The sequence below is a fragment of the Gigantopelta aegis genome, chromosome 8 (assembly GCF_016097555.1).
Source record: "Gigantopelta aegis isolate Gae_Host chromosome 8, Gae_host_genome, whole genome shotgun sequence".
NCBI classification, from domain to species: domain Eukaryota; kingdom Metazoa; phylum Mollusca; class Gastropoda; order Neomphalida; family Peltospiridae; genus Gigantopelta; species Gigantopelta aegis.
The window spans coordinates 4,209,318-4,353,496 of record NC_054706.1 but is presented as its reverse complement, the minus strand read 5'-3'; the positions used below and the strand labels follow the sequence as shown (position 1 = coordinate 4,353,496).

At 36.9% G+C, this 144,179-nt stretch overlaps 3 protein-coding genes and 1 long non-coding RNA gene across 6 annotated transcripts in view; 1 reads left to right on the top strand and 3 right to left on the bottom strand.

Moving 5' to 3' along the window:
* LOC121378659 overlaps window positions 1-16,803 on the bottom strand; it is a 110,022-nt gene extending 93,219 nt beyond the window's left edge. The window contains exons 1-2 of the mRNA XM_041506936.1: window positions 16,679-16,803; window positions 10,885-11,005 (exon numbers count right to left, since the gene is read on the bottom strand). Coding sequence (XP_041362870.1) covers window positions 10,885-10,965 — 81 coding nt within the window. The 5' untranslated portion in view covers window positions 10,966-11,005; window positions 16,679-16,803. The remainder of the gene's footprint in view (window positions 1-10,884; window positions 11,006-16,678) is intronic.
* Window positions 16,804-23,036: 6,233 nt separating this feature from the next.
* On the bottom strand, window positions 23,037-41,745 carry LOC121379956 (ubiquitin-conjugating enzyme E2-17 kDa). Its single transcript, XM_041508653.1, has 6 exons — window positions 41,609-41,745; window positions 31,456-31,519; window positions 28,582-28,613; window positions 28,102-28,179; window positions 26,182-26,287; window positions 23,037-25,119 (listed from the first exon to the last, which is right to left on the bottom strand). Exons 1-6 carry the CDS (start codon window positions 41,630-41,632, stop codon window positions 24,980-24,982), a joined length of 444 nt encoding a protein of 147 aa, XP_041364587.1. The 5' UTR covers window positions 41,633-41,745; the 3' UTR covers window positions 23,037-24,979.
* A 9,027-nt stretch (window positions 41,746-50,772) lies between these two features.
* Window positions 50,773-53,651, top strand: LOC121379907. The gene is made up of 2 exons (XR_005958859.1): window positions 50,773-50,979; window positions 53,426-53,651. It is a non-coding gene; the product is annotated as an uncharacterized LOC121379907 (long non-coding RNA).
* A 6,389-nt stretch (window positions 53,652-60,040) lies between these two features.
* LOC121380098 lies at window positions 60,041-103,615 on the bottom strand. 3 transcript variants are annotated; one of them, XM_041508851.1, is made up of 21 exons: window positions 103,410-103,615; window positions 89,532-89,618; window positions 87,819-87,997; window positions 84,220-84,391; window positions 83,856-83,906; window positions 83,061-83,159; window positions 82,566-82,715; window positions 82,121-82,237; window positions 81,515-81,589; window positions 80,705-80,731; window positions 80,015-80,156; window positions 79,054-79,157; window positions 72,599-72,704; window positions 72,019-72,140; window positions 70,887-71,042; window positions 69,159-69,227; window positions 66,702-66,785; window positions 65,572-65,704; window positions 64,516-64,616; window positions 62,350-62,514; window positions 60,041-61,886 (listed from the first exon to the last, which is right to left on the bottom strand). In XM_041508851.1, the coding sequence occupies exons 1-21, from the start codon at window positions 103,440-103,442 to the stop codon at window positions 60,990-60,992; spliced, it is 3,069 nt and encodes a 1,022-aa protein (XP_041364785.1). In that variant the 5' UTR covers window positions 103,443-103,615; the 3' UTR covers window positions 60,041-60,989. The 3 variants fall into 3 exon arrangements, with proteins under 3 accessions (XP_041364785.1, XP_041364784.1, XP_041364786.1); XM_041508850.1 differs by lacking the exon at window positions 103,410-103,615 and adding an exon at window positions 100,056-100,190; XM_041508852.1 differs by lacking the exon at window positions 103,410-103,615 and adding an exon at window positions 90,907-91,043.
* Window positions 103,616-144,179: the final 40,564 nt, after the last annotated feature.

Genomic DNA, 144,179 nt, shown 5'->3' with positions numbered 1-144,179 from the left:
TTTACAGATCTATATACGTGTACTAGTATCCGATCGAGATAATGTTGGTCTCGTGCAACAGTGAATCATGGGAATTTGTTTTGGTAAACTGATCAAAATACAATGTACAAAAACTATTTTAGTAAAGATTTTAAGATATCTAAAAAAGAATAAAGGTTTATTAAAAAAAATCCCCATATGTGGGATAACACTGTTCTGTTATTTTATTTCTCGAATGAATAGATCGCATGGACATCTCTAGGTGACACAATGTAGTTTTACTTTTATACGGTGGTATAAATATTATTTAACACCCACAATTGATAATTGCAATGATGAACACAACCTATTAGATTTGAAAACCAAATGTCCTCAGAATACCTGTATATGAAGATAACAAACAATTGAGGAGAGTGATTAATTGGTCCCCTAACATTATAAAACCATTTAAGATATTACCATTTTGAGCACTGATATACATCAGGGATGTCAACAGGAAATTTTAAAAAGTCTGAAGTCGATCAAAGTGAGAAAAATAATTCGAGCGTAGCGAGAGAAGAAATCCGGGGGGGGGGGTGGGGGGGTGGCACTATAAGCCCCCCGGGAAATATATTTTTTAATAAGTGCTTCTTGAGTGATACTGAGCCACCTACCAGATAGCTGAAGTGTGTGCCTAGGACAGTGTGCTTAAACCTTAATTGATATAAGCATGAAAATAAGTTGAAATGAAATGAAAATCCCCACATATGGCGAGGTTTGACTTCATTATCATCATCATTACTTGATCTCATTATCTTCATCATTACTTGATCTCATTATCTTCATCATTACTTGATTCATTATCTTCATCATTACTTGATCTCATTATCATCATCATTACTTGATCTCATTATCTTCATCTTTATTTGATCTCATTATCATCATCATTACTTGATCTCATTATCATCATCATTACTTGATCTCATTATCTTCATCATTACTTGATCTCATTATCATCATTACTTGATCTCATTATCTTTATCATTACTTGATCTCATTATCATCATCATTACTTGATCTCATTATCATCATCATTACTTGATCTCATTATCTTCATCATTACTTGATCTCATTATCTTCATCATTACTTGATCTCATTATCTTCATCATTACTTGATCTCATTATCATCATCATTACTTGATCTCATTATCATCATCATTACTTGATCTCATTATCTTCATCATTACTTGATCTCATTATCTTCATCATTACTTGATCTCATTATCATCATCATTACTTGATCTCATTATCATCATCATTACTTGATCTCATTATCATCATCATTACTTGATCTCACACTTATATCCCATTACGGTTCAAGTGCACACCAGCCATTTGGACTCCCAGGACATAGGAGAACGGCTAGAGTCCAAGAGACAAAACCTGATGACACCAGGTGCAATTCTCTCATTAACAATTCAGTGCTGGCTCTGGATGAGCAAAACAATTCGCCAAATTATCTTTAAACATGCAAAACCACAGTTATTTTCAAACAAAATACCAATTATTGCTTGAAATTTGTTCGCCAAATTAAAATAAAATTGGCCAGCTGTTCCTAAAATTGGCAATTGGCGAATTTGGTGAGTGCCAGAGCTAGCCCTGAGGATTAACGGCTAGGAGTTTTTTAAAGTGCAAACTGCTATATGACGACACTATTAGACTAATATTTACCTTCAGCTTTTTCATATATGCTAGTTAATTGTAGAGCTTGCAGTTGTAATTATAAGGGGTGGGATGTAGCCAAGAATAATATATTTAACTGTAGAGCTGGGTGGTATTGAAATTTCAAGTCCGGTATCGGTATTTTTGGAGTGATTTACCTTGGTACTGGTATTGACACCTATACCAATATCAAGTGATATTTTCGGTATACCTGGTTATAAATGCATACCAGAGTTAAAATCCATCTGCTATTTTCATCTAAATTCCTCCTCCTGGACTTTTCATGGTTTAGTGTAAGGGACGGGACGTAGCCCAGTGGTATAGGGCTCACTTGATGCGCGGTTTGTCTAGGAACAATCCCATTGGGCTACTTCTCGTTCCAGCCAGTGCACCACAACTGGTATATTAAAGGCCATGATATGCGCTATCTTGTCTGTTAGATGGTGCATATAAAATATCATTTGTTATTAATAAAAACATGTAGCAAGTTTCTTCTCTAAGACTATATGCCAAATGTTCCAAAAGTTTGACATCCAATAGCCAATGATTAATAAATTAATGTGCTCTAGTGGTGTTGTTAAACAAAACAAACTTTAACTTTGTAATTATAAGTGACAGAAACAGCATAGATTTGTCAAGTTAGGGTTATATTAAAAATAAAAAATCAGTTTGAAAGTCTAGAACTGACAGTTAATAAAATAACAATATTAAATCATGTATATACTAGATCATTTACCAGTGATTGTGTTAGCTGTGATCATGGTAAAACCAAGCACAAACTGAACTTGTCGTAAATCAACACAAATGGTAAGATTATATCTATAGACACTGATATAAACACAGAGTAAACAACATGTGGTAACCTAGTAACCTGACCGACCATTAATTTGATGTTTGTTATTTATCTAATAAAAAGTTTGTTTTGTTTAATGACACCACTAGAGCACATTGATTTATTAATCGTCGGCTACTGGATGTCAAACATTTGGTAATTTTGACAGATAGTTTTAGTGAAATAACCTATTACATTTTTCCATTAGTAGCAAGGGATCTTTACTATGCACCATCCCACAGACAAGATAGCACATACCACATCTTTTGATATACCAGTTGTGATGCACTGGCTGGAAAAAGAAATAGCTCATAGCAACCATGCATTAGGCAAGTGCTTTACCACTGGGCTATATCCCACCCCTTTATCTAACGAGTAAAAGAGTTAACCATACTAAATTGGTGACATGTGTAAAGTCAACATGAAAATCCAAAGTGAACGATTCAGTTTAAGTAATAATGTGCATGACAGAAAGTATCAGTGAGAGTGTTAACAGAAATAACAGAAAGTATCAGTGAGAGTGTTAACAGAAATAACAGAAAGTGAAAGTGTTAACAGAAATAACAGAAAGTATCAGTGAAAGTGTTAACAGAAATAACAGAAAGTATCAGTGAAAGTGTTAATAGAAAGTATCAGTGAAAGTGTTAATAGAAAGTATCAGTGAAAGTGTTAATAGAAAGTATCAGTGAAAGTGTTAACAGGAAATAGCAGTGAAAGTGTTAATAGAAAGTACCAGTGAAAGTGTTAATAGAAAGTATCGGTGATAGGTGTTAATAGAAAGTATCAGTGAGAGTGTTAACAGAAATAACAGAAAGTATCAGTGAAAGTGTTAATAGAAAGTATCAGTGAAAGTGTTAACAGAAAGTACCAGTGAAAGTGTTAACAGGAAATAGCAGTGAAAGTGACAACAGGAAGTAGCAGTGAAAGTGTCAACAAGAAATAGCAGAGAAAGTGTCAACAGTTATTAGCAGTAAAAGTGTCAACAGTAAGTAGCAGAGAAAGTGTCAACAGTAAGTAGCAGAGAAAGTGTCAACAGAAAGTAGCAGTGAAAGTGTCAACAGTAAGTAGCAGTGAAAGTGTCAACAGAAAGTAGCAGTGAAAGTGTCAATAGCAGCAGAGAAAGTGTCAACAGTAAGTAGCAGTGAAAGTGTCAACAGTAAGTAGCAGTGAAAGTGTCAACAGAAAGTAGCAGAGAAAGTGCCAACAGAAAGTATCAGTGAAAGTGTCAACAGTAAGCAGCAGAGAAAGTGTCAATAGTAAGCAGCAGTGAAAGTGTCAACAGAAAGTAGTAGAGAAAGTGTCAACAGAAAGTAGCAGTGAAAGTGTTAACAGTAAGTAGCAGTGAAAGTGTCAACAGTAAGTAGCAGTGAAAGTGTCAACAGTAAGTAGCAGTGAAAGTGTCAACAGTAAGTAGCAGAGAAAGTGTCAACAGTAAGTAGCAGTGAAAGTGTCAACAGTAAGTAGCAGTGAAAGTGTTAACAGGAAGTAGCAGAAAAAGTGTCAACAGTAATTATGATAAGGTGTTATCCAGTCTCTAATAACTTAGATGGAAACTACAGAATGTTTTATTTATTTGAAAGTTGAACATTTCGTGATTGTCTGAACAAAAATAATAAATAAATAAATAAACCAATAATTGGCTATTGGACTTTTCGAAGATAAGACAAAGAATGCAAATTAGAATGACAGATCATGCAATATTCTGAGTGAATATCAAATTACAAATAGCACGAATACACTTTTCATCACATCAGCTCTCCTCACTACACAACAAATATGGGTCGATATATAATTAGACAATGCATGAATACCAGATAACTTATAATAGAAAACATTTTATGTACTTAACAGAAATATGCTTAAATAAAACCATTTAACATGCCTTGAATTTGGCAATAAGATGACATGGTTATTTGGCCTAGACTGATGGTGAATGTTTATAGACAGTATACAGTTACAGCTGTACTATACTGTACTTCTAGTATTGTTCTAAATAAATCATGACAGACCAAAATTAAAAATGTTTTTTTATTACAATGACATATCTAGTGTAGGCAATAACTTTTGTAATACTGTAGTATTGTGTCAACATAAATGTACGAAACATGGGGACAGGGAGAGAGGAGCAACTGCCCCCCCCCCCCCCCCCCCTAGTGCTGGAACAAATCCTCAAATTTGGGTAAAATGTGCTAATCTTCCTGATACCTTTTTACCATGTATTTCCATCATTCTACCTTCAGGATTAGCTGTAATCCATACATGTGTGAAAATGTGCAGTGATTCGTCTCAACCCTTATATAGCTGTTTGGCAGCAATGCTAATATGAATAAATATTGTTATCCAGATTTGGGCATTTTTTTTTAATTCGGGCAAAAAACAGTCTGCCCACCCTCACCCCTACAAAACTGGAAGCCTGTACGCCTATGTGTGTCTCCTCTCTTTGGATCCATTCTAAACTGGGTACATATGACTTTAAATGACTTTCAAATATTAGTGATTTAATTATTATCAGTAGAACTTTAACTGGATCATTATTACTTGTTGTAAGTCCCAGAATAATATTTCCTTTTGTTAGGTTAAGTGTCCTATTTGTTTCCTAATTAATCCATTCATTATATGTGTATTTACAATTTAATCTAATTAATCCATTCATTATGTGTATTTACAATTTAATCTATTTAATCCATTCATTATATGTGTATTTACAATTTAATCTATTTAATCCATTCATTATATGTGTATTTACAATTTAATCTAATTAATCCATTCATTATATGTGTATTTACAATTTAATCTATTTAATCCATTCATTATATGCGTATTTACAATTTAATCTATTTAATCCATTCATTATATGTGTATTTACAATTTAATCTAATTAATCCATTCATTATATGTGTATTTACAATTTAATCTAATTAATCCATTCATTATATGTGTATTTACAATTTAATCTATTTTCCCATATCAGATTACTTTTGGTTTTTATAAAATTTGAATTAAGCAAAATATTATAATGTTTACTTCCTTTTTAATTTAATTTTTAAAATGTATGTCTGGAATAAATGGGTTTGCTTACTTCTTAACTTTTATCATGTGTACTTGACAATGACTTTTTATTGTGTTTATAAAACAATTACATTTCAGAATCAATATTATAAATACATTTTTAAACTAATTTTTTATAAAGTTCCCCTTTTCATCAATATATTTTATTTTCAGTATAAAGCAATGTTTTCCATTTAGAATCTGTAGAACTTTATAATCCTTTTGAGCCATGCAATCTTTTGTGCCATGATATCTTCTTGTATACAAGGTACTTTAATTCTGCTATTTTGGGGTCATTTGTTTTCCTTTCCATATAAATTTTAAAAATTTACATTGTAAATCTTGGATGTCTTTAACTGGCGGATTTGGAATGGATAAAAATAAATGATTTAGTTTAGCTAAGATTAAGGATTTTAAAACAGTATTTTTACCTAAAGGTGTTAGCGTTCTACCTGACCAAATTTTCAATGGAATGGAATTTTTCTGGATAATTAGCTTCAACCATGTTTTCTAAATCTGTATCAAAATTAATACCTAGTAAAGTAAATCTGTGCGTTCATTCAAAATTAATACCTAGTAAAGTAAATCTGTGCGTTCATTCAAAATTAATACCTAGTAAAGTAAATCTGTGCGTTCATTCAAAATTCTATTCTTTATAAATCTTATAAATATGTGTCTTTTTTTGGATCGTATCCAGATTAAAAAATGTTTTATTAATGTTTATTTCTAAGTTTAGCAAAATGTGCATTAAATTTTAATATATTTAGGACTGTATACGGGTTGTTTTTGTTTTTTTAGTTTAGTTTAGTAATATAATCTGCAAATGGAGATAATAAATATTAAGTATTTCCAATTTTAATACTTCTAACATGACACACAGTAACCGCCCAGTAATCTGAAAGACCACTCTCGACTAATTTCCAAGCCTGGTAATATCTGACTGTAGCTAGGAGTGGGGTTTCTGAATATTAGGGTAGGTTTTCTTAGCTTCAATGAAAATTTTATCAGTAATGATTAGCTAAAACAGCATATGAAAAGGAGAACAAAAGAAAGAGAGAGAGATTTTTTTTTTAGATATATAGGGGGAGGGAAGGAAGAAAATGTTTTATTTAACAACGCTCTCAACACATTTTATTTACAATTATATGGTGTCAGACATATGGTTAAGGACCACACAGATATTGAGGGAGGAAACCCGCTGTTGCCACTTCATGAGCTACTTTTCGATTAGCAGCAAGGAGTCTTTTATATGCACCATACCAGACAGGATTGCACATACCACGGCTTTTGTTACACCAGTTGTGGAGCACTGGCTGGAACAAGAAATAGCCCAATGGGACCGACGAGGATCGATCCTAGACCGACCGAGTATCAAGTGAATGCTTTACCATTGGGCTACGTCCCACCCCAGATAGGGGGAAGGAAGGAAAGAGAGAGAAATGGGACAGACAAACATGCAGAAAAAACATGTTGCAGCCACAAAATGTAAATCCTTATCCAAAGAGTAGCACGGAATATTTTATTTGTAATTTCTCATAAACACAGACAGGTCTCTGACAATTGCACGAACAATTAGTTCACTCATGCACCGTTCATTCAATTAAGTCTAATTTGTGCGTAATCCATTTTTCGTTCTCGCAAAAAAAGAAGGAAAAAAAATACATTCAAAATATGTTACACTATCATTTGTCACTGTTCACATAATGATATATTTGTAACGGGTTACGCAAAATGAAATGGGTTACCCGAGTGAAAACATTTGTCTAACCCATATTTGGGTTACACAAACGTTCAATTCTCCAAGGCCTGCATGAGTCAGTTTGTATATTAATCTTTGATGTACCAGTTGTGGGACATTCAGAGAAAGGGAAAAAAAACTCCATTGAATGGATGGATGGATGGATGAATGGACACCCGAACACAACATACACATCAGCTATTGTGTGTCAAACAATATAAAGTATAAGATTCTTAACTTTAAAAATTCAAGTTACATAATTATGTCAAAACAGTGTAAAGAAAGCTGTGAGAAAAATACAATATCAAGTTAAATATCCATTTTGAAATTTTATACAGAAATCTAAATGTTTTTAAATATTTAAAATTAATTATGGGTGGAATTTAAATGATCGACTCTCAGACGACTGCTCTCCTACTGAGCTACATCCAGCCTCAAAGACGATGGAATCTGACAGGAATGGTACATGGGCACCTAAATGTTCCCAGTCATAACAGTGACTCAGCACATGGTGTGGCCTACTGCCTAAAATGTCATAGCTAACTACATTGACACTTCGATCTACGACTGAGGAATTCCACTCTTATAGGAGTGTTCATCTTCTGACATCCTTATCTTGGTGCATGCTTAACAGTGTTCTTTATGACACACATTTCCATTTTCTATTGATCAGGCGATCAGTGTTCTGCAAAGGGCCAGGGAGAAATAATTCGTAACAAAGAAATGTCATCTGTCGTGGCATATGAATTTGGTCCACTTCTCTTGAGTTATTGTACAATGTTACTGGCCTTAGAATGGCGTGTAAAATTGATTTCAGTTGGAGGATGTTTGAAAACATACATGGCTCATCTCCAAGAAGCAGAGTGTGTGAATTCTACAGTGCCATCAACACTGCAAACACCGAATCAATAAATACATTGTACTTAATCTTACACAATATAACACTGGTGTGGATATGTACATGTATGTGTACATCTTGCTTGTTTTGTTTTCTTTTTAAATAAAGGAAACTATTCATTTCTCTGAGAATTTGTTAATTATAAAAAATAATAACTAACTAAAAATGTTCAACAATTAGGTGTTTCAGAGGGCGGTTAATGTACAAAATATTTATGCCGTAGCAGTGCTTGTGGTTTGGAAATTGGTGGGGAGCAAGAATCTGCTTTCCTAACATTATGCAGGTGAGCAAGTGCTCTCAGTATACATTATGTAGGAGAGCAAGTGCTCTCAGTATACAAATTCACAGTCATTTTCAAAAAAGAAATTAACAATATTGGCATGTGATGAAGTGGGCAGTTTTTCACACATACAGAAATTAATTTTGTGCTGGCACATGCGATTGGGAGCAACTGCTTGCATCAAACCATATGGATTGCGCTGAAGGTTCAGCACTTCCACTGGCAGCCGACTTCATGATGTTTATGCATTTTCTGCATAAGTAATTTTGTTGGCATTCTTTCCCTAGCCATGGTATGCAGGACAACTGATGTAAACATCTGACAATTTGTCTGTTTGATGTGACAGGACTCGAAATACAGTAAGATATGACAATACTGTCTGTTTGATGTGACAGGGCTCAAAATACAGTAAGATATGACAATACTGTCTGTTTGATGTGACAGGGCTCGAAATACAGTAAGATATGGCCAAGTGTTATTGTTTTGTTAATTATTAGGCCAAAAGAAATATGGCCCGTTAAAAATAAGACAGCACGGCATATTTGAAGGCTTCTGTATATGTGAAAAATTAGGACCTGTGACATTATTTTATTTACTTAGAGCATTCTGGAATGAATCTAGAACAGAATCATAAGCTGAACAGTAAACAGAAAGATCTATGTGGTATAACACCAATAATTATACCATCATAAAATACATGAGCCACTCTAAAAACAGTGTCAGAATGACCATATGTTTGACGTCCAATAGCCGATGATATGATAAAAAATCAATGTGCTCTAGCGGCGTCGTTAAATAAAACAAACTTTACTTTACTTTCTATTAATATTTGTATTGCATATATTTATTCCACATTAAAATCTTGCTTGTGGTTTGTTTTCCATAATTTGCCAATATCCATTATTATTTTTTGGGCCACCATATTTTTTGGCGAGTTTTGAGCCCTGCCTAAAGGTGAACAAAACATTCCATGATCATCATGTACACTATCTCCAGTCGGCTCTTATCACAAGATTCAATATTCATTTAAACCAACAGAACATATCCAAGATGGACCCTAGAAACCCTTCCTTTTGTCTGTCATAACTGACTATTTACTTCTGACTAAAGTGTGTATCCTCCATGAATTTTAAGTTGCTACATTGTAATTGCATAAAGGTTTGTAAAAAATAATCTGTATTAAAAATGTTACCCATAATACTCAAGTCACGTGAGTATAAAGCGAATTTTTGTGTATGTGACAATTATTTTTCTAGGAATAAACTCTTTAAAAAACAGAAAAAAAACCCAACAGAATGAATGTTTTTTATTAAATCATTAACAGCATGTTGTCCATTTAGTTTAAAAACTTCCTGTATGTGATCCCAGCAATAAGAAAGGTTCAAACAATTCATCTTCAGAACAAATGTAGTAAGTATTTGTCAGAAAAACTGTGAGAACAAACTGATACATTCCCACCAGTTTTTCACAGGTATGTCCAAGCCATGCAGGCAGTTCCACGTACAGCTACATGTAACGGCCAGGTATACCAAATTACTGCCGCGCACATTCAACCAATTTAGGCTTCTTGCCCAGCCTTAATACATGAAAGATGTACATGTAAGATACAAACTCAGTTTACAAAATAGACAAGAATCACGTGAAACCGAAATAACAGGAAATATGATTCAAAGTAATGTAGGAAAGCTCCTAAGAAAATGAGTAATAAAACAACAAAACATGGGCAACATATGCTCCCAGACTTCCCACGGTGTCTTGATGTGGGCATTTAGCTGCTTGTTCTTGCCCAAGACAATCCTGCCAGAATCATAGACATGGGAAACAAATGCTCCCAGACTTCCCAGTGTCTTGCTGTGGGCATTTAGCTGCCTGTTCTTGCCCAACACAATCCTGCCAGAATCATAGACATGGGAAACAAATGCTCCCAGACTTCCCACAGTGTCTTGCTGTGGGCATTTAGCTGCCTGCTTTTGGGAAACACATGCTCCCAGACTTCCCAGTGTCTTGCTGTGGGCATTTAGCTGCCTGTTCTTGCCCAACACAATCCTGCCAGAATCATAGACATGAACCAAACCAATATTGGAAAAACAACGAGAAATCTCATTTTAAAAATCTGATGCGTGCAAGGTTCAAGCTGAATCCTAAAGTTATTAGATGTTTGGTGAATTCAGTTAGAACGTCTGTAGATGATTTCAAAATTCAATTAGCTAAACATCCAAAAATGGTGGTATATATCTACATGTACAATGAGTTTCGAATTAGCTTTTTGGCAAATTAATAATAAAATATATATGCCAAATTCAACTTTAATTCGAAATTCGCGATTCGGTGAATATCTTAAACCCTGAGAATGCATGTCAAACCATATGTTAACTTTCATAAAGTATTTTTGCGTTACAGTACGTACCTTCCTGCCATATTTGCTTGGCTTGGCTCTGGCAAATGACACAATGGCAACGAGTGCCAAAACAATAAACAGTGTCCTCATAATCCTGACGTATTCCAATCTTTCACATCACCATGACAACCTGGAATATATAATACATGTTTCAAAACACTAGTAAATGCTTAATGGTATATATATATATATATGTATTTTTATTTTATTTTATTTTTTATTTTTTTTATTATTATTACTATTAATTTTGCATTACACATTTCAATTTAAAACTTATTCACTCAATATTCCATGTAATATAGCCATGAAAAATTTACTGTGGATTAGTTTATTGCAACAACGATCATTTTTGTTTTAGCCACATACAGCTTGCTACCTGTTTATTGCAACTGTTGATGTTGGTAGCATGTCTAAACTTCTACTTTGCCATTAGATATGATAACAGGGGGCCAACTTGATATGGTTGGTTTGAGTCATGTTGTTTTGTGGGCACACTTTATGGTTCAATAAAATTTGTAGATAACTAATTAAATAAATACACAAATTATTATAACAATACTGGAGAGAGAGAGAGAGAGAGAGAGAGAGAGAGAGAGAGAGAGAGAGAGAGAGAGAGAGAGAGAGAGAGAGAGAGAGAGAGAGAGAGAGAGAGAGAGAGAGAGGGGGGGGGTAGACAACATCAGTACATAGCTCCCCTTGTCTGGCAAAAGTGATAAATCAAAACAAATGTTACTTCAGAGGTCTGTCTGTTTTAAGCTATATGTATATATAGGTAGGTCAGAAATGTGAATGACAAAACCGTAATATACATGATCAGGGCCTTGTCTCTACACAATGCAGAGTACAGTGGGTGGTGTCGTGGTTAAGCCATCAGACTGGCAAGTACAGGATTCGCAGCCTGGTACTGGTTCCCACCCAGGGTGAGTTTTAACGACTCATTGAGTAGGTGTAAGACCACTACACCCTCTTCTCTCTCACTAACCAACTAACACACTGTCATAAACAGACAGCCCAAATAGCTAAGGTGTGTGCCTAGGACAGCTTGCTTGAACCTTAATTGGATATAAGCATGAAAATAAGTTGAAATAAAATACAATAGACATATATATATCTATAAGAGTGCCACTCCTGGAGAGACATTTTCCTGGAGATTTTATCCTTCTTGCACTGCCACAAAGAGGACTACCACTCCCAGACTAGTTTACTAAATCAAAATTAGCACCCAACAGAACTCATTAGAATAAGTTAAGTTGTGATAACATGCACTCATGAATCACTGTCATAACAGTGATATCAGGTGTTCCTGAAAAGTAGAGCATATCCTTCCCCACCAAAGCAAATCAATCAAACCTAAGGTTGTCTGCATGATGCAGTTGCTTGGATACTGTATCTATTGTGCTCCTTGAGTCATAGTGTTGCTGTCAGTGGGTTTCGACCTGGAATGTAGTGCTTTATATATATCTGACTCAAAGGTTGCAGTAACCTGCCGCTCATCAGGTCATTTTTTGTTCACCTGAACTCATTTGTTTTACAGGCTGCTGATGGTGGTTCAACTTCACCACATGACTTTTGTAGACCAGATCTTAGCAAGTCCTTTTAATAGTGCAAGGTAAGCAGCAGACATACTTTACCACCTGACCTCTTAAGACTACTGGGTAGGGTAGATGGTTAAGTTTCCTCTGAACATTGTAGTAGTACATCTTTGCCTAAAATCTATTTTCTCAAATGGCCAAATTATAAACACCCCACTTCTGATGCCAGTGTTGTGAACGCATTCTCTGAAATGGTTAAGTAAAAACATCCCACTTCTGACACCAGTGGCATTAATAAATACTCTGAAGGTTGAAAACCCTATTAATTGTTTTTTCAGATCTTGATTAGTCCTACTTTAAATATTAAAGGGACATTCCTGAGTTTGCTGCAATTTTAAAGATGTTATCAACTAACAGAGACTTTTTAACGATTGTAATTACATATCAAATATATTTTTTCTGCATAAAATATTAGTGGTTGTATAGTAAACATGTTTCCGATTGTTCTAATATTTGTACTAGTTAAAATTTCATTTTATTTCCTAAATACAAAATTATTTGAAGACAAAATCCAGTTTGGGTTTCTTACAAATATTAAGACGACCAGAAACACAGTGAATATACAGACACTGATATTCTAAAGTTTAATTGTAGAAATATTTTATTAGTCGGAAACATCTTACAATGCAGTAAACTCAGGAATGTCCCTTTAATTCCTTGTATTAAGGTCGACTACAGTCACTTTTCGCAACCTTGTTTTGGCTTCATACACAGTAAATAAATCATATCCAACAGTAATTTTTTGATATGATATATTTGACAAAAGGTACTTTTTATTTCTTTCATCTTTTAAAACTTAAAATTAATATTTTGTCCAGAATTATAAAAAATAACAAAATACCAACCTGCAAACAACGTTGTTCGCTTGTTAATATTATAGAAATTTGACAGGGGTCAAGGTTAGTAGACCATTTTTTATTTTAATGTGGCGAAGCACTGTAATAATATAGCTAATTTTGAATTTGAATGACGTCAGTATTCCAATAACGTCACTTTGAATCGCCTTACAATAACCATACACTGGGTACGTGATGTTTCCATTTTAAGAATGCTGGAAAAATTCCAATGCAAATTTGCTATTGAAATTTTTTTGTTTGAACATTACTAATGCATCTGAATGTGTTTGAAGAAAATCTTGTGATTAAAAAATTGTACCTTTTATAAAATATGGATTTCAAGTGAAATTACGGTAAGATATGCTATATTTATTGTGTACGAACCCAAAACAAGGGTGCAAAAAGTGACTGTCGTCGACCTTAGATGGTCCAAAATCAGTTGTCATCACATTTCACTGGACACAATAATTACAGAAAGTAGGCCATATGAGAAAAAAGGTTCTTGTATCTAGTAGATAATCAGGCCCATAGCCTGGGGGTGTGGGGGGTGACAGGTGCAAACGAAACCCCCCCCCCCTCCCGCGAGAATTGGAGTTCCGCCCAAAAATATTTTTTATTTCCCATGATAAGTATTTTAACGTTTACCCTAACAGATGGTACATGTGTTACACAAATTACATTACCAGTCTATCATGTAAGCAATTATTGTGGCTTGCTATTTTGTCAACTCACAAACTACAACTATCATGGGACAACCTGAGCAAAGAGGAAGGAAGGAAATGTTTTATTTAACGACGCACTCAACTCATTTTATTTACAGTTATATGGCGTCAGACATATGGTTAAGGACCACGCAGATATTGAGAGAGGAAACCCGCTGTCGCCACTTCATAGGCTACTCTTTTCGATTAGCAGCAAGGGATATTTTATATGCACCATCCCACAGAGAGGATAGTACATACAATGGTCTTTGTTACACCAGTTGTGGAACACTAGATGGAATGAGAAATAGCCAAATGGGCCCACCGAAGTGGATCGATCCTAGATCAACCGTGCATCAACCAAATGCTTTACCACTGGGCTACGTCCCACCCACTGCAGCCAAACGATGGACGCTTTTCTTAGGAAAAAGAAACAAGGTATAATATAACTGGTCAATAAAATAAATACTTTTACAAAATATCAAACCGTGTCTGGCATGTGACTGGTACCGGTACCGTAAATATGTTTAACATTTCATTCCATCTCGAATAAAGTCATTGGTGGAACTTTGATTGTAATACCCTTGTCGAACTAATAATCAAGGGGTAGCAACAGACTTAAATATTATTCACGAAAGCGATTCCGATGCTGTTAATACACCAAATAGAAAACAAAAGCTATGCCCAATACCAAAAGTTAAACACATTGATGGGTTGTATTTTCCCACGCGGGCGTTTAATGATTCAATTATTATTTTTCTAGATTCCTGTTTTCACAAACTATGAATCCTTGTCTGTTAATGATAACATTATACTCATCATACAGGAGGGTGGGCAGGCTGAGTTTTGCCCGAATTTAGAGGTTTTTAAAAAAATGCCTGAAACTCTACGTTTATATTCACCATTACACGTTTTACATGGATTACAATTAACGAGTATTAAAGTACAAAATAGAAATGTATTGTTTCACAGTGTAACTAGTTCTGTTCACTTATATGCTGGTCTTATAAAAAAATATGTGTCTAACCCCTTGATCTGCCAAGTCTGTCAATGATTGTATCCATATTTTGAGCGATGGTTATATTGGAGTATGATCGCTCTATATTACGAGTGTGACACTGCTCAGTCGTACCTGGCCCATAATCGAGCACAGGTAGGTGTACGAGATGTACCCATTATGTAACAATACGCACGTTCCATATATTTAGGTTTCTTTTACCCATGCAATATACTCAATTATTACCCATATGGGCTCAAATAGATGGGGTAATATTTTTTCGATCTCTGCACAGTGTGCAGATTCCTTCTACAGCCACTGATAGGCTGGCTTAAAAATCACGATGTTTGGTTGGCTGCTTGCCATGGCAGGAACTTCACTTTCATTCATATAATGTTTCCACTCATACGTTATACGATCTACAAAGATTTACAAAAACAAATGGGACTCATTTGTTTCGTAAACATGAAATGGTATATTTTCATAAGCAGTGGCTTTGGTAATATATAAAAAATAATTATTTTCAAATGCAAATACAGTTGTATTATTTTGTACTGTAAACAATGTTGGCTGTAAAAAGAACACTGTTATGCTATGACATCACTTGCATTACGTCATGGCTGATGGCTTTGCTGTAGACTTCAGAGGAATTTGTACATTAAAAATCAGTTAAAATTGACAATGGGTAATAAAGAGAATAACCATCTCGCTACGAGGAGTTACGAATTATATGTCCCTCGTGAATAAATGTTGTAAAACCCTCGCCAAAGGCTCGGGTTTACAACATTCATTCACGAGGGACAGATAATTCATAATTCCTCATCAATGTTAACAGTTTTACAGTAGACTAATGTAACAAGACAATGTGTCACACATTTAATGTAGTTAAAGTTTACTGCTGTTCTTGTACGCGCTACGACCTCAAAATACCTCAAATAAAATATTAAAAACCCATCACAAATAGTTCCAGAATGCACCTCTGAGCATCTACATTTAAAAACTTTCCGAGGAAGCATGGCCCCGAAAACCCCCCATGACATTTCGGCACCCATGATATAAATTTAGTTCCACCCAATATCTAAAGGCACCTTCCCCCCCCCCCTCCCCCCGCAAATATGGCTGGCTAGGGCCTGATAATCTGTGATAGCAGATATATAAAATGTGTTGGCAACAACAAACAAAATTGACACCGACAGTCTGCGAATAAACATCGTTTTAGGGAGGAGGGTGGGGGGGTTCTAACTGTATGCAACGATTTTTATTTTCCAAAAACAGTTTCATAATTCAGTCCGTTAAGTGGCAAGGCTACATTTTGTGCTTATGTCATCAATATATTCTTTACAGTTACTTCCATTATTATCTTTCACTGTATCCCATTCTCATGGTAACTGCCATTGCTTTACCAGTGAAATCTGTGTAGTATTATAGTAGTATAATATAAGCCAATCTGCCGAATGTTTTAATTTGGGACTATCAATAAAGAAGATGAATTAAAAATAATAAGTGAATTGAATATCCGAATATCGACTGCACTGCCAATAGGCAAAGCGCTCAATCCAAATCATAAAGACAAAGCAAAACTATGCTATATCAAGTTGACAGCATTTATATTCATCGTGTAACTCAGAGTAATTTAGACAGAAACGTCAAATGTATGAAAGCATAAACAAAACTTACACCCGGCTCATTCCGTTGTCTCTGCAAAATATGGCGCACCGACCAGTCTATGATAGGGGAGATAATCCGACCGATCCAACAGAGGGGGAAAAAATGAGAGAATCAATATTTTATTCTTGTATCATCTGAAAAAGGCAAAAATCTTTCAAGACGCGTTATCTTGATATTTATTACTCTGTTATTAATTTGTATAAATACTTACAGTGGTATTACTAAAAATAATGTTCTTATCAGAGAAGGTTTTGTTGGAAAGCTAAATAACTAACAACAATCCCCTTACATAAATGAGTCAGACCCTTTGTGAAGACGATAGACAACACGGAATAATCGATAGTTTGGAATTAATAATTTATAAGACTATAATGGGGAAAATGGAATTATTCGCTCATCTAAACACGTTCTCGCTCAAAGTTAAGAATAGATGGACTAAAACGAAATAAAAACCTCCTGAAATATAGACCTATATGACCAAGAGACGTTTTAATAATTAATTAACAGTAGGCACGTGATTGAGCATCAAAAGACTCACAAGAAAATCAATATTGAACAAAACACACCTGTATGGTAACGGTACATTTTTATTGCGATATATATATATATATATATATATATATATCAATACTCTGAAGGTTGAAAACCCTATTATACACACACACACACACACACACACACACACATGTATATGTGTGTGTATATATATATATATATATATATATATATATATATATACATACACACACACACACAAACACACACACACACACACACACACAAAGGCGTAGCGCACAGTACGCATATGTGCATAATGCGGAAAAAAAAAATATCCGGGAATAGGTCATTGTTCCGGATCAGACCACTGGCTATCCAGAGGGGGACAGACATGCTCGAAACTCTAGTGGTATATGAGCATGTAAAAAATATTGGACTTGGACTTGGGAATAGGTCGAGGCTGTCTGTACCTAATTGTTCTATAAAATATCCTCTTAAAATTGACTCGGAAAAAGATAGAAAAATTGCCTCATTAAAGGCTCGGGATGCATCTATATACAGGCGTCCTGAGTTTCAAAATGTTCACGGGAGGGAGGCCCCCGAAACACACACACACACACACACACACACACACACACACACACACACACACACACACACACACACCACCACCACCACCACCACCACCACCCACCCACCCCCGCCCGCTAATTTTGTTCTGGCTACGATCTCTATATATTATATATATATATATATATATATATATATATATATATATAGTAATATATTTGTTATCACTATTGGACATAAAGTGCTCAACACAATGTTAGTGGAGCAGGTACACTAAATTTTTAGTATTCACTAATAACTCATTACTCGGAGTTTCAGGCTCCTCGCCTTCATCAGATGAGTGTTTATAATTGTGACAGTTAAGGTGACGTCACGCTGTGTGTACGCGGCGGTGCGCTCCTGACGTCATGACACGTCAGTCGTGAAACTCTCGGCTTGTTGCTGTGGCGGCATTTTGATATGAGTTCTGTCCTTTTGTTGAGTAGCTTGTCTCCTTTTTCAAATAAAAAAGCTACTCAACAAAAGGACAGAACTCATATCAAAATGCCGCCACAGCAACAAGCCGAGAGTCTCACGACTGACGTGCCATGACGTCAGGAGCGCACCGCCGCGTACACACAGCGTGACGTCACCTTAACTGTCACAATTATAAACACTCATCTGATGAAGGCGAGGAGCCTGAAACTCCGAGTAATGAGTTATTAGTGAATACTAAAAATTTAGTATATATATATATATATAGATATAGATATAGATATAGATATATATATATATATATATATATATATATATATATATATAGAGAGAGAGAGAGAGAGAGAGAGAGAGAGAGAGAGAGAGAGAGAGAGATATATATATATATATACACACACACATATATTCATACACATGTACATACATTCATACATGCATGCATCCATGGGTGCGTGCGTACGTACATACATACCTGACTGTAGTCGAAAACGTATTGTGGCAAGATGTGGGCGATTCGGTGTCACAGGTTCGAGTCCCAGCAACGGCATGAGACAATTTGTGAGGCCAGAAGTGATTTAATTATCCCATGCGCCAGTGCATTAATATCTATGTACAGTATGTAATAGTCAAACCCGACGTACATACAATATATCTATGATATCTATGCACAATAGAACAAATGTGTTAAAATGTCATTTATACATTCAACGATTGATCTTTGCAATAGTCTGAAAGCGGAAGTACAGAATTGTGAACGTATTTCATTCTTTTAAAAAGCAGTAGCACCGTATGTTTTCAGAGTACCCTCATTCCATTCATGCGGAAATCCAAAAGAAAATATTTTACTTACCAGATTAAGACATTACCTTAAATGCAGACCTATATCGTTGTGGTCTTACTTACTACGGATCCCTCGTGTAATTGTGGACGTTACTTTGAAAGCACTTATCACTTCATTTAATGTCAATGTTACAATAAGCAAAGACAAATTCTTTTAACATCTGTAAACAGTTTTGAAACAATTAATCTTCAATTGATATTAAACGGTCGAGACACGTTTAATGATGATACCAATAAACAGATATTGAGCATGGTCACAAATACATTAAAGAGACACAACGATTTGAGTAGGAAAACGTTATTATATTGTGGTGCGGAATAATTTATTTGTTATTACTTACCAGTTGGACTGCCTGAGAAGATGACACGTTAATAACGAATACTGTTAAAAACCATTTATTACTTTCTTTTTCTTTTCTGTCCTTTCAGCTCGTTCCTTTTTTTTTTTTTTTTTTTTTTTTTTTTTTTTTTTTTTTTTTACAAACGTTCACTTTTATTGACTGATTTATTTACTGAAAATTGCAGTCTCCATTATTGTACAATTTAAGGTTTGTAATTAGGAGAGGGCCTCGTCAGTTGGATAACTTGTGCCCAATCCTATTATAGGCAATAAAATATGTTTTCAATCAATGTGTATGTATGTATTGATGTATGAATATCTATATATTGTATGTATGTCAAGGTTAACTGTTACATACATAGATATTAACGCACTGGCACAGGGGATAATTAAATCCTTTCTGGCCTCAAAAATTGTTCCATGCCGTTGCTGGGACTCGAACTTGTGGCACCGAATCACCCGCAAATTGCGAGACTAACCACGATGCGCTCTGAGCTATCGATGCATCCATAAAAAGGATGCTCTTTAACTCATCCACATGCATGGGGCCTACAATCTACGCGGTCGATCCCGCTTACGTGCACGAAACAGTGGGCAGACCTGGCACTGGCTAGTATGTATTGATGTATGAATATCTATATATTGTATGTATGTCGAGGCTGAATGTATGTATGTCGAGGCTGAATGTATGTATGTACATGTATGTAGGTATGTATGTATGTATGTATCTATGTATCTATATATGTACGTACGTACGTACGTATGTATGTATCGGTAGCCCCCACCCCCCACCCCCCAAAAAACAAACAAAAAACAACAACAACCCCAAACAAACAAACAAACAAAAACAACCCCAAAACCCCCAACCAAACAACCCTACAGAATATGAATTTATTTTTAAAATATGAGGACTGTAACTTTTATATTTCACAAGCTCTATTGCTATATGGATATTTGCAACCTTCAGTGAAAATTGTAGGCACATAGGTGGAATAGTTAAAATAGCTACAGATTTAAAATGTTAAGTCAACTGGCGTGCAATCCTGCCTTTAAACTGGAATGAGTGAGTCAGTGAGTGAGTGAATGTCAATACAATACCATATCAAGTTAAATATATTCTACAATTTTGTAAAAAAAAAAGTCAAAATACTTTTAAAACTTTACAATTAATTCTGTGAATTTTAAAAGATCCACCACATTTAGGGTCCTTTTAAAAAGATAAGAACAAGCGTTAAACGTGTATGGTCAATGCGATACAACATAGGACACTCCACTGCCTGTAGGAGGACTGCCACTCCCAGGACTCACTTCACAGAATGACATGTTTTCCCAACCGCACCGTTCCAATCAACTTGCCAAGTCAAACAGATATACTGATTAATCTGATATTTCAAAATCACTGTAAGGGACACCAACACTGGCATGGGACAAATTTAAAGCAGACTCTGTAACAGAATCGGTCATTTCATTGCCATTAATTAGAGATTTTCCAATGATCGATTGTTCTAAAAAAATTGATCGGTTGGGCTGTATTGATTATAATATTCCATAATCAGTTTTTCTGGGAAATGTGCACTGTAATTTAAAAAAGAAAGAAAGAAAGAACGGTATTAAATAATTATTAAAGTAGGGCTTCTAGATTATGGTAGCCCCACTCCCATGGCTAGTGAATTTCAGTGTTGGGCTAGCAAATAACTACTATTGCCATGCTCGACGGCTAGTGGAAATAAAGAGGTCAAATGCTGCAGTTACGTATATTTTGTAAATATGAATCTCCTATCCCCACCAACACCACGCATTGTTAGTGTTTTTAAGCTTTTTCTAAATTAAGTAGGGCTAGTGAATTTTTAATAGTGGCTAGTACATTTTTAAAATCCCTGATCCCATGGCCATGATTTGATAAAAATTCTAGAAGCCCTGAATTTAAAGGTAAAATTAGTATTTTGTAGGGCCAGTCAAGGTAAACAGTTGTAATGCCAAATGACAGTGGCAAATATAACATCCTTATTAGCAATGGATAAAAAAAACCACTTTCGTGTCACCATCCCAAAACAAGCGATGCTCCAGCTTCATGTATTGTAATGGTTGAAGACACGAAAGTCAGTTTGTAAAAATAATAAATTTGGATGCGCATGAATCCATAATCTCTTCTAGAATATTAATTGCTAAAGTGTTCGGCAGTAAATATAGATGCCAAATCGGACAATATGTCACAAGCCACCCCGCGATCCATCCACATATTATTATAACAAATTAGCAAATGGTAGTAAAATATTCTACTCATTTACAGTTACGGCCCTGCAATCATTTGTTTGAAGTTAAACTTTGTAAGGTTTCTCATTTGGTGCAAGGCAACTGTAGGAATACCGGTTCCATGGGATGCAACTCTGTCACTCTTAGTCGAGTTGCTGTGGTTTCGCTTTAGATGGCTGGAAGTTTCACGACTTGGACTGGGGAAAACCACAGTGAGAAACATAAATCCAGGGAGTTTCATGATGGAAGGGATGGGGAACGTAGGCTAAAACTAAACATAGTCGGCGGGGGGTTTCTTATTTTGTTTGTTACCTCAGCATTCCTTTTTAAAAAAAACCTTCTATTTGCGTTATCCATACATGTGTATAGCTAGGGCCTCCACAAGTACTCCAGTATTCTAGCAGGACTCGACTCCGTTCATAGTACTCGAACTACCCATGCAAGGAAGAACACTGTTGTTTCATTATCCCGCCTGTTACATTATAGAGTTAGGAGACATGAAGTAAAACAAAAGTTGAATGTGTGGAATGCAATATAAAGGCATGATTTGGCATCAATGTTCAGCGTTGGAATTAAGATTCCTAATGCTATTTTATTTTATTCCTTAGTCTTATTGTCATCTAAGTGTCGGGTACTCGGGCCCGGGTCGAGTTTGACCCTCGAGTATACTAGAGTCCTATATTTTGGATTCGTGGAGACCCTATATATAGCTACGTGTATATATAGCAATGACGTTAACAGTTCCACACACTATTCCAAGTATTGCGATCACGTTATACTTTATTCAGGTTCTCAGATAGTTTAGGTGTTATTGTTTTTTTTGTTCTACTCCATATAAATAAATAACAAATTCTGGCTTGTGTCCCTAACTCGAGACTGCCCCACTCCACTACTAATTGTAGGAAATCCATTTAAACTACAGAAAATTCTTGTCTCTATTGGAGCAAGACGAAAGGTATGTATAGGGACATTAAGGGTTTCAATGCATGAACTTCTAATGTTCGTTTTCTTTAACACCACCACTATAGCACATTGATTTATTGATCTTAAGAGGAAACCTGCTAAGTTTTCTATTGGTAGCAAGGGATCTTTTATAATATGCACCATCCCAGACAGGATAGCACATATCGCTGCCTTTGATATGCCAGTTGCAGTGCACTGACTGGAACGAGAAATGGCCCAAAGAGCCCACCGACTGGGTTCGATCCTAGACTTGACTGTGCATCAGGCAAGAGCTGTACCACTGGTCTGTGCTCTGCCCCTTCCAATGCGTGAAGAATCTTCACAAATGCAGACAGCAAATACAACATTTAAGATGAGTAGAAATGGAGTTTGCTAAAAAAAGAAGGTAAAAAAAAAAGAAAAAAAAAAGAGAACAAACAAGAAGACCGATTTGTTTCTTTAACTTTATGTACTATACACACCAGCTGAATGACAACCGTAGGTCCGGAATGACAATTCACATTATTCATCGGACCCTACCTCCCAAGCACATCATATTCTGAACACAATAATAAAAAAAAAGAAAAAAAAAAGAAGAGGGTCTAGCTCTGTACACATGTTCAGTAAATACATTTTGTTCAATATGTTACATAAAGTATAGAGAGCACTAAACGTGTGTCCGAGGTCTGTGTCACGTGACGGTGGAGGCAAAATGGTTGTTGCTACATCACATTCTGGCAAAGCATCCTTACAAAAAACGTTCCAAGTGCCCACCCCCCTAAAAAAAATAAACTGAAGAAAAAAAAGCATGGCAGACTTTGATACTATTGCTGCTTTCAATCCCAGCTGTGTAACATTAGTCTTTACTTTTTCCAAATCTACTTCTGTTCGACACTATACTGAAGCAGGACAGACAGATTCAAACACTGAAGTAAACCTAGATCAGTCAAGACAGCAGTCCACAAGTGTACACACAGAGATCACAATACCCAATGCCATCTGCCTATATCGTGGGCAACTCAATTCATTCAGCTTTTCTGTCCGTGAACTTAAGGCTATTTCAAGGAATTGGGAGAGCACTTGCATCCGATTTGATTTTTTTTCTTCTATCGATTAAACAATTGAAAAGTTAAGTGCCTAACAACCCCATCATACCAATATTTCCAAATAGCCAATAGCAAAACATTGATCGGAAATATGTTTCTATTGGCTATTTTGTCCAACACCAGATTCTTTTACGTTTCGTAATTTAGTCAGATTCAAATATCCAACTACCAATCTGGTCACAAGGTGCTAGTCAAAAAGAAATTTAAAGTTAGCTTTGTTTAACGACATCACTAAGAGCACACCGATTTATTCATCACTGGCTAGCCAAGAACATTAAGGTAATCAACCAATACACAAGCAACCCAGTGGCAACCTCTCCAACTCTCAAACTGCAAATATTAATTTAATTTGCTAAAATAATGTTAGATAATGGCTGGTATTTTGTTGGAAAATATCAGTGCGTTTCTAGTCTTTGAAAGTTTAATAAATAATTCGACAACTTTCTGCTCAGCCAGAGCTAGCACTACCACCGTTTTACAACACAATGCCAACAGTGACTGAAGTGAGTAGTGTCATGTATATGTCAGTTTCTTTTTCAGGTTTTAAAGTACCTGCAATAATCCTGAAAATGACTAAAAGATAACTCTACCCAGTGATGCAACAATTCAACCACAATGCACCTTGAATTTACAACTTAAACTGTGCAGTGCTGGTGTGTATTTCCCTCACGCTGTCCGAGTTCAAAGTGCAAAAATACATCAAAAATATTCATTACCATGGAGATAATTTGTGCTTAGGAGATCAATTCAAGTTAGACCACCATGTGACACAGAGTGTGTATGTGTATATATAATGTAAGTAGCTCAGATGGTAACAGATAGAAAAAAACATTTACAGGTAATAATAATAATCATAATAAAAAAGCGCTCGCTGTTTGTTAGACATTTCAGATATGTGGCCAATTAAATACAATTAGTAAACATTCACAAAGTAATAAACTTCTCCCGGGTCTGTACATTTTGTCGTGCTACTGTGGACAATGTCTTCATTCTGTAGTATACATAATCATAATACGACTATCGGTAATCAGAAATCAAAACTAAGACATGTTGGGAGAACAAGTGATCAGCATTGTATTAAAAAAAAAAAAAAAAACCCAACATATTTCAGCTGCTTCAACGCTGTGTTCATTCCCCAATGGCACACTTGTTTATTAGTACAAACCCCGACTAACTTCATTGAAGGAAATGGAAAAAATAATGATTCACACTGTTTTTTTTACTTTAAGTGTACTGAAAAGTTTTTTCACAGACAAAAATGTTTGCTATCATAGGACCATCCCGTCATCACATGGCGTACTTATGCGTCCATTCTTTTGCAAGCTGTAGGTATTTGTTTCGGTCTGTCTTGTATATTCTAGCTATCTCTGGAACAAGTGGGTCGTCAGGGTTGGGGTCAGTCAACAACGAACAGATTGAAAGAAGAACTGAAACAAAAGAGGAAAATAAATCAATTTTTAAAACCTTCAACAACATACTGCTATTTAGACAGGCTAGAAAACAATGAAAATATTAACGAGAGAACTGCCAATTTTTTTTATTACAAAACATAAAACCATTGGTTACTGCCATATACATAACTGTGGTGAATGTAATACTTTATTTTTATTCCTAATATATATTAATATCAAAACACACTTAAATAATAATAATAAAGTCTTTATCATATAATTATCAAGATAGTAGAAAACATTTTTGTTTTGAGAATATTGGACAACTTTCAACGAAAAAATGCTATTGAAATGTTTCTGGTTTTTTAATGACAACAAATTCATCCATTAATTTTGGGACTTCATTGTAGAACGTTTGCTTACATATTAATAAGAGAACGTATGACCTGATTAATTTTTATCTAATTTGGAAAGTTATTTAATTCTGAAAATATGCTATCTGAAAAAGAAAAAAAAATCAGTGTTATTTTATTGCATTACACTACCAATATGATAAAACAAAAATGTACTTCATCATTACACATTTTTTGAAATATGATTTTTATTTATTTAATTCCGATTCCATGAGGTTAATAAATAATCGTTTATCTTCAACAAAATAAAGAAAATGACATAACAAAAAAAAAGGTTAGTCATTAAACATAGATTTCTCTCTATAATGAACTATATTCATTTTTAATGTTACATACCACAGCATACAAAGTTGTGGTGCACTAGTTGGAATAGATATATCCTGATGGTTCTACCAATGAACGGAAGAGATTGTTTGTAAATGACCTCCGAGTATATTTTAAACTATGGCCATTTTGTGTCTGGACAACAAGGTTTTAGCAACAGCTGGTCCAGTGTGAAAAGAAACCTGATGCTGTCTAATCTTTATAGCCAGAACAGCACATACCAAGACGTTTGATATACCATCTTCAAGGCACCGATTGATATGGCAAAACGTTATACTGCAGCACTGTACTCTACCATTGAACTAAAACCTGCCCCTTTTCTACCGAGAAGGTTCTGTGCTCAATCACCATGGTAACTCACCTTTTGAAATAGTTAATGCTGGAGACCACTGGCTTCTCAATATATCCAGACAAATGCTGCCATTGCTGTTAATGTTTGGGTGATATATTCTTGTTGTGAAAGCAACCTGCAAAAATGTTTCCATTAATTCATTAAATTTTTTACATAAGAAATGTTTTATTTAACAACACACTCAACACATTTTATTTACAATTATAAGGCATCAGACATATGGTTAAGGACCACACAGATATTGCGAAAGGAAACCCACTGTCGCCACTTAATAGGATACTCTTTTCGATTAGCAGTAAGGGATCTTTTATATGCGCCATCCCAGACAGGATAACACATACCATGGCCTTTGATATACCAGTTGTGGTGCACTGGCTGGAGAGAGAAATAGCCCAATGGGCCCACCGATGGGGATCAATCCCAAACCGACCGCGCATCAAGTGAGCACTTTACCACTGGGCTACGTCTCGCCCCGCGAGTCCGATACCGTCAATACACCAAATAGAAAAATAGAAGAAAAAGTAATTAAATCAAAGGGCAATAAGCATTCTTCTTACAAAAGGAATACATGCCCCTTACCTACTGACCAAGCAAATGTTCATTCCTAATTATAAGTACCATGACTCTCTAAAAAGTGGGCTGTCAATCAACAAGTCATGATGTAAAATTCTAATCTAGTTCTATTTAAAACAGAAAATTTACAAGCATTCTGAAAGTACTACTAAAACAATACATGTCAGTTCAAGGTGCATAACTCTGTCTAAAATAAATATATTGCCATGACATTCAAACTTGATTTGTAACAGTAAAGCTATTTATAAACAAAATTTCAGCTCAATTTTGAGACATTCCTGAAAAAAATGTCCGGAAATTATGTTTCTCCAAAGTTCAAGGGCCATAACTATATCACAACGGGCAAATCAAAACTGATCTGTAACAGAATTGGGTAAAGCTATACACAAAATTGCAGATCAATATCTATAGGCATTGTGAAAAAAAAAAATGTCTGAGAAACTATATTAGGGACAGACAAAGACTGAGTCGAAACCTAAAAGTTCCCTCCTGTTGGACTAATAATAAATATGCAATGATTAAGATTTCATTGGACTGAGACATAAATGATACGTCATACCCAGAAATATAACACACAGAGCTTCCAACTTTGTCACGGCAAGCAAAAAATAAACAAAAAAACCTTCGGTGCTCAAAAACTCAAGATGTCCCACCCAATGTCATGCAAGCAGACACTATACCACACACAGGACATGCACTCATTCATATATCCTGCCATCTTCCACATGGCACTCAGCAAAATAATAGAAACACACTGATCGAGACTAATCTTGATAATGGCCACTTTAGTTTTTTGTTTTTGCATAAGAAATACCAGGACATTTTTAGTTGAAAAGGTGGTTTTTGTTAAGTATTTTCACTTGACAACAATTGATAGCGGATTATGACAGCTAATTTGATCATATATTGGACTGTTTTACCAACAAAGAACATCACAAAATATTAAGTTAGTGTTAAACAAATATTATGGTAAAAAAAACCCACACAGTAATTGGGAATAATGGACATAATACTGGATATCTGTCCATAAAAGTGTAAGTAAACACAATTTATCATTTTTTGCCTAAGTTTAATGACCATTTGCTGAAATTATTAAAAACATGGAAATAATATTTACCACTCATGCATGAACATTATTTTATGTATTTATAAAAAAAAATTAAGTGAACATATGTGAGTAAATAAGTTATAAATTTGTACCCTCAACGTGGTTTTTGTCAAAACTTAATCCAGTAGTCAGGTTAAACAATGATCACACGTGAAATTTTTTTTAATAAAAATCTGTTTCAACCAATTTTCAAATATGTGGATAATTTCTTTATTAACTGAAATTTGTATTAGCCACAAAAATTATACCTTTGGTGGTTTGAAGGGATAATCTGTTGGAAAATGAATCGTCAGGAAAAACACTCCTCCTGAGTAGGGACTATCGGGCTGAAAAGAAGAAACTCAAATGAAAATATCATAAGATTGAACTGTCATCAATTATCAGAGAGCCAGTGTTGGTAACAAAACAATAAATAACAGGACTGAGGTGCAGATAACATATGAAATAGGTTTTAAAGAGAAATGCCAGATGAAGTTCTCTTAGTAATTATGCACATAGAAATCAACTTCCAACCTGATAAAGAAATTAATAGTTTACACAAGAAACTAGTGTATCATTCAAAGTTCTATATAGTGTTGAAAGAGGATTGTGTGCCCTGAAAATGTGTACGAAATCTTTAACAGTTCTTTAGTGTCAACAATCTTTTAACAGTTCTTTAGTGTCAACAATCTACAGACATCTAAATCTTTATGATCAGAACTACTAAAAACACAAACTGTTCTACTTACTGGACCCATTATAGTAGCTTGCCAGTGAAACACTGAAAAGAATAAAAAGATAAACATGTACAAAAGCACAATATTTTTTTCTTCTCCAGACATTCAAAACACAGGAAGTACACATAATTAAGAAAAACAGGTTATAACTTTGTATAAACCCATGAATGTGCTTCCACTACATACCAGTAACAACTTCAGACCAACAGTTTCCTTGTTGTAAATATCATGTACACAAAATCACCTCTTTGCTTAAGGCCACTAAGTCTATATCTTCAATACTTATTTTTGTCAGGTACGGAGTTTAGTTTTGGCATAACATTGTATTGTAAAGTTTAATGAGAGAATAACTAGTTAATGACGTCGGATATCAGCTTTATCCTGTGAAGGGAAGAATGGGAAAATCTGCGAGGCTCTGCTGAGAGGAATTTCACAATCGGCCTGAACAGCATAAAGCAGATATCTGACGTCATTAACTAGTTATTATCTTTATTAAGCAACCCAACAAATAATGGAGTGGATCAGTATTTTATCTCTGTTTTAACTAAATTATACGAATAATCTTCATAAACAAACGTTCCTGTGACATCTCCCTTGGTGCACAGTAATACATGACGTCCCATATATAAAAGACCTCTTCACTTCCAGTGTTATAAATAAATTAAAAAATACACCAAACAGATCATGTAGATCATAAACAGTGTAAATTTAGTTTCATTGTTTTGTATCAAATTCATAATTGTAACTAAAATAGTGTATTAAGGTATAAAGAGACAAAACTGTAAAACATTTTTTTCACAGAAAAAAAAACTAAACACATACAAAAATGTGAAACATGGGAACAATGTAATATTATTTATGAATGGGTTGTGATGGACTAAAAATGTCAATTTGGATTTCATGTAACATTACATTACAGAGAAACATTTGAGACCGTTTCTGTTGCAACTGCAAGCCCGTAGCCAGGATTTTTGAAGGGGGGGTCTTTTTGGTATTAAAAGGGCACTTGCGAGCGTAGTGAGCAACACTTGGCTGAGGGCTGCCTAGGGCACCCGGTGGGGGGGTGGGGGGGGGGCCTCTAGCCTAGTTTTAAAGGGCACTTCAGAAAAAGGGGGGGTTCGTTCGAACCCTACGAACCCCCCTGGCTACGGGCTTGAACTGTGTTTTCTACACGAATGTTTAACGTTTGTATATTGAGTGTGGCCCCTTAATTTGTTATGCCATCAGCAAACAAGTGGCCCAATTCAAGGCTAGTTACTGTACTTGTACATTTCACTGTTTGAGACTCAGTCTGGCTAGCAGTAGTACGCTGATTCTATCTGTGAATAGAGCTGCAATTATTTATGTACCGTATATTCTTGTGCCCCGTTTATGACCAACAGTATTTCGTGCTGTGTGATTTGTGAAGCGTTTGTTTGGATGATAGATTCTATCTGTGGGTGGAACGTTGGATTGTCTCAGTTTATGACCAACAGTATTTCGTGCTGTGTGATTTGTGAAGCGTTTGTTTGGATGATAGATTCTATCTGTGGGTGGAACGTTGGATTGTCTCAGTTTATGACCAACAGTATTTCGTGCGGTGTGATTTGTGAAGCGTTTGTTTGGATGATAGATTCTATCTGTGGGTGGAACGTTGGATTGTCTCAGTTTATGACCAACAGTATTTCGTGCTGTGTGATTTGTGAAGCGTTTGTTTGGATGATAGATTCTATCTGTGGGTGGAACGTTGGATTGTCTCAGTTTATGACCAACAGTATTTCGTGCTGTGTGATTTGTGAAGCGTTTGTTTGGATGATAGATTCTATCTGTGGGTGGATCGTTGGATTGTCTCAGTTTATGACCAACAGTATTTCGTGCTGTGTGATTTGTGAAGCGTTTGTTTGGATGATAGATTCTATCTGTGGGTGGAACGTTGGATTGTCTCAGTTTATGACCAACAGTATTTCGTGCTGTGCGATTTGTAAAGCGTTTGTTTAGATGATAGATTCTATCTGTGGGTGGGACGTTTGATTGTATCAGTTTTTAGATGACAGTATTTTGTGCTGTGTGATTTGTAAAGTGTTTGTTTGGATGACAGATTCTATGCAATTCATATAGCAGCCAAGTTTCAGCTCTGAGCTATTTCCATTAGTAGTCAGGGATCTTTTATATACTTTCCCAGACAGGACAACACATACCACAGTGAAATACCAGTCACTGCACTGCACTGCACTAACTGGGACAAAAGAGCTAAAGCCTGAACCACATTGTTAAAAACTACAATAAATTACCATCAGATTGTGCCCACATTTTGTCCAAACACAGATCCTTGACAAAAAAAACCAGTACAATGCCAGATTCCATATTATAGATCATAACCATGTCACCTACATGGACTTCACCGAGATCTATTAGGACAAAACACATGCAACTTTTCCCGGTCTGCCATTTTGTATTTAATGAAATACTCCTCAAGGTGGGTAGATTGATATTATGTAATCTAACAATGTCGTGACATATGCTGAGGTTTAACACAATTGTCAAGACATCAGATTAATTACGTCACATACTTAAAGAGGCTTTCTCCCATAATGAAGAGTATTCCATAAAAATAAAAAAAAGCATTTTGTCCTAGGAGATCTGAGTGAATTTGATATAGTTGGTATGCTTTCAGTCTAATATGTGGAATCTATGTCTTTGTAATGGTTTTGTTTTTTTTTTTTTTTTTTTTTTTTTTTTTTTTTTACACAATTTAGGTCTGGACAAAATGTGGAGAAAATCTAACCGTAATTAAAGGTAGAAAAATAAATTATCATAGTTGTTAACAATGTAATTCAGACTATAGATCCTGCTCACATGACAGACTGTTCTCTCTTTAATCTACTGGTAGCGAGTGATTTAACTTACAATCATCTCCTACAGGGCCTGCCGAACACTGAGCAGGAGGGTCACGACCTAAATCCTGAAGCTCCTGAAATGTACAAGCAAAGTCATTAAATAATACATCATTTATTATAACATACCGTATATCTTCGCCTATAAGTCGAATTTTTTTCACCCAAAAATTATTTTATAACTTGGGGGGTCGACTTATAAGAGGGTAAAAAAAATTTCACCAAAATATATTACTGTTTTGGGGATTATTTTACAAGTTTTATTGTTGAAGTATGCCATGTATTTATACTCAAATATGTTAATTTGACACATTTATTTTTTATAACCTATTTTTTTGGGCATTAGAACGGTTTTGGTTATGCGAAAAGGCGTACGATCTCACTCACATGCCAAGACAACAGTCCACTTAGTTAAATTAACAGTCATAACTAATAGTAAAAATGTAAACAATACTAACTACCTGTTGCCTGAGTTTATTTTGAAATCTGGTCACTGGCATTAATGGTTGTTCAAACAATGTTTTGGCGGTGATTAACTTCATGAATATTACTAAGCTTTCCCTTAAAATAGACTGATCTCTGCAGTTCACTTATCTAGAGCAATAGGGACACACATCATTTGGTACAAAAACCAGTGTACTTTCCATAGTTATCCTCCTTACATGTATTAATATGGCGGCAAAACGTGATACTTTCAGTTTTATCGTAGTGATCTGTTGTCAGTGTTTATAAATAAAGTTGTTGTCTGTGCACAAAACCATCTGTACAGTACTATACAGTAACAGTCAAACAACTTTCACTCTCTACTAAGGGAATATTTCGTTTTGATGCTATGTAATAATGATAGTTTGATTGGAATAGTCTGATCATATTGCGATGTACAAAACGTGAAAACCGAAGTTTGTAAAATAATTTTCTTTTGTTCAAATATTATTGTTCTCATGTGCTGAAAATAAGAAATATTTCAATATTTATAAGTAGTTTTTCATGGGTCGACTTATAAACGGGTCAATAAAAAAATAAGTTTTCAGGGCTTGAAATTAGGGACTCGACTTATAGCCGAGATCGACTTACAGGCGAAGATATACGGTACATCATTAACTATCACAGTTCCACCTACTATTTGCCATTTTGTCACAGAATCACAAATTTGGCTATTATCAAATCAATCTAAAGATACAAAATGATAAGCTACTGCAGTTTTAAACCAAGGTTTCGAGAAATTCAAAACAAACAATAAAAAAATTGTTATGTACTGTCAGGCAGTAATGTGGCCAGTCAAATGACAAATTATGGAGTAGTTTTATTTTACCATTTTTCGAAAGTTTAGAAGTAATGACGAAGGAAATATTCACCCATACAAATTTATTATAACAGAAATCCTGAAGTTTTATGAATGTAAATTATATTGCCAGATCAGTGTGTTACATGATTAAGTTATTTTTATGAATGACGCAATATCACTGTCTCTTTTACTTCGTTTTTCATGTGATGTTGATCATTGGCCAACCAAGTTATTAATAATGTTTTTGTCAAATTTATATCTATCATTTGAAGGAAGGTAATGTTTTATTTAACGACACTCTGAACACATTTTTATTTCTTTTATTTACGGTTATATGGCATCAGACATATGGTTAAGACTATCATTTGAAATGTATATTATAATATTGTTAAATAATAATATTTTGATCTATGGGCTGGTGGACTAGTAGAAATACTGGCAGGCTAGTACATTTTAGTTGGCTCTGGTCCGCAGTGTTAGTGAGATATTTTCCATTTCTGCATCCCTGGGCTGGAGCGAGAAATAGCCCAATGGGCCCACTGACAGGAATCGATCCCAAACAGACCGCGCATCAAGCAAGCGCTTTACCACTGGGGTACATCTCGGCCCCAAATCTGTTAACTACATGCAGTTAACAGTAAATACATACCAAAATACAAAAACAATTTTGTAACTGTGTTTAAGCATGAAATAAAAGAATACCAATAAATAATAATCTGTAAAAATTCCATTTTAATAACTTAATTCGGGTACCAGATGCTTCGTACTCAAGCCTCAAGTTTGACCAGTTTGCTGCTAGCAAATTAACAGTTCACCCCCAATAGGGAACATTTTGTTTTCAAAATATTAATTAGCAATATTTCTAGTCACTTTGAATCAAACTTTCCCTGCCCACCCCATATTATGTCAGGTATTAAAGATGATTTTTTTCAGAGGTTTTTTAATTATAATTTATTTTATTTTTGCGTGCATGAGTGATCATTTTAACAGAGGATCAAGATAATGGAAGAGATCTAGGCTGTTAGCTACTATAATTAAATTTTTTTTTAGCACCACAAAGATATTTAATACCAAAGAGATTTAATTAAAATGTTGTTAAAGATTTGTTACAGGGCTCGAACTTAATGAAGGCAATTGCCGTCCTTGAGATATAAATTGCCGCAGGTAAAGTTTCTTAACAATGGCAAAATGTATACACCTGGTGTACATTAACTGCTAATATTTAACATCTACACATTTGGAATGTCTTCATACAACAAAATAACCTTTCAGTCATGTTTATTTGCTGCAAATGTCACTTTAAAAAATATTGCCATACACAAGACTCAAAATTGCCATCGGTGGGACGTTTCACCCATGGCAATTCTTATTAAAAATTACTGTGTGAGACAAATTCTTAAGTTTGAGCCCTGTGTTATGGAGCTAAATCAAATTGACTTGATACTTTTATATTAGGAAATCAACAGAATGCTTTGTGCCAGTCATGATGATGTTGGATTATGAAATATAAACGTGTTGGGTTTTATTGCATATATATATCAGGCCTTGATCTTAAGTTTTTTTAGTGGTAGCCCACCAGGTTATAAAATCTAGTAGCCATCAATAAAAATTGGTAGCCCCAGAACTTGAAAAAAGAGAGAAAAAACTCCTCAAAATCATTTATTTTTATTTAAAAACATTGTTTTAGGGTGGTTGTTTTTAAAATTATGAGCAATATACTGTAATATACACGCACACAGAGATAAGATACATACATATATAATAATAATAATCCCTACCTACCCATATTTGAAACTACTGATCGGAAATGGACAAAACAAATTATTTTTAAGCATGGTCTCAAAGGAGGGTAAATATGGTTTGAATTTTTCGTTTTACATCTAACCACCACTACCAAAACCTATCCTACCTACAGTAACTTGTTTGGTATGATTTCAGAAACACACAATAATATCTGTTGTGGGGTGGGGTTTTTTGTGTGTGTGTGTGTGTGTGTGTGTGTGTGTGTGTGTTATGTCTCTAATCTCGTAATGAAGGCTTACAAAATATTATTGAAACACTTCATACGGTTTAATAAAAGTATTTCAATGTGCGTCCTGCACTAGTGTAGAACTGTCGTACGATCCTGATGATCGATATTGCATATTTTAATACTTAAAATGGTTGTAACTTTCTTTAATAGGTACCATTTTGAAGAATCTTAACAAAACTTGCCTTTATTCCAAAATAGCAGTTTTTATTGATGACAATAAACTTGTAAATGCTGTAAGCCAATTATCTCAGACAGGGGATCGCCATGTGCGTTTGTGTTATCACGTGTGACACAATCAGATGCCATTTTGAGCGAGGATATTGCGCAAAGCAATAGTAATGTTATTATTTTTAATATTGAAAACATGCGTCAATTTATACATTTCTTTAACATAATAATAGATATTAAATTTGTAAACAATAATCTGACAATTTGCATAGGTAGCCTAGAAATAAATAAACCGCGAATGAGTTACGGTTTAATTTAGACTTCAGCTGGCTGCAAATAGTCTTGATAATACAAGGCATTAGTTATAAGTTAGTAGGCGTCCAAACAACAGGCTGTTGTTGATTGTCGATTGACACAAATGGAAATTATATGACCCGTACGAACCCTGTATATCTGGCCACTGAATTACTTCAAATTATTTGTATTAGTTAAAAAAAATCATACCACTGGCAAATATACTCCTTCATTTCACTAAATCATATTGCGCAACCGACAACTGTGGATCAGACTAGGGTCGAGGCACTGATTTTCCGTTTCAGATTTTCCCCTTTTCCGTTTCATAATGTTACAAATTCCGGGTTTTTTCATTTCAGTATTAAACAAATTCTGTTTTTGTTTCACACACACCGCAATTAATTGCTGGTATAAAATAAATAAATATGCAATGAGGCAAAACATGTCAGTAGTTTGTATTTATTTTTGGTTTAAATTTAAACACGAATACGCCACGACATAAAACTTCGGACATTTTCGGTTTTCTTTACGATATGATCGGGAAAATAATTACAAACGATCACACTATAAACCACTTCTCTTGTATAAAGCCTGGCATACAATATGCAATTACTGCATTCCTTTGTGAGATCGGAAATATGGCAATGCCGCAAATGTTAAAAATTAATAAGCAAACAAAACAATATATCTTTCACTTGAGTAAATATCGGACAATTTTAGCTCACAATGTTCGTTTTCCCCCGTTAAATAGCCGGGAATAAGCGAAGAAAACATGACTGGTAAAACGTCTAGATACTCTACATTAAACATTTGGCGTAACACACAAAGGTACTATAGTGTCGTAGCATAGCACAGGCAGCTGTCAGAGTCCATAGTTTCTAGTTTGAAAAATAAATTTTAATTAATCAAATGCGCTATTTTAAGTTAAATAATGTTTTGGAAACAAAATCGGGAATTCCGTTTCAGATAGGTATTTCCGCGATCGCGGAAAATCAGTGCCTCTACTAGGGGAGCAATTAACAGTTTAAACAACTCGTGGCAGCAGAGAACGTGCACATGAAAGGGTGGAATTTCAGACACCAATGCCTTAAACGTCTTGTTGATTGTGGAGTGACTGGACATGTCAAAACATTTGGTAGCCCGGCGGACTACCGTGGTCAGCCAACTGGTAGTCCGCGTGAGAAATCGTAAGCCAAAACACCCTGGGCTACCGCTAAGGTCTAGCCCTGCATATACACAGTGTTTCTGCCAGAAAGACATTTTTGGGTATGGCGCTATGGAATTGAAAATGACAGAAACCCTGATATATATATATATATATATATATATCCCTAATCCTACCCCAGGCCCTAATCTAGCCAGGAAAGTAAAGTTTTCCCCTCGAAAGTCGGTTCAAGTCGCTTAGTTATTAGCAGTAGGGAAAAGTCAAGTTACCATATAAATATTTTGGACCTAATCTGATTTCAAAAACAAAACCATACAACAGACGTCAAGACCTCAACTTATTTAGTATGACAGCTCCATTGGCACCTTGTCTGTCCATGTTTTTACTATGGAACCAGATTGTACATCGACATGTTGCGCCGTTTGCAGTGACCAGTCAAGCATTGTTAATTATCGGCCAAATTCATTTCAGTAATGCCAGAAAATACTAATTATTACTTTCATTTTAACATAACGATCATGTTTTTAATGAAACATATAATTGTATTCTTTAAATGTTATCATAAATAGTAGCATTTTATATTGAAATATTACAATTAGAATCAAGTGTATAATTTGGTATTTGTCCGAATGAACGCAGAACATGGCGAAACTATTTGTCAGTTCGCCCAAACTTTTAGTCAGATCGCCCCCAACTCACAATTATTTGTTACTTATAAGAGTACGGCTCAGATCATGGGTACACTGAGTGTATGTTGAACAAAAAATCAATTTTCAAAGGATATGTAAAAAATTTCAAAGTTGCTTTTACAACTATGTCCAGGAAAGACTTTATAGAACCTAGTAGGAGCAAAGTTTGCTATGTTTGGTTTGCACCAAGTTCAGGAAAAAGCTAAAACGACAGTAATAGTGGGTAAAAACCATGGCCATTTTGTTACATCATGACGACTACAAATTTTGATCAACAAATGCCCCATGTACAAAAGCAATATACAGACCATAACTACCACCTAACATAAGATAAATACTCTTGTTATTTTCTCATTAAATTGTTTCCATGTATATTTAAGTAAATTGCATGATTTTACTGGCGATAAATCTACATTCCGCTCATAACCATTAGTGTCTTATTTACATTAATGCTAGACGACGCATGTATCTACTGCAACAAAGTGTTTTTTCGTCACAAAGACCACATGGCTTAATATGTACACTTTAGTACTGTACACAGGGGAAAAACTGAGATTTGTGATTGTAAAATTACGTAATTTATGGTCATATATATAACTCGCAAGTGATTGGTGTCCCGTGCGTTATGAGCGAAAGAACACACGCTGCAACTTTGGGTAAAATTGTGATATGTTGTAAATTTGCTTAATACATTCCACAAGTTGTTTACTAAAAGCAACGCGTCATTGGTTTGTGCCAAGCACGTTGTGATTTACAAAGAGAGCTTGATCTGCGTTCGTGTCTGTTGGTTTTGACACATGTTATGAGCGGAAGACAATTTGATCCAGGGACGTTTTTCTTCAATTTGGTTGATAACCGAGCAGTGCACACGAATGGAAGGTTAGTATTTCTTTGGTTAATGTTTCTTCTTTTTACTTGACACTTTGTGATAAATTTTATGATGATAAATGCATTCTTGATGGTCATTCTCTCACCATTAGAATCGCGTCTTCGTTATGAGCAGAAGTGATAGTTTGCATATAACATGCCTAATTAATTAAACCAGCTTTATGTTGGTGCACATTAATGAAATAGTGCTTGAAATATATCTGTCTAATTTTTGTAATAAATAAGCAAATTTTAACCCAATTGTAACTCATGGTATTCTGCTCATAACACAGACACCCATTTTATTTTAATTTTTGGAACCTTTGTTATGAGCTGAAGTGATTGTTTGCAAATCAATGTGCCTAATTAATTAAACCAGCTTTATGTTGGTCCACATTAATGAAATAGTGCTTGAAATATATCTGCCTAATTTTTGTAATAAATAAGTAAATTTTAACTCATTTTTAACTCATGGCATGCTGCTCATAACACAGACTCCATTTATTTGTTGAAGTACAAGAGTACAAAGCTTAGAAAAAAGCCTTTTATGTTGTCTTTTGAAATATTTTGAACTTTTAATTATCACCAATGTGATAATCCACATCCTTTTGATACTACAGATTCAAAGTGAGGTTGAATGTATTGTATAGTAACACCTCTCACCTGTGTGGCCCACCTGTGTCTACCTTTAGAATTTTTATTGCCCCTAATTGCCACCTGTTCTAAAAGATGTGTTAACAAGACTAGCCACTTTGTTCTTTGTAGTCTTTGATGGTGAAACAAAAAAGGGTTAAAGTTCTTTTATTTTGTGTTTGATGTACTTCTATTCGGTAATCAAAATCTTTGAACAGAAAAGTTTTAAGCAGATGTCTGAACAGTCTTTTGAGGATTATTTTAGTTAGTCTTTGTTATGACCGAAAAAACTTTAAATAATCAAAATCCATCTTTTCATTGGCTATTTATGTAGGCATTTTCATAACCATAGCAACCACAAACTTAAAAAAAAAAATGCTACAAAAAATATTGACTTAGTTGTTTTATCTATAAACATAACTTTTAGGTATCATTTTATGTTAACCATTTAAAGTGTGTGTTTTTTTACATTTTAACACTTTATTACAAGGAACCTGGAAGTAAAAATACAATTAGACCAAATTAAATAATATGTGTGGCTTGGGTTACCTGACCTATCCTAACCCCCTCTTGCCATTTGTGCCAAAAAAAACTTTATGGAATGTACAAAACAGATTTAAGTTTTGGATTAAATTACTTAGTTATTTAAACCTCATGAAAATTTATTTGGATGTTGACAACAAACCTTGTAAGATAAACAACAGAAGCAACAGCACAAACATGAAACAAATGTGGAGTTTTTTCTGTTTACATTTTGTCAGTACATTGTACAAGCTTGTTATATAATGTGACATTTTCATATTTTGCAGGTTGAAAGTGTTGATGACGATGGAACAGAGCTGCGTTTCCTGAGGAAAATGGGGCAGCACTATGTCATGTCTGATGTATTGGACACCTCGTTTTTTTTTCTCCAATAAGATCCTGGACATTATGCCTGTTCCAAGGATTTCTTTTAAAGACACAAATTGCCTACATGATTTCTGTTTAGTATTGGATCCCAATGATCAAATTACAAGTTTTATTCCAGTGATTGCCAACTATTTTTTCCTCATATTTCGTTTATTGTTTTTTTCTTCTTCTCACAATCATTAAAGTAAGATGTTATAACTTAACACTAATTGAGAGGCAATATTATCCTGCTGAGTATATTTACAGAGCTTCTACTTCCAATCTTTTATATTCATTATAAAAGTGAACTCGAAATATTACAAAGATTCAGTTTTTAAAAACATATTTTACCGGTTTTCTGTGTCACAAGTCTATAGCATATATATATACTAGTACATTTTTTTTTTTTTTTTTTTTTAATTATTACTCAAGACAAGCTAACACATCCTAGGAATGATTAAGTCATTCTGTCAAATGGGGTCACATCTGTATGATTTGCAGTGTTTTATGATGTATTTTGGCATAATCAGTGTGTGTGTTATGCGCAGAAGGTGATTTGAAATAGTCTTTCTACTTCAATGTGTGCTATTGATTTTGGGTTATCATAAATGATGAATAAATCTATTTCCATGTACCATATTGTGTTCATTGTTGTATATGTCCAATGGTGTTAGTTTTCTTTACCTGGAAACTTTTTTTTTTTAATCTGCTGCTCATAACGGTGTCTATTTTACAGTGTCACTTCTAAACTAAGTTTATACACAATTTGGGGTTTTTGGTGTCTTCACATAGTCTTCCACTTATTCATGTTTGTTTTTGGGTTTAATTGTGAAATGACCTTATTTATTGTCAGTTACTATGCATCACAAGACACCATGTTATGAGCAGAAGATATGCATGTCTTGCTATGAAATGCTCCGTCAAGAGCAAAATTCTTATGTTCTTGATCTGCAAGTTATAAATCTACATAGTTTAGATATCAGTCAGTAAATTAGTGTCATTTCACATGATTTGTGCAAAGTTTAATATTTGACCTAGGTGTAACAGTTTCTGTACCCATGATCTGAGCTGTACTCAAACAATTATTGTATTGGTTCTTTAGAGGCATGTTAAAGTGTGTGTGTGTGTGTGTGTGTGTGGGGGGGGGGGGGGGGTTCTTAGAGAGGAGGCATTGATGACATTCATAATAAATCTGATTATTCCGGATTCTTGCGTAAGTACAATTCCACGTGATTTAAAAATGTAAATCATACTTGCATCAAATTTTGATGACTGCCAAACCACGCATTTAAAAATACACATAAGAACGTGCAAAACTGCCTAAAAATAGGGTAGGGTTACACTAGAGGAAGCTTGGCACACACAGATTGGTCCAGACCACACATTTACATCGACAGTGGTATCTTTATGATGGTGAACTGGTATCTTTGTGGGGACGAACTGGTTATGCACGTGGGGGCAAACTGACTGGGGGCGAAGAGATCTGGGGTCAAACTAGCTTGGGGGTGAAACGTCTGGTACCCTTTTGCCCTATGCGATCTCAGTGAAGTGGATACCAATGTCATCATTACAGTCTCATGTGGAATCTGGGTCATTGTGATGGTTTTTTCACGTGTTTGGACAAAATTTTGGGGAAATGTAATAGTAAATTAAAGGTAGGAGAGTAATTTATCACAGTTATTAACAATTTGGTTCGGACTTTGGGGTGTGTAAAATTGTGAAGAAAAATAATAATACGGGGAAAATAGACCTTTCATTTAAAATGCTATTGTAAATATAATTTCATTACTGAATTTAATGGTACATTAAATGTTAACTATTGTTGTTGGCCTGATGGTAATAAAATATTTTAGCAATTTAACAAAATTGTACACAAAAAGAATTAAAAGTAGTTAACTTCTCCGAAAAATATGATAACAAAAACAACAATGCTTGTATAAATATGCATCCGACTATCAATAAAACAAAACAATCAGTGACAGAGTCCTTTGATAAATCATGCACATGATCCGTGAATAACGTCCTGTTCGTAATCACGGCAAGGCAATGGCGGCAAGTGGTAATTTTTATTTCATTTTCCAGTCATATTTTGAATTTAATATCCATTCTATATCGTTATTTTGTTTCTCAATACAACCGGCTTACCTTATTTATTCTTTTCAGAGCCATTTTTATGTTTGTAGTTTGTAAATAGCGAATTTTTTAATGCCTTGCCCAGTCAGTAAATTCTTCTTCTTTCAACAAAATGGCTATTTGAGCATGCGCATTGGTTTTTAACGACCAGTTAGCTCCCTTTATTGAGTCAGCAAGGGGAAAAATTCGGTCAATTCCGTCACTAAATACAAATAATAATCGCTATTAATAGCTGTAATCGTAAATAATATTTTTGTTTTTATTCTTAACCCTCAAAACAACAAACAAGATCAGTATGTTCACATTCTTTTATTTACTGGTATATTTATATTTGGGAGGGATTTTATTTCGTGGGAGTGTCTTTATTCGGCGCTCTCCGACAACCTCCGTTGAATCATATTCGGAACTCGCCGAACAATAACCTTTTTTCTTTATTTTTTAAAAATCATTATTTAATATTTTTATTACTATTATTATTTTTTAAAGTAACTGGGAGCGGAACATTTAAAAAAATAGATGATATATTGGAGGAAGGCGGGGGTGTGGAGGGGGTTCCGCCGTGTATTTTAAAACTACCTATAGAAGGAAGGAAATGTTTTATTTAACGACGCACTCAACACATTTCATTTACGGTTAAATGGCGTCAGACATGGTTAAGGACCACACAGATATTGAGAGAGGAAACCTGCAGCAAGGGATCTTTTATATGACTTTCCCCACAGACAGGGTAGTAGCCTACATATCACGGCCTTTGATATGCCAGTTCATGGGCGGATCCAAGGGGGGGGGGGGGACCAGGGGGACGCGTCCCCCCAAAAAAAAATTGTTCAAGTGCCCTCAAAATGTCCAAGTGCCCTTTTTGTTTGTAGAATTTTTTTTTTTTTAAGTAAACAATAATTATATTGTAGATAAATGAAATCAAGATTTTCGTGTACATGCGCAAGCTTGCAGATATGTGTCTGTGTTATTGAGTCTCAATGGGGCCCCATTGAGGTTCTAACGCGAGTGACGCCAATTTACTTCATTATTGCTAGTATATTATGACGTAGAACTGTAGGAATTCATATTAATTGTAAATATCAAAACTTGTAGTAAGGTGCCCTTTTGACGAGTCAATGTGCCCTTCTTTTTTGGTCCCCCCCTAAAAATATTTCCTGGATCCGCCCATGCAGTTGTGGTGCACTGGCTGGAACGAGAAATAGCCCAATGGGCCCACCGACGGGGATCGATCCCAGACCAACAGCGCATTGAGCGGGCGCTTTACCACTGGGCTACGTCCCGCCCATAAAACTACCTATAGAAGACCGGCTTCAGAATGAGCTTTTTAAGTGCCACCCGGAGAGGACATTATGTAGATCTGCTTTTTAAGTGCCACCCGGAGAGGACATTATGTAGATCTGCTTTTTAAGTGGCACCCGGAGAGGACATTATGTAGATCTGCTTTTTAAGTGCCACCCGGAGAGGACATTATGTAGATCTGCTTTTTTAGTGCCACCCGGAGAGGACATTATGTAGATCTGCTTTTTAAGTGCCACCCGGAGAGGACATTATGTAGATCTGCTTTTTAAGTGCCACCCGGAGAGGACATTATGTAGATCTGCATTTTAAGTGCCACCCGGAGAGGACATTATGTAGATCTGCTTTTTAAGTGCCACCCGGAGAGGACCGTATGTAGATCTGCTTTTTAAGTGCCACCCGGAGAGGACCGTATGTAGATCTGCTTTTTAAGTGCCACCCGGAGAGGACCGTATGTAGATCTGCTTTTTAAGTGCCACCCGGAGAGGACCTTATGTAGATCTGCTTTTTAAGTGCCACCCGGAGAGGACCTTATGTAGATCTGCTTTTTAAGTGCCACCCGGAGAGGACCTTATGTAGATCTGCTTTTTAAGTGCCACCCGGAGAGGACATTATGTAGATCTGCTTTTTTGTATTCCTCATCATAGATAAGGGGCGGGACGTAGCCCAGTGGTAAAGCGCACGCCTGATGCGCGGTCGGTCTATGATCGATCCCCGTCGGTGGGCTCATTGGGCTATTTCTTGTTCCAGCCAGTGCACCATGACTAGTATATCAAAGGCCGTGGTATGTGCTATCCTGTCTGCGGAATGGTGCATATAAAAGATCCCTCGTTACTAATGGAAAATTGTAGCCGGTTTCCTCTCTATGACTGTCAAAATGACCATATGTTTGACATCCAATGGCCGATGATTAATAAATCAATGTGCTCTAGTGGTGTCGTTAAATAAAAAAACTTTTTTCATCATAGATATTAACAAAAAGGTTTTGGTAAACGGGCTTCTGGTGGTGGAAGTGGCAAACATGGAGGTAAAAATACGGCCCCTCCCAAAAACAGACCGGCTTCAGAGTAAGCTAAGTGCCACCCGGATGATGATGATGATAACTAGTTTAACGTGCCCATATACCACTAGGGTTTCGAACACGCCCATCCCGAGTCCGACCTCCGATAAGATCGGTGGCCTGACTCGGGATGGAGGTGGGGGGAGGGGGGTTAGAGTTGAAAATGGGCAGAATTTTGAAAATAGCAATTAGTAAAAATTCGGCCGAATATTTATTTTATTTGGAGCATTTTAGAAGGACAGTCCAAAATTAAATGAGAGAAAGAAGAGAGGATCGGACTATTTAATAATATTAAAAAAAGAAAGAAAGTAATTTCGACATAAAATTTTGAACGCAGATCTAAAAGTTTAAAGTCCGATCGATATGTCCACGTGAGTGGCCTCGTTAAGGCCGTTTGGGTGCACAGCTTATAGGGACGATTACACCACCAAAAATTGTGTTTGACCTGGCGCATCTGAAGAAAGATCGCACATATGTTGTTATTTATAAACAGATTTTCATGGAAATTCAAGACAAGTACCGTGATTACATTCCTGTGTATACAAATGGATCACGGGATGGAAATTCTGTGGCTTGTGCTAGTTTTTCCATCAGACACAATACTTTTCATAAGACTGCCCGACTCAGCATCGATTTTTAGTGCTGAAGTTTGGGCAGTCATTAAAGCCTTGGAAGAACTAAAGGATTCTAGTATATCCAAATTTATTATTTTTACAGACTCACTTTCGTGTCTTCAAGCTTTACGAAATATGAAGCTGGACCATCCCTTAATTGGGATGGTGATACGAAAGTGTGTCTTTTTATCTATTGCCAATAAAGACCTTGTATTTTGTTGGGTACCCAGCCATGTTGGCATCAGGGGTAATGAAAAGGCAGATTTTGCTGCCAAGTCTGCTTTGGATTTGCCTCATGCCAGGGTTGGTGTACCTTATACTGATTTTAAATATTGTATCAACCACTTTATCTTTTCGACTTGGCAACGTGATTGGTATAGTGAGGTTGCGAACAAGCTTCAAGCTATCAAGCCAGTCTTGGGAGAGTGGCAGTCTTCCTATAGACAGTGCAGGAAGGATGAAATAGTCTTGTGTCGTGCCCGCATCGGTCATACTTACTTGACCCATTCATTTATCTTAAAGAAAGATCCTCCACCTCAGTGTGAGCACTGTCAGTGTCTTCTGACTGTGCGACACATTTTGGTGGAGTAAGCATTTAACAGCAACTCGAAAAGATATATTTGGACAAGGAAATGTGATGGAATCATTTCGATTCCATCCAGAACTTTTATTGCAGTTTTTACGTGATACTGAGTTTTATTCTAAATTTTAATATTATATATCTGTGATATTTGTATTTTAACACAGTCCTTTACACTGTGTTTTAATTTAACTGTTGAATTTTTATATTGATGTTGATCATCACATTGTTTTCCCCATTACCATAGTTTGACACCCAATAGCCGATGTATTTTTCGTGCTGGGGTGTCGTTAAACATTCATTCATTCATTCATTCATTCATTTATAGGGACGAGATGGGTTTCATCCCGTCAAGAAAACCCCTAGATTGACAGTCATTAGAGGTTGAAGGTGTAGTGCTGTGCTGAAATACAGATCTTGAGAAGCCGGATCCGTCTAAACGAGAGAGAGAGTATCAGACTAGGGTATAGTCCAGTCGTCATGGGTTGGTATAGTGGTGCGGACGGGCCCGACTATAAAGCAAAGTACAGTCTAGAAAAGAGTAGTAGGGGCCGACCCCGCTTCCTATTTCTTTTTACAGTGGGGCGGTCAATCTTCCAGTGCTGCTAGGACAGAGACTAAACGCGAACAACCGTGGCGTTCTGCAGAATGGCCGTCATACGAATCACGAAAAAACAATTCATTATATTCAGCCGGAGAAATGACGTGGAGGCAAGGAATCTCGCTAAAAAATAATCCAACCTTGTGGTGCAGGCTGTCGAAACGAGAAGCGTTCCAGCGTTCAATCAGTTCCAATGGCCGCATACATCCCAGTAGAAACTTCATTTCTGACAAAAACAACGAAATGAAGGATCCCCAAGTCGAGCACACGAAAGCACGTGCAGTGTGCACAAGCGAAACAAACACGTCTTACCGCGTCGAGCTCCAGACTGGGAAATGTGCCACCCGAAGAGGACATTATGTAGACCTGCTTTTTTGTTTTCCTCATCATATATATTAACAAAAAAGTTTTGGTAAACGGGCTTCTGGTGGTGGGTGTGGCAAACATGGGGGTCAAAGTAGGGTTCCCTCCCAAACACAGGGTCATTTTCTAATAGCACTATTTTGGAAAGCAGATAACTGGGAGAACCTTTCAAACATCAAACTTGGCACAGATGATCTCCCTCGATGAACTACTTGAATTTTCAATATTGCAGCCATTTTTCAAGATGACCGTCATGTTGTCCTACCAATGTTCATTATTGAAATGTATTTTAATAGAGTTTTTCTATATTAGTCATTTTATATTATTTGTATATGTTTAGAAACATGCTGAACCTAACGTCTGATATGTGCAAAAGGTCTCTGATGATGAGAGTGTTAAATATTGGGGGTCAATGTATGGCAACCTCCATAAAACATAGTCACCTACTATTAGCACTATTGGCAGAGCAATAACAGAAATGACCTTTTAAATTGTAATACAAGCATGAAACTTTGCACAGATGAGGTCTTTTGGGAATTCTTCAAATTCAGTCAATGAGCAACTTGAAATGTCAATATGACGGTACCTTTTTCAAGATGGCCAGCATTTTTTCTAACCATTGAATGTTATTGACATGTATAATAATACCTTTGTCTGATTTTAGCTATCTCGGTGACGTTTTATGTACTAGTATTTAAAAGCATGTTGAAATATTTAAAATACAATCAGAATTAATGTTTGTGTTAAAAATGGCTGCCATATGTCCAACAAACAGTCACCAATTACAACAGAAGAACATAAGCTGGTACCAGTATACCTTGTTCCATAACCAAACCACATTATGATCAAACATGCACAGATGATCTCCCTGGGACGTTCTTCAAATCCAATCAATAAACCACTTGAATTTTCAATATGGTGGCCACTTTTCAAGATGGCCACCATACTGTCCTACAAATGCTCATTAATGAGATGTATTTTAATATAATTTTTTTATATTATTAATTTTCTATTATTTTTATATGTTTAGAAACATGCTGAACCTAACGTCTGATATGTAAAAAAAAAGCCTCTGACGTTGGAAGTGGCAAATATTGGGTGTCAATGAATGGCAACCTCCATAAAACATGGTCACCTATTATAACCTCTATTAGAAACATACTTATCTGCCCTTGATTTGCATGTGCGCTAAGCGGATCGAACATCCACTAAATTACTTCCGACGCGTTTACGCTCCAGTCGCTTGCAACAAAGGCCCTTTGTTACTACTGAATCGTAGAGTAGTCGTCGTTGTTGTTATTGATGTTGTATGTTTGTTTGGTTTTTATTTGTTTACTGACACCAGTTTGTTTGGTAATATGCAGTAAACTGAATTGAACTGAATTAAAATCGTCGACTTGTTCTTTTATTTTTTGACGTTAATAAAGTTTCCTATTTCTATTATTGTTTCTCAGATTGAGTGCAATCTCCTTTTACAGAAAAGAAAATATACAATATATTTTGTGCTCAACAGAAATACTTACGACCACGTCTTCGGGTGACCAAGAAAACGGAGCTCATTAAAACGTCATATCTTAATAAAGTTTTGATATTTGCAATTAATATGCATGTGTTTGTGTATATATCACGATGTACGAACGGACGTGTACATTAAAGGGACAGAGCCTCGTTTCAAGCCGTGAAAATGAACACCAAGTTTAGTTAATCTACAGACCTGTAACACAATTGGATAAAGTTATAATTGAGAGAAACATGTGTCTGTGACTTTGAAATGGTAAAATACCCTCTAAAAATCGACTAAAAGTCGAGTCCATAACTGTTACTTCTCAGTCGCACGTGCGTTTTAAAAAATATGAGAAATGCATTTTGTGACATTAAAAACACCAGGATGACCAACAACACTTCGAACGTACGGAAATGGATAATCTAAACAATAAATCTAAGTATAGTATGATTTTAGTTATCAAAAACGGCTCTAATAGTAAAACATATACCTTAGTGGTTAAAAACTAGGGTATGTCCCTTTAATTTGACTAAATGACTAGCTGCGATTTTCTGTACCGCTAGTTGCATTATTAAGTACGACCTACGCCGTAGTCAAAAGAAAGTCCAACCCCCAATAATACAAATGTGGTTAATGTTTGCCACTATCTATATATATATATATATATATATATATATATATATATATATATATATATATATATATATATGTGTGTGTGTGTGTGTGTGTGTGTGTGTGTGTGTGTGTGTGTGTGTGCGCGCCCCTTTTTGCCACCTTCCTCTACGCCTGGTATATGTACATAGATAAAACCTTTTTTTAAATGTGCGTGTTCGCCTGGGTTGTGTTTTTGTTTGTGCGTGTGTACTGGTGTGGGGAAGGTGCTTGTTTTGTTGGCTATTGTTTATTTGGTGGCAGAGTTGTTGTTACTGGGGGTTGGGGAGTTGAACTTGTTGTGGGGGTTTTATTTTTAAAAATATTACTTTTTTTTGTTTTGCCTGCCACTTACGCTTATAATAACCATGTATACAACAATGTCTTTATTTTAACATGTTGGGCATCTAACTACCTTAAATAATTGGCATGCAAGACTAACATAAATAACACAAGTACTGTTACTAGGTAGATGTTTTTAGGTTAAATTGTATATATAGCCACGGCCGTAACTAAACTAGCGGGGGGGGGGGGGGGGGGCAAGCACTATAGAAACTTAAAGAAAATTCTCTTCTTGACTGTTTAAGAAGTTTTAGACTATTAACTACTCAGTTGCTCCCCCCCCCCCCCCCAAACAAAAAATCCTAGCTACGGTCCTGATAGCTGTTATTACAGGCTTTTACAGCACAACTTACACTTTATAATGTAATGTATATAGGCCTAATTAATTTGCAGCAAACGAACTATTTAGTCAAACAGGCGCGCGGCTAGACTGGCTAGTGGTGTTTTTAGGGGAGGGGTCGGGTCATGCGTCCCCGAAAATACATTGAAAAAATAACAACATAATATAGCACGTGGGGATGGGGACTGTTCTGATCGGAATATTACATATAGTCCGTTCCATCCTCCTACAAAAAAAATTTGGTTTGTTTTGGGGGGTTTTGTGAATAATTTCAGTTTGGTTTGACGTAAAAATAAAAATAAAAGTGTTTTGGAAATAAACATATACCATTTTTTGTGTAATTTAGAAAACAATCGGCTCAGAAATAAATAACTTGTAAATTGCATAGTATGAAAAAACGCACTATAAACATGTTTCTATTATCTATTACAACTGTATCACTGTCACACACAATTCATTAAAACTGTATGTGTATTTGTATGTTTAAATGATATTATATGATATGATATTATGATAATTAGGCTAATGTGAGGCGAGATTGCAGCTTTAAATTTTTTTTATAAAAAATCATTTCCATGCAAGAAAACCAAAACAATTAAGGTGGGTGACAGCTCGCTAGATTCATCTCCTATATTTAACACATGGTCAATTATAACAAAACACAATTTCAGCAACTTAATTTTTTACCTGTATCATTCTTTATTTTTTAAAGCATAGGTGGGGACATTTATGATGCCGGGGCCTGGTATGCATAAATCTCAGATTGAGGATTCACAAACAACTGAGGTCATCGGCCATGCTTGCTGTTAGCGGAAAGCGCCAGATTTGGAGAGCGGTTAGGGGACGTAACTCTGCCTAAGTTTTCTCGCTAATTTCTAATAGAGGCTATTAGCACTAATGGCAGATCAATAACAGAAAGGACCTTTCAAATGGTGATACAGGCAGGAAATTTTGCATAAATGATCTCATTAGGGAGTTCTTAAATTTCCATCAATGATTCACTTAACATTGTAAAATGGAGACCATTTTGTTCAAGATGGCCGCCATATTATTCCACCAATGTCCATTATTAATATTAATAAAGTCGGTAGACTTTTATCATCTCAATGTCTTTTTATATATTTAAAACTATACTGAACTTCTTTGTGATAATTATAATAATCTTTTATTAGAATATACTTTTTATTTCAAAATGACTGCAATGTGTTTACGAAACACAGGCACCAGCTACCAGCATTATAATATCAATTGGAGAGCATAAGCAAGTGCACCTTGTTCTGTAACCAAATCACTCTACTTTATCACATACATTAACCGACCCCATGTCTTATCAATATCCTGTATAATTAGCTTGTTAATTAACTAATTGCATTATTAATATATCTTTTAAATGTTTGTTTTTTCATTTGTTTCTTAACGAATACATGCCTATACCTTTGATATTCAGTTTGTGTTTTAATCATTTATAATACGAATACGTTACTCTGTGTTATGTTTTTTTTCACCTCAAGAGAACGAGAGAAAAAACCCAACGACGAAGGCTACAAACACTATTCGCTTATCCCCATCATCATAGCCATCACGGGAATAATCTTTCTTCAAAGATACCCCTCGGCGTCTTGTTTGTGTTTACCCAGAGGACAATAATAGGTGTACCCGACCTGTCGTGCTATTGTTGGCATGACCATGTAGGTACTTTTGATTGGACCCTAGTAATAACATAGCCTTGTTTAACCCTGGCATTTTTTTTTTATCATGGCTCGAAATGTAAATCCAATATGACTGCCAATTCATTTATCATAAATATTTGGGTTTCAGGATTAAAGAGGATTTGTGGTTGAAAGATTTGTGAGCCTGTAATCAAGTACGAACAACGGGTAACATTTAAATCTCTTCGTGGAATCAACTCTGGATTGAGATGTACTTTGATGCGTTTAGGTGGTTTTGTGAAGAACAATCATGCTTTCATCCAAAATAATGAAGACTGTCACAAGTGCTTAGATAACTAAAAGAAACAACACATAAATCCAAAGTAAGTTTGCTACATTTATTTACATCAGCAAATAATAATCATATACAGTCACACATTTCAATCATTACGCAAACCATAGGCCTATTCGTCATACAACAATGCACACTAACACAACCCCTCACACCCAAACCTTTCTCTCCATCACACATTTAACTAATTTCACCAGTCACCATCTTAGTACAGATGATCACCACACTAATCAATATTAACTACACTCAAATACTACTCAATATCTTAAGTATATGTTACATCACACATATAGCACCACGTAATATTTAAAATATTACGTATTCAAAATAATATGTCAGCATCCACTTATGACTTCGTGTATCTTCATTAAAACAGTTCTTTTATAATACCCAAAGTCACTTATTTATATTAACTAATTAAGCAGTATTGCACATACCACTTTCTTCCATTAACAACTATCACTGCTAATGTTTCAACACATACATGAGCACGTTGTTAACTAATACGATTATGAACTAATTGCACAACTCATCCTTCTCTTCACCTTCCGAATTCACCACACCTCCATTATTACACTTGCACAGTATAATACTAGTATTACAAAACAACAATCCGTTGTTTTCTATGTTACCCGAACATGACTAATAAATAGCCTACACATGGAACTTCATTTCCACATTACCACCACACTGCACTCTCTCGTGTACCACTCCTTCACAAGCTCAACTCTCAGTAACATCTTCATTCAGGCAAGCCATCTCTACATCTTTGGATACATCTTCACACAGGCAATCCACCTCTACATCTCTCAGTAGGCACTACTGCTGTACCAGCTATAACAGATACCTCTTACAGTGCTGTAACCAAGATACACTTAATTACTATGATGTATACCATATACTATATACCAACCAACTTCATCTCTTTACTCAATGTCCACATTATACAAGTTATACTAAACATTCATTATCCACATCTGTATAAAATTAATATGTCATTACCATACTACTACACTTTAATATAATACAATGATGTTTTATAACCATCACAAAATAACAATACATACTTAATATCAAATATTTAATTACTTACGGTTAAGCATTAACCCGAACTATAAACACTAGAGTCTTTCACAAACTTCTGTCCAACTTGCACAACTCTTGTTCACTGTTCTCTCTCAAAAATAAATCGCACTGCCCCAAATAATAACTAAGTCATCTCTTTTATTCACACAGTCAGCTTTTCAGTTACCAACCACTCACTCCTGCTACACGCTATAACAATACAAATTCCTACCTTGCCTAATTAATCTCATACCAAGAAACCTTAAGTTTCATGATGTAAGCTATGACTAATTTATTCCATTTCTCTCAACTGTACAACCGTATAATTGATAATAAGTATTATACCATAAACTTCATATGTACAACTAAAAATACCACATGTACTAATAAACATAGTACAGTAAATCTACAAATAATGACTTTCAAATCACATTCTGCTCTGATTACCCTTGACTTGTGACAAAGACATATGCCCCTGGAATAATAATACTTTCTGAATTTACCCCCTGGGTATTGGATTTTCTATAAGCATTCCTAGTGAGATGACTATGGATGAAAATGACACTGCGAAGGTGAAAGGAATACAAGTTAATTACATGAAAGTGTTATTGAAAGATATGAAAGTTAAATTTTTCCAAACCTTTCTCTAGTTGTTAACGCTATGCATTCTACCAGGAAGTTATATTTGACCAAGTTTGAAAACCTGAGTTCAATAGCAAATTGCCCACTTCGAAGGTTGTAATCACTGTACTAAGGATATATTATATAAAATCACTGACCAGTAAGTCTGCATGAGTTGATACAAATGTTGCACTGTAACTGTTCACGGACTTCCATTTTTCTACAATGTCAGTAAAAGGTATCTAACCAATTAGTTTTGGAAAAAAGGTGTGGTATCAAGCAACATCTATAGTTTATGAGACATCACTCATAAAACCTTTGGCGAGCATAGAAAATAATTCAGCCGAGATGTAGGCTCTTAGACAATGCTGCTATTCAACAGATGTCCGTGTAAGCATATAGTAAGATATAATCCTCGGCCATTGCAAACCTAACATTATCCTCAGAAAAAAATCATCTTTATTACGAAAACTGCTTCCACCTATTAGTCCATGGGCTTGGTGGGGCCACCGTGCACCCCCGCCACATCTTAACTTCTTTGGTATGTTTTTTATACCTATGGGTCTAGTAATTCAGAAAAATTACGTTAACAGGAAAACAGTTGGTACTCACTAGGTGTACAGACGATAATAGTAACACGTGTGGCTAAAAACTCCTACCTGTAGAGTGTCAAACGACATAAACACCACGAATATAGCTACCACCCTCAAGCTATTCATTTCAGAGATAACGGGTAGAGTCTATGACTACCCTAATTCCGCACAAAATGTTATTACTTTTTTTTTTTACAGGTACCCCATACATTTTTCCAGCACAACTGCTCTATCAAAAGAAATTTGACCTAGCCGGAAGTTATTTGGTTTAGTTATGGAACGGCCTGAGTGTAATAAAGTTCTGTTCTGTACTACCTCTACAGTTTTTGTTGATCCATGTATTAATAGTAGGAAGGTAACTAGTATTTGTGTGTGTGTGTGTATTGGGGGGGGGGGGGGGGGGGGGGCAGATGAATTATTGGAACGAAAGTGCATGGAAGGCGCAAGCCACTAGGGGTTCTGGGGCATGCCCCCCTCCCCCCTCCCGGGAAATTTTGTAATCTAGAGGATCTGAAATAGCATTTTGCAATAATTTCAGAGGTTACATACTTAAAACTTCAATATCAATAACCAGTAATTTTTTGTGCAGTAGCGATGAGAACAAACATTATACACTATACACGTTTTACTACAAATCGTCACTATCCTTTTGGTTCAGACTGATTACAGGGAAGCAGTCCAAGTTATCATTATTTGTTTATAGATTGTTGTTGAATGACTACAATGATAATATTTACAAACGTAAATGGATAGACTTTGTAAAATCAATATTGGATAACATTGGTTGTATATATATATGGATATACCTAAAATACCTATATGATCTATGTATGTATGTATTGATGTATGAATATCTATATATTGTATGTATGTCGAGGTTGACTGTTACATACATATATATGTATGTATGTATGTATGTATGTATGTATTGTATGTATGTATGTATGTATGTATGTATGTATGTATATATATTTGTTTGTTTGTTTATTTATTTATTTATGTGAAATACTTATACGTTTGCCATCTTGTGAAAATATATGTATAAATGTATTATGTACCTCATATGCCGTGGTTTACGGCCTGAGGGTAAATATAGTTCAGTTCAGTTCAGTCGTACACTTTATTTTTTTGTTAAAAAAGAAGAGGAAAACGTATCTTCTAGTTTGATTTCTATTACATGACTCTTCATCTTCACTGACTCTTCATGTCCCATTTTTGTGATTTTGGACGTTAACTTCTTTCCAGACTGTAGGTCTGCAGGTATCTTTTAATGGTGTATATATATTTTAATTAATTATTATTTATAGAGCATCAGTAATAAATTGTTAAGTTAAATATAATCCTGACCGTCTTCGTTCGTGTTTTAAAATACCACGTTTTTGTACAAAACTCGAGCAAAGAGGTTATAACATAGTATGATTTATGACAAGCCGTCGAACACTGGCTCACAAGGTTCTTTTGACTGTGGTGCCCCCCCCCCCCCCCCCTCCCTCCCCATTTTATATGCATATATGTAATATATAATAATTTTATTTTATTACTTAGGTATTTGATATACCAGTTGTGGGAAACTGGTTTTGACGAGAACTGGCCCCGTGCTTATAAACTTTAAAGTCTAGACTTTAATAAAGTCCAGACTTTAACGTCACGGCAACGCCATTAAAATAGCATTGCGTTAAAGTCTGGACTTTATTAAAGTCTAGACTTTAAGTTTTATAAGCACGGCCCCAGATCACTCTTGGTGGACTCGAGTTTTCCCCCGTCCCAACGAGTGCCCGACGACTGGTATATCAAAGGCAGCAATGTGTACTGTCCTCTTTATCGGATAGTGAATGTAGAATGTAAAATATCCCCTGTTTCCTTATCGTTAGAAGTGGCCCACATGTTGGCAGCGGACTTCTTGTCATTCGATCAAGTGTTGAAAATAACCATTATGCTAGTGTCAAGCTGTCAGCTGTTACGACGAAGTTGGCCAACTCGACGGATGCCTTGTAATTCCACACATTCCCACTCAGATTAACAACTAATGGCGTACAGGACGAGAATCGAGTTGTAAGAGCGCTCAGATTAACAACTAATGGCTTATAGGACGAGAATCGAGTTGTAAGAGCGCTCAGATTAACAACTAATGGCTAATAGGACGAGAATCGAGTTGTAAGAGCGCCCAGATTAACAACTAATGGCTAATAGGACGAGAATCGAGTTGTAAGAGCGCTCAGACTAGTAACTGGACACAGTGGCGTATCTACGGAAAATAGTGCCTGTGACAAGCACTGAAATTGCGCCCCATACATCTAAAGAAATTTCCTTTTTCACTATCCGGGGATGGCTTGTCTGACTTTAATAGAAACTGCTCAGTGGCACCCCCTTCAAGTGGCGCCCAGGGCACGTGCCATACCTGCCACACCCTAGGTACGCCAGTGAATGGACAGTCGTAGAAGTTGTGATAGCAGAAAATTGGCCAACTTTGTGCTGGCAGTTGGTAGTCTGACACTAGCACTAGTGAGACACCAAAATAGCTGTAGTTTGAAACGTGCTGAGGTGTCGTTAAACAAACATGCTTTTCATTCAGCTGGATGAATAAGGCCCAAAATACATCGACGCAGTCTGGGTATGGTGAGTGTGGTACCTATCGAAGAGAAACACATTGAATCAAATGTTACAATACACTGGCGCGAACTGCATATCTGGCATATCTGGCATATCTGGCACTTGCGCTATCACCAGACCTAGACACAGTTTCGGTTGTCAACATCCGTTCCGGGTGTAGTCAGATAAATAGTATAGCAAGGATAATCTGCTTATTAAGACAGCTGCAGACTGAATAAGTCAAGACTGGGAAATTATTCTTACCTATATCGATCATTTATGACGCGCTGTGACAGGGTGTATACCATCAAATCAAATCAAATCACAGACAATAATAGCATATGTGACTAAAACTGCTACACGCAGCGTCTCATTCAACATATATGTCATCTATATTATAACACGCAAAGCCTTTTAACATTTTGCTGTAGTTCTGACCGCTTCTCCTCTTTTAACTTGTACTGCTGAGCGCCTTCTTTGTACTTACCCGATGCCGCATTTCGCAAGGATCCTTTTATACTCAAGTTCAGTCGACTACCGTACACACATCCTTCTAAATATTGCAGTCGACTACCGTACACACATCGTTCCAAATACTGCAGTCGACTACCGGACCAACATCGTGCCAAATATTGCATTCGAATACCGGACACACATCGTGCTAAATATTGCAGTCGACTACCGGACACACATCGTGCTAAATATTGCAGTCGACTACCGGACACACATCGTGCTAAATATTGCAGTCGACTACCGTACACACATCGTGCTAATAATGCAGTCGGCTACCGTACACACATCGTGCTAAATACTGCAGTCGGCTACCGTACACACATCGTTCTAAATACTGCAGTCGACTACCGGACACACATCGTGCTAAATAATGCAGTTGGCTACCGTACACACATCGTGCTAAATAATGCAGTCGGCAACCGTACACACATCGTTCTAAATACTGCAGTCGACTACCGGACACACATCGTTCTAAATACTGCAGTCGACTACCGGACACACATCGTTCTAAATATTGCAGTCGACTACCGGACACACATCGTGCTAAATACTGCAGTCGACTACCGGACACACATCGTTCTAAATATTGCAGTCGACTACCGCACACACATCGTTCTAAATATTGCAGTCGACTACCGCACACACATCGTGCTAAATATTGCAGTCGACTACCGCACACACATCGTGCTAAATAATGCAGTCGACTACCGTACACACATCGTGCTAAATATTGCAGTCGACTACCGTACACACATCGTGCTAAATATTGCAGTCGACTACCGCACACACATCGTGCTAAATAATGCAGTCGGCAACCGTACACACATCGTTCTAAATACTGCAGTCGACTACCGGACACACATCGTTCTAAATATTGCAGTTGACTACCGGACACACATCGTTCTAAATATTGCAGTCGACTACCGGACACACATCGTTCTAAATACTGCAGTCGACTACCGGACACACATCGTTCTAAATATTGCAGTCGACTACCGCACACACATCGTTCTAAATATTGCAGTCGACTACCGCACACACATCGTGCTAAATATTGCAGTCGACTACCGTACACACATCGTGCTAAATATTGTAGAAGACTACCGGACACACATCGTGCTAAATATTGCAGTCGACTACCGGACACGCATCGTGCTAAATAATGCAGTCGACTACCGTACACACATCGTTCTAAATATTGCAGTCGACTACCGCACACACATCGTGCTAAATATTGCAGTCGACTACCGCACACACATCGTGCTAAATATTGCAGTCGACTACCGTACACACATCGTGCTAAATATTGTAGTAGACTACCGGACACACATCGTGCTAAATATTGCAGTCGACTACCGGACACGCATCGTGCTAAATATTGCAGTCGACTACAGGACACATAGCCCGAGTACTCTGACTGTAAGAGAGCTAGACGGACATTTGGACATAAATACGCTCTCATTACAGTCAGAGACCAACCTATGTATTTTTTTGGCAATTCCTGACTACCAAACGGTAGGCAAAGATTCCCGCTCTAATACCACAACAATCCTATGTTTGACGTCAAATACCTTTACATCGATCATTTTCGAGTTAACTGATACAAAAAAATCCACATATTAATCACTAATACACATACTACAGAAAGAATCCCGACAGCACCCACATCTCAGCTACGCTTCGTGACATTCCGTCGCAACAATTACAAAGCTCGGTTCCCGTATCCCGAGTACTCGTAGAGACCCTAGCCCAAAAACATTCCCTTTCACATATTATTCCTACGGGATTAACAACAGTGGAATGTTTATTCAACTAATATTTAAACTGAATAGAGTTAAAATTCATACTCTACAGGTACTGAATAGTGTAAGTATTAAAACTCAACTTGCATAGATACAGACCAATAATAATTATAACCTTTGGATACTAAAGAGTCGATGGAACGACAATGATGAAATGTTGTTTGTACAATCCGTGTACCTATTGATCCTATCCACACATGTACAGGTAACTGATGCAGGGTTGAAAATTAGCAGTCGCCCGTGGCGACCTTTATTGGCTAAGACCGACTAAGAATTGTACAAAGGTACTCCGTTGGGCGACCATCGATTTTAGGGTCTGGCGAGTATAGTACCAGTTACAAACGAAACGCACTCAAACTGAATCGAACGTCTTTCTAAAAGTATAGCTCAAAACGAATTGCAGACTTTGCATGTATTTTAAAAATCTGGACGCCATCGGCTTATTGGAATGGACTGGATACGCCATAATTATCTAGTAGACCTAAGTTTTGACAATTGTTATTCAATGAACTAATCATGTTTAATTAGCTTATATTATTCTGGGACAAAATCAAAATCTATCTGGTAGTTTTTAACTCACACTAACGTGATCGCATGCGTGCGCATAAATATAACAATGACATTTTCAACAAGGATTATTCCAAAGGTCAGTTAACTGATTGTCGTTGTCGGTATTGTTTTACCTTTAAGCGATTTGCATGAAATAAAAACAGATCAGTCTTGAAACCAAAACTTACATGATGATATAACCGTCCAAATAGTATTGTATGTTCCTCATATGCCGTTGTATAAAGTTTGATCATAATAAAGTTCTGTTCTCTCGGGTTTTTTTTCCCCCACAGATTTATTTTTCTTTCGATATTTATTTCATTAGAAGCTTATTACTGTTGCATTTACAATATCCAAAGTAAACGAAAACGTGTGCGTGCACAAACACACACAAGCACGCACGCGCGCGCTATTGTCCGTTTGCGTCAAAAAGGAACCGATGAATTTGGCTTGTAACTTCATAATGAATAAAGATAAAAATCATATAAAACATATTAATTTATTAAGTTTTAAACCCATGCCATCTCAAATAACATTTGTTTAGGGGGAAAAAGATAAGAGTAAATACTTTTAACCCCCCCCCCCCCCCCACACTTCTTTGCAAATTACCACCTGACTGCATAGGACGAAAGTTAAATGTTATTTTCTGATATAGGTTTTAAGGCAATTGATGGAACATCCAAGATAATATGGACGACAACACCGTAATACATAATCAAAGCCATATCTCTGTACAATACAGAGTCGAATTGGTATTTAGCAAACTTGTGGATGATTCCATGGATCTCTATCTAGTATCTTCGTCTATAGGACACCCACTCCTGAGGAAATCCTTTACTGGAGATTTCACCCCTCTTGCATCGCCACAAAGTGTATGTCATCATTCTCGCATCGTCATACAGAAGACTGCCACTCCAGACTAGTTTACTAAAGCACTTTGTACTGAATTATCATTTAGTTCATAGACAATGCTGGCTGTTCTAGCATTTTGTAAAATAAAAGTAAAGTTTTTTGTTTAACGACACCACTAGAGCACATTGATATATTAATCATTGGCTATTGGATGTCAAACATTTGGTAATTCTGACGCGTAGTCAATAGAGGAAACCTGCTACATTTTCTTAATGCAGCAAGGAATCTTTTATATGCACTTTCCCACAGATAGAAAAGCACATACCATGGCCTTTGAGCAGTTGTGGTGCACTGGTTGGAAGGAGAAAAAACTCAATCAGCTGAGGTGGTTCGATCCTGCGACGCAAGCACCTCAAGCGAGCGCTCAACCGACTGAGCTAAATCTCGCCCATTTGCAGTTTGTCTTCAGCCCTGTATTAAACGAGATTTAAAACTTAATAGCATCTTCTTTATATGAATTTTAACTTTATTCAGTATACCAATTCATCGGTTTCCTGTTGAAGGAAACGGACTATATAGGGTGAGTACATTGTTACTAATCAACAAAGAACATTCTAGGTTTTATTTCGGCAAAGCAGTTAAGTTTCATATGATAATTGGAGGGCTAGTTGAATTTGAGAAGGGCCAGTAAGATTTTTCTTCAAGTGGCCCTTCTGGCGACCATGGTTTTCATATTAATTTTTAACCCTGCTGATGAACAGTATCACAGACGATAGAGGTGTGACGTTTAAAACATTGCCCAATCTCGCTCAAATACAATCTAACGTAGAAGTTTAAAGAAGAAAAAACATTAAAAAAAATCACATAGTGCAAGTGATGATCAAAACCAGTACATTCAGTACTCTCTACCTGCATATATGGTAAGAGAGTTATCTCCCATCCCCGATGTGATAATTCCTGCAGTAAGGACAAGGAAATAATTTAACGTGCATGTTCAGAGAAAGCCATTGTAGTGCATGCCTTTCTTGGGCGCATGTTCCGATGTGGGCCAATTATTCTGTCCATGACAGAGGTTTCTACAGCAACCTGTATTTTGAATAAATTTGTTTTAATTACAACCAAAACCAATCTCCTTTCAGCATAGTGTGAAGCTTAAACTAACAATATTAAGATTAGCGTACATGTATTGCCTTTTATAGAAACCGCTCAACCAGACATGGTATGCATTTTTCGAAAAGCTTCACTATTTTGTAAATTCAAAATTATGAATTTCGAAGATGACCGTAAAAAGTTATTAACAAGGATGAATCGGGCACTTGGTCAACTATCGGACATGCAGTAAGAGCAATTGGGGAAGAACCAGGGCAAGGAAAGGCGAGTAGAGGAGTTATAAACCTAATTCTCCCGAGGGTCAACAGTACTATGAATCCGTCCCTGAACATGATTAATATAATTATTTATACAAATGTAATTGGTCCACGCAAGACTGTGGCATGGCTGCTGATTGGATTAGGCTTTATGACGTTATCATTGGCATATAATGTCTTTTCAAAGTCTAACAGAATTTCGGTCAGTTCGTCGTTGTAACTTCGCTGCGAGTCTGTTCGTTTGTTCTTCACGACTGATGCAGCACGTGACTTGGACTTGGAACTGTCTGTGGGTAAAGCGTCACCAGAAGGACTAGTAATAGACTCTGCGGCAAGGGTATTACACTGATTTGTGGACACCGCGCCAATGCCAAAGGAACCGTCTGGAGACATTGCCTGTCCGCTGAATTTCGAACTGTTCGTGGGTAACACTCCATTGCAGTGTGAACTGTTGGGGGATACTGCACCATCGGGTTCACCGTGCCTTTCTGTCAAAGGATACACATATGTCTCGTGCTCGATCTCGTCATAGTATACATCCACACCTTCCACCGGCTTCTGGTGGATTCCGCGTGAGTTCGTGACGTCATCATCACAGCGGCGAGTGGAAACAGCAGACAACATAGTCGGGAGAGAGGAACATGGGCTGAGTAACCAGTTCTCGTCAACGTTCTCTCTAGTTCGCGAGAGTTCTCTCCCCATTCTGCTCGTCGTGAAAGAATCGTTAAAATTTATCACAGGTTCTGAACTAAATTTAGACTTATAGGAACCCAGCCAGGTATATTGTTCAATTGATACTTCTTCTTCATCGGAAAACTCAATGCTTTTCTGGTCAACGACCTCTGTGCTTAGGTCTTGTAGCGATGTTCTGATATTGTCATTTACATCGAGACCATTTCTCACTGAAACATCTGTAGATGATAATAGTTTCTCCGCTTTAAAATCACAATGGCCATCAGTTGCTTGCTTTATTTTCTGTGATGATCTCTGAAAAATAAACAAGAAAAAATTATAAACACGGACATGCATTTGTTTTCTTTGCATTCATGTTTGTCCCGATGACCGAGTGATTATGTGTATGGGCTGTCACATTCCACGAGGGTCAGTGCAGTAGGTTCAAATCCTGCCAAGTGGTTTTCAATATTACTGACACGAATACCATTATCACTCCAAACATATCAAGTAATCATTAGAATCATTATGTTGCGTCAAATGTCCTTTGATTAATAACCCATTCATATTATTTATAGTGTATTTTGTTTCTTTTGAAATTGCTTCATTCTATCATTTACGTTATGCACATGCATATATTACCTACTGATTTTGCTTAGTTACGGCTACCATAAAACGTTCTGAAAACGTTTATGTCTATTTTAGAAAATGTATAGGAACATCTCACATTACTTGGTACTTTCAGTTAACAAAATACATTGAAATATATCCAAGGCACCTCGTAGTCTTCCGCAAACTTGGCGATGGCACCAAACAGTTGCCATGGTTCCCAGTCGTCTGCTTCCACTTGGAACGTGCGGCAGACCTGTCTATAGGCTGACAACATTTTCTGATAGTCCTCCTCTACCTCTCGCAGCTGTCTAGGGGCTGAGCTCAAGAAGTCATGCAGTGTGTCAAGGACTTTATTTCTGATGACTGAACTAGTGATTTCTCTAACAATTTACTTCTGTTTTCTAATATGTTGGACTATGTCTCACCAGGAAATACATTTTAGTATAATTAATCGCTCTAAGCATTATATTTAGCCTACAGCAATTAGGACTGGACAAGATACACTCACCAGAAGCAGAACAAGAACCGAACAGACTCGCAAATAACAGATAAGCAGACAATTACTGCTGTCTTAAAACAGAAGATCTAAAGATTTATATTCCACTAAGAATTCAAATAACCAATTTAATTAAAAATGAATCTGTTTTATCTCTAATACATGTAATAACAATGGCAGAAGATATAAATATTTGTATTTTACCTAGAAAAACTAAAACGATCTAAAATAACCAACAAAATGAAAATCGATCTAGCCAGACAGGAAAGAAAAATTGAAAAAGTACCCATTTTAGTGACTAGAATCTCAGACTTTAAAAAAAGAGAAAAACATTTAACTAAGTATGATATTTTCACTGGCAGATCACAAAGAATGTAAATAGCTACACATCCTGCAGCTAGATACTAGTACCAGGTAGAGGAAAACTACAAACAAAAGGATATCTGTATTGTATAAGGATTACCACAAAATATAAAAAAGGAGATTTGTATTTTGTAAGTATTACTACTAGATATAAAACAAAAGGATATTTGTATTCTATAGGTATTATTACTAGATTATAGATATAAAACGAATTGATACGGATATTTGTATTCTATAGGTATTACTATTAGATATAAAATAAAAGGAGATTTGTATTCTAAAAGTATTATTACTAGATTATAGATATAAAACAAAATGATATTTGTATTGTATAGGTATTAGTACTAGATATCAAACAAAATGATATTTGTATTAGTAGTATTACTGCTAGATATAGAAACAGAGGGATATTCGTATTAGTAGTATTACTCCTAGATATAGAAACAGAGGGATATTCGTATTAGTAGTATTACTCCTAGATATAGAAACAGAAGAATATTCGTATTAGTAGTATTACTGCTAGATATAGGAACATAAGGATATTTGTATTAGTAGTATTACTACTAGATATAGAAAAAGAAGGATATTTATATACTGTAGGTATTATTACTATATATAAACAAAAGGATATTTGAATTCTGTAGGTATTACTGCTAGCTATAGAAACAGAAGAATATTTGTATTAGTAGTATCACTGCTAGCTATAGAAACAGAAGGATATTTGTATTAGTAGTATCACTGCTAGCTATAGAAACAAGGATATTTGTATTAGTAGTATTACTGCTAGCTATAGAAACAGAAGGATATTTGTATTAGTAGTATCACTGCTAGCTATAGAAACAGAAGGATATTCGTATTAGTAGTATCACTGCTAGCTATAGAAACAGAAGGATAGTTGTATTGTATAAGTATTACTGCTAGCTATAGAAAAAGAAGGATATTTGTATTAGTAGTATTACTGCTAGCTATAGAAACAGAAGGATATTTGTATTAGTAGTATTACTGCTAGCTATAGAAACAGAAGGATATTTGTATTAGTAGTATTACTGCTAGCTATAGAAACAGAAGGATATTTGTATTGTATAAGTATTACTGCTAGCTATATAAACAGAAGTATATTTGTATTAGTAGTATTACTGCTAGCTATATAAACAGAAGGATATTTGTATTAGTAGTATCACTGCTAGCTATAGAAACAGAAGGATATTTGTATTAGTAGTATTACTGCTAGCTATAGAAACAGAAGGATATTCGTATTAGTAGTATCACTGCTAGCTATAGAAACAGAAGGATATATGTATTAGTAGTATCACTGCTAGCTATAGAAACAGAAGGATATATGTATTAGTAGTATTACTGCTAGCTATAGAAACAGAAGGATATTTGTATTAGTAGTATTACTGCTAGCTATAGAAACAGAAGGATATTTGTATTGTATAAGTATTACTGCAAGCTATATAAACAAAAGGATATTCGTATACTGTGGATGTGCTCACGTTGCTTCATCTCGGACTGTAGAATGGAGATTCCTTCCTTTAGGTAGTTGATCTGCTTGTCAATCACAGTCAAAGTCACTGAAACAACACGCCATAGTAAAGAGGAAAGGAAAGGAATGTTGGCACAACACCATGTCAGCACATTTTAAACTACGGCTAATTTATGTCTAGTTCGAATACTCTGATCATACGAGAGGAAGACAGACAGTTGGACAGTTATAATGCTCTCATCACGTCTAAATGTCCGTCTAGCTCTCTTACGGTCAGAGTACTTGGGCTATTTTATGGTTAACATTCGGTTACATACGGCTCATATATTGTTTTGGCATTATTATGTAGACCCTGGTTCTTCTATGCTGTGAACTGGTACTATGTAATGATGTTAAGTTAACACTACGCACCTGTACCGGGCACGGCGATGTTGAGGTGTAGATGTTGAGTTAACACTACATATATGTAGCAGGCACGGTGATGTTGAGGTGTAGATGTTATGTTGAGTTAACACTACATACCTGTAGCAAACACGGCGATGTTGAGGTGTAGATGTTATTTTGAGTTAACACTACATACTGTAGCAGACACGGCGATGTTGAGCTGTAGATGTTATGTTCAGTTAACATTATATACCTGTACCGGGCATGGCGATATCGAGGTGTTGATGTTATGTTGAGTTAACATTACATACCTGTACCGGGCATGGCGATATCGAGGTGTTGATGTTATGTTCAGTTAACATTATATATCTGTACCGGGCATGGCGATGTTGAGGTGTAGATGTTATGTTGAGTTAACATTACATACCTGTACCGGGCATGACGATGTTGAGGTGTAGATGTTATGTTGAGTTAACATTACATACCTGTACCGGGCATGGCGATGTTGAGGTGTAGATGTTATGTTGAGTTAACACTACATACCTGTAGCAGACACGGCGATGTTGATCTGTAGATGTTATGTTGAGTTAACACTACATACCTGTAGCAGACACAGCGATGTTGATCTGTAGATGTTATGTTGAGTTAACCCTACATACCTGTATCAGGCACGGCGATGTTGAGCTGTTTATTCCAGTCTCCGATCTCGACGAAGTGTTGCGTTACCTCAGTCACGATGTAGTCGAGTAGAGTCTCGCAGCGTGCTGTTGAGCTGACGTCTGTCTTAGAGAGCTACACAACAACAACAACAACAACATGAACAAAACATCAAGAAAACATTAACAAAAACATCAACAACAACAACAACGTCAGACGTATACTGTAGAACACGACAGACGTTCGTAAATCTGGTATTCCTTCTCTAAATAAGCAAGTGGTACATGCCAAAACGACCTTGCAACTTATGTTTTACACAAATAATTTATTGTAGTACAAACTAATACGTATTAAGCAATCAGTCGCCCGTCTTAAAAGGCCATATTGTTATTCATCCAGATCATCTAAAATAGTAAAATGTCACCATTTTTACGATGTCAATATACTTTTTAAAAAGAAAAATCATCTTAGTACAAACATGACTGACCATGCGTTAAACAGTCACCAGTGACCTGCTTTAAGAGATCACATTACAGTTTATCCCTACTGTTTGTTTAATACAGGTTGGGCTGCATAACTAAACAGTAAGCTAGGATAGGGTAACTACGAGGGGTGGGACGGGGACCGTGATCAGTGCAGTGGATACAAATTGAAGGTGTATTCTCAAAGTTGCAAGTGCAACAGCTCGCTATGTTTACACATACATGTATTTATATACAAAATTAACTTCAAATCAGTTGATCCTACTAATACCTTTTTTACAATTAACTCAAGAAAATTAAAACTGAAATGTGTTTCCACCTAGCGTGAATAAGGCTTTCATCAAAAATCCTTGATGAAAAATATAGAAAAGATTTATTGTGTATTGATTAAAATAGAAATATTTTCTTTGTCTCTATAGAGATGCAATTCAAATTTAAAATAAACTGTAACATAACATTATTGCACTTGATATTATTGCAATAATATAAATTTATAAATGCATGTATAGTTATAAACGTAATTATTTAGATGTACGTTTTACGTTCCTGTAATTCAAGATGTAATCATTACCTTTCACAAGAAAAATTATTAAATAGTTTTGGTTATTGTTGCAACTTTGACAATGTCCCTTTAAGTTTCCCTCACTTACTGAATCAAACGATGACAGTCCAAATGTGTCTTGATCGTTACTGCTTTGAACTCTGTGCAGACGGTTCCCAAACTCAACAATAATCTGTCATTAAAGATGAAGAAAAGGTTGAATGTTTTCATATAAAAGCTAGTTTCGGGGATAGGGGTACTAATGAAGTGTTTAATGATGTGGGTTGGGTTTGCAAGTTTGTATAGGTTCCAATGTACCGAATCAATTCTTCTTGCCGATAATGTTAACGTTTACTAATAAAGCTGATATACGTAAGCAGCGTATCAGCATACCCAGGCAGTGCACCAGTACAAAGTGTGGCACCTTTGATTGGAGATTCAATTAGTGTTTTTACACAGGTTTTAACCTCTGGTGTATACTGAATAACATCTGAATAACAAATAAAAGTATATTTATTTATTGCCGATGGATAATAGTATTAATGCAACATATTATTATCAATAAGAGCCGCAACTGTTTTTACTTCGTAAATATTTGAACCTCAAACTTTTCTAGTGAAATAATATTAATCTTCACAATACACTGTAACAGACAAGACTAGGACATACTGTACAGTTTTAGGGAGCAGGGAATTAAACGAACCAATCAGCGTCGTATTGCCCATTTCAAATGCATATCATATTTAAAATAACAAACCCAAAGCCCTTGTGTTTGAATACAAATAAACAAATTTGATCTCTGACTGAAATTACACTTCCTTTTTTTCCACAGTTATGTTAAATGAAATGCCACACAAACTTTCCATGATTTATTTCTATGTACCGAGTATGAATACAATCCTGGGGTGAAGATACTTCCTAGCAGCCGTAAAACGACAAACTGACAGGTGTCTCCAAAATATTTCCAGCTTTAGGTTGACATCACCTAGTTGAGATATTTTTGCCGCACAAATCAAGGACTGGTTATCATCGCTACATGTGTAATTCACCTCAGAAAAGTCTTGGTGGTTGTTTTACTATTAATATAATATACCACTTTCTTGCTACATTTAGGATACACTATTTTGTGGATCAAGTGTCCTCTTTGTTTAGTATCCTCACATATTAACATGATAGGACCAGAAGACACTCGATCTTAAAACCCCTTTGATACAAAAGCTGTAATGTGTGATTGGGATTTAAAGGAAGGAGTTGGGAGGCGGATCTGGCAATGACATACCGGTAGTTAAAATATTTCACCTCCACTTATATAATTATGTTCAGATGCGTGTGTAGGAAATTATGCGGGGTAGAGTGACAGGGGCTAGACTGTGGAAAGCGAAGTTTCTACGGTGTTCAGGTAATTTTCCCAGGATTTAATATATTTAAAAATAAAATAAAATTGACTTTGAGCAGAGGGGTCGTGTGTCCTGCAATCAAATGTGTATTATTATCCATTCTACTCAACGTTTCAGAATATTCGTCAATCTGCTGCGGCTATGAGGAATACAGCACTGTACGTAGCATACATAACTAGACACCAGTAACAAACTAATCAATCTGCTGCGGCTGTGAGGAATACAGCACTGTACGTAGCATACATAACTAGACACCAGTAACAAACTAATCAATCTGATGCGGCTGTGAGGAATACAGCACTGTACGTAGCATACATAACTAGACACCAGTAACAAACTAATCAATCTGATGCGGCTGTGAGGAATACAGCACTGTACGTAGCATACATAACTAGACACCAGTAACAAACTAATCAATCTGATGCGACTGTGAGGAATACAGCACTGTACGTAGCATACATAACTAGACACCAGTAACAAACCAATCAATCTGCTGCGACTGTGAGGAATACAGCACTGTACGTAGCATACATAACTAGACACCAGTAACAAACTAATCAATCTGCTGCGGCTGTGAGGAATACAGCACTGTACGTAGCATACATAACTAGACACCAGTAACAAACTAATCAATCTGCTGCGGCTGTGAGGAATACGGCACTGTACGTAGCATACATAACTAGACACCAGTAACAGACCAATCAATCTGCTGCGGCAGTACAGCAAAATACAAATACCAGTAACAAACTAATCACAGTGTGAGGAATACGGCACTGTCAGCATAGAGACACAGTAACAAAAGGTTCTTCAGCTAGATATAAAGGTAACACTTTAACTCTTTAATTTTTCGGGAGGGGGAGGGCATCAGCTATCGGCCATCATCCCTCCACTAAGTATGGCCGTGGTATACAACGTGACAACTACTTGAACAATATTGGTTTTTCATATTGATATTCTGTAAGAGAAATACTTCAAATATCTGCTTCAAGTAAAGCATATTTAAGACAAAAACATTTGTTGGATGGGGAAATAGAGAAGTCACTGGCTGATCAACTGAAGGAAAGCTTGCATCATAACTACATGACTATAGGAATTCTACTAGACTAGTAAATTGTGATTGGTTCTAGTGATATATTTTCCATTTCTGAACCCTGAAGAGAAAAACTTACTTCAAACATCTGCTTCACTTTGGGTCTGTTGTTCAATGTAAATGAGGCTGTCGATATGCAGTCAATTTTCTACAATAAAAAACAGCAGTTTTAAGTTCATATTACACACAACTTAATGCTTAAATTATCAATTTTGACAAATATAGGCTTATATATAAATACGTATCTGCTTTTTCTGGTGTAGTAGGGACCTAGCTCAAAATACATTTTATGTGAAACACAAATCGTACAACTCAGGAACTAGTGTGTAGACGTTAAAGGGACATTCCTGAGTTTGCTGCAATTTTTAAGTTGTTATCGACTAACAGAGACTTTTTAACGATTGTAATTACATATCAAATGTATTTTACTGCATATAATATTAGTGGCTCTATACTAAACGTGTTTCTGATGGTTATAATATTTGTATTAGGTTAGATTTCATTTTATTTCCTAAACGTTTCTTTTTCGTACGTACGAAATTATTTGAAGACAAATCCAGTTTGGGCTACAGGGGCGTGTGCAGGAAATTTTGCTGTGGGGGGGGGGGGGGGTCGAGGTGTCTGGCGAAGCTCGACACCGCGAGCGCCGCAGTCGCGCAACCCGTGACGGTGGGTCTGGCCCCCCCCCCCCCCCCCGAACATTTTGAAAAACTGACCCCTGCTAGGGCTATTCTGAGGTGTTTTCTGCTGGCTAGCCGAGCTGCTTTCACAGGAATGTAAAAAATCGGGATATGAAAAAAAATCGACCCCCCCCCCCCCCCCTCTGCGCACGCGCCTGGGCGACTTACAAATATTAAGACGACCAGAAACACATTGAATATACAGACACTGATATTCCAAACAAGAAAATATATTTAATATGTAACTTTAACCGTAGAAATATTTTATTAGTCGGAAACATCTTACAGTGCAACCCCTGCGTGTGCTGTAACCTCACCATGGTGCAGGGGTGTAACATTCTCTTTGAGAATGGCCAAAACAGCACAAAATTGAAGTTTTGAGTAAAATTCAGTATCCGTAAAATTCTGTGATATTTGTGTTTTTGCACAGTTCTTTACACTGTTTTTTTTAAATCTTGAATTTTTATATTGAAGTTGATCATCACTTTATTTATTTGCATTACCATAGTTTGACACCCAATAGCCGATGTATTTTTCGTGCTGGGGTGTCGTTAAACATTCATTCATTCTTACAGTGCAAAAAACTCAGGAATGTCCCCTTAATGTATTGATACAGCGTATATATACTTAGTGGTATTTTATTGGATACAATGATAATTACATGCATTGGTTGTCTTTATACTTTAAAGAGGCGGGATTTATATTGGCTCAGTCGGTTAAGTGCTCGCTTGAGGTGCTTGCATCAGAGGACCGATTCATTCAACTGATTGGGTTTTTTTTCTCGTTCCAAACAGTGCACCACAACTGTGGGACAATGCATATAAAAGATCCCTTGCTGCATTAGGAAAAATATAGCGTGTTTCCTCTGATGACTACAAGTCAGAATTACCAAATGTTTGACATCCAGTAGCCAATGATTAATTAATCAATGTGCTCTAGTGGTGTCGTTAAACAAAACAAAGTGTATAGTTTCAAAGTTTGAAATTCACTTAGTTCACGGTCTAAGGGAATGGGTTTCGTTGTGGGATGATGGAGGAGGGTGGCGAAGGACTTGTAAGCAGATGTCGTGTATATTATCTTCTGGAGAGAAAAACAGCTATTTTCATTTCATTCCGTTTTATACATACCTCATGCAACTCTTTTATTCGTTCAGTATAATGACTCATGAAACCAATCAACTTTAGCTTGTCTTCGCACTGGTCCAGGGTAGATAACTGAGTAGCAAGTTGATCAAGAGCAACCAGAAAAGGGAGATTACTGTTCGAGGAGTACATGTGAGTTTTCTGTAAAAGAAAGCATTAAAATAATGCCTCGGTGCCGTCGTGGTTAAGCCATCGGATATACGGCTAGTAGATACATGGTTCGCAACCCGGTACCGGTTCCCATCCAGGGCGAGTTTTAACGACTCAGTGGGTAGGTGTAAGGCCACTACACCCTCTTCTCTCTCACTAACCACTAACAACTAAACACTAACACACCGTCCTGGACAGATAGCCCAGCTAGCTGAGGTGTGTGCTCATGAAAGCGTGCTTGAACCTTAATTGGATATACGCACGAACAGAAGTTGAACTGAAATGTACTAACCGAAACTACATACGTTTTATGTCTCAGTTTTTGTACATTAAAACAAAACGCAGTGCCAAGAAGAATGACTACTCTCCAACATTTAAGCTTTTTTCATAAGCAATATGGATTGATATAATACAGTGTGTATTACAGCGAGTTAGCAATGTAAAGGTAATATCTTGTCACGTGCTATTACCAAATCACTTTGTATTACAAGTAAATTTGCAGATCATGTTACCTCCAACAATAAGTAAATTAATAACATTGTTTTAAATCAATGATTTTTTTTCTCTATCGGAGGAAAGCCGTGTGCAACAAACTGCAACGCAAATATCAGCAGCTAAAAATAGCATTGGTAGACACAACCACAGATTTGTAACAATGAAAACTTAAAATATTTAATCTTAGTTATTATTATTATTTTTAAATACATATATAAACAAATGAAATATATACAGATATTAGCATTCAATAGTATGACCGAGGCAGTGTTTGTTCTGCATAGTTGAGAGTATACGATGACTGCCAACTAGGCTTTTGTAAAGTTTACTGTTAGATATAATCTGGAAATGGGGCTCCATCGGATAATCGGTTATACCGATTATTTGCATAGATATGACGTGCACCAGGGCTATGCAATTAAGCGGATTTGACTTGTATTTATGAAGGTAGAGTTGTGACAGGCGGACTGACCTCGTACAGAGATCGCAGGACGTTGACGAGCAGGTCGGAGGAGTCGCCGGGCAGAGCGTACATGTCGAAGTCGTCGATGAACTTCTCAATCTCAGGCAGAGAGTAGCTCACGTTAGGTACGTCTGAAATAAAGGAAGGGAATGTTAGTTTAACGACACCTCAGCATATTTTAAACTATGGCTGTTTTGGTGTGTAACATAGGATTATTTGGACAATTGGGAGAGAGAGAGAGAGAGAGAGAGAGAGAGAGAGAGAGAGAGAGAGAGAGAGAGAGAGAGAGAGAGAGGGGGGGGGGGTGCTACTCCTACCGATAAAGTAGCAAAGGATATTTAATATGCACTTAGTCTTTCCCGTAAGCAAAACAGTACATACCATGAATTTTGTGACAGTTATGGGGAACTGATTAGCATAGGGAAAACCCGATGAGTCCGATGAAGGGTTCTATAATAAAAAAACCAATAGGCCCGTTATCACTTATTTTTGTTTTTATTAAGCTCATCAAAGGTAAATATTCATTTTCAAGTTTTTGATTGGTTACTTCATTTACTACCAGAACTAACGATTGGAATGCAGTACTAACACAACTTTCTCCGTGACCCCGTGACCTCGTCGCGGCGTCGCATCGTCCGCAGTCCGTTCTCCAGCTCACTCAGACTAAAGCGCTCCTCAGTAGCCATGACTCCGACCTTCAACGACACGACAAAACGACAGCGGTTGTGTTAAAACATCACAGAATAAATAAAAAATTCAATTATAATGCATGTATTTAATGAGCATACAAAGTCAAATCGTGGCACGAAAATCCCATATCAATTATAATAATTTACAATGATTGTCCCTTTGAGGAAAGTGGCTACTGCTGAAACATTAATTGTCATGGAAATACATATAAATATAAATTAAAACTTGTTTTAATGCCTTTTATACAGGTACGATATCATTACAATTTAATAATTTGGCCAGAAGGGAACTATTTCCACAAAAGAATGTTCCTCGTTATTGCGTAAGGGAACATGGGGGTTGCGAGGTGAAAAGCCCCTAAGGCGCATTAATCCCGCTGGTACCATTCTGTAGGGCTTACTCCCATTTGGTCGGATTCCCAATTGGTCGAACTGCTAAAACAACAATAGATATGGTTCAATGGTCTTACTGACGTGCATGTTGTTACCTCAGTCATTATAATGAACTGTTCCAGATTATTTGGAAACCGATTATTATTGTATAGATGGTATAGATATCGCTTAACGCATAAAGTATGCAAATATGATAAATATCAAAATAATCCATCTACTGAATGTAGTGAATGTCCGTAAATAATTATAAAAGAAGGTCTCCATCTAAAAATGTTTATTTCACAAAAAGCAAAAAATAAAATTCAACATTTTAAAATATTCATTCTTTCAAGTACACATACAAGTACAAATGAATGAATGAATGTTTAACGACACCGCAGCACGAACAATACATCGGCTATTGGGTGTCAAACTATGGTAAAAGGAAACCAAATTTGATTAAGTGTCCACTTAAATAGCAGTTTCTTTCAGAATGTTACACTCACAGTGTCACAATCACTGCACAACATGAAGAGGCCATGTTCATTACATACACAGATAATTAGGTAGTGGTTATATAACAGACGAATACTTACTTTTCGACCAATTGGCATTTCGACCATTGGGAATTCGACCAAATGGGACGACACCTTCTGTGGAAAAGCCAAGCTACACGAAGTACGTTGTTATTTATCAAATCATTGTTATTTATCAAATCATTGTTATTTATGACCCACCACCTTCCTTCACTTCACCACCTTTAACCTATGGCAGTTTTAATGATGTAAGTTTGTGATGTACAGTGATAGTAATTTATGCATTGTTTTAAAACATGTTAATTTATGTATGAATGTAACTGTGTATACAATATAATTTTTAACCATGTTATATTATATATGAAGGTAATAATATGTGTATGCAATTTGGTTGTGGGTAGGCGTTTGTTCTGGACCCCACCTAACACCATTCTTTACTCAAGATTGGAGTATAAACATACGTTTTGTATACTGTGTTACATACATATGTATTTACGTATAATGTAAAGAGCTCTGTCGTTTTGAATAAATCCGCCTGTCTCCTGTTTTGTTTAACTTTGGTTTTACAAGCTTGTTCTCTTTAGGATCCTGTATAATATAAGTTGTAGAAGCATCACGAGGGGTATATGGCTTTTTATGTACCCTCGATGTGTTCTTTTACCCCGAGCCGAAGGGTACATAAAAAGCCATATACACCGAGAGATGCTTCTACAACGAATTTATCTTGCCGACATGTTAAACCATATAGCCAAATAATCAAAAGAACGCCAGACAATAATTGTTAATAATTTATTAACGGAGCCGTACCACGCGGACGCGAACGAAACCACTTGCCAGTGATGAAAAATAGTTCCATCGATAAACGAGTTTTTAACTTCAAATGTTTGTAATACGAAATTATTGCAATATTGATTGATTATCAATGTTATTTATAATCTAATTATTGTTTTAGCATTAACTGGGGTGGCTGGAAACTGTTGGAAATTACAGGCGGGGTATAAGAGAATTTGGCTCCGCCCACAGGGGTATAAGGGATTTGTCCAACGGCAAACAACTAATGAGAAGTACCAAGCATTTTTTTAAACATACTTTTTTTATGACTTTTGTAATGTAAACTGAAGCAAATGGACATAATTAGAAGAAAAACACACAAATTTTAATAATATTTCATCATAAATCTTGTTCAGCATAGATGTAAACATGACACGTCAATGGACACACCTTCTCCAGCTGTCTATCATGAAGGTGGACGTATCTACCTGCGCTCTCGAGCTGCCCCCCCACCTGGGGGGACTGATTGCCAGCTTCGGCTCTATGCTGGAGTTTCGGGTCACGTATACCGGGTCACGGGCGACCGTGACTTTGGTGTACGGTGACCCGCCTCCACAGAAGAGGAAAGGGGGGCCTGGAAGAGGAAGAAGAAGGAAGAAACCGGTGCTGGGGACGGCCCAGGGGGGGGGGGGGACAAAGCTGGCGGCTCAACCGCCAGTGGCGCTCCCTTCTGTGACACCGCCCCCACCGAGTCCTCCGGAGAGGAAGCAACCACTCGTGGTTCCTGCACCCCCGGAACGGCCGTACACCACCCAGGACATCAAGAGGTTCGAGCGGACGAGTGTGCCACCACCAACTTCTACCTCCACCCCAAAGACGACGACTCCGGTGCAGCGGTCAGTAACGACCGCTCCCGTCGAGTCGCCCCATGGACTTGTTGTTCCGGCGGCGAAAAGGAAGGCGACATCACCGACCACCCAACCAGCCAAGACAAAGCCACCGCCGGAATCCCCTCCCCCTGCTGACGACGAATGGACCATTTGATGGTCCCCAGTACATGCAGGGGGACACGCTCCAACCACATCTACTTCGGGGAGGATTTCTAAACGCCAACTGGAAACCAATGGAGGACGGCAGCAGTTTTGAGCTCCACTCAAAGATCTTCGGTGGAACCAAGGGAATAGTCGTCACGCACAGAAGGGACCAGACCTACAGGCAGTGCATCCTGTTTTGGGAACTCGACAACAGATCGATCCACAGGATGCTCAAAGCGGTCTGCGGCCCCGACTATTCCCTGGTGGTCAAACATCTCCAACAACTTAGGAAACAGCTGCCGTCACTCCAAGACACTCCAAGCTCCCCGAAGTAGACCAACCTTACCTAGGACAGGTATCCTCCTTTTTGGGCTTAGTTGGACTTTAAACATTTTCGATCGAGTTCAAAATTCTTATGTTTATTTTTTTATAAATAGTCCAACGCACTTTACTTTGGCGCCCGTTCAATTGCTCAAATCACCTTAAAACCTTTTCGGCCGAGCAATCAAACTTATTTTTGGGTTTAAATTATTAGTCCGGACATGATGTTAGGTGCAGGTATTCTCCGTAGACTTAGGTTTTTCTAGTTAGACCCGAAGGAATCGAAATTCAGCCAGTCAGAACACGGCCCATTTTCGGTGTCTACTAGTCGGTCCGCGCAGTCGCTGGACACTACTAAATACTTATTCAAAATTCTGCCCACTTCAAACTCACCCCCCCCCCCCCCTTGGCCTGGACTCAGTAACTGGCAAAGGCCAGAGATTGAGCCCAGGACAGGCGTGCATGAAACTTTCGTGGTATATATGCACGTTAAAAGGATTTAATGAATGAACGTCAATGGATATTCCAGAGGCCAATTTCGCAAATTTGCAAAAAAGCGTCCCCTCTTCACCAAAGCAAGATATAATACTTTAACAAAAAACTAAAATTAGCACTCTTTTCTTTGTTATCCTAACTAGTAATCCTCCAAGTTTTAATGTGTTTGGTTAAACCGTGTATTTTTTTTATTATTTTGCAAATGTGTTACCCGTCTGACAAAACTGTCCACAGCAGGGCACAGAAACACAGAAATGTTGGAAAATATTATTATGTTGTCACATACTGACAATCACTTTACAACTAATATGTTCTATAGACAATATCATTGTGTAGTCTATGCATTTATTAAAATAAAATACACCAGACATGTAGGAACTGGGGTGGGGTGGTGTAGTGGGAATGGCGGGCCTACGGGCTTGTTCTCCATTCCACACTTAAGGACAGAAATGTATGTTTTAAATTTTTACTACTCCACATAAATAAAGATGATCTAAAGATGAAATCTAGTTTGTACCCTTCACTAGAGACTGTATCCACCCCACCCACCCCCCACCGCCCCACACACACTTAAAATATCGTTCCTAGAGGCCTGTACAAATGTAAACAATATGTAGAGGCTGAGGTTAGGAGCCAGTTTTATCTTTAGGATTTTGTAATCATGATTTCAAACCCAACTGATTACAGTAGTTTGCCCCACATACTGACAGAAAACACATTTGTTATTATATATTGGAATAAAACAAAAATAATTACAATATATCCAGTGTTATTTTCTTTAATCATTCATGGAGGAAGAAGGAAGTCCTGGTGAAAATATATTACAGGTAAAACAAAACAAAATAATATATAATGCTTATTCCAAGTGGTAACTATTGTAAATTTTGCTTTAGATGCCAAAAGTGATTAATTATATTATTTTATGGTAACAGTCGAAAATTAGACGACCAATTGTTTCAACCTGTGCTAAATGTAGCAGGCTTTCTGCCAGAACATAATTCAAGGGTACGTAATAAAAACTAAATATATTTAAAGGCATATATTGGGTGGTTATGGATTTGAAATGTTGTTTTATTGGACATTTTATCTAATGTACTTTTACAAATTTTAAACAGCAATTCTCTTATTATAATCTAACTAAAAATAAAACAAATTATATCCATTACTTTCTGAGAATTTTGGGTACATATATGTAATTTTAGCCTCCCCCCCCCCCCCCCCCCCCCCCCCACCTCGTACCCTCTGGCAGAAACCCAGGATAGGTAAACAATGATTTGGTGTAGAGTATTTTTAATATGGCATACAGAAAACATTGAAAAGTGCAATTTTATTATGCTTTAATAGTGGACATTAGCTTTAAAACTAATTAACCATCATTAATTCTGGCCACAGTACATATATTGTTCCTGCCAAAGTGTTAGCATTTTAATTTTAATGACAATATACTGAACTGACGATGAACAATGTTATCTAAACGTTAAATGTATCAATTCACGTTTTTGAAGCTGTTTTGTTATGAGGTTAAAAAAACAACTAGATCAAGAGACGTTAGTATGGAGTCGTCGTGGGCTGTTGGTGAAAATTAATTTGGTAATTATAGGTAAATAAATGCGAACTATAAATATTCATATGTGAACAAATTGCAATACCTTTATTTAATTTAGATATCTTAAGTACATACTTGTCTTTCATTTTCACATTGTAAATGTACCAAAATGTCATGTTTATGTATTACATTTATACTTTTGGTTTACAACTGTCACACTGAAAACATTTGGCCCATAACTGTATTTAGTCAAATATGAGGCAAAATCTAGACTAAAAATTATTTATGCTCATTAAATCTTTTTTACACTTTATTTATTTTATGTTGGCATACATCAGTCATGTTTATAATAGCAATATGTTTGCAAGTTTGAGATTCTGTGTGCGCTGTGAAATAAACAATCTTAAAATTAGTGGCGAGAATTTCAAAAGTTATGTCCCTTGGTATAAAAATCCCGGTCAATCATAATTACTTTAATAAATCAGTTCTTTTACTTACAGTGGTTTAAATTTATGTTAGTGACATAAATCGGTTCCTTAAAATATTGCACATAATAACATATACATATAAATGGTGTTTATGGCTGATAAAGGGTTACAAATTGATAACCTATATTTAGGAAAATCATTTTACCACTTTTGATTTGCAACTAAGGTGCTAAAGTCACGTAAACAAATTTATTCATCATTCTACTTTACGAAAACTACCGAATTTTAACGGTTAAGTCGGTCGTTAATGACCGTAAACCCGTAATCGACATGTTGGTATTCGGGGTCGCGTTTTTGGCGAAATGATAAAACGCGTTTAGAGTTGCGGCCCTTTGCTTGGTGGTCTCTACCTCCCCCTTTAAATTTCGGCGCTCCGTTCAAAAATGTCCCCTGTCCCACCCAACCCAACCCTTTTCCTGTCCTGGAGGGAGGAGCCGACCAAGACCGGCACATGCGCCCAGGACAGGCGTGCGCTATAACAGCTTGCTCTGAATGTGCACGTAAAACCCTATGACCTGACCTGACCTCATGTCCAAGTTAAAAATGCATTCTTTGTCTAGGAGAAAAAATATACTGACGAGCCCTGATTTGTTCTAGTTCTTTTGTCCTATTTACATGTTAAAGGAAATTACATCAAGTGTTTCCAAGCACACCAAGTAGCAAAATGTTAACGGAAAATCGCACACCAATATTCAAACCTCAACACTGTGGTATAAACTAATTACCAGAAGTGTTTGCAAGCACGCGAGGTAGCTATGAATGCTGTATTATGACTATGGTTAATGAAATTACCCGAGGTCTTGAACGATTTGACTGTGATCGTCTGTTGGCGTGTGATGATTGACTGCTGTTACTCTGGGTTGGTGTTCCTGAAGACCGAGTCGGATGCGAATATTCTGCAAACAAACAAACAAATAACAACACCACTGAATATATCGTGTTGATCAGTCGGCAGAATGTTTTTAAAATCTGACAAATAAAACCTGGACACATTGGTTAAAAGCATAGATAAATTAACCCTGGGTTAGTCTGATATTTTCCTTTTAATTATTTGTGCATACATGTACATATAAATTAAAATTTAGATTTAATTATGTATGGATATCTTTAGTTGTTCTAAACCACGTTTGACATTATGTATGGATACCTTTAGTTGTTCTAAACCACGTTTGACATTATTGTTTCAAGTATTTTTTGAATTGATTCTATCTTTGGTTTTGAAATGTTCTGTTGGCCATTGGTTAAACTAACTAATATTTGAACAACTGACCCCTAATCTCCCATGTAACCAGCTATGTTTACTACATGCTGATTTAATACATCTAGTCTGTACCACGTGGGCACGTGTTACCACTAAACTTAATACAGACGGCAGTGTTGCCCCTTCAGCTCGTTTGCTTCGTGACCGAGAGAGATGATGGAACAACCTCTCAATCTAAATACATGTACTGACACATATGGACAATCGGGAAAATGTTTCATTCACATAATATTATTCATATTGAAAATAAGAAAAAAGTGACAGTGCTAGTGAAGCTGAACCCTTGGCATTTCTGTACTACATGGAATTCCTTCTAATCTAAATACTGAGAAATATGGACAATCAAGACTGTTTTATCCATATAATATTGTTGATAATGAAACTAGGATAAACTGACAATAAAGCCAAATCATTGTCATTTTGCTGTGTGATTATGTACTACTAGTATATCGAATTAATTTGTGTGCGGAAAACAAATGTCTTAAACCTCACCTCTGGGCTGTAACGGGTCGTAATTTAACTTGGGCGCCCTCTGGTGTCTAGAGTCGTGTGTTTGATCATCCATAACTGTGCAATTTAGCGCCTGTCCTTCTGGATAAGGGTAGTGGCCGTTTCTTGGAGACTGACACACGTTCTGTGGAATTATTAATAATTAACTATTTAGGGTAAGTAAACAAAAACATTATTAAACATGTTATGAGATATAATTTAGTATTAACTTCTTAAGGCACGTGAACTAAAACATTAAACACATGCCGTGTGATTACATTGATTATTAACTATTTGAGGCATGTAAACTGAAACATTAAACACATGCCGTGTGATATCATTGGTTATTAACTATTTAGGGAACTATTTAGTAAACTAAAAAACAACACTTATTACTTCTGATCCATCTGGGATTTTTAAAAATATAAAATTTGAGATGAGGCAATGTAATTTCGTCGTGAGCAGTCATTCTGAATGTGTTTTGATTGGCCAAATGATATTGTTTATTTGGGTTAGATCTACTAACTACATGAAGTCATAACCATTAAGATATGACAAGAAAGAAATTCATTTTACAGTTCTTTTCTATTATGATATTCATGTCTGTGTCTGTACAAGGAAGTCTTATAGAAAATAACAACCATAGATATAATACTCATGTTTTATAACTACCGACAATGAAATAATTATTACCTTCAATTTCTTTAGTAATGACTGCACCTGAAGAAAAAACAAACACACACCAATTAAAAACTGATCTCGGTGTCTTGGTGGCTGGTAGTTACTAGCTTCGCATCCCCATACCGGCTTACTACCAGAGCGAGTTTTAACGGCTTAGTGGGAAGACAAAGGCCACTACATCATCTTCTCTCTCATTAACAACTAACCACTAACCCACTGTCTTGAACAGATATCGTCGATAGCCGAGACAGACAGACAGACCGATAGTTTATTAAAGTCTCACCTCATTACAACAGAATACAATTTAGCATAATATACATGCAAGCAATATAAATAAAACAATTGTAATGAGCCATTCCGTACTGCGTTATGAGAGATGTGTGACTCTGCTGACTTTATATCGTCCTGGACTACAACACAGTCAAAGTTTTCATTGATTAATTATTACTTGTGGTGTTTAAAAATAGTATTAATGGTTAAAAACAAACCACAAGATCCTCAACTTCAAATACACAGATTGCATAATATTAGGTAATAATGTCTATATGCGTACTATTACGGTAATAATGTCTATAAATTCTAAATGCGTAATATTACGGTAATAATGTCTATAAATTCTAAATGCGTAATATTACGGTAATAATGTCTATAAATTCTAAATATGTAATATTACGGTAATAATGTCGATAAATTCGAAATGCTTAATATTACGATAATAATGGCTATACATTCCAAATGGATAATATCATAGTAATAATATCTGTTAATTCTAAATACGTAATATTACGGTAATAGTGCGTATAAATTGTAAATGTGGAATACATTTATATATCTTGTAGTCCACTCTTCAACTTCTCTCTTCAAATCATCGTACTCCAGGCCATCCCCCCGAGCGTTCTGAAACAGTTGAGTAATGGTAGATTAACATATAATATCTCTTTTAATAAGAATCATCGTACTCCAGGCCATCCCCCCGAGCGTTCTGAAACAGTCGAGTAATGGTAGATTAACATATAATATCTCTTTTAATAAGAATCATTCAGAACATAACTAATATTCAAAGAATATATTCCAAAACCGACAATATCAGAATAGTTATATGCATGGGCCTGGTGCTAGTTATGATTTAGTAAACTAGTCTGGGAGTGATAGTCCTCTTGATGGCGGTGCAAGAGGGCTGAAATCTCCAGTAATGGCAGAAAAGGATCTCCCGAGGAGTGGCTGTCCTCCTATAGACGAGGCACTAGACAGAGATTCATGGAATCAACCACTATTTTTCCGAATACCCATTCGACTCTGCATTGTGCAGAGATACGGCCCTCATCGTGTATTACGATTTTGTCGTTCGAATTTAAGTTAGAAGTCGTATAGAGTTAGAGTTATGGCTCTGGTTACCTTAAGGTTAGGATTAGGACTAGGTTATCGTACCTGTTCTATAACATTCAGCTCAAAGCCTGCCATTCTTATCTCCTCCTGGAGGTACACTCTCAGGTCGACAGATGGCGCTGAGTTCAGCAAAGTGTTTAAAAACCTCATGCAAGTTATCTGAAAATAGTCCGTCAGTATAGTCATAAATGTTTGGTATTTGTACAATGTACATATAATGTTACATGGTAGCGTATACAAATCGTAAATTATGTCAATATACTGAATAACAACAACAACAACAACAACAAAAACGCAAATACTATCAAATATATTTTTTCATGATGCCATTAATTCAGTAAATAGACTATCAAAATGGTCATAACATGTTCAAAAGACATTAGTAATGTTAATAGACATAAAAGCTAATGGGCTTAAGACTGAGTAACTTTAAATAAATAAAAGAAAAGTATATTTATTTAATATAATAAAACTAACTACGACGTACCTGAAAGAGTATATTGGCGGATCCGCGAGAATTGAGCATGCTCACTAGCAATTTGAATCTGACGGACTCTCCCAGCTTCAGTCTCATGTACGTGAAGGCCTCGAACACTCGTTCGAACCCGCTCACCGCCATCAGCGCTAACGTTAGAATCTACAGCAAGAAACACGCTATGTAACCTTCACAAAATAACGGCTTTAGGCCCGGCCGTCGGGATAGCGGATTTTTCGAACTCAGTATCTTATCAAATTAAAAACATTTCAAACATGACTTCTGATTGTCAGTCATCGATATTATAGTTTATGAATAGATACTTAAAACCCAATAAAACATAAAACCCCAGAGCCATTTGGGGTCCCATAAAATGTAAGCCTCCGACCTTTGTCCGATATATATCTCGTTTTGTTTTTTAATGTATTCATTTCCAGGGGCCAGTCATATAATAGGAGTGCTTTAAAGATGTAGCTGTTATGTAGTTTGTTTGTTTGTTTAACTTACCTCTATCGAGGTGATCCGACTCTTGACATGACTGCTAAGAAGACCCCACACCAGGGTCTGTAGTCCATCCGGGTCATTTACTAGCTCGTGCAGGACAGGCTAACAAACCAGAAAACATACTTTTAAACTGATACATGTGTGTGTATATATGTGTGTGTGTAATCATTGGTGCATTTACTATAGCTTGACACCCAATAGCCGTGTATTTTTCGTGCTGAGGTGTCGTTAAACATACATTATGTATGTGTATGTGTATATATATGTGTGTGTGTATGTGTATATGTATGTGCTTTTGTATGTGTATGTGTATGTGTATGCGTATATGTATGGGTATGTGTGTGTGTTTGTGTTTGTGTGTGTGTGTGTGAGTATGTGCGTGTGTGCGCGCGTGTGTATGTGTGTGTGTGTGTGTGTGTGTGTGTGTGTTTGTGTATACATATGCGCGTGAGTATGTACGTTTATAGTCCTTGTTATTTAATAATAATAATAATGTAAATTGTTACATAACATTAAAAACATCTGATTAAAGCCTGTTTGTTAGTAGTATTATCATTGTTTTAGTCGTTGTTTGTTTATTGTTGTTTTATCTGTTTTGTTTTGTTTATTGGAATACCTGTAAATAAGATAAATAATTCGAACGTTTTCTAGAAATTAAGTAAGGTGGTAGCTTTAATTTGAACTGTAATTAATCCTTGCAATATACATAAAATACTCAATATCTGTTTTAAAAATATTTTATAGGACCTTCATGAAATGTGTATACTAATATATTGTTTATTGGTAAAATATTGTTACCTGTAATCTAAGACAAAACTTGATACACAACAGACAGTCGTGTTCGTCCGTCTGAAAGTAACAAAAGATTTTGCTTTATATAGAACAATACACTAAAACCTGTTTATTAAAAGAAGATAGCCATTTAGTTTATCAACACATCAAACATCAACACATTATAAACTTCGTATGGTAATTTGGTTGTTTCCACACTTGACCGAGAGCAAGAGTGAGAGAAAACCCGTTGCAGCCACAAAGGCTACTCTCACCAATAAAGCAGCAAGGAATCTTTTACAGGCATTTTCCCATCACTATTATCTAATAATATTAAAAACAAACAAATCCATGCCAATAGATATTAAACTCAATTACAGACGTTACATACCAAATTACGTTTGTAATCTTCCAGTTTGGAACAGGTCGAGTACCGACTGGAGATGGTAGCATGTTTTTGATTGGCTGAAGAGCCTGGGGATGAACCAGTCTGAAGCTGTTTTAGTAACGAGAACAGCAGTTTGACACCACCATTCGGAGGTTTGTTGAACTCCACCAAAAAGCTGAAAAAGAGATAAACGTTAATTTAAAGGGGCATTCCTGAGTTTGCTGCAATTTGTAAGATGTTATCGACTAACAGAGACTTTTTAACGATTGCAATTACATATCAAATACATTTTTCTGCATAAAATATTAGTGGCTGTATATTAAACGTGTTTTTGATCGTTCTACTATTTGTACTAGGTTAAATTTCCTTTTATTTCCTAAACATAAAATCCAGTTTGGGCTTCTTACAAATATTAAGACGACCAGAAACACATTGAATATAAAGACACAGATATTCTAAACAAGAAAACAGATTTAAGATGTAATTAAGTTTAATCGTAGAAATATTTTATTTGTCGGAAACATCTTACAATGCAGCAAACTCAGGAATGTCCCTTTAATAACAAGTAAAACAAGAAAAGATATCTACATGTAGTAATATAATAATATGTAACGGTATTGAACATGGAGTAGAAGTAGTATTTTGGGTAAAGATTCTAAACATTTAATTTTGTTTTAGTAAAATAGAAATTTCATGTTGTGTAAAAAAATTATCGTTTATTTTGTTTAACGACAGCACTAGAGTACATCAGTTAATTAATTGTATGTTAAACATTGCAGTAAACTATTATTTGATAATTCTGACACGGTCTTTCACAGAAACCCGCTACATTTCCCCATTATATTTTATTTTATATGCACTTTCTCTCACTTTGATATACCAGTCGTGACGACGCATTGGCTGGGATGGAAGAAAACAATAGGTTCTCCTAGGACGTTTCGGAAGTAGACAAACATTATGAATATGCCAAATATAATTTTAATTACGACATAATGTAAGGTCGTTGGTTGTGTGGTCTGTGAGGTTTGAATATCAACTGGAGGACATTGATCACAGAACTACATTCTGCTTACCAACTGGTATTATCTACATGTTTGTGGTTGCACACCATTCATTTTGCATGCATTTCAATAGGATTTGTATGTCAAAATATGTTCTGTGAAAAATACGACAATATCGAGACAGTTATTTTTAGAAAGTACTTTCACTTGATAACTACCATGCCAAATGTCCACATAGGTTGACCAGGAACAGTTTTAAATTATTTAACTTTATGCCAGAGCTCCTTGATTTTGCATTATATAACATACCACATGCTCGGTTGTTATCATTCAGTATAAATAAATGGTAAGTCATTTAAAATGAAAGGGTTATTTAAATACTACATAAGTAGTATTCGCTATGTCTTCCTAAGATATTATTATGAGAATCACTATCGTAATGGCCGTGGGAATTCTATCAAAATAATGAGTTAAATAACCGAACACAAGCTGTATGTTATCTCGATGTTTGGAGTCTGATAGACGGAGTTTACAACTAAATGGATATACATAACAGGGGTGTATCCTTAAACATAGCTGAACAAAGTAACACAACGAAAATATGTAGCATCGTGTTAACAACAGTTGTTACACGAAATCCTCTCGAACAGAAAATAATGCTAGGTGAAATATTTAATTCTTGTCCATTGTTAATTATCAAACATGGATTTATTTATTTAATCATTTCTATTCTACCATATACATTTTAGGCTTTTGGACTGGTATGCATATTCAACGATATTTAATGCACATTTTTGCTTAAAATCAGCAAGTATATTGGTATATTTAATTCATGAAACGGTAAACACGATACGGCTATTACACATAACGGGCGCAGCCATTTTGCTACATCCCAGTGAATGTGACATTTTGGTGAGCAGCTTGTTACGTTACACAACGCATCACATCAATAATTTGTCTTAGTACCGGACGAAAAAGAAACAAAATGGCTGCACCCAGTCAGCAGGAATAATCACGGTGTTTTATTAATTCTAAAATTACACCATTTTTTTTTTAAAACTGTCAATATGTGTTGATGGTCCGGGTATGCATCTTAACAACAGATAAGACTCATATTTCACTTCACCGCCCCTTTACTATTAGGGAGCAGGACGTAACCCAGTGGTAAAGCGATCACTTGATGCGCGGTCGGTTTGGTATCGATCCCCGTCGGTGGGCCCATTGGGCTATTTCTCGTTCCAGCCAGTGCACCACGACTGGTATATCAAAGACCGTGGTATGTGCTATCCTGCCAGTGGGATGGCGCATATAACATATCCCTTGCTACTAATGGAAACATGTAGTGGGTTTCCTCTCTAAGACTATATGTCAAAATTACCAAATGTTTGACATCCAATAGCCGATGATTAATTAATCAATGTGCTCTAGTGGTTTCGTTAAACAAAACAAACAAACTTAACTTTAATATTAAACGTAAACGATCTAGCTAACGATGCCTAAGATGACTGTCTTGGCATATTAATTTTAACCGGGTATGTAATAACACTCGTTATACACATGTATTCAAGGGCCGTCGTATTAACGTCACAACCCGAAACGGAAAAATTGCAAAACCATGTTGCAGGAATTTTTCGGCTTTGTGTGATAATACCCGGATTTACAACAACAATGTAACTGTTAAGAGCCACCGGCATCAGTAGATACAAGACCAAAGTTTTACAATTCATCCACTGCCATCCGCGTTTACATTTAATCAATACTACAGAGTGCATCAGTTTATAGACTGTCGATCGATCAGGTATTGAATAAAGAAAGGTAGAAAGACAAACGTTCAATGCTCTGATTAACTTCTATTACTATGAGAAACCCGTAGAGCTGGTGTATCAATAATTTAAAACATCTCACAATGCCATCACAATGACGACTTGCTAAAATGTATTTGCTAAAACTGTATATATGGCGATTAAAGTTATTATCGTTCTATGTAAAATGGTTGTCAGACAGTATCTGCAAAGGCTTTGCGATCTATTTGCTTTTCTGTCTGTTGTTTTGGCATCAGATGACAGTTAAATACAGGTTTGAAATACATTAATATACAAGGGCGCATACAGGATTTTATAAAAGGGATCTGGATATAAAGGCAGGCGGGGTCGGGTGTCGAGTGAAATACTGGTACTAACCATAAGGAAGGATAATGTTAATAACCGTCACCTAGAATCGCCCCTGTTAGTTTTATATGCAACAAGAAAGCCTTTTATAAACACGATGAGCGACATTGCAGATTCCATACTATATTGGCTTAATGCTATGGATTTAGTTTGTTGTTTGTTGTTTTCTTTTCTTTCTTTGTGCGTGTGCGTTTTTGTGCGTTTGCGCGTGTGCGCGTGCGTGTGTGTGAATTTTTAAGTGGGTTGATTTCTTAGTTTTTATTTATTTATAAATGTTATTTATTTATTTATTTATTTACTGTGTCTGCTGCTATTATTTTGATTTGAAAGCAATAAACAACTTTTTTTCCTTGAAAGCTAATTTGCTGACTCTTGCTGCAAATCACCTTTTAAATCTAATTTTTAGAAAAGTTAAAAGCCGGACTCTCTTTACCTGTCGTATGACAACCTGAGGTCGAGTTTGAGTCTGCGCAGGAAGTAGGACAGCGGACTTATACCGTCTTTGGGGCGTTTAGCGCCCCCTATCCTCTCCGACTGAAGCGGCTTGCCCTCCACGAACCTCCGCAGGTAGTTGATGTAGTGCTCCACGGAGTAGATCGGCGCTCGGGTTTGCTGAAATCATATATATATATATAATTATATTCATTTGTAATGTTACGTCACGCAGGATAAAAATACACAACAAACTTTGTGAGCGCATATAGCTTCAAATTGGATCTTTCAGGAGGAATTTGAGATAATCCCGTATAAAAATAAAATAAATATTGTCGAAAAATGTGAAATGAGTTAACATAACTGACATATTTGCATAACAGTGGACTATGTTCTATGTCAATAAATATTGAAACCAAAACAATATGGTTGTGTATGATTATTTGATTAGCACACAGCTAGTGGGTCGATACTGAGTATATTACATACCAACCTGTTTGTTTAAGGCGTCGTCACACTATGCGACATAAATCAGTAGTGTTGAGGAGAATAAACGTTTGCGGGTGATCGCTATCGATTCAATATGGTATATACTTACCTGACAGCGAGCGTCATTGATGAACACGCGTGCATGTACTAATCGGTTCTCTATTTGATACTTGCTCCTTTGACAACAATGTACGGTATTTCTGTGTGAAACATATTGTCGGACTTGAAATAGTAAATAATACTAATAACTCTTGTCACATTCACATGTTCGTTGTGTTCAGAACGGCATGCGGTTGTGAACAGTTTGACGGGTTCCATCGTGTTCTATCATTTTACATTCATTTAATTTAAGGTTCAGTCTATCGAACGATCGCCATCAGAACTGAAAATATTCCAATCTCATCAGGAGACGGAGTGAATTCGTCAACAGTTGAAGTATTGTGAGTTGTCACTTAGACAGCCTGTCGTAAGTTCAGTCAACCACTTTTCGCTAACGTTTGCTAAACTGGTTTTTACGCTACTCAATAAACCGAATTACCACTTTGGGAACCAGTCAAAATAGTTTGCAAACGTTAGTAAAAAACGGCTGGCTAAACTTGGGGTAGATTTTGATCTTCTGCAGACTTTTCAGACAACCAGGAACACATTGACGTACGTAAAGGAATATTCTAAACAGGAAACTGGATGTTCACCGATTAATTAATAATAATTATGATAATAACAAAAATAATGATAACGACGTCGGTGATGACGGAGACAACGATGGTGATAGTATTAATAATAATAATAATAATAATAATAATAAAAAAAAAATAAAAAAATTATAATAATAATGATGATGATGATGATGATGATGATAATGATGATGGTATTAATAGTAATGATGATGATGGTAGTGATAATGATGATAATGGTATTGATGATGATGACGATGACGACGACGATGATGATGATGATATTAATTATAATGATGACGATGATATTAATTATGGTGGTGGTGATGATGATGATGATGATGATGGTGGTGGTGATGATGATGATGATGGTGGTGGTGGTGGTGGTATTGATGATGATAATAATGATAATGACGATGGTGACGATGATGATGATGATGATGATGATGATGATGATGATAATGATGATGACGATGATGGTAATGATGGTGGTGGTATTGATGAAGATAATGAAGATGGTGATGATGATGATGAACAATAAGTAATTTCACCTCGTTAAAGATCATTTTCCACTGCTCTTCCATGGACATCAGTCGATTTTCTCGTGCCACGTCTTCGTCCAGCGACCACGTCATATCCTGTTGACACAACAATACATAGGTTTTACGTCGTGTATAATATGTCTTCATTACAATAGCCTACGTCGTCTTGAACATTTCTGACTTGTAAGTTCTATAATAGGGAATTAAATGCCACTCTAATTGAAAAGTTAGTCTGTTTTGTTTAACTACATCACTATAGAACACTGATTAATCGTCTAATGAATGTCAAACATCTGACAATTCTGACACGTAATCTTTGGAGAAAACCCACAGCTGTTTTTCGTAAATTTAATAGCAGCAAGTGACCTATTATATGCCCTTTCCCACAGACAGGACAGCATATACCACGGCCTTTGATATACTAGTTGCAGGACATATACATACATACATACATACATACATACATACATACATTGTGAGGCCAGAAAGGATTTAATTATCCCCTGCGCCAGTGCGTTAATATTTATGTATGTAACAGTTCTACTTCGACATACATACAATATATAGATATACATACATCAGTACATACTAGCCAGTGCCAGGTCTGCCCACTGTTTTATGTACGTAAGCAGGATCGACCGCGTAGCTTGTAGGCCCCATGCATATAGTTGAGTTAAAGAGCATGCCTCAATAGATATAGATATTCACACATCAATACATACATACATGCATACATACATACATACATACATACATACATACATACATACATACATACATACATACATACATACATACACACACTTGTATATATATATGATGATATTATTGAAAAAAGACAGAACGTAGTTCAGCGAAAGAGTTCCGCCACAGGTATGATGAATCGTAGGTAAATGGTTATACGTAAAGGTCACCGTGACCCACCGTTTGATATTTCCGATTCCCCTGACGAGTAAAACGGCCCAAGTGAAGAATAGTTAACAGTTTGTTACACGTTTAATCCCACAGTTTATGTCTCTTTTATGGATTATGAATTATTCAAGCCCGGTTCTTTTACAAACTGTTTTCTTCTGCTATAATACCACGGTTTTCTTTTGTGCGTGTATGTGTGTTTATGTTTATGTTGTTGTTTGTTTGTTTATTTGTGTCTGTGTGTGTGATTCTCTGTGTGTGTGTGCGCGCGCGCGCTCGCGTACGCGTGTGTGTATGTCTTTCCCTCTATGTGTGTGTGCGTGCGTGCGAATCGGTGTGTGTGTGTGTGTGTGTGTGTGTGTGTGTGTGTGTGTGTGTGTGTGTGTGTGTGTGTGTACCTGTCTCTGTGTTATCGTCTAACCCCACAGGCAAAATTATATAAAGCTCAAGGGCAGGGCAACCTAAAACTTACCGCGCGACAGGTTACAGATCCTCGGCAGTGGACCGGCTGAGTTACCAACTTACTTCTTGTTCCCGTCACAGTTCTATAGTTCAAATACTAACAGCCGTGTATGTGATGTGATGTCAGTGTGAAAATTCATATTAAAGAACAACCATTACCATAGAAAGGAATCAGTCTATGTTGCGACAGACACGTGTCACACATATTGAGTAAACATCTAGGGGCCCAGTCTACGAACACTGGTTTTGTCTTACAAGTATGTAGCTACATATATTTACAACACGTACACGTGTATGTATGAAAAACATGTTTGGTGAATTAGACTCCTAACATCTTCATTTTAAATTTATTTTCGTGCTAAATTCCCGTTAAGATTTCGGTACTTTGTCCTTAGACCCACCTAGAACGTATCTAGGCTGTTTGTCCAATTTGAGTAAACTAATAGCTTTTAGTGACTTAGAAATCTGTGATTGTACACATCTCCACTAGGTGTTAAAATAATTCTGATTGGGAGCTGATACTGTTGTCCAACGACACACCTTTAGGCCATGACGTAATCGCCATGTCACCGAGGTCGGTGACTCCTAAACGTCGGATGCTGTAGTTCAGTGGTTGATCGGTCACCACTGGGTGGACTGGTTAATCAAAGTCCGTGGTGCGTGCTGTTTGTGGGGAAATAGTTTACAAAAGACCTCTTGTTGGTAACTGACACGGATATCATTTATGCGTGGAACAGGTTTCTCTTCTCTTATTAGATCAAGTGTAGTAGCCGCAAATTAATTAGGTGTAGGAATTCATGTTTATAAAACTGCCATTGATTGCCACGTTTTGATTCGAGTAGCTTGAGGCATGTGTGGATTTCCTCCTTCCCCATCTCCCTTTCTCCTCATATCTCCTCTTCTTCCTCTCTTCCTGTCTCTCTCCCCCCCCCCCTCTCTCTCTCTCTCTCTCTCTCTCTCTCCACAAATGTCAAAATTATTATGTTAGACATAAACTAACTGTAGTTTAAAGATGTGCTCGTTAACTATTCATTTTCTTTTATTAAAGAAACACAAATTTGCCTGTCTGTTAAACAGGTGAGCTATTCTCTCCTTATCATATCGTTTAGCTCTGTGAACCAGATTAACCCTATCGCTTTCAACGCGTCACATGTTCCTTGTCCAGCTCAACTTGTAAACAACACAACCCATAATAAAACTGTCAGGTGAAAACCTAACAAAAACGACATTCCTTTCCGCAAACCATTACACCTGGGCGACTCGTTCGCCGGGCTTTCACGGGTGACAGAAGCCACATCCCTTTGTTGAAAAATGTTATCGAAGAAAATTAAACTCCTGTCAAGAAACCCAAAGAGAGTTGTTGGCAACCCGGCCCCGCATGGTATCTTAATGTGATGAAGAGCTAAACGGCTTTTAAAGATGGTCTATTCAGCGAACACAAGCGTGCCAAGAAAGGTGTTTATTACAGTGGTTAACTGTAAAAGGATGTTATTTAGAAAATGGTATATGTGGTCAAATGATTTTTTCCCCCTATGCCATGCCAAGATAATGTTATTATTACGGTTTATTAGAATTTTCGTAAATCTGAACGACAAAACCGTTATCCGCGATCAAGAACGTATCTCTGTATAATACAGAGTCGAATGGGTATTTGGCAACATAGTGGTCGATTCCATGAATCTCTATCTAGTGCCTCGTCTACAGGAGACCCTTTATTGGACAATACATACAGACAATTCTTTAACCTACAAAACGAGGACTGCCATTCCCAGACCCGTTTACTAAATGTGAACTAGCACAAGACGGAGCTCACTGGACTAACTACAGCTGTGATGACATGCACTCATGAATCACTGTCAAAACAGTTATAATATCAGGTGTTCACGAAGGTGGAACATGTCCTGCCCCACCGGTAGCACCCGTCATGAGTACTGCCACCACAGGTGTTCACGAAAGGTTGGACATGTCCTGCCCCACCAGTGGCACCCGTCATGAGTACTGCCACCACAGGTAGGAGCTATTCAGTTCAATATAATATATATATATATATATATATATATATATATATATATATATATATATATATATATATATATATATAAAGCAGGTTCCATATCAGTAGTGTGTAATTGTGTCATTAAGCCACGGACTGATGCCGTATGTCATAGCAATCACTGTGGAAATGGACATTTACAATTCGGTTATGTCGATTTTTATAAGAAAACCCAGCATACATCTGACATTACAACGTGTACAGCCATAAAACGACACACACCCAATAGCGACCTGTGGATTGATGTGCGACATGAAAGTAACACGCTTGATTCTAAATACTACACTAGACTGCCTGGCCTACTAATGGCAGACTGCAAGTCTGTGGCTAACTGTTATTCTCTTGGGGGGGGGGGGGGGTAGGAGGAAGCATCATGTCGAGGATTCATCTCTAATATACACAACATGATATGCAATATTGTCTTTTATAGGAGAGATATTAGTAAATAGGTCAGTTTGTTCTGCTTATATATGACATTAAATCAATGTCTTTAAAGCGGTTACCCTGAGCGTGTTGTCTCCAGAGTACACAGTAGACATGAAATAAGACATAGGTCGAAACATACAGAACTGTAGACAAGAATTCAGGACAACGCATACCACGGTTTTTGATACTTCAGTCATGCAACACCGGTACGACACCGGTACGGCTATTAACTGTCTAACATAGAAGCAAAACATCTCGCAGTTACTTTAATGTTGTCGTAGCACGGCGTTTTCAAATAGACGTAGCAAAATAGTCGAAGTTAACAATGTGCTGAGGTGTCGTTAAACAAACATTCCTTTTCTTTGCTTTCATAAAGTCTTTAGGGTTGTTTTCGAGTTCTCTTTAACAAGAGTAAGTACTTGTGACTACAAATAAATAAGTCTGCTTGTTATCTATACTGATACTTATGTCTCGTTATTTACAATGTCTATTCGACAGGCAAAATCTATAAATACGTTTTCAAAAGGACATGTTAAAAGTCGTTTAAACAAACTGCGTCAAAAGTGTTTACCTTTTTTCTGCGATGTAATAAGCAAATTTCACCTGACAGGTATGTTATCCATAAAGACCACCTAGGGGACCTACCTACAAGTGTCCTTTGCGAACAGGTGGTCTTTGTACAAAGTTAGATATGTGTATACACAGACGGGGAAGTTAGGAAGTCCTGTTTCTGACACTAGTGGTCAACAACAGTAATCACAGTTTGTAAATGAAAAACCAAAAACAACTGTTAATTAATATACGTTAATTCCAGTAATTTCGGCAATTAATTATTTAATTAACTGGGGGAAATGTAGCAAATTTCCTCTAAGATTACGTGTCAAAACTGACCCAATGTTTGACATCCGGTAATTAATAAATCAATGTGCTTTAGTGGTGTCGTTAAACAAAACAAACTTTAATTTTCTTCCAATACCCATATCCAGCCAATCTCGTAACCACCCCTCCCCACTCGCAGAAACTGACTGAGTCGGCTCGTACAGATCACTATTGAGATTGTACCTAATTTCATTTCATGGTTAATTTCACAAGACAAACTTTAAAGAAAGGCTGACATCGATTCGACGTGAATGTGACTGGAATAGGTTCACCACAATGAGTTTCCATGGCAGTGAGTCACCTGTGTGGGACGTGAATGTCGCCATATACAATACTAACAAAAGACAGAAAGAAAGAAAAAAGCTGGAGAGAAAGAAAGAAAAGTCTAATGATATTAATCGAGGTCTTGAACAACAGACATCATGCCATGTGCTATTTCAACGTTCTGTAATGAATTCTTCCCGCCAACATTACTGATTAACGTCTGCTTTGAAATGTAAGCACTATACCTCCACCTCTATAATAGCCATACAGCTGCGGTATACCTCAATTATTTATGCAAAGATTCTGCGTGGGATCGATTATTTTATAATTATTACAAATAAATATAAAAATAGCGAAATATAGCACTTGTAACTATGATATAGTAGACCTATTTTTAAAAGGTCGACGCGGTTATAACACTTTATATTATATTCAAATCAATATAGATGTATTGTCATTTGAAATGCTTTACTGAAATCTGTTAACTACAAAGGTTAATTTAAATGCAATTCTGCAATAACATCCTTCCATTGATCCATTTATATAATGATCCTTCCATCCAATGTGCACTGGCCAATCTACCAACCCACCCACCAATACATCCGTACCTGCGTGCATGCATGCATTCATTCATCCATCTATCCGTCAATCCATCCATATATATCCATCCATCCAGTACTAGTATATCATTTATCTAAATGATCAAATATAACAGCTCCATTTGCAATAGTTCATCATTGTATGCCATCTACCACTGTGAAAACACTTTACTGATACGGGGTACATTTGATATGTACAGTCTAAACCAACAAAGTGAATCATCAGTACAAAGAACATTCTTTCTTTGTGTCCTGAACCGAAAATGAAATGAATTTGAGTAAAGAGTATAATATATTTCTACATAATAGACACACAGCAGAAATGAACTACCAACGTTCTTAGTGACAAGACGAATATTATAACTATTTCTCTTTTATTACCAAACACACTCCGCAAATAAGTTTTGTCTGTTTTCATTATGTCGAGGTCTACCAACATGGTGAAAGGTGTGATGATACGGAATTGGCTCCCTCGTGTTAAATATGATCCAGACCGACATGAAATGTACAAGCCATTGTTATATCACTTTCATGAAGATTACAGCGCGCGGTGGAGTTGAAACGGGCTTTGTTACCTTTAATACGGTATTGATGCCAACACAATAATGATGACCTCAAATTTGTACGAAATGTCATGCAAGCAGAACTCATTGGTGCAATTCACCTTCAGTTAAAGATAAATTACCACGATTCAACATTGTGTAATTTACCTTCAGTTAAAGATACATTACCACGATTCAACATTGTGTAATTCACTTTCAGTTAAAGATAAATTACCACGATTCAACATTGTGTAATTTACCTTCAGTTAAAGATACACTACCACGATTCAACATTGTGTAATTCACCTTCAGTTAAAGATACATTACCACAATTCAACATTGTGTAATTCACTTTCAGTTAAAGATAAATTACCACGATTCAACATTGTGTAATTTACCTTCAGTTAAAGATACATTACCACGATTCAACATTGTGTAATTTACCGTCAGTTAAAGATACATTACCACGATTCAACATTGTGTACTTCACCTTCAGTTAAAGATACACTACCACGATTCAACATTGTGTACTTTACCTTCAGTTAAAGATACACTACCACGATTCAACATTGTGTAATTTAGGATTTAGCTCAGTCGGTTGAGTGCTCGCCTGAGGCATAATACGTGATTGTCACTTGTTACATATCTCACCTATAGATACACGAGTGATGTAACAATAACCTATAGCTAAACAAGTTGTAGCAGTTCATTAATCCAGTATGATACGTGATTGTCACTTGTTACTTGTCTCACCTGGGGCGGATTATAGCGGGAGTAATAAAAATGTCACCAATGGCGTCCCTTTCAGAGATTACTGTAGATACATGAATTTTTCTAAAATATTCATTACCGAGCTTTTTAAATTAGCAGTACTTTATTTAGTGGGGTACTTTGTATAGTAGGAGTATTTTGTCTAGTCGGAGTACTTTGTATAGTAGGAGTACTTTGTCTAGTGGGTGTACTTTGTCTAGTGGGTGTACTTTGTCTTGTGGGTGTACTTTGTCTAGTGCGGGTACTTTGTCTAGAAGGAGTACTTTGTCTAGTGGGTGTACTTTGTCTAGTGGATGTACTTTATCTAGAAGGAGTACTTTGTCTAGTGGGGACACTTTGTCTAGTGGGGGTACTTTGTCTAGTGGGAGTACTTTGTTTAGGAGTACTTTGTCTAGTGGGAATACTTTGTCTAGTGGATGCACTTTGGGTGCACTTTGTCTAGTGGGTGTACTTTGTCTAGTGGGAGTACTTTGTCTTGTGGGTGTACTTTGTCTAGTGGGTGTACTTTGTCTAGTGGGTGTACTTTGTCTAGTGCGGGTACTTTGTCTAGTGCGGGTACTTTGTCTAGAAGGAGTACTTTGTCTAGTGGGTGTACTTTGTCTAGTGGGTGTACTTTATCTAGAAGAAGTACTTTATCTAGTGGGGACACTTTGTCTAGTGGGCGTACTTTATCTAGAAGGAGTACTTTGTCTAGTGGGGACACTTTGTCTAGTGGGGGTACTTTGTCTAGTGGGAGTACTTTGTTTAGGAGTACTTTGTCTAGTGGGAATACTTTGTCTAGTGGGAATACTTTGTCTAGTGGATGCACTTTGGATGCACTTTGTCTAGTGGGTGTACTTTGTCTAGTCGGAGTACTTTGTCTAGAAGGAGTACTTTGTCTAGTGGATGTACTTTGTCTAGTGCGTGTACTTTGTCTAGTGGGAGTACTTTGTCTAGTGGGTGTACTTTGTCTTGTGGGTGTACTTTGTCTAGTGGGGTACTTTGTCTAGTGGGACGACTTTGTCTAGTGGATGCACTTTGGATGCACTTTGTCTAGTGGATATACTTTGTCTAGTGGATGTATTTTGTCTAGTGCGTGTACTTTGTCTAGTGGGTGTACTTTGTCTAGTGGGTGTACTTTGTCTGGTGGGTGTACTTTGTCTAGTGGGGTACTTTGTCTAGTGGGACGACTTTGTCTAGTGGATGCACTTTGGATGCACTTTGTCTAGTGGATGTACTTTGTCTAGTGCGTGTACTTTATCTAGAAGAAGTACTTTATCTAGTGGGGACACTTTGTCTAGTGGGCGTACTTTATCTAGAAGGAGTACTTTGTCTAGTGGGGACACTTTGTCTAGTGGGGGTACTTTGTCTAGTGGGAGTACTTTGTTTAGGAGTACTTTGTCTAGTGGGAATACTTTGTCTAGTGGGAATATTTTGTCTAGTGGATGCACTTTGGATGCACTTTGTCTAGTGGGTGTACTTTGTCTAGTCGGAGTACTTTGTCTAGAAGGAGTACTTTGTCTAGTGGATGTACTTTGTCTAGTGCGTGTACTTTGTCTAGTGGGAGTACTTTGTCTAGTGGGAGTACTTTGTCTAGTGGGTGTACTTTGTCTTGTGGGTGTACTTTGTCTAGTGGGGTACTTTGTCTAGTGGGACGACTTTGTCTAGTGGATGCACTTTGGATGCACTTTGTCTAGTGGATATACTTTGTCTAGTGGATGTATTTTGTCTAGTGCGTGTACTTTGTCTAGTGGGTGTACTTTGTCTAGTGGGTGTACTTTGTCTGGTGGGTGTACTTTGTCTAGTGGGGTACTTTGTCTAGTGGGACGACTTTGTCTAGTGGATGCACTTTGGATGCACTTTGTCTAGTGGATGTACTTTGTCTAGTGCGTGTACTTTGTCTGGTGGGTGTATTTTGTCTAGTGCGTGTACTTTGTCTAGTGCGTGTACTTTGTCTTGTGGGTGTACTTTGTCTAGTGGGGTACTTTGTCTAGTGGGACGACTTTGTCTAGTGGATGCACTTTGGATGCACTTTGTCTAGTGGATGTACTTTGTCTAGTGGATGTAATTTGTCTAGTGCGTGTACTTTGTCTGGTGGGTGTACTTTGTCTAGTGGGGTACTTTGTCTAGTGGGACGACTTTGTCTAGTGGATGCACTTTGGATGCACTTTGTCTAGTGGACGCACTTTGTCTAGTGGGTGTACTTTGTCTAGTGGGGTACTTTGTCTAGTGGGACGACTTTGTCTAGTGTGAGTACTTTGTCTAGTGTGAGTACTTTGTCTAGTGTGAGTACTTTGTCTAGTGTGAGTACTTTGTCTAATGGGAATACTTTGTCTAGTGTGATTACTTTGTCTAGTGGGAGCACTTTGTCTAGTGTGAGTACTCTGTCTAGTGTGAGTATTTTGGCTGGTGGGAGTACTTTGTCTAGTGGGAGTACTTTGTCTAGTGGGAGTACTTTGTCTAGTGGGAGCACTTTATCTAGTGTGATTACTTTGTCTAGTGGGAGTACTTTGTCTAGTGGGAGTACTTTGTCTAGTGTACTTTATCTAGTGTGATTACTTTGTCTAGTGTGAGTATTTTGGCTGGTGGGAGTACTTTATCTAGTGTGATTACTTTGTCTAGTGGGAGTATTTTGACTGGTGGGAGTAATTTGTCTAGTGAGAGTACTTTATCTAGTAAGCAACTTGCGCATTATTCGATTGACCTAAAATGTTTTAGAAATTTAAAGAAAAACTTATAGACGAAGCACATGACAGTGATACGTAATGGCCGTCATCACCTTGTCAAAATTTCTCTTTGACTCTGCCACGAGGAGAGATACAATTTTAATTACAGTAATTCTTTCGTCGTTCATATTTAATCATTCAGATCAGATAATGTTAGAATCTGCAGACTTCATGCTTGTTAGATCCCTTTATAGCCCCATTTATAGAAGAAGAAGACAAAAAGCTGATCTTGTAAAAATTCATAATATCATTAACACAAATTGATTGATTAAATATACTGTCTTGCAGACATTTGCTGTATTCATGTGATTTCATACAGGTAAATTAAGTGGAATATTTAATTCCATTTCAGTGTTAGAGTGACATAGGTAAAAAAAACCTTCTTTTATATCGACGTCATTTAATAAAAATAATATTACATAGGGTTTTAAAAAAAAAATACATGTATCTGCGTAATGTTTACTTTTGTTATTTAGGCTTATTTACTATACAATTAGAAGTTATTACACGAATATTGTTACACACAAACTGCCATTTTACAAGACAGAATCACAAATGAATTATGTTTAAGCCTTAAATATATTACATTATTTTCGTGCTGTACTTAATTTTTAACTGTTTCAAATATTTATTTTTAATTTTAAAACTAGCACAATGATTCAAACGCATTAGACCCTTTCCTCTTTAGACAACACACAGCACACAATATAAACATTGTGGATGACTAAGAGCAAGAGATATAAAGTAAATATCAAATAAATAAATAATGAATAATTTATAACAGACTTCGTATATTTATGTATTATATTATAAGATTCAGCTAAAGCAGCACCGTGTTAAAATATAAAATCTGCCACTTTCTTAAAAATTGTTTTAACATGTTTCGTTTTGATCTCTCGTCTAAATGGTCTAAAACTTACCTCACAAGATGTATCTTCATCTATATTAGAATCCCTTCTACGTCTGGGTTCTGTGGCCATAACACTAATATTTATTGTTATGTACCACTTGTACCTCTAAATGATTATTTGACGGAGAGACGGGAAATAAAAACGCAGATCTTCATCACATCACCACCAGCAAAAAAACTCAGTTTCTTTTACAGATTTTAGAAAAGCATCACACAGTCCAGTGAGCCGTGACGGTGTGTGTTTAAAAATGCATGGAGGCGTTAAGATCTCCACACACCGACGCGGTGTTGGATTTCCCTCGATAAAGAGCAAGGTAATGCATCCAGGTAAAACATCCAGGTACGACACGCACAGGTAGATTGCCACTCGCAGGTAGTATGAAGACACAATCAGCGGGTAGCGGCTTTGATTATACAGAAACCAGGAGAAGCCCCCTGGCGGCGGAATCACGCTCACTGGGCGAGCGAGAGAAAAATAATATCCGAGAATGGCTTCGAGACTTAATGTGTAATATTGTCGTCATAAAACAAACGGAACGGACATCGACAGATAGGCACAAACAAACCGCTGACAGGTCTACGGGTACCATGCAATTAAAAGCACTGGGAGTTCAAACAGATCGACGGTTGAGTGGTCGCGAGGAGAAACCAGTCGGGTGGTTTTCACAGTGAATTGAATAGTGGCAGTGTTCCATTGATACAAATACAAGGTGTCCTAACGTATTCCACGTCTCAACTGTGGGGCGGGCCGAGTCGAATTAATGCGGTCAACCTCTATACCTGGTCTGTGTGTGTGTGTGTGTGTGTGTGTCAGAGAGAGAGAGAGAGATTTTCTGTCTGTTTTTGTGTGCTTGTGTTTGAGCGTGTTTGTTGAGAGTACGTGATTATGCTCTCTTTCTCTCTCTCTCTCTCTCTCTCTCTCTCTCTCTCTCTCTCTCTCTCTCACCTCTCTCTCTCTGTCTCCCTCTCTCTCTCTCTCCCTCTCTCTCTCCCTCTCTCTCTCTCTCTCTCTCTCTCTCTCTCTTCTCCACCTCCAATCCCCTTACTATAAACAATGTGATTTGATTGAAATACACAATCAGAAATATACAATGGTTAATACAAACTGATTAACATTCTACAAATATTTACATATTATAAGCCAACATTCCTTTCTGTTGTTAGCCAGTATTAACTACTTATTTCCACTTCAGTGTCCCCACTTAGTGTTCTTAAACGTACAGCATTCTTAACTTGGGCTTATTTCCACTTCATTTATAGGAACACATATGTACTGGAGCAACTGATATACGTTGACCGCAGTAAATATACTCGGTCGTTACTTTAACTTCCAGACCTTTGCCTTACTCTAGATAAGACGGAGACGAATTAGGCCTAACGGAATCTCTTATATTTTTGGTATATTGGACAAACGGACAGAGTAATATTTTTGGTTTATTGGACAAACGGACAGTTGTATTTTTTGGCATATTGGACAAATGGACAGAGTTGTAATTTTTGGCATATTGGACAAATGGACAGTATATAACTTGAGTAGCTACAGCTTAACTTTCCACAAAAGTTTGTTCATAATTTTATGTTGTCTGAGCAAAGTGCTAGAGCAGAATGAATAGTGCTGAGAATTTTTCTTTTTATTTGGTTTTTACAGTTATCTGTTTTTGTATAACTGAACGGGCACGTGATGTGGTATATTGGACAAACGGACAGAGTTGTATTTTTGGTATATTGGACAAACGGACAGAGTTGTATTTTTGGTATATTGGACAAACGGACAGAGTAATATTTTTGGTATATTGGACAAACGGACAGAGTTGTATTTTTGGCATATTGGACAAATGGACAGTATATAACTTGAGTAGCTGCAGCTTAACTTTCCACAAAAGTTTGCTCATAATTTTATGTTGTCTGAGCAAAGTGCTGGAGCAGAATGAATAGTGCTGAGAATTTTTTTGTTTTGTTTTGTTTTTACAGTTATCTGTTTTTGTATAACTGAACGGGCACGTGAAGTGTTTTAACATGTCCCTATACCACTAGGGTTTCAGACATGTCCACCCCGCGTCCGGTCTCTGGATAGTTAGGGATCTGACCCGGGACAGATGTATAACTGAGGTTTAAACGAATGAATGAATGAATGAATGAATGTTTAAAGACACCTCAGCACAACAAGACATGTCGGGTATTGGGTGTCAAACAAAGGTAAGTATATGAATAGCGACATACATTGTTGTCTTTGGTTTTCAATATTTTGTTTATAATAATTAATCATGTTGAATACCAGGGTCAGATTTTAGGATTAACCTGCAACCAGTCACCCCCCCCCCCCCCCACCCCCACCCCCTCTATACCCCACTTACCCCACCCCAACTCCCCTTTAATGATAAACTACATCATACTAATTTTAACATACAAAATCGTATCTTTGTTCAATGCAGAGTAAAAAAGATAACCTTGACTGTGCCTGTTTTCTCGACGCCTTGTTTATACTAAGTACCAGTGGGGGGGGGGGGGGGGGTTGGTAATATAGCTCAGTAGGTAGAGCGCTCTCCTCAGATGCTTAGGTCCTAGGATCAAATCTCCTTGGTTAGCTCGAGTGTCCTCCAGTCCTCCCATCTTTATATGTTGTCGGGGAGGGAAGGACACATTTTAAAATTGGGTTTCTCCCCTACTCAACCAATGCCCCACGACAGGTATATCAAAGGTGGTAGTATGTGCTGTCCTATATATGGGAAAATGCATATAAAACATCCCTTGCTGCTAATGGAAAAATATAACGGGTTTCTTCTTTATCAGAATTATCAACTGTTCGACATCCAATGGCCGATGATTAATAAATCGGTGTGCTCCGGTGGTGTCGTTAAGCAAAACAAACTTTAAAAGTCGCACACCCTAGCTTCAACCCATAAAAATGGACACCAAGTTTAGTTAATCTATAAACCTGTAACACATTTGGATTAAGTTACAACAGAGTGAAACAAGAATCAATGACGTTAAAACGGCGAAATACCCTTAAACATAGTCTAAAACTCCACTCCATAAGTGATATTTTTCAGACGCACGTGCATTTATAAAAAATACGAAAAATGCGTTTTGTGATATTAAAAACATCACCATCACAAGAAACTTCGGATTTACTGCAATGGATAATATGAACAATAGAATCTAAGTAAAGTATGATTTTAGTTATACAAAAAATCTCTAAAGTGACAAATATGCCTAAAGTGTTTAAAAACTAGGGTATATCACTTTAACTTTGGTACTAGTAATCCGTTCAGCGTGTTATCCACAACAATTTCCACGATCCGTCCATCAATACAAAGAATCTACTTTTCTTGGTCAAATATCATGTATGTGTTTATTGACTTACATTAGCATGGTGCCGCCTCCCGTATCCGTACATCTTATAGACTGCAGAGCAAGAAGCTGATGTCCAAAGTGAGAAATATCCAGGAGCGTTTAAACTTAGTTTATTGTCCGTCTCGTGTGAGTGAAAAATACAGCATTTTGTCTCCAGTGTTCAGCGTTTGAGAAATATATACAGTGTCTCTATCTGACGGCTTACTGTCCGTTTATCCATTTTTCTGTGAGTGTCGCTAACAATGTCTGTCACCAAGTTCGTATCTGTCATACGAAGAGTAACAATTTCAGCGCTCGCCGTACCACGCACGGATCGACCTAAATATTTAATTCCGATAACATAAATCGCCAAGTATCGATTAATAAGAAATCGATGAAACTAATTTGTTTCATTATTGGTTCGTGACAGAATGGTTTAGGAAGAACGTTTTGAGAAAAAAAATCGCACGAAGACACACACACACGATGCAACGTAAACGACACCGTCGTTGCCAACCACATTTGCGATGTTTCCTAGGAACCCAGATAGACAAACGGGAAACGCTGGAGTTGAATAAAGACTTTACGTATATTTGTTAGCTCTGTAGGACAAACCATTTTTCTCTCCTACTAAAAGTGTGGAACCGTTGCGGCTAACCTGTTTCGTCAATTATAGCATAGTGTTTTTATTGATCTTCGATAACGTATTTATAACAAAATCTTTCATGGAGTGCCACCTTCAAACGGTTTTTTATAGAGAATGGTACAACGATTCGTTAACTGTTTTATGTTTACAGAAGGACAAATGCAATCAAACGAGAATAGAAAGCCACATATCAAGTGTTGGCCTGTGGTGGACAAGTTACACAAAACAAGAGTTTCCACTTAGGTTGGGGATTCAGTAAAAAGTCAATTGTTCGATATTTTCTGGGTGTGTCCAGGTAAATAATGATGTCAGCAGTATTTAGCGCTTTATTATAAACAACTATATTATTAAAGGGACATTGCTGAGTTTGCTGCAATTTTAAAGATGTTATCGACTAACAGAGACGTTTTAACGATTGTAATTACATATCAAATACATTTTTCTGCATAAAATATTAGTGGCCGTATACTAAACGTGTTTCTGGTCGTTCTAACATTTTTACTAGGTTCAATTTCATTTTATTTCCTTCTTTTTTCATTTTTTTTCGTACGTACGAAATTATTTGAAGACAAAATCCAGTTTGGGCTTCTTACAAATATTAATTCGACCAGAAACACATTGAATATACAGACACTGATATTCTAAACAAGAAAATATATGTAATCTGTAAGTTTAATATTAGAAATATTTTTATTAGTCGGAAACATCTTACAATGCAGCAAACTCAGGAATTTCCCTTTAAAGCACACGAATAAAGAAAACAACATTGTTTATGAACGTAGAACAAATATTTTTAACATGTTTCATAACGTTGGAATTCAGTCTAACATGCTGTATTCTTTATCAGTAACGGCTGCTTTCGTTAGAACCGTTCCGTCTGGACGTTTTGTAGTATTCATTCAGAAGAAACAATTTCAATATTACGGTATTTTGGTTTAAAGGGTGTATACCACCAAATCAAATGCCATAGACGACCATAGTAACATATGTGGCTAAAATTCCCATATGCAGCGTATCAATCGACATAAATGCCACGGATATAAATACTACCACACCTCACCCTTAAAGTTAATAATAAAAACCTGGGGGTTAAGCTGCTTATTTCAGATATAACGGGTAGCGTCTATGACTAACCTAAATTTCGCACAAAAATTGTCATGCTATTTTTAATCGGACCCCGCTCATGTAGTTGGTACATTGACACTAGTTCAAATTAAACTACAGGAATTTACTGGCCAGATGAAACAACATTTTATCACAAACACTGTCACATTTATCACCAATGGCAGAACTGGTAGTCACAACTGTGGGATGAAACAACATTTTATCACAAACACTGTCACATTTATCACCAATGGCAGAACTGGTAGTCACAACTGTGGGATGAAACAACATTTTATCACAAACACTGTCACATTTATCACCAATGGCAGAACTGGTAGTCACAACTGTGGGATGAAACAACATTTTATCACAAACACTGTCACATTTATCATCAATGGCAGAACTGGTAGTCACAACTGTGGGATGAAACTTTGTGTGTACCTTGAACTTTGACCCACTCGGATACTATTTGGTGCACGGCTACGAGAAAATTGACGATAATAAGCGTTATTCAAGTAATACACCAAAACATAATGTAGAATTTTAGAAGCGTCTGACAGAAGCCCTGACATACAAGACAATTACGAATCTGACATTGGTATACTCAGTTCCGTATCTCTGTACAAGACTGATTCGGTTATGACTCGCCGCCAGGTGCTCTGTCTACATAACAGACGAGAGCTGATCTTGACCAAGACATATGGTTCCCACTCCGCCTGTAGGAGGACTGACACTTTATAACGCAGGCCAGTACAGTCGCCAATTTGTTTTTGTCCTTCGGCATAAATAAAGGGACATCTGACTGCAAGGAACTGTAAGTATTTACTGAAATACCGCTCAAAGTAGTTTGAGGAAGAACTACTACTACTAAAGGCTGCCTCCTAACAGTCACATTTGACACTGCGATACAATACATGCATCCCAATACCTCTCGGGGCGGCACGTAGCCCAACGGTAAAGCGTTCGCTCGATCCCCGTCGGTGGACCCATTGGGTTATTTCTCGTTCCAGCAAGTGCTCCACAAATGGTGTAACAAAGGTCATGCTATCCTGTCTGTGGGGTGGTGCATATAAAAGATCCCTTGCTGCTAATCGAAAAGAGTAGCCCATGAAGTGGCGACAGCGGGTTTCCTCTGTCAATACCTGTGTGGTCCTTAACCATATGTCTGACGCCATATAACCGAAAATAAAATGTGTTGAGTGCGTCGTTAAATAAAACATTTCCTTCCGTCCTTCCCAACACCTCTCATAACACGTTAAATATTCCTCGTGGCAGGCCATCGGTCTACAGGCTGGTAGGTACTGGGTTCGGATCCCAGTCGAGGCATGGGATTTTTAATCGAGATACCGACTCCAAACCCTGAGTGAGTGCTCCGCAAGGCTCAATGGGTAGGTGTAAACCACTTGCACCGACCAGTGATCCATAACTGGTTCAACAAAGGCCATGGTTTGTGCTATCCTGCCTGTGGGAAGCGCAAATAAAAGATCCCTTGCTGCCTGTCGTAAAAAGAGTAGCCTATGTGGCGACAGCGGGTTTCCTCTAAAAACAGTGTCAGAATGACCATATGTTTGACGTCCAATAGCCGATGATAAGATAAAAAATCAATGTGCTCTAGCGGCGTCGTTAAATAAAACAAACTTTTTAAATATTCCTCACAACGTCGACACAATGCTTTTAGAACAATGACGGTACATGTGGCGGAGCTGGTTTCTTCTCTCACTGTCTAGGCTAAGTGACGTGATCACGATATCTTGGACATTAAATGCCGTAGTATGAACCACGCTGAGGTTAAATTACATTCGTTTTCTTTTCTTATCGTGAATCCAGCAACGTAATTTGTTTAAAGCTATACTCTCTCTTTCTGATCCTGTAGACTTTACTAATGCAAAATACAAACACAGCTACAGTTTAAATAAACTCGCGTGTCTTTTTGTCTTATTATATTATTTCTTCCCATTGTTTTAATGAAGGCCGTGTCCAGTCTAAAATAGGTGGGATGGCAGTACAAACAGAATCGAGGCAAATCATAGTTTTCTTCGGATACCCCCAAAATTACACTCTTGAACTAAAAATGGCCATTTTTTGTATTTTACACAAGGTATAACTGCCTCCCCCTTGCTCCCCTGTTAGCTACGGCCCTGTTAAGAGTCACGAGTTAAAGTTTGTTTTGTTTAACGACACCACTAGAGCACATTGATTTATCAATCATCGGCTATTGGATGTCAAATATTTTATTATTTTTGACATGTAGTCTTAGAGACGAAACCCGCTATTAGTAGCAAGGGATCTTTTATATACACCATCCGATAGACAGGATGGCACATACCACGATCTTTGATATACCAATCATGGTGCACTGGCTGGAACGACAAATAGCCCAATAGGTCCACCAGTTTGACATTTTATAGCTACAGTCAGTGATTGTAATGGCGGTGGTAAAATGTCTATGCTAGTTAGAAACATTTGAAAAGAAAAGAGAGAAGATTTGTGTAATATTTTTAACTATAAAAACTCAAGGAGTGTTTTAGTTTTGTCTTTTCGTGTGGAGGTGGGTGTAGTATGAGTATTTATTGGCCTATACGAGCTCAACACTTAAGTGGTGAGTAGAAAAGTTATGTATGTTAGGTATCACTACACACTTCACTTCCAGGTGAGAGTTCATTGATTACTACTATAGTTCCTAATTGTAACATATGTTGTGGTTCACATATTCACTTCTAGGGACTGGGGAAAATTGAAACATTTTGTATGTTTAATGGTAAGCCTTCTGGCTGGAATTTGCCGCTGTTATTTTGTAATATTGTGCATTGACGTTTTGGGACATGGGTGTATAGTGGAAGAGACAGCCGAAGTGAATCGGTTAATGGATCACCTGTTCGGACCGGCACTGCAGCCAGATGCGGTCATATAGCAAAACAACTAAGACGGAAATGTTCTCAATTTTGGAGTGAAAATATATGCTTATATAATGTATGTTCGCAATGTTGTTAGTGCCAACGAGAACCCGTCTCTTGGCAATCTTCATTAGAAGTTGGGGCAATCTATCATTTTTCAATGGCAGATGACATCTGTGTAGTGAGACCTTAGATAAAGACTGAGAGATGCCTCTCAACTATATTAGGGCTGCGTTCAGCCAGACCGAGCAGAAAAAATGTCTGGTTTATGCGCTTCGCGTTCGCGAACGTTAGCGAAACGTTCGATGGCTCAACTTAGGGAAGGTCCGCAGTTAAATATGTACGGAGTAAAAACAAGCACAGCTCTGATTGGTAGACAATGTTTAATTGTGCATATATTATTATCTATTCATAATAAATCAATATACTTATACGATATATAAAATAACATCCCAACTGAGAAACTATAAATACTATTGGCTTGTAGCTTCTACAAAAGTTGTTACTCACAAATATTATAGTGTTAAATAATGGAACATACACATTAACTTCTGGAGCTAACGCCGCACAGCACACATGTGCTTGAACTATATTGGCGAATGTATGAATGCAGCACAACAATCATAAGCGTACAAAACGCAGGATCAGGTGTGTGTATGCGTGCGTTTGTGTGTATGTATGTGGTGTGTGCGGGTGTTTGTGTGTGTTGGGGGTGGAGGTGACTACTATTTGTGCTTTGCTACAATGAAAACTGCATTTTGTTTGTTATTAAGGGGGAATAATTTACTTTAAATGATTTTTTGTCTGGTAATTGCAGTAGTCTCCCTTGGCCACTTTCTCGAATTTTTCCCTATTATAATTTCCCGTTTTTATTTTCGACACGGTATGTATGTATATATAGTGCTGAGTATATTGAAGGGGCGATCCAGGGTTTGCTGCCATCGTAACGTTCTTCGTTACCAAAGCCTTGTGAATGACTAAACTTTATTTTTTTTAGGCTACATTCTCTCCCCAAAAGAAATTCTTAGACCGCCCCTGAATTATCTGCCCTAAAAACTGGTAAAATGTTAAAATGTTCACCGGCCTTGGTGGTGTCGTGGTTAAGCCATCGGATATAAGGCTGGTAGGTACAGGGTTCGCAGCCCGGTACCGGCTCCCACCACGAGCGAGTTTTAACGACTCAGTGTTAGGTGTAAGATCACTACACCTTCTTCTCTCTCACTAACCACTAACAACTAACCCACGGTCTTGGACAGACAGCCCAGATAGCTGAGGTGTTTGCCATGGACAGCATGCTTGAATCTTAATTGGATATAAGTACGAAAATAAGTTGAAATGAAATAAAGTGATCTCGGTAGGAATAAATCGAGGTGTGATGGGTAAGCAAGGTCCATCACTCTGGGTGGAGCTCGCTCAACAATTTCGTCGTGTTTCGTATATCAAAGGTCTTGGTGTGTGATGTCCTGTTTGTGGAATGTACGTATAAAATATCGTCTTCCTGATATTCTATATGAGTGGCCTGTGTTTAAGACCTAAAAGCCACTTATTTACACAATGTGTCCAAATATCATTAGATTTAATGTTCCTTGCTTTTTTTCATTTGCCGCGATTCCATTCATTTGGTTGGGTTTGTTTTTATTGTTGTTAGGTTGTTTTTTCTCTGTGTGTGTTTTTTTTGTGTATTTTCCTGGCATATTCCCAGTATGCATTCCCATTTCTATTAATAAAATAATGACAAGATACGCTTGTAAGGTATACTGTTTCATAAATAAGGTTTACGAATAGTTCAGGGTGTGCCTGACCTTTTGTCATGTATGGACGTAAGCCGAGCCCTACCCGTTTTCTGTTCACCTGTAGGCCTCTAAGATAACTACATATTTGAAATGAAGTTGTGACGCAGTGCTATCATTAGCAACGCTGAACTGGTGTCAGGAGTTTGTTTTGTTAGACACCACTAGAGCACACGCTACCGGATGTCGAACATTTGGTCATTTTTATATAGAGGAAACCCGCTACATTTTTCCTTTAGTAGCAAGGAATCTTTTATGTGCACCATTCCACAGACAGGATAGCACATACAACAGTTTTTATTATACCAGTTGTGGTGCACTGGCTGGAACAATAAATAGCCCAATAAGCCAACAGGCGGGGGTCGATCCCAGACCGACTGCGCATCAAGCGAGCGCTTTACCACTGGGCTACGTCTCGCCCCGGTTTAAGTAAGGGGCGGGACATAGTCCAGTGGTAAAGCGTTCGCTTGATGTGCGGTCAGTCTAATATCGATCCCCGTCGGCGAAGGGAGACTACTGCAATTACCAGACAAAAAAATAGTACACATGTATCATGCTTTTTTGTGGTTTTGTTCAAGTAAATTTCGGTGGGTATTTACAATTTGTTGTTTTTTATGGTGTCTCCCAAACCGTTCTTTCCAGCCTAATGCGCGATCAATCCTGAATCGATTCGCGTCAGTGGACACTTTGGGTTATTTCTTGTCCCAGCCAGTCCTCCACAGCTAGTATAACAAAGGCCGTGGTATGTACTGTCCTGTATGGGATGATTATGCATACATAAAAAGATGGAAATGAGTAGTGGGTCTTCTGTTTCATTATCTGTATTTAACAATATACTCGACGCCGTATAACGGTAAATTTAAAAGAAAAGAAACTCGTGTTGAGTGCATCGTTAAAACATTTCTTCTTTCAGTCGTTGATGCGCGGTCGGTTTAGGATCGATCCCCGTCGGTGGCCCATCGGGCTATTTCTCGTTTCAGCCAGTGCACCACGACTGGTATATCAAAGGCCATGGTATGTGCTATGTACGCGTGTTCAGGAACTTTAGCGCGCGCTCACGCGTCTCTCTCTCTCTCTCTCTCTCTCTCTCTCTCTCTCTCTCTCTCTCTCTCTCTCTCTCTCTCTCTCTCTCTAACAGGCCTCGGTGGCGTCGTGGCAGGCCATTGGTCTATAGGCTGGTAGGTACTGGGTTCGGATCTCAGTCGAGGCATGGGATTTTTAATCGAGATACCGACTCCAAACCCTGAGTGAGTGCTCCGCAAGGCTCAATGGGTAGGTGTAAACCACTTGCACCGACCAGTGATCCATAACTGGTTCAACAAAGGCCATGGTTTGTGCTATCCTGCCTGTGGGAAGCGCAAATAAAAGATCCCTTGCTGCCTGTCGTAAAAAGAGTAGCCTATGTGGCGACAGCGGGTTTCCTCTAAAAACAGTGTCAGAATGACCATATGTTTGACGTCCAATAGCCGATGATAAGATAAAAAATCAATGTGCTCTAGCGGCGTCATTAAATAAAACAAACTTTACTTTACTTTACTCTCTTTCTCTCTCTCTCTCTCTCTCTCTCTCTCTCTCTCTCTCTCTCTCTCTCTCTCTCTCTGAGGGCGATGCATATCCCAGTGGTACAGCGCTCGCTTGATGTGCGGTCGGTTTGGGCCCATTGGACTATTTCTCGTTCCAGCCAGTGCTCCACAACTGGTGTAACAAAGGCCGTGGTATGTACTATACTGTCTGTGGGATGGTGCACATAAAAGATCCCTTGCTGCTAATCGTAAAGAGTAGCCCATGAAGTGGGTTTCCTCTCCGTGTAGTCCTTAACCATATGTCTGACGCCATATAATCGTTAAATAAAACATTTCCTTCCTTCGGTTTAAGTAAGATGCGAAACTTATCAACAGCGCAATCGACTGAAATAATGGAATATATATTTAATAGGTCTTACTCCACTGCGATTTCAAAATGTTTAATTCCTTAATTAATTCGCCTAAATTCCCCTTTTCCGTTATTATCCATTCCTAATTTTACAGTATTTCTGGCTAAGACTTATTTTCTTGCTTCGGGGGGGGGGGGGGGGGGGGGGGGGGGGGGGGGGGGGGATGGGGTTGGGGGGGATTCAAAACCGCACTTGCTCAAGCAGATTTTCTTAGTATATTTCCCCCTATAAGCTTCGCTCGCCACAGTCAACAAACACCACACACACAAGAAAGAGACACACGCGACACACGTACATAGTACATACCACGGCCTTTGATATACCAGTCGTGGTGCACTGGCTGCAAAGAGAAATAGCCCGATGGGCCACCGACGGGGATCGATCCTAAGCCAACCGCGCATCAACGATTGAAAGAAGAAATGTTTTAATGACGCACTCATCACGGGTTTCTTTCCTCCTTTTTAAACTACATTCCCTGGAATATTTTTATTATTTAAGCATATAGAACAGAAAATCCAAGTACGTTTGGTGCATATATGACGCCGCACTCCGCATTGGTTTCACTACGCTTGCTTATCCAGGTCAAAAACAAAGCCATGATTTTGAAAGTGGAACACTTTTGACGGGCTCGTACCGATCTCGGTTTTCATTGGCTTATCACAAGTATAGAATTCCCCAACAAGAGATCACGTAAGATTTCGCAATTTTTGAACAAATTTAACTGTCTTGATTGTGGGGTCGTCTCATATCTCCAAAACATATTTATATCCATAGAGGTATGGTACAACGCCTTTCCAGGGGTCGGTGAGTTGGGGATTTGCCGTGAAATTTTGACAGTGGCCAGCTGTTGGCATACGCGTTACATGTAAGGGGGTGTTACTAATTACGTAACGCTTTAGGGGTAGAGGAAGAGGGTACTGTGTTCGATTTACGTAACATTTTTCAAGACTATATGTTATTTTTATTCATTACTTAGATCTAAAAAGTTTTTTTTTGGAAATTTGCGGTCAGTCTAGGATCGATCCCCATCGGCGGGTATACAAAAAGACCATGGTATGTGATATCCTGTCTGTCGGATGGTACATATAAACAATCCCTTGCTAAAAAAAAATGTAGTGGGTTTCCAAGGCGCGTGTGCAGGGATTTCAGCGGGGTTGGGGTTATAGACTGTGTTAAGCGAAGTTTATATGGGGCCATGCTCCCCCAGAAAATACATTTCAATTTTTTTTAAGCTTGGGCAAGTAAGGATTTCGACCTCTAATACCCTCCCCCTGCACATGCACCCGATTCCTCTCTAAGATTATATGTCAAAATTACCAAATGTTAGACATCCAACAGCAGATGGAAGGAAGGATAGGATATGTTCTATTTAACGACGCACTCTACACATTTTATTTACGGTTGTATGGGGTCGGATGATTATTAAATCAATATGCTTTATCTTTGATGTCGTTAAACAATCCCCCCCGCCCCAACTTTACCCTTTCCAAACGAAATAATATTTATTTGAATTTGTCGATTTTAACACGTTAAATTAAGAAATGAAAACGTTCATCGTCTACTTTAGTATATCTTATTTTTAAAAAATATGTACATGATTAATGTGTTACTAGTATACAAACTAAACTTTGAAAGTTCTACTAATACTTTATAAAATATCAATTCTGAAATAGGAAGGTTACGACTGTCGATAATACCGGTTTTAACTACAAGATCAAACCGGTTTTAACTACAGCGCAAGATTTCTCTTTTAATTTTTTGAGACGAACGCTACAATTTGACGACGATGACAGGCGACGAATCAAGCGTATACGTTTGACGATACCCGTTCATAGCGAACACACACGACTTTTTTAAAAGTGCATTTGAGCTTGTATTTCACATTTGTACATGATGTTATAATATGGTAACCAGATAATGTAACTTTAAATTTACCGTTATACGGCGTCGACTATATTGCTAACAAAATATATTGATATGAAACAGGAGACCCACTGTCGGCACTCCAAGACTACTCATTTCCATCTTTATTATGTATGCATCATCTCATACAGGACAGTACATATCACGGCCTTTTGTTATACTAGGTGTGGAGGACTGGCTGGCACAAGAAATAACCCAAAATGCCCACTGACGCGAATCGATTCAGGATTGATCGCGCATTAGGCTGGAAAGAACGGTTTGGAAGACACCATAAAAAATAACAAATTGTAAATACCCACCGAAATTTACTTTAACAAAAACACAAAGTATGATACTATTTTTTTTATTTAAATGAAGATTAGTACATTAAAAAAACTAGTACATTAATTAAAAAACTGTCATGAGTTTGTTACATTGTAGCATGCTTACAAACTAACAAATCATTTCTGATGACTGAAATTACACATTAAAAATATTTTCCTCCTTAGACTATCAGTGTTTGTTGTAGCGCAAACCAGATTTTACCTTCCATTTGATACATACGAAAATATATATATTACGAAGTTTAATGAAAAGTGATTAATACAGATATTAGCACACGACCGCAAACACACTAGATACAAGGACTAGATATAAAGACACTGGCATTGTAAACAAACTTCAGACGTGGCTTATTGAAATGTAATATCACGTTTTAGACTGAACACCGTTATTTTCACTCATGAGTCATAACACCATTATTTTACCATTTTTCATATATTTCATTAAAGGTGCAATTCTTAAAGTTACAAGTGCAATATTTCGCTATTTTTACAAATTGTAATAAATAACTACAAACAAATCGATCACAAATATAATCTCAGCATAATTAACTAATGAATATCAAAATTGTTTTGCTGTTCGGTATAAATAGTGGTTTAAGAATCGTGGGTGAAAAGTCTATATAGAAAATATTCATTACGTATCGATTAAAATAGAAGCTAGTTATATGTCTATACAGAATGAATGAATTTAACGACACCCCAGCACTGTCTATAGAAAGATGCAATTCTAACTCAAACCGTGAGAATCACGTTAAGTCTTTCAGTCATCGTTGTTGAATTTAATGTAATTTTTTAAATATAAATGAAATTATTTCGGTGTAGTGTATTATGGGTATCTAAAACAAGGTATAACTTTCACATTTCACAATAAAAATTAATAAATATGTTTGGTCATTTTGCAACTTTGAGATGCCACTTTAAATGATAGAATTATACTGCGTGTTTGCGTGCGTTTGTGTGTGTGCGTTTGTGTGTGTATGCGTGCGTTTGTGTGTGTGCGTTTGTGTGTGTATGCGTGCGTTTGTGTGTGTGCGTTTGTATGTGTATGCGTGCGTTTGTGTGTGTGCGTTTGTGTGTGTATGCGTGCGTTTGTGTGTGTGCGTTTGTGTGTGTATGCGTGCGTTTGTGTGTGTGCGTTTGTGTGTATGCGTGCGTTTGTGTGCGTGCGTTTGTGTGTATGTATATGTGGTGTGTGCGGGTATTTGTGTGTGTTGGGGGGGGGGGGGGTGTTGACTACCATTTCTGCTTTGCTTTGCTATTAAGGGGGAACAAGTTATTTTAAATGATGTTTGTCTGGTAATTGCAGAAGTCTCCCTTGGCCGCTTTCTCAATTTTTTCCCTATTATAATTTCCCGTTTCTATTTTAGACACGGTATGTATATATATAGTGCTGAGTATACTGAAGGGGCGGTCCAGGGTTTGCTGCCATCGTAACGTTCTTCGTTACCAAAGCCTTGTGAATGACTAAAATTTATTTTTTAAGGCTACATTCTCTCCCAAAAAGAAATTCTTAGACCGCCACTGAATTATCTGCCCTAAAAACTGGTAAAATGTTAAAATGATCACCGGCCTCGGTGGTGTTGTGGTTAAGCCATCGGATATAAGGCTGGTAGATACAGGGTTCGCAGCCCGGTACCGGCTCCCACCACGAGCGAGTTTTAACGACTCAGTGGTAGGTGTAAGATCACAACACCCTCTTTTCTCTCACTAACCACGAACAACAACTAACCCACGGTCTTGGACAGACAGCCCAGATAGCTGAGGTGTTTTGCCCTGGACAGCATGCTTGAATCCTAAATGAATATAAGCACGAAAATAACTTGAAATAAAATTAAATAAAATGATCTTGGTCGGAATAAATCTGCTCGCCCGAGGTGTCCATCACTCTGGGTGGAACTCGTTCAACAATTTCCCGTTCCACCCAGCACGTCGTGTCTCGTATAGCAAAGGTCTTGGTACGTGATGTCATGTTTGTGGAATGTACGTATAAAATGCCGTCTTGCTGCTATTCTGTGGCCTGTGTTTAAGACCTAAAAGCCACTTATTTACACAATGTGTTCCAAATCGAAATATCATTAGATTTAATATTACTTGCTTTTTCCCCCATTTGGTACGATTCCACTCATTTGGTTGGGTTTGTTGTTGTTGGGTTGTTTTTTTCTCTGTGTGTGGTTTTTTTTGTTTTTTTTTGGGTGGGGGGGGTATTTTCCTGGCATATTCCCAGTATGCATTCCCATTTCTATTAATAAAACCATTACAAGTTATGCTTGTAACATAGGTCGATATCGTAACGATATCGACCTAATGACGACACCGTTTCACAAATAAGGTTTACTAATAGTTCAGGGTGTGTCCGACCTTTTGTCACATATGCAGTCGCGTGCAGGAATGTATGCGGGGGTCTAAACTAAACAAAACGGGGAGGGAGGAGAGTCGAATCATCCTCCCCCCATCCGAATATATATTGCAAAAATGAAAGGAAATTCGCTTGAGAAGGGGAAATCTTCTACCCGAGCTCCTCCCACAACACCCGCGCCTGCTAGTACATCGATGGTTTTACGGTATCTATACAAAACCAACAAAACTACGCGAAATGTTGCGAGCGAAGTTTTTAATGGGTTGAGTCATGTGCTAATCTAGGAAATGACCCCGAACAGACCCCCCCCCCCCCCCCCACCCCCCCCCCCCCCCCCCCCCCGTTCACGAACCTGCACCTAACGAAATGGTCGTAACCTGAGCCCTACTTTTTTTTCTGTTCACCTGTAAGATAACTACACATTGGAAATGAAATTTCGACGCAGTGCTATTAGCAAAGCTAAACTGGTTTAAGTAAGAAGTTTGTGTTTTGTTTGACACCACTAGAACACGTTGATTTATTAATCATCGGCTACTGGATGTCATTTGATATATAGAGGAAACCCGCTACATTTGTCCATTAGTAGCAAGGGATCTTTTATATGCACCATTCCACAGACAGGATAGCACATACCACGGCCTTTAATATACCAGTTGTGGTGCACTGGCTGGAACGGTAAATAGCCCAATAAGCCCACAGACGGGGGTTGATCCCAGACCGACCGCGCTTCAAGCGAGCGCTTTACCACTGGGCTACGTCCCGCCCCGGTGTAAACAAGATGCGTAACTTATCAACAGCGCGATCAACTGAAATAATGGAATATAAACTTAATACGTCCTACTCCACTGCGATTTTAAAATGTTTAATTCCTTAATTAGTTCGCCTAAATTCCCCGTTTCTGTTATTATCCATTCCTAAGTTTGAGTATTTCTGGCTAAGGAAAGTATATTTCCCTCTATAAGTTTCGCTCGCAACAGTCAACACCACACACACACACACGCACACACACACAGAGAGAGAGAGAGAGAGAGAGAGAGAGAGGAGAGGAGAGAGAGAGAGAGAGAGAGAGAGAGAGAGACGCGTGAGCGCGCGCTAAAGTTCCTGAACACGCGTACATAGCACATACCATGGCCTTTGATATACCAGTCGTGGTGCACTGGCTGAAACGAGAAATAGCCCGATGGGCCACCGACGGGGATCGATCCTAAACCGACCGCGCATCAACGACTGAAAGAAGAAATGTTTTAACGATGCACTCAACACGAGTTTCTTTTCTTTTAAATTTACCGTTATACGGCGTCGAGTATATTGTTAAATACAGATAATGAAACAGAAGACCCACTACTCATTTCCATCTTTTTATGTATGCATAATCATCCCATACAGGACAGTACATACCACGGCCTTTGTTATACTAGCTGTGGAGGACTGGCTGGGACAAGAAATAACCCAAAGTGCCCACTGACGCGAATCGATCGCGCATTAGGCTGGAAAGAACGATTTGGGGGACACCATAAAAAATAACAAATTGTAAATACCCACCGAAACTTACTTTAACAAAAACACAAAAAAGCATGATACTATTTTTTTGTCTGGTAATTGCAGTAGTCTCCCTTCGCCGCTTTCACGATTTTTTCCCTATTATAATTTCCCATTTCTATTTTAGACACGGTATGTATATATATAGTGCTGAGTATATTGAAGGAGCGGTCCAGGGTTTGCTGCCATCGTAACGTTTTTCGTTACTAAAGCTTTGTGAATGAGTGAAATGTTTTTTTTTTTAGGCTACATTCTCTGCCAAAAAGAAATTCTTAGACCGCCCCTGAATTATCTGCCCTAAAAACTGGTAAAATGTTAAAATTATCACCGGCCTCGATGGTGTCGTGGTTAAGCTGGTAGGTACAGGGTTCGCAGCCTGGTACTGGCTCCCACCCAGAGCGAGTTTTAACGACTCAGTGGGTAGGTGTAAGAGCACTACACCCATTTCTCTCTCACTAACCACTAACAACTAACTACTAACCCACTGTCCTGGACAGGCAGCCCAGATAGCCGAGGTGTTTTGCCCTGGACAGCGTGCTTGAATCTTAAAAGAATATAAGCACGAAAATAACTTGAAATAAAATTAAATAAAATGATCTCGGTCGGAATAAATCTGCTCGCCCGAGGTGTCTATCACTCTGGGTGGAACTCGCTCAACAATTTCCCGTTCCACCCAGCACGTCGTGTCTCGTATATCAAAGGTCTTGGTGTGTGATGTCCTGTTAGTGGAATGTACGTATAAAATATCGTCTTCCTGCTATTATGTATGAGTGGTCTGTGTTTAAGACCTAAAAGTCACGTATTTACACAATGTGTTCAAATATCATTAGATTTAATGTTCCTTGCTTTTTTTTAAATTGCCGCGATTCCATTCATTTGGTTGGGTTTGTTGTTGTTGTTGTTGGGATGTTTTTTTTGTATTTTCCTGGCATATTCCCAGTATGCATTCCCATTTCTATTAATAAAATAATGACAAGATACGCTTGTAAGGTATACTGTTTCATAAATAAGGTTTACGAATAGTTCAGGGTGTGCCTGACCTTTTGTCATGTATGAACGTAAGCCGAGCCCTACCCGTTTTCTGTTCACCTGTAGGCCCCTAAGATAACTACATATTTGAAATGAAGTTGTGACGCAGTGCTATCATTAGCAACGCTGAACTGGTGTCAGGAGTTTGTTTTGTTAGACACCACTAGAGCACACGCTACCGGATGTCGAACATTTGGTCATTTTGATATAGAGGAAACCCGCTACATTTTTCCTTTAGTAGCAAGGAATCTTTTATGTGCACCATTCCACAGACAGGATAGCATATACAACAGTTTTTAATATACCAGTTGTGGTGCACTGGCTGGAACAATAAATAGCCCAATAAGCCAACAGGCGGGGGTCGATCCCAGACCAACTGCGCATCAAGCGAGCGCTTTACCACTGGGCTACGTCTCGCCCCGGTTTAAGTAAGGGGCGGGACGTAGTCCAGTGGTAAAGCGTTCGCTTGATGTGCGGTCAGTCTAATATCGATCCCCGTCGGTGGACCCATTGGGCTATTTCTCGTTCCAGCCAGTGCTCCACAACTGGTAATAACAAAGGCCATGGTATGTACTATATATTTTATATACAGTATAAATCCTGGTTATCGACAACCTAGATGACCACTGAATGAGATTTTAATGTTGTGACAGATTGATTCTAGCGGTTTGCGGGACGAGTGCCAAAAACGACACCGCTAGAGCACCTTGATTTTTTAAATAATCGGCTATTGGATATCAAACGTTTGATAATTCTATCTTCATAGGAAACCCGCTACATTTGTCCATTAGCAGCAAGGAATATTTTATATACATTTTCCCAAAGACAGAAAAGCACATGCCACGGCCTTTGATATTGTCACAGTGCTAAACTTCAACTTTATAACAATACGTATTATATCTTTATTTTTACATGTGCATTAATTAGAATTAGTTAATTGGTAATCTGACGTCTGTCATGGTATCCACTTAGTGACATGCCAATCAAACCAATTAGTGTCAAGCACTAATTAAATATGTAACAAGCAATATAATACAATGCAATTTAATTGTTGCCACGGATATTGCAGGCGTCTGAACGAGTACACCTTGACAACTGTATATTACATAGATACGTGTTTAGTATGCGCCTTATAAATAAGAATAATCTACCCATGAAAGAGAGACTTGGGGAGAACAGATACTGTTCACACGCCTTGAAGTTCTCTCACAAAGCACAAACTCTACTGGAAGATCCGAGAGACAGTTTTGTAACATAAGCAATGTCAACTCTATCGGGAGACCTATGTGTCATTCACCCAAGAGCTCTGACTTGTATATTATCTGTATCACCATGTTGTTAACTTATTAATCACATTTCATGTTTGGAAAGCACAATACAAGAAACTACATCACCAACTTGAGATTTCTCTTCCTTCATTTACATTCCGGTAAAACAAAACCAAGACAAATTACGCTGTGTTAAATGGTGGAGATGCAGGGTAAAATCTACCTTATTCTACAGAAAATCGAGTACATGAAAATCTACCTGACTACAGCGAAGCGACTACAACACAATCTACGTGACTGCAACCAGGTACAGCCAAGTACAACTGAATCAAGAATAATAGAACGAGCACAGTCTTGCGAAAATTAACTTTTTCTAATCAAGATTTGACAGAAATAGAACTTACAGAGCTGTTGGGTCAACAGAAATGCATCAATATTCGTGTCAACGAAAACCCAAAATCCGGACGACTAGCTTAACACGGAATTCTACACAACGGAACTTCACAAGCGACACGGTCTGTCATAACGGTAAGTGGTTATTTGGCAAAAGAAATTGTGAATGTCATGCATATCTATGTCCATTACAAATGTTCTGTTTAAAATGTTCTAATCTAAATGCTCACTCAGATGTAAACCACATAAATTGTCATAAATACTCCAAACATGATGCCAAAGTCAACAACATTTCTAAACCTAAACACAAATCGGATAAACAAAGAAAAAGGGACAATATTAGAAAATTTCAGTACGAATTTCGAAAATTTTGTGCTAGGCAACTACCATTTTCTAACTTAGGTGCTAAGGCTTTCACTAGCGTTGTCAGCTTAAATAACCCACTAAAACAAGAACTCGATGCTCTTAAGGCCAAACAAAAGTCCAATACGGAAATAAACCAAGCCAGAAATCATTTTAATAAAACAACCAACGATTTGACTGAAGCACAACTAACCATCGAGAACCAATCTCAGGAAATCAGTTCACTAAAAGCACAGCTAGAACAAACCCGTACAGGTACAAAAGAACTCCAAGAGTCTAAAAAGGATGTAGCGTTGTAACAAAGTATAATAAATATTTTGACAGAAGACTTAAAAGATTATCGTAACAGTAATGCAAATAATGAAGAGTATAACAAAATTGTGTGTCATGAAATGCAAACAGACATTGATGCTTTACATCAACAATCAACCAGTTATTACGATAAGCTTGTTCAACAAAACACGGAGTTAGAAAATCTTAGACGGGAAAATTATGAACTAGTTCAAAGACTAAATACATTGAGTAATACAACATATCCATAACAGTACATGACAAGACGAGGCAAATATCACCGAAGGTAAATACCTACTCATTTGATTATTAAATGTTTTTCGGAATAAATAATATAAACACTAAACGTATTAATTTTCAGTAAATTCATAATCTTGAGATACCTAAAGTGATATTAGAAAGTAAGCTTGACATTCACATAGCCAAGACCATGTATACGTTTATACAGACGACAGCACCATCAGCATCAGTGCCTGGATTCGAACTCGAGAAAAACAGCCTGTCAACTACAACTGCTTCAGACGACGTCAGTGTTAACCAACTGACTCAACAAGATTACGATACAAGCGAAAAAATTGTTAAACAGATGAAACAGTTTATTTGTGATACCACATTTCGGACACGGGACAACTATTTCAAGCACTGTATACAAACTACCTTAACAAGTTTATTCTCTAGACACGAGGACGTGTCATTTCTTTCAGGCGGTGGATAACTGTCACAGTGCTAAACTTCAACTTTATAACAATACGTATTGTATCTTTATTTTTACATGTGCATTAATTAGAATTAGTTAATTGGTAATCTGACGTCTGCCATGGTATCCACTTAGTGACATGCCAATCAAACCAATTAGTGTCAAGCACTAATTAAATATGTAACGAGCAATATAATACAATGGAATTTAATTGTTGTCACGGGTATTGCAGGCGTCTGAACAAGTACACCTTGACAACTGTATATTACATAGATACGTGTACCAAATGGCCACGTTTGGAACAAATAAAATAGTTGGCGAACGTTAGCGAAACGTTTGCTGGCTGAAGTTAGGGCTGTTTACCTCTTCTGACGTGGCTTATTGAAATGTCATATCACGTTTTAGACTGAACACCGTTATTTTCACTCATGAGTCATAACACCATTATTTGACCATTTTTCACATATTTCATTAAAGGTGCATTCTTAAAGTTACAAGTGCAATATTTCGCTATTTTTACAAATTTTAACAAATAACTACAAACAAATCGATCACAAATATAATCTTAGCATAATTAACTAATGAATATCAAAATTGTTTTGCTGTTCGGTATAAATAGTGGTTTAAGAATCGTGGGTGAAAAATATAAAGTCTATATAGAAAATATTCATTACGTATCGATTAAACTAGAAGCTGGTTATATGTCTATACAGAATGAATGAATGAATGAATGTTTAACGACACCCCAGTACTGTCTATACAAAGATGCAATTCAAACTCAAACCGTGAGAATCACGTTAGTCTTCCAGTTACCTTTGTTGAATTTAATATAATTTTAAAAATATAAATGAAATTATTTGGGTGTAATGTTTTATGGGTATCTAAAACAAGGTATAATGTACACATTTCAGAACAAAAATTAATAAATATGTTTGGTCATTTTGCAACTTTGAATTTACATGTACTTCCTGTAAACAATAACCTTTGCATATACCTAATTTCATAAACACACACGGACACTGAATGAATGTATACCAAACACAAATACATATGGTATTGGGTGTCAAATAAAGGAATGTACATAATGTATGTATATGAAAAATGGATGATCACACGCTTTCAAGCACGCACATACACAACAGTTGCATACATACACACGTATGAGAGAGAGAGAGAGAGAGAGAGAGAGAGAGAGAGAGAGAGAGAGAGAGAGAGAGAGATGTACATACACACACAGACACAAATTTATACCACACACACACACACACACACACACACACATATCATCATATGCATTCTCTAAATTTCAATTGTATTTAATACCCAGAAGTTTAAACTTTTGTTTTTGATACCATATGATTGGCCTAATTGTTTTGTATTCTACACCACAACTACGTCTTTATTGTTTATGTATTGTCTAAATTTTTGCATAAAAGTCAAGTCTCTGTTTAAAACCACAAGCGTAAGATCTCATTGTTTCGTCAACTATATGTTGACATCGTCTGGAGAAAACTAAACATAAAAACAGGAATTCAGCCTTTAAAACCAGTAGGATAAAAACAGTTCAAGTGAAACACTAGAGTTAAAAGATTAATCACATCTAAAGGTAAGCTGACTGGGAGGGCTGACAAAATAAGGATATCAAAAAAACAGGAAGGAAATGTTTTATTTAACGACGCACTCAACACATATTATTTACGGTTATATGGCTTCAGACATATGGTAAAAGACCACACAGATATAGAGAGGAAACCCGCTGTCGCCACTTAATGGGCTACTCTTTTCGATTAGTAGCAAGGAATATTTTATATGCACCATCCCACAGACAGGATAGTACATACCACGTCCTTTGTTTTACCAGTTGTGGAGCACTGGCTGGATCAGATAAAATAATCATAACGTCACCAGGTAAGCTGCCTGGGAAGATTAGCAAACAAAAAATTAATTACTGCTTGGGTCATATTCATTGAGTCCTGCAGGCCACATTATTTACAAACAGGAAGCGAATTCATATAAAGCTTGACTTAAGAACAATTCATTGTCATCTAATTGAGTATTGTATCATCAGCATATTGAGTAATTAAATACTCTGAATTTATAACAATAATATACATATACAAGTCTGCAAGTTGCTGGCGATTCGGTGCCACAGGTTCGAGTCCCAGCAACATCATGAGACATTTTGTGAGTCCAGAAATGATTTGATTATCCCCTGCACCAGTGCGTTAATATCTATGTATGTAACAGTCAAATCCGACATACATACAATGCATGAATACATAAATATACTTAAACATACATACATACATGCATACATGCATACGTATATATTATATATTGAACTTGTTTTACAACATTTCAGAGGCACTGTGCTGTGTGTGCCACTCTAGTGGAGAATGTTGCTACCTCTGCACCACTACGAGGCAGAACAAATGAAGGAAGAATGTTTGAGACTGAGAATGAGTTTACAATGAAACTAAGACATTCTGGTCATCATTAAAGGGACTGTCCCGAGTTTGTAGCCATTGTAAGATGTTTCTGAAAAACAGAATCTTTTTGGAGACTAAAATGACATGTTAAATACAGTTTCTTGTTTAGAATACTTGTGTCTGTAATCTGTATATTAAATGTGTTTGCAGTCATGTGCTAATATCTTGTAGCGGTCATTGTTCATGATACTTCGTAATACTAGTATATTTTGTTCGTATGCAAACAAATTATTCGAAGGTAAAATCCAGTTTGGGTTACTGAAAACATTTGGACGACAAGGGATATTTTAAAGAAGAAAATATTGTTGATATGTAATAAAGTCATCATAAAGGCCCTGTGTGTCGTACACACGTTACAATGGCATCAAACTCAGAACAGTCCTTTAATACAAACTGGTTCACTGTAACCCAACTCACCGTTTGGAGAATTAATACTTAGTGGGTTAAGGTTAGGATTCTTTTTACCAGGTTTAAAAAAAATATATTATTATTTATCATATAATATCTTACATTTTCAGTGCAATCAAAGTATGTGATATTTTTCAGATCACATACTTTAAGAATTTGATAACTTTGCAAATTATTGTCCGAACCAAATTGTTAACAACTACAAAAAATTACTCTCCTACCTTTAATTGCCGTTAGATTTCCTCAAAAGTTTGTCCAGACACAAATCTTGAAAAAACCATTACAATGACACAGATTCCACATACCAGATGCTAACCATGTCATCTATATCGACTTCGCTGAGAGCGCATAGGGAAAAAAGCATGTAATTTTGTATCAGCTGCCATTTTGACTTTTTATGGAATATTCTTCAAGAGGGGTGAAGGGATAGGACTTAATCTAACAACGTCATAACATGTTATGATATAAAAGCAAACGTGATGACGTCATATTATTATTATTTTTTGTTATTATTATTATTATTATTATTATTTTAATGATACCACTAGAGATCATCGATTTCATATTAATTGTGTCACATACTTTGGAGGCTTTCACCCCTCTATGTAAAATATAATGCAAATCATACTGGCGTAAATTATTACTATTTTAAACTTGAAACGGTATACTTCAAAAATCATCATTAACTATGGATACGGTCAACTGAATACTACTCACCAAATAAGCGACCGGGTGGTTTGACAACTTGTTACTATTTTAGAAACGGCATTCAAACGTTTATATGTGCTTGTTTGATTCACGAGTTTATATTTGCTTATATATTCCAATATATACATATGTACCCTAGATATATTTAGCAATTAAAACATATAGTCTGAAAATACAATCAGCAATACCTATAGTTCCATATACCAATATACTGACACTATCAGGATCTTAGTTTCAATACATCTTAAAGGTTGGAGAAGGGGACAACGTGACCCTTGATTAATAGGTTTCTTTTCTTGTTTGTTTTTCAATTTTTTATTTTCCTTTCCTCTGGGTAGAAATGAATATTTTTAGTGTAATTTTTCTATCCTTGTTGTATACATTTTTACATCAAGAACTAACGATATTTAATTTAATCTATGAAATCTATTTTTGCCTTTTGGGGGAAAAAACGTAAGGATAGTTTTGCTCAAATTAAAGACCTGCTTTTTCCTAACAAGTTAAAAATACAAATCCATAATAAAAAGACTAATGACCACTATAACAGTATTAGGTCTATACATGTGTGTACATATTTCAAACATATTCTTGAAAAGAACAAATCATGGCTTGTCTAAAAATAATAACCCTTAACTGTCAGGGGCTCGGAGACAAGGAAAAGAGAAGAGATATATTACATTACCTAAAAGGCAAAGCATTTAGCATTTACTGTTTACAAGACACACACTTCACATTAGAATTAGAACCATTCATAGAGGCACAGTGGGGGTATAAATGCATATTTAGTTCTTCTACTGGAAACGCACGAGGAGTAACTATAATGTTCAATAACAATTTTGAATATAAAATACATAATATAAAAAAAGATAACTTAGGAAACTATATTGTAATCGATATAACAATAGAGGGAGAGAGAATTACTTTGGTGAACATATATGGACCGAATGCAGATAACGATATTTTCTATCAATATATTTTAGACTGTATTGAAGAATTCCAAAATGAAAAATATATACTTTGTGGAGATTTCAATTTAGTGTTAAACCAGGATCTCGATACCAAAAACTATAAACACATAGACCATCCAAAATGTCGGAAAAAAATTAACGAAAACATGGAAACATTTGATTTAATAGATCCTTTCAGAGAATTATACCCTAATCTCCGAAGATACACATGGAAGAAAAAAACTCCATTAAAACAAGCTAGATTAGATTTTTTCTTAATATCTAATAACCTGATGTCTATGGTGGAAAAGGTTATAATCGAAAATAGCTATCGTCAAGACCATTCAGGAGTAGTTTTAAATATAAAAATGAGTCATATAAAAAAAGGCAAAGGCTTGTGGAAATTCAATAACTCTTTGTTACGTGATAAAGAATATGTTAACTTAGTCAAGGAAACTATTACTAAAATAACACGGCAATATGCTTTACCAGTTTATGATTTAGATAATATCGATGCAATACCGAAAGATGAAATCAATTTTTCAATAAATAGTCAACTCTTTCTAGAAACATTACTCATGGAAATAAGGGGGAAAAGTATATCTTTTTCCGTGTATAAGAAAAAATTAAACACCGAATTAGAACAAACTATATGTGATGAAATAAAAGCTTTAGAGGAAAACGAACATGTAGTTGACTGGAAAAGAATCGAAAGCAAAAAGTCTGAATTATTAGAATTACGTAAAGAAAAACTCAAAGGTCATTATATTAGGTCAAGGTCACAATGGATAGAAGAAGGCGAAAAACTATTTTTGCAATTTAGAATCTCGTAATTATTTCAGTAAATTAATATCAAAAATTCAGTTAGATAATGGAATAGAAATTAAGGATCAGAAGCAAATATTAAAAGAAACAAAGAAATTTTACCAAAATCTTTATTCCGCACCATCGTGGCAAAATGATGATGATATTATTAAAAAACTATCTCACTTTAGTTTTAATAAATTAACTGATAAAGAAGCTGAAGAATTAGAGGGTGAAATAAAATATACGGAGGTATTAACATTTCTTAAAGCTATGAAAAATGACAAGAGCCCGGGGTCTGATGGATTTACGGCTGAATTCTTTAAAATGTTTTGGATGGATTTAGGACACTATATAATTAGATTTATCAACTATAGTTACACTATTAAAGAAATGTCTCATGTACAAAAGCTAGGTATTGTAACATGTATCCCAAAACCTAATAAATCAAAAGAATTCTTAAAAAATTGGCGACCTTTAACCCTTTTAAACTGTACTTATAAAATGGCGTCAGGATGTATCGCGAATAGAATTAAAACCGTTTTGGATAAATTAATAGACAAAGACCAAACTGGTTTCGTTAAAGGAAGTTACATTGGGGAAAATATTAGATTAATCTATGACATTATGTTATACACAGAAGAACATGATATTCCTGGATTACTGCTACTAATTGATTTTGAAAAAGCATTCGATTCTTTATCTTTGTCGTTTATATATAAAGTGTTAGATATATTTAACTTTAAAACATCCATTAAAAACTGGATAAAAACGTTTTACAATAATTCTTTATCTAGTGTAATACAGAATGGATTTTTATCTGAAGCTTTCAAATTAGAAAGGGGTTGTAGACAAGGAGATCCTCTGTCTCCTTATATATTTATTCTGTGTGAAGAAGTACTTGCAATTATAATAAGAAACTCTAGCAATATTAAGGGAATCAGTATTGATGGCGAAGAATATTTAATTTCGCAATATGCAGATGACAAAAGTTTTCATTCTTGATGGTTCTCCTGAGTCTCTGTACAATACATTGAAGGTTTTAGATTATTATGCATATATATTAGGCCTAAAAATTAAAAAGAAAAATGAAACCAAATTATGTCTTTAAAATGGTGAGTCAGTCTTATTTTGACGAGGTAGTCGGGTTACAGCAAACACTATTCGTAAAACTATAGTCTCTCCCGAAACAAAGTAAAATGCTATAATCCGTTGGTGGGCTCATTGTGCTATTTCTCATTCCAGCCAGTGAACCATGACTGGTATATCAAAGGCCGTGGTATGTGCTATCATGTCTGTGGGATGGTGTATATAAAAGATCCCTTGCTACTAATGGAAAAATGTAGCGGGTTTCCTCTCTATGACTGCGTCAAAATTACCATATGTTTGACATCCAATAGCCAATGATTAACAAATTAATGTGCTCTAGTGGTGTCGTTAAACAAAACAAACTTCTATTCTATATGCCAAATTATGAAAACAACATATTGGAGATTCCAGCTTTACAGTTGACTAATGTCCCAGGATGATATTGGTTTTAGAAAGGGACAAACTCTGATTTCTGGTCATCACGTCCTTCTTCAGTGGGGTTGATGTTCTTCAGTGGTTCCTTGGCGTGTATGTCTGTATCGTGTCCGTCAGGTATAGACGTTTTGTTATCTTTGTCACCCCCAACAACTTCATTCATGTCATTCACTTCGTCCTGGCCAACTTAAAAACAAACAAACAAACAAATAAATAAATAAATAAAATGATAATATAGTACATAGTACTTCTGTGTATAGTACATAGTACATAGTATGTACTGGGTGTATACTACTAAATCAAATCCCATAGACGACAATAGTAACATATGTGGCTAAAACTCCTACCTGCAACGTATCAATCGACATAAACGCCACGGATATAAATACTACCACCCCTCACCCTTAAAGTGAATCACAAAAAAGTGGGTGTCAAGCTGCTCATTTCTGAGATAACGGGTAGCGTCTATGACTACCCTAGTTCCGCACACAATTTGAGTACTTTTTTTTACAGGTACCCCATACATGTTCCAAGCACAAGGCTATTTGACACAGTGGTACTAGATGAAATAAAATTGCATACATTTTTAGCCCAGATTTTTTTTACAACCAACACACTCACATTTATAGCCAATCACAGGACTTGTGGTGTTCACTTCTCTATCAAAAGTTCGATGCACCTCGAACTTTGACCCAGCCGGAAGTTATTTGGTTTAGTACTACCTACTAGTACATAGTAATTTAATGGACTCAATCATGCATACTGGATCCTCCCATCATTATGTGGACTCCAGTGTTTTAGAAAAGGAACACATGGACAGTCTGGACCATAACAAATATCGTGAAAAATAGTGGGCTTCCCATTATTGCTTTAGTACCCCCATCCTAGTTTCATTAAAGGGATGTGAATAAATAATAAAATAATGAAAAAGATTCAGGGCAGTTGCATCCCTAGAAAAATGTGAAAAAGTGTCGGGTTATTTTTTGTTTAAAAGTATCATTGTTGTCTACCTGGGCCCCGTTCCACGAAGCGATCTTAGCCCTAAGATTACCTTAGGCGCATAGCTACCCTATGCACTTAAGTTGATCTTAGGGCTAAGATCGCTTCGTGGAACGGGGCCCTGAAGATGACCATCTATGGCGTAACATGCCCTGATACGTTTTGTACTTCCACCCCACTTATGCTCCAGATTAAACGTTCTATTGTAGTCTCTTCCATTCCATATGTAGCGTAGTGCTTAACTGCCAAACGGGGGGGGGGGGGGGGGGGGGGGGGGAGAGAGATTTTGTTGACTTGATGAGAACGTCACTGGATTATATGCCACACGTTTTCTAGGCCCCGTTTTACGAAGCGATCTTAGCGTTATGATCACCTTAAATGCTTAACTACCTAATGACTTAAGGTAAACGTAGCACTCAGATTGCTTCGTAAAACGGGGTCCTACAGTAAAAGTCTGGTCACCGGGCTGGTTATATATTGTGTTGAGGTTTTGCTGTTGCATGTACTTATTGGCATCTTAATTCAAATATCGCTTACTTACAAAGAACACTCATGAAATTCCTCTTTTTTTAAAATTTATTTTGTTTTTACTTACTTCCATTTTTTTTAACTAGCATGGGTACTGCACTTTCTAAATCTCCGGTTTGTGGCAGTCTGTTGTTCGTACTGTAATACCTTTTGGTGACTGTATATGTACACAGAAAGGTGATGAGAACAGAAATGACGGACACGGTTAAACACATCCACAGTACACGAGTCCACGATAAACATTGTTGGACTACTGAGGTGTCACCTAAAAACAGAAAACAGTCAACAATTATTTTACGGGTGACCAATTCCAATATGTTTTTAAACAAGATTAAGCATTAGTTTAAGTCTTTTGACGAGAAAGATTTATTTTGTTTAACGATACCACTAGAGCACAATGCCTTTTTAATCATCAGCCATTGGTGTCAAACATTTAGTAATTTTGAAGCATCGTCTTAGAGAGGAAACCCGCTACATTTTTGTTCATTAGTAGTAAAGGATGAGTCTTTTAAAGTACATTCACCGCTAATACATATAACTGTATATAAACACCCACCCCTGTAAAATATCCTGGATCTGCACCTGTAATGGATTGGAAAAAAAACCCGGGTGGATACAGACATCGACAGTAATACACAAGAGGCTTATCGGCCTATATAGCTCCACTATTTAATTTTCAGTTTTGTCAGTAGGAGATAATTAATTAATTTATAAAAGCTACCCAATGTTAAATTACCGACCACGGTCGGGCTGCTGGTGCTCCCTTGCACCTGCAATGCAGGCGGTCCCCCCTCCTTCCCATCCCCACCTTTCCTGTCCTGGACGGAGGAGCCGGCCAAGGCCGGCTATTGTGCCCAGGACAGGCGTGCGCTACAACAGCTTGCTCGGAATGTGCACATAAAGCCCTATGACCTGACCTAACCTGTATATATACCTTGGGAACTTACTCAGGAAATCTTTCCTTAGTATGAGTTTAGAGAATGACCTTATGGCCAGCAACTTTTAAAAATGAGACGTGTGTGCGGGTCATTCCATGGTTACTGAATTCAACCTTGTTTCCCCTGCGCGTGCTGTAACCTCACCGTGGTGCAGGGGGTGTAACATTCTCTTTGAGAATGGTCAGTACAGCACAAAATTAAAATTTTGAATAAAAGTCAGTATCTATCTGTGATATTTGTATTTTGGACAGTTCTTTTCACTGTGTTTTTGTTTAAATCTTGAATTTTTATATTGATGTTGATCACCACTCTGTTTGCATTACCATAGTTTGACACCCAATAGCCGATGTATTTTTCGTGCTTGGGTGTCGTTAAACATTCATTCATTCATTCATTCATTCAACCTTGTTTATAATCTTTAGCCAACCCAGGCGACTGTACAGGACTTATGCTGCGGTGCTCTAGACTGTGGCAAATGAAGTTATCGGGGGTTCGCGTCATAATCCCATAGAAAATACCCTGCACCCGCGACTACCACGGCTTTTGTTGCAATACTGTCCAGTGTGGAAGAAATATCTGGCAGGGTGAAGGGGGTAGTTGCACCCCACCCAGAAGAATATGGAAAAGACCTTATATTACTGTGACTCGATTATTTTGCTACCCCCTGGTTAGTTTAGACAAGGTATGAACCTGAATTAACCATAACTTTTACACCAATTTACCTGTTAGGGATTTTGTTGACGAAAAGAGAGGAGTCGTTGTCGACGAAAACGAATGGGTCGTAGTTGATGGAAAGGTAGTTGATATATCTGAAAACATACACCTGGAATATTATCACTCAATAGCTGTGTTAATGATCCTATACATTTTAGTCGTACCTTTTTACCAGATTTTTGTAATAACACAAAGCAACTTAAACGTAAGGCTGTTTCTTTAGTAGCTAAAACAGTGGGTTGAATTTACGAAGCCTATTTTTTTTTTTTAATGCATGTGTTTAAGCATTGTAAATGTATGTAGTTACACATGTGTAAAACATAAACACGCTTTGTAAATTCGGCCCTAAAAATTTATTTGAAGGACTTAGCCTTATATGTAGGGCCTAATAAAGGCATTTGAAATTAGAGTAAAAATTGTGAAGCATTAACAGGGGTGGGAACTGGTGAATTGTAAAAACGAGGAAATCTAGACGGGTCATGGGTGGTGAAATGTAAAAAAGAGGAAATCTAGAGGGGTCCGGGGGCAAGGACGATTAAAATGCAAGGAAACGCAATGTTCCATGAGAGAGGAAACGCAATGTTCCATGAGAGGGAAATCGCGGATCCGAGGAGAATTCTCACCCCTGATTAAATAACAATGTGTGCGTGTGTGTGTGTGTGTGTGTGTGGAGGGGGGGGGGGGGGGTAACCTAAACAGTGAACTGTTGTTATCTGTATGCTATTACTGATAATATTGAAGGATTAAGTAAAGGTGTGAGTGGGTTTTGTAAAATTAGACAATGCACAGAGTTATTTTATATACTCTGTCAAAAAAGAAACGCATAGGCGAAATATTCATGGAATTATCTCTTTAATACAAAGTAGCATAATTTCGTTATTTATGATTGTATCACAGTAACATTTGACATGAGTATGTGACAATGTTCTTGCTATGGACTGACGGCAGTGGAGCCGTTTTCGCTGAAATCAGTACCTTGTGTGGCCACCAGCAGCAGCAATCACAATCTAATTAAAATTAGCTCCACTATTACATGTGGATCTAACACCAGCCAGTTGGAGCTCATGTCCACCGATCAAAACCTTACTTGCAGAATCCTGCCAGTGATTTAAAAATAATTTGAAAACATTCCGAATTATCCTGAGGGTATACGACATGTTTCGTGTGAATTACGAATGCCTTAAAACATGTTTTATTTTATAAAATAAATAATTTGTAATGTAAAACTGAAGACTGATTTAGTTGGGGGATTTTATAAATAAATAAATAGTTTTTAATGTAAAATTGAAGACTGATAACCCACCCCGTACGTATTGGTATGGTTCGCTGTATTGCGGCCACTAAAATAGACTCGCCCGATATTTTTAGAATTTGTATGCTCCCAAATAACGTTATAAAAGGCGAAGTGTGATTGGTCAATATTTAAATTATTATTTATAGACGAAATGTTACCTGGACATTGGGGACTACGCAGTGTTGTTAGCAATCCGATTAAAATTAGTTCTGTTGGTCTAAATAAGGCATTCGTAATTCACATGAAACATATCGTATACCCTTAGGATAATTCGGAATGTTTTCAAATTATGTTTAAATCACTGGCAGGATTCTGCAAGTAAGGTTTTGATTGGTGGACATGAGCTCCAACTGGCTGGTGTTAGATCCACATGCAATAGTGAAGCTAATTTTAATTAGATTGCAGCAATCACTGCGCGACGTCTCCTTGGTATGGCCTCAGACCACAATTAATTTCGCTATATGTTTCTATATAGCCTTAGTGGCTATAACATTTTTATTAATATCAGCAGGCCCGTGAAGTTTTGCATGTACCTTTGCCTGCATGGGGGACACATACCCTGAAAAGGACAACCCCTGTTGTCCAGCTCTTTCTCCCAGCATATTGGTTTAAACAGACACACCCTCTAAACCAGGCCGGAGTACACCCATTTTACACAAAAAGCACTACTTTTGCATGGGCCGGAATTACCACAAACAAGTCTCCAATGTCAACAAGTTACACATGTTTACAAACTACATGCTATCCCCTGTCACTTCAGTCAAACAGTTGCCACTTCATAGCTGTCTGCCATGAAATAATCACAGTCAATCAGCAGACTACTTGCGCGGTGAAACTTCCGGATTTTGGACAACCAAATGGGAAGATAACTGTAATCTGAGGCCGCATGGACTAAATGAGTCTGAATCTGGGCACGTGGAATCCTAGCCCATTCTTCCTGCAATGCATGCGACAGTTGCGGAAGCGTCTGAGGCTCCGGGTCACGCTGGCGTACACGTCTGTCCAGTTCGTCCCATAGATGTTCAATGGGGTTGAGATCTGGCGATCTTGATGACCACCAACAGCCCATTAATGTTCTCATTCTGTCGGAAATCCATTGTTAAACGTGCTGTATGCGGTCTGGCATTGTGCTGCTGAAAGAGTTCTCTCTGTCGATCCAAAATGGGAAACATGTGACGGCGAAGAATTTCATCCCGGTAGCGTACAGCTGTCAGGTTGCCTTGTACGAACACAAGTTCACTTCTGCCGGTGTATGAGATGGCTCCCCACATCATGATACTCCATCCACCGAATCTGTGAACTTGGGCGACGCAGTTGTTGGCAAAACGTTCATTGCGGCGTCTGTAAACACGTTGTTGTCCATCACGTCGCTGTAGAAGGAAACATGGCTCGTCGCTGAACAATACTCGCCGCCAGTTTCCCAAGTTCCACCCCTGTACATTCGTGTACCAGCGAACACGTAAATGTCGATGTTGACGTCGCAGGACGGCGCCAACATACGGTCTCCTAGCCCGTAAACCAGCTTCTCGATGTCGGTTCCGAATGGTTTGTGCAGACACCCTTCTCAAACCAGGTATGCGTCCAGCAGTGTTCGTTGCTGTGGCAGTTCGGTGACGCAAGTGCAGAACCCGGATGTAGCGATCTTGTGCTGCAGTTGTTATGCGAGGTCTTCCACTTCTGGCCGGTCTTCAACTGATTGAAACTACTGGTACCTGTTCCAGAGACGTGAAATGGTGCTCTGATGGACGTTCATGTGGCGTGCGACTGCTGACTGGGATTCTCCTAACTGGAGGCGGCCTATTGCAATGTTTCGATTCGGCAGGCTTAGTCTTGGCATCTTGTAACTCATCTACGTCGAAATGGAAATGAGGCATCATTGCAGCTTTAAATACCCAACACTACCCCAATGTTTTCACCGAGCTTTACGTGCATTCGCCAAAATCTGACCATTTCACGCCGACTTCCTGCAATTGTCGCACAATGTGTCACAACATGCGTTAAATTTGTTTTAGGGTGCATTTGGGCATGCTGTCCCATTCCAGGAACATTAACAAACATGGTCATTCAACAACATTGTAAAAAACCCACGATATTTTGTAAAATCAAACACTTTTCTTCTTTCCCTATGCGTTTCTTTTTTTGACAGAGTATATATCACAGCTATATATGTGGCAATATTGAGTTTTATCTCTATATAATGGTATTTTATAATATTTGTAATGTTTCCTGTAACTAATTAAATTATTGTTATTTACAGGTAACCATCGTATGTTATGTTTTTAATGTTTACTATACCTAATTAATTCAATGTCTCTTTCAGGTAATTCTGAAAATGATAGTGCTCCTTTAATTTAATAATTTACTTTTAATACAGCTTCTTTATTCCATTTCATTCATTTCAACTTATTTTCGTGCTTATATCCAATTACGGTTCAAGCACGCTTCCTGTGCACATACCTCAGCTATCTGGGCTGTCTGTCCAGGACAGTGGGTTAGTTGTTAGTTGGTTAGTGGTTAGTGGTTAGTGAGAGAGAAGAGGGTGTAGTGGCCATACACCTACCCATTGAGCCCTTAAGAACTCGCTCTGGGTTGGAGCCGGTACCGGGCTGCGAACCCTGTACCTACCAGCCTGTAGTCCGATGGCTTAACCACTACGCCATCGAGGCCGGTTCTTTATTCCAGGTGCTCTATTTCAGTCAGCTTGTTAACTCGTGATATGTTGATTAAAAACACAAGCATGAATCTTACACAAGCACCTAACAATAGCACTTGCGTTCTACTGTAAGCGTAGTGGTTAAGCCATCGGACTACAGGCTGGTAGGTACAGGGTTCGCAGCCCGGTACCGGCTCCAACCCAGAGCGAGTTCTTAAGGGCTCATTGGGTAGGTGTAAGGCCACTACACCCTCTTCTCTCTCACTAACCACTACCAACTAACAACTAACCCACTGTCCTGGACAGACAGCCCAGATAGCTGAGGTGTGTGCCCAGGACAGCGTGCTTGAACCTTAATTGGATATAAGCACGAAAATAAGTTGAAATGAAATACTGTAAGCTGGTACTCTGTGGATGTGGATACTTTTTGACGTGCCCCTATCCAACTGAGGTTCAGGCACGCCCACCCCGGGTCTGGCCTCTGACCTCGCAATCCCGGGGCGGGAATGGTATTCTGTCTTGGCGTTTCTGTCCAGCTCCTAGTTATATAATCTTCAGCATAAATACTGAGAGCTCTTGTTCTCAGTGTGGAAATGATATTGTCACTATTGCTGTGATGTCGTATTCTTAGAGGATTTCTAAGGTTATTTGTTTGTATTGGTGGTTTGTAGTATTCATGTTTCTTATCTAGTGTATTTGTTTACAGGCAGGTATTAAATGTAAATTAATGTTTATGGATTAAGTCGGTACATTATAATATAATGTATTAATACGTAAAATAACTCTTCTGCAACTATACTTATCTAAAGTAATTACATGACAGATGAAGTATATTAAACTAAGTTCTAATGTCTAAATGGTAATGTAATTAATATTATGATTTCTTATAACTAAATACGAATGGGTTTTAACGTTAAATTAATTATGGTATGATAGTTAACTGAGAGCAAGTTGTTTGCACAGTTTGTATTATCTTAGAAGAGATAGTTTATTTTATGCTATTATTATTCACTGGCAGTGTTCTCGCTGGGCGAAAATTAAAGGAGGGCGGCCGCTCGGCACCACACCCTTCAAAACAATAAAATAATAATAAAAAATAAACGAAAAGCAAAAAAAAAAAAAAGGGGGGGGGGGGGGGGGGGGAGTAGTTTGGTTACCATATTGTTGTGTGTTGGTAGACTTTGAGAAAAGACATACTCCTTATTTTGCCTACAAAAAAGTGCAAAAAAGGTTTATAAAAAGACTCGTCTTTTAATTGAACAGAAGATGATATCGGTCTGACATTCACGGGCAGTTCCGGTTTTGCTGGACCGATCAAAGTTTTAATATTATTATTTTTAATAAAGATTTCAAGATATACGAAAAACAATACAGATGTTTGTAAAGTGATCTCCTAATGTCAGATACATTTTTGTTATTTCCATCTTCATCGAATGAATCGATCGCTGTGATAAAATATTATCTCCAGCTGATAAAAAGTAGTTTCTTTTTTGTAAAGGCGGTGTATATATTATTTGGTACTCAAGATAAATGATTTTAATGATAAACACTACCACTTCCGTTGTTTTTATAAGCGTTCATATCCCCCCAAAATGAAAAGTTTACAATATTTTATAAAGAACTGCTGAATAAACAGAATAACAGAAAGTAAAATCATCAGTTACAACCAATTATATCTGCAACTGAGGACAAAATATCAAACGATAGTTAGTGGAAACAAAAGATAGAATGACCGTTCTGATCACGTGACAAATTTGGCGCCAAATAAGAGGGAGTTTTTTTCAATCGGAGATTGCCGAATCCGTAAAAATTAAAATGTTTTCATTGCTTACATAAAATATAACTTTTATTGTGTCTATCAAACATACAAATGGATACAGATATTGGACAAAATAGAGGCTGTTAAAAATACTGTTAAATTACGTTCCGGTAACTGTCGTAAATGTTTCGTCAATTGCTTTTTCGTGCACAACGCGGCTTGTTTCCTTTGATGTCCAGTGTCACAGTGTGCAGACTGATCGTTGTTTTTTTGTGTGGAAAAAAGTGTACATTTGGAAATAGCGGAGATAGGTGCTGGAAAATAAGGAGGGGCGCTCAAAAATAAAGGAGAGCGGGGAACGTGAAAGGAGGGCGGCAAAATGGAATGGCGGGGCGGGGCGCAGCGAGAATGGGCGTCTTAGCTCAGAACAGGGGAGATAATAAAACAGGTGGCGCGTCACTCGTCAGGGTCCAACAAACTAGGACAATAGCTGTATTTTTTTATTGCTTTGTCATTCTTTGTTATATCACGATCATAAGGGACCGAAACCTTATCGGCTCTGTACAGGACGGTCTATAGTATACGCTGCAGTGAATAATAATAAAGAAAATATATGTATATTGTGGATAATAGTATTAAAAATATATATAATGATGACGGCTCTGTACAGTACGTTCCTACACAGGGCGGTCTAGTATTTTATATACTTAGATATGGTGGAAAACACATTAACAGTAAAGGGAATAAATATATATTTTGTATCGTTCCTACACAGGGCGGTCTAGTATTTTATATACTTAGATATGGTGGAAAACACATTAACAGTAAAGGGAATAAATATATATTTTGTATATAAAGAAAATATATGTATATTTTGGATAATACTCGGGAAAAAAAATAATATATATTTAACATGTGCGTGTGCGAGTATTAAAAAATATATATAGTGTTGACGTTCCTACACAGCACGGTTCTGCACATGACGGTCTATAGTATACACTGCAGTGAATGGTTACCAGTTGACGTTTGTCTACACGTGTACTGAGATATGAGGGGGGAAGTCAGTAATAATAAAGAAAATATATGTATATTGTGGATAATAATCAATAAAATATATATGAAAAGCCGGGATTGTTTTTGTTATATCGTCAACGTCCCTAACTGTGTTATGCTTCAAATTCCGTTCACTTTGTTTTCTCGTGCACGGTTCGCGCAATCAACATCCGATTTGTTGTCATCGGCATGTCGTTCATGTATACGGTTTTTCTTCACAGTTCAGGAACATTTTTATAAACAATAAAGTTAAGAAAAGTAAGTATCTAAATACAAAACTTTACAAACCCCTAAAACCATTAATTTTACTAAGTCGTTTTTGTTTATTCCTTAAAATTACCGATATGGGGTCCACATGACTCGTAGAAATTGACTTAAAATGGAGAAAGATGAATTAACATTCGGTGCGTGTCACATGACCTCACACGTGCCAGATCAACAAGGCCAAAAAATTTAATGTTTATGATTTTTAGGACCTCTGTTGTTAGAATTTGTTTTCAATTATTATATTCGATCTGCAAAAGGTATGCTACATTTTTGTGCCTCTATTGTAGTGAATAGTATTCATAATCCATTCATAACAGTTGTAAATAATTTTGAGTATATAATTTTTTTTAATTTAGAATCAATTCATTAAAAAAAAAAAATATTTTACAAAATATGCGCAGGTATGGACATAATGCCTGTCAGTATTGACATCAAGTGTGAGCGATGTGTTGATAAAACGCGGACATTTTTCCTTTAAAACAATTGAATAAATTAAGTGTTCGGCAACTGTACCTAATTAAGAAACATATATTTTTTCATGTAGTTGTCTTAAAAATGGAAAATGATAAACTGCACATGCGCATTACGATACTTTTTGCAAACGCATGCGCCTGAACGCAGTTAGAAACGTCGCACTTTTTCCTGTTTACTGTAGGGTGTTTCACTTTTGTTTACTAGAATGGATTTGTTTTACATCCAAATTGTTGATTATTTTACGTTAAATGATTAAAATCTATTTTGTTACACGTATCGTAGCTGAAAAATGTAGAATAATATTTCCGTAAATATCGTATTCGTGTTTTTGTTGTTAGGTGAACGCAGTTTGGGACGTCGATGGTATAACGTGTGGGTGTGTAGTATTAAACAAAACAAAAATATATATAGTGATGACGGCTCTATACAGGACGTTCCTACACAGGGCGGTCTAGTATTTTATATACTTAGATATGGTGGAAAAGACATTAACATTAAAGGTAATAAATATATATTTTGTATAATACTCAGTGCGTTCGTGTTGATACTGTATAAAAACGTGTGCATGGGTACACTTTGCCGCATAAAAACTCAACTTTGCCACCCAAAATTTGTTTATGTACTTTTCCCAATTAGATAAACAATAAGAAAAATGCAACAAAACACATTCTGATATTTAAAATATTACTTTACTGTTAAAACAAACTGATACGTAATTTCAAGTCATTCAGTTGGTCGCTTATAACCTGAAGCCAGTCAGAGACAAACCAGCTTTCTGGGACCCTGTCGATCGTCGCGCCATCTGGAATAGAGTTATCTCCACCTGTTTCAGCTAAACGCCCATTGACTCAATGCTATTAATATAATTATGGACTTTGGATTATAGTGTTTGTACGATACTTAGCGTTTTATTATTTTATTTAGATCGCTATTTCTGAATGCGTGTGTCCGTTACCGGCCAGGTGTTACATCTTAGTTACACACACTTGGTATGTACATGACTGTGTTGTTATATGTGTATATTTTTATGACGTTGTAATGTACATGAATGTAAACATTAGTAGTGATTGTATTAGTATAGTAAAGTATGGATTGTATAATTGTATTAAGGATTAACATATGGTGTTACGTCATGTGTATTGTGAATGTATTGTTTGGTAGGAACCATGTACACATGTATTAGTAATATGTGATTCGATATATATGTTTGTCATAGTAGTCTAGGAAATGTCACGTGTCGTATATATGTATTTATTATCGTAATGTCATGTACTCTATTCTTGTTGTATTTTAATTTATTGTTTTGCTTTTTCCAGGGTTTTAAAAATACATTGTGTGTGATGTTAAATAAAATGCCATTATCCTGAACCATGCAGCTGTTTGTCGTCTTTTTGGAACACAAACCTAATGCTGTTACATATATTTCAGCTGGGCGGTATACCATATATACCGTTCGGCATTGGTATCGTGTCAATACCAATTTAACGTACTGGACAAATATCAAAATACCGAAATTTCGGCTTTGAAAAATATATCCGCTATGTAGTAAAACATTTCGACTAACGTAAAAAAAAAAAATGAAATAGTTTAGAATATCAGTGTGTGTATAGACGGGTTTATTGGCCAGTGACGTCAAAGTACTGTGCGCAGCCATGTTTAGAATCACGTGATCGGTCCGCCATTAAGGGAGTGAAATTCGCACAATAATAACATGTGAAGGCATTGTATCTGGGTGCAATTTCAGTATTTATTACCTTTTTAGTACATTTTGTGAAAGCAAAACTAGTATGTTAAATAATACAACCTCATTTAAAGATTGTAGATTCATATCAAAGTTGGTGGAAGTGTATTAATCATTAAAAACGTAAAGAATAAAGCATGTATATATACACGTGAATATAAAAGCATAACGAATAATTTAAACTTACGCAAACAAATATAATTTCCCTGGACACTTGTATAGCCTAATATATTGAACTTTAAAACAATATTTTAGCCTCAGCAGATGAGGGTATCAGATGACACACACACACACACACACACACACACACACACACAAATAATAAACAAATAAATAAATTATTTTATTTTATTTTTTTATTTTTTTTATTTTTTATTTTTATTATTATTATTTATTTATTTATTTATTAATAATAAAAATAATAAATAAATAAATAAATTATAAAAGAATTCGACGAAATGGGTGTGGGTGCGATTTTTGGTGTGGCATGCATGCGTGTTACATCAGTACATTATTTATTTATCATTTTATCGCACACATTTAACATCATAATAACTCGTATGTATAAAAAAATTAAAAATTAAAATAAATAAGAGATAAATATTTGGCAGTGTTAACTGCGCCCCACTTCAACCCCATGTGACCACATCTGGAATATCCCAGAGCTAATAATAGTAACAGCTAAACGTTGACATCTATTCTAGATCGAAGGTCAGTCTTTTTTTCTTTTTTTTAAATGGTACACCACGTTTTCTACAAATGTACATAATTGAAATAGTTTTCTATATTTTAGGATGCATTCAGTAAAGTTTCACTTAATAACCATCAAAATTATTTACACTTGCGTGTGTTTAATTTATTCGCTATGCTTTTTTATTGGCGTATATAGGTACTTTATTATTTATGCTTTTAATCATTCACAGATTTCCACCGATATTTATATGAATATACACTCTTTAAATAAGGTTGAATTATCCGAGGGACTGCTTTTGCTTTTGCAAAACGTTCCAAAAAAGTCATAAAGACTGAAATTGTACCCAGCTGCAATGCCATCACATGTTATTGTTGCGTGATTTTCACTCCCTTAATGGCGGCCGTACGGTTACGCCATCTATCGGCAACGTCATAAACTGCTTGGCGACAATCGGAAAAACCCGTCTTATAGATATTTATATTTATTACCTTTTTAGTACATTTTCTGAAGGCAAAACCAGTGTGTCGGATAATTCAACCTCATTTAAAGATTGTAGATTCATATCAAAGTTGGTAGAAGTGTGTTAATAATTAAAAACGTAAATAATAAAGCATGTATATACACGTGAATATAAAAGCATAACGAATAATTTAAACTGATGCAAGCAAATATAATTTCCTTGGACACCTGTATAGCCTAATATGTTGACCTTTAAAACAGTATTTTAGCCTCAGCGGACGGGGTATCAGATGACTCCCCACCCCCAACCTCCAGCCTATGTTTCTGTTTTTGTATTTGTCTTGGGTATCACCAGTAAGTGTCAAAGGGATTTGTTTTGTAATTAACTAGTATATAGAACATTTTATGACTAATCAGATGCGCATTTTCAGGGTAATTTAGTTTTAAATATTGTGGATGATTAATTAAAAAAAAAAATTCCTAGAAACAAAACATAATTTAATTTAAAAAATATTTATAATAATAAAATAATAAATAAAGAAAGAAAGAAATTCATTAATTAATCATAAAAATATAAATAAATAATAATAAGTAAAAAAAAAAAAAATAATTAAAAAAATAAAATATGACGAAGTGGGTGGTCTGCATACGTGTTACGTCAGTAAATTATTTATTTATTATTTTATTTGCACACATTTAACACCATAATAAATCATATTTATATTTAAAATAAAATAAAAATAAAAAATAAAAAATAAGAGCAATATATGGAAGTGTGAACTGCGCCCCACTTCAACTCCATGTGATCACATATGGAATATCCCAGAGCTTATAATAGTAACAGCTAAACGTTGATATCCAGATCTAAGGTCAGTCTTTATTTTTTCTTTTCTGTTTAAATGGTACACCACGTTTTCTACAAACGTACATAACTGAAATATTTTCCTGTATTTTAAGATGCATTCAGTAAAGTTTCACTTAATAACCATTAAACTTATTTACTTGCGTGGGTTTAGTTTATTCGCTATTATTTTGTATTGGCGTGTACAGGTGCTTTATTATTTATGTGTTTAATCATTCACATATTTCCTCCGACATTGATATGAATATACAATCTTTAAAAGAGGTTGAATTATCCGAGAGACAGGTTTTGCTTTTACAAAACGCTCAAAGAAAGTAATAAATACTGAAATTGCACCCAGATGCAATGCCTTCACATGTTATTGTTGCGTGAATTGCCGTGCGGTTACGCCATCTATCGACAACGTCATAAACTGCTGGGCGACAATCGGAAAAACCCGTCTATATACAAAGTGTTTCTGATCACCTTAATGTTTCTAGAAGCCAAGACGAGATTTTACCTACCAATAATTTCGTAGCGGTTTTTTCTTTTTGTACTTACAATTTTGAATATGTTTCTATTTTAACAACATTTGACCTATGAACCTACAAGTTTCACTGAATGTGGCAAACATTCATATAGTACTAAAATATTGTGGAATATTAAACCTACAGGCACCAGACGTTTTGGACAATGCCACATTCAGTAGGGTTATCGTTTTTAGGGGGGGAAGGCCACTCCATATAGTTTGGCAGGTCAAGTATCCCTTACCGGTCTTGGTGGTGTAGTGATTTAATCATCGGACTATGGCTAATAGGTACATGGTTCACATCCTGATACTGGCTCCCACCCGGAGTCAGTTGTAACTGTTAACTGGCTAGGTGTAGAACCACTACACCGACTACTCTCTGACCGCTTTCAGTACATATCCCTACCACCACCACCCTTCCACCACCCG

What these genes read in the sequence shown, in the direction of transcription:
- LOC121379956 (XM_041508653.1), bottom strand. Translation starts at nt 41,632, where the DNA reads ATGGCTCTGAAAAGAATAAATAAG. An exon ending in AGGCCCTGTAGGAGATGATT is followed by an intron (nt 28,614 to 31,455) that starts GTAAGTTAAATC and finishes TATTCTTTTCAG; the next exon opens with TGTTTCACTGGCAAGCTACT. An exon ending in AGCATTAACTATTTCAAAAG is followed by an intron (nt 25,120 to 26,181) that starts GTGAGTTACCAT and finishes CTTTTGTTTCAG; the next exon opens with TTCTTCTTTCAATCTGTTCG.
- LOC121380098 (XM_041508850.1), bottom strand. Translation starts at nt 100,115, where the DNA reads ATGGCCACAGAACCCAGACGTAGAAGGGATTCTAATATAGATGAAGAT. An exon ending in CCGCCAATATACTCTTTCAG is followed by an intron (nt 82,238 to 82,565) that starts GTACGTCGTAGT and finishes GACTATTTTCAG; the next exon opens with ATAACTTGCATGAGGTTTTT. An exon ending in CATCGCCGTGCCTGATACAG is followed by an intron (nt 64,617 to 65,571) that starts GTATGTAGGGTT and finishes GTGTTGTTTCAG; the next exon opens with TGACTTTGACTGTGATTGAC.